Source organism: Patiria miniata, unplaced genomic scaffold, assembly GCF_015706575.1.
Source record: "Patiria miniata isolate m_02_andy unplaced genomic scaffold, ASM1570657v1 HiC_scaffold_6, whole genome shotgun sequence".
NCBI classification, from domain to species: domain Eukaryota; kingdom Metazoa; phylum Echinodermata; class Asteroidea; order Valvatida; family Asterinidae; genus Patiria; species Patiria miniata.
This window is the reverse complement of record NW_024037073.1, coordinates 19,211,942-19,356,120: the sequence shown is the minus strand read 5'-3', so window position 1 is coordinate 19,356,120 and position 144,179 is coordinate 19,211,942. Positions and strand designations below refer to the sequence as shown.

The following is a 144,179-nucleotide window of genomic DNA, read 5'->3' as shown; positions in this document are numbered from 1 at the left end:
AATGTCATCAAAGATCCAGCGATTACCACCTTACTGCCCCCCCCCCTTCCTTTCTGGTCACACTTTAAACACGTAAAGACTGTTATATACATTGCTTCAAGAAGCACTTAGCAGTTTGCCCCCCATGCTGTGATTGAGGTCGAGGCCTTTCCCATAATTCCACTCACCAGATGACTTTCCCAAGTGCTGGATAGGGAGGACATACTCTTTTTCATTTTATAAATTACTGGTTGTTGCTTCCAGCAAATGCAACTCCAAATTACCATGACTGGTTAAAGTAGACCTACAAATCTTTGGCAGACCTTCACCTTTTGTGCGGGACCATCCAGGCCTTTTTTTTGCCTACCCTGAAATATTTACCCTGTTCATATGTGCCTGAAATGATCAGATTCATGTGATGTACCCTTATGTGGTACAGGCCCCTAACACAGTGCACTTTGATTTTTCTTCTCTAGTGCCTTATCGGTATACCAGAGCAAAACATTTAATCTCATAAATTTCAAGATTGGTGACGAGTTTCCCCGCTGAGTGAAACTCCACACCAGCATTTTTCCACTATGCAAAATTAAAGGTAATGTATGTCATTTGCAAACATCAAAATACAAAACTACCAAAATATGATGAAATACCTTCCTTGACTGTAAGTGAATAATGGTTTCAAGCATTCTGTAAAATAATGACACCTGTCGTGCTTTCTTTTTAAAGAGCAGTAGAATATTGGTATCAATTTCCAACGATGGTCAGCCGGCCATCGTTGGGAGAAAAACAGATTTTTTCCAAATTCTGCCCCCTGTTTACAAAATTTACTTAGTCTACATTTTGTTTGCCATCGGTTACACATCCTTGAATGGGTGCAAGCCAACCAGTCTGGTTCTCTGACCTGACAATTCCCTGATGTCTATAAATTGCTCTGTTTCATCAGTAGTAGGGACAGGGAACCAGACTACGAGAACAGCAATTTTTTTTCTTGGTTTATTCAGCATCTGTGAACCAAGGGCAAATTCAGAACACATTTTTTTTGGGGGGGGGCCAACAAAATTGCTGGTCCCCCAAAAGTGGGTGCGTGTCCAACAAAATATGGTGTGGGGTTTGGGGCTTGCTTAAGGGCCCTAAAAAAATGTTTGAATTCTAGATATTCTGTGGTGCGATCTGAGGCAATTTCTGACCACTTTAACCACATTTTTTGTGTACGCAGTGCCTGCCTTTATTGCAACGTCACTAAAAAAAAAAAGTTGTCATATTTTTTTAGACCCAGTTATAAAGAAGTTAATGGATGATTTAATCACAGATTTGACGTCTAAATTTTAGTATTAGTATTAGTACAAAGAATGTACATGTACTGTCAAACTTTGAAAGATTTAAGTTTCACAAGGATTCAGGGTGTTAGGTTCAAGGTAAGTGTGTATTGTTAGCAGTCAAGGGAGCTGCTTTCTTGTTTACCCGCAGGGCCTAAGCAAGAAGTAAACTAGGTTTTATCATCACTTTCATCTCGTTAGTTGTGACCACCCTGATATGACTAACAAGCTGATTTACCCGATCATAGATCGGGTAGGGCGTAGTGTTGGGGATGAAAATTTGGGGAGTTAAATGTAAATGGGGATATAGTTAAGGAGACATGCAGTTATAGGAAAGCAATTTCTGTGGTGTGATCTGAGGCAATTTCTGACCACTAAAACCAATTTCAGCAAAAGATCATCTTTTAAAGTTATGACTTTGGATTAATTGAATCAGCTACATGTATTTTGAGCAATAGAATCATTGTTGTAGGCTACAATTTTTATTCGGGGAAGAAAAAGTGGGGGGGGGGAACCAAACAATGTCCCCCGCTTTAAAATGGGGGGGGGGGGTTCCCCCTATCCCCGTCGATTTACGCACATGATAATTATGTACCATGGCAACTTGTCTGTAAATGTTCCCGTTGGTCTGTTAAATTGGCATTTTGTGAGGCAGTCGCAGTTGGAAAATGCAGTGAAAAGGTTACCGTAGTACACAGGCGAAGGCTGATTGTACAGTTTTGACAATAAATCATAATGCAATAAAACGTAAAGGTGTCATATGAAATGAAAATGTTGAGTGTTACCATAAAATTTCAAACGGTCTGAATCATGGAGGAAGGTCATAATTAAGTTTCAGTATTGGACTCTTCAACAAACGTAAACTTGAACTTCTTACAATTTGCGAGACCGTCAGCAAGGAAAAAGTCGATGTAACTTTTATTGAAGTTGGTTCAACCATCTATATAAGAGCAAGTTTTACTCGGCCTCCGAGGAATGTTTGCTCCTGAAAGGATCCGAGACCGCGGTCTCCCGCGACACCAAAATGGCTCCACGTCCGTGGAAAAATGTGGGTGTCTTCCGCCGGGTCGGACACTTTTTCGTCGATTTTTGTGTAAATGCATCGATCCTTCGTTGACCCCAAACAGGCCCCCGAAATTATAACACGACACTGAATTATACGTGGCGGGCAGCGAACTCACAACGCTCAGCCTTGGTGGAAGCATAGTGGAAGCATGGAGCTGTAAACACATTATGGAAGCAACAGCACTCTATCACGCGACGTCACATGCTTGTGCTTCAAATAGCGAGCACCGTAGACTCAACCTCGTTTCCAGGGTGTGGAGCAGGCTGCAGTACGCGTTGCCAGTGACGGTTTTACGCATAGCCGGGAAGTACCACGCAGTGTAGACTTTCGATTGGTTCAGACCGCGCTAGGCATACTAATGTGTAGTCCTTCTGAGTATTCGTTGCACTCGGCACAGGGGCGGCAAGCGAAGCATATGAAAGAATAGGGACACTTGGTGGCCACGCACCATGGACAAAAAATATTTTGCCAAGGTCACCCCATACTAACGTTTGGTGAACACTTTTGCTAAACAGCCAAGTAGAACACGTAAACGCAATCCCTACGTTGACCTCGCTGACCTCGCACAGTCTTAGACACGCAGAAAAAGCCAGCACAGGGGGCGGACAGGCAGTCAACGTGAAAGCGCACACGACGGCAAATTCCTGCGCAAAAAGCAGTCACGAAAAATCGACGAAACGGATCGCCGGTCCGTACGGGAAAATGAGGACGACCCGAAGCGTCCGACCCGGCGGAAGACCCCCTCCGCATTTTTCCACGGACGTGGAGCGATTTTGGCGCCGCGTGAGCCCGCGGTCTCGGATCCTTTTATGAGCAAACATCGTCTCGGGGGCGAGTAAACTTCTCTCTTATATATATAGATGTAAGTGCCCATCACTCATCATGTGTACTGGCTCTTTGTCTGGCCTTTAAGAGGTCGCGACCTTTTATCATCTCTGCTTCACAGTTGCCAAGGTTACGGGGCTGAGTAGTTGTTAATCATCCCACACAGTCTAATCATGGAGGAAGGAATGGTGGAGAGATAAACTGTCATAAATTTGGTCACATTATGGTTCACCTTCAAATGTTTATTCGTCAATGAAAGCCTTTTTAGAACATATTTAAGACTTTATAAGGCCAAAAACAAAGTCTTCGGTTTCTGGTATGGAGCGTGCCCCAAAAGTGGTGCGGGGACGCGTTTTTTTGTTTGTTTTTGTTTTCCTTCAAATGTCGGCTGATGACTGCAAATGGTGCCCGACTAAATTTAGTGCAAATATATGGCAGTCCAGAGAGGCCACATGAAGCTTATTCTCGATCGTAACCCCATCTAAAACACGTTAAAATTTTGCAGCAGCAGGATTCCAGTCAAACCAGTGAGTTTGGAGGTTTGTAGACATCATCTTTACATTGGAAAAAAAATTAAAAATTTGCCGACATGCATGGTTACGGCGACGCACACGCAGACCAGAAACCAGAGACTTTTTTGTTTTGCCTAATGGATAAAACGATGCGATGGCACAATTAAAAAGTTTTCCAGAAAATGGATCCATGTTTAACTCTTAATACTTCATTTAAAGTAAGTATTCCTGTGATTTTTCTATTTTTAAACCTCCCCCCAAATTATCAAAGAATATGATGTCCTTGAATGAATAAACAGTTTTTAGCATTTAGGCAATTATTCCTTTAAGTAGTATGGTGTAATTCAGGGCTAGGTTGCGATGGCAGTGAGTATTGAGGATATTGACTTCAGTCTGACTTGAGTCGAGTCTAAGCTGAATGAGGAGCTCCTGCTCCTAATTCAAAAGCTAAATTGAAAAATGGGTAACTTAGTGTGGATCGATTTCTTTTTTCATTCAATGTCTCATTGGAAATTCATAACTTTTCTAATTCCAGTAAACAATCGATTCCAATTTAAAATTTATTTTACAAGTAATTTATACACAGGACCCTCCCTGTAAGGTATTTTTTTTATAACACGTACAATCAAAAGATAACGGTTAAACAAAATTTCTTTTCCTGTTTTCTTTTGACAGGGCTTTCACAACGGGCACCCCTCCTGCGCCACGATACCACCACTCTGCCGTTGTCTACAATGGAAGCATGTTTATCTTCGGTAATATCATGTTTTTTTCCCTTCAGTTTTTCTGTTTCTGTTTCAGAAATTCATCATTTCCTCTTCCCTGTTTATTTTATTCGTCATTTGTCTGCTGAACATTTGTCATCTTGGAAGTTCCAAGGTATTTTTTTCTTGAAAGCCGTTTTGACAATTTTGCAGTTTCACTATCATTTCATCAGTTCTCAGAATTAGATAGCCAGAAAGTGTGACGAAAGTAAGAATTTCTATGAAAAGAAAGCATTTCCTGCATAAATTAACATGTAACAATATACAATGTAGTGCATTAATAAAGTGTCTTGAATCATGTTCAAAGATTAAGAACAATTTTCCTTTAAACCTTGGACTATTTAACCTCAACTTCTGAGGTAATTTTGCAAGAAACTTTCCTAATTTGCTGAATAGACCTTATGCGTAGCCGCCATCTTAAAGGGCAATGCCTTTTGTTGTGATGCATGAGTGAACCTTTTGTGCTTCCATTGTTACTGAATAAAAATAACAAAAGACGCCCTCTAAGATAGCAGTAACTCTGTATCACAACAACAAAAATATCACAAACAACAAAAACAGGACATAAAACCAGTTGGGATGGATGCGAGGAATATTGGATTTAAGGAAATTTTGAAAACGTGGTTTAATTTTTAAAACGTGCTAGTACATATGGCTGTCCGCCTTCCAACCCTTTGTTTTTGTCCTTTGGTGCGAAGTTTGCCCAAGTGCGCATGACGGTTTACCCTCCCCTCATGATACATCTTCTGATAAGAGTAGGGTCCAAATTTGTAAAGGAGCATTTTGGAAAATATTGCTCAGAAAGGTTTTGTGTTGAGCAAAAGCCAGCTAAAACAACAGCCACAAGAACTATAATTTACACAACAATTTTCCTTGGTTGCCTGTTTCCTGAGCACCGCTCCTTCTTAACATTGGCCCAAGACCTCAAGGGATGTGTTTCTAATACCCAGCCAGAGTATAAAAAAAAACTTCCTTGAAAGACCTGCAGCCAGACTGAAAGACAAGGTACTGTCTATCCCCTCGAGACAAACTCCATGGATGGAGGAATGCGACGAAGGAAGGATGACTCTCGCAAGTCATCACCTCTGTCCCTAATAAACGGAAGACAGGGACTCGTATCATCTTCCCATTCGTATTCCTGTCCTCCAAGGAGTCTCATCACCACCCCCCCCCCCTCCTTCCCAACTGGCTAATTATAGACAGCAAGGTTTAAATATATATGAACGAGACAATTTATTGGTGGGTGTCTGGCTTTTGGGGGTGTCTGGCTGCGGCCTCAACTTCCGACTAGGCAAGGTCTTCCCAAGGATGTACATTTTTAGACGGGCATGCACATGAGATGATTTGTGCTTTTCTGTTCTGTGTCCTATAATGTCCTATCATCTCTGAGCAATCCCCGGTTGACATTTTTCCCGGTTTGCAGGATTGCTAATATCGCTAGCATTGTGTCTTTTATAAATCTTGCAAAACAGAACAGTCACACATTTTCACACACACACATGCAAATATTAAATTTAAGTGCCGAGTATTCTACTTGTACTTCATGTGAAAATCTAATAAGCAGGAAAATGTCTTCAGTTGGTCACATTTAGAATCAACATATCAAGAGAAGCCTAAGGCTAGCCTCAGGTCGACCTGTGATTTGCTTGCGCCGCGAAAGGAACTTGCCTTTGTGAAGGAGTTCGTCGATAGTCTCCATGATGGTATTTGCCCGCTAAAAAAAAAAAAAATTCTAGCTGCACACTAAGCACTGTGTGAACAGGGCCTCACATGGTTAAAATAAGCAAATCAGTTGGTGAAGAATGAACGTTCGTTCTTGCACCCAGCAAAACACGCAGCTAATATTTATAGCGGCCAGTTACCGTCACGGACACTATCGACGAGCGCCTTGACTAATGCTAGTTCGTCGCGGTGCAACCAAAATTGCAGGATGATGTGAGGCCAGCCTGATACCTTTAACTCTCAATCTCAACATAAAAAATATGACTGAAATGTTTGACCGAGAAATCTGGTGTCATAAGCAGGATGATCCAGGCGTTGAATCTTGCTGATAAAAAAGGCAATTTTCAGTTGAGATTTGAGGCATAATTTTTTTTTCAAATAATACCAACTCAAAAATTAAATTTTATGCTATAAAACAAATGAAATTTTAAACGGAAACCAGTTATTTTTAAGCAAACTTTCCATCTACCGATTTCCCAACCCTATCCACAAGAAACCCAACGTTGGCCTCCCAAACCGCAATCAGAAGATTGCTCGCTAGGTTTTGGATTTCAAGAAGCCCACGTGCAATCACTTGTCTCTCTGCAGAGATAGAGAGAGAGGGGGAGAGAGGGAGGGTGAACAGAAATGATAAATCCTTGTGGCAGGTTGCGAGATGGAAAAACGTCTGCGAGTGCTGACCTTTAAGAAAAAGTGAGACAGGGAGATATTTGCCAAGCCGCGCTGACAGCTCTGATTTTACCTAATGGGGTCTTACCTCAGCTTGCTTTAGCCTGTTCTCTGATTAAAAAAAATCCATGTTCTGGGCAGGGTTTCCTTATGATGATGAAGTTCCGGGGGTGTTCCCTTGTTTCCATTTCTGTATTTTGTTGATGAAGCTGTTGTTTAAAGGAATGCTGCCTGTCTAACTGTCAACATTTTCAGTCGCTGTTTCACCGTTTAGGGGTGTTTCAGTCAGGCATACAAATTTTCCTCGGATCCACTGATTTCCTTGTTTTTTTACGTCTCATGAATGCCATTACAAATTGAAAAAAGACTGTACAAAGTCTTGTGTGGTTTGGATTTTCCTCGTTTTTTCTAAATTCCCAGTTGCATACCTGTTCAGTGCCTTTTCAAAGTAAATTCAAATTTGCATATTTATAGCCAAAACAGAGATGTCATCTTTGGCAGAAGGTTGAGTTTATTTGGAAAAAAACTTTCCTTAACCCTCTGAGTCTGAAGTCGGTATTCAGAGCAATATGGTAAAACCTTTTACACCTCTTCAGATCAAGGACTATGAAGTGTTAAGAAGGGTTAAAGTAAGTGTGTCACAGAAAGTCACAGCACAAAAAATAACAGCCTTGTGGAGAGCAGAAGCTGTGTCAGACCGAATCCATCTGCTTGCCCTGACCTTAACCACACAAATTGTGCAGGGATTTGAAGTGTTATCCATACTCCACAGAAGATTACCTCAGAGGAATTTGAAGTGTAGGTGCTAACTCTATGGGCATATGTGTTTAGGCATAACAGAAGGGTTTGAATTGCAAGGGACTGGGAGGGTAAATCTACTAATTCACCACATTGTAGTAAACCAATGGCAGATTTTTTGCACTTCAACTGTCAGGGGGCATTCAAGCCCCAAAGTAAAAGTGGCTGAGCTCTACCTTTCAATAACACCCTGAAATCCTCATCCTACATGTAGTTAAGGGTCTTGGTAGAGTAAGGGTCAATTTATCAAAATTACAGCAAAAATTCATAATAAATTTCCCAACATCGTGGTTGAATTTCTAGCGTGACTCTGCACATCTGTATTTTCACTTGTCCAGGGTTGTTGCTTGTCCATTGGTCCAAAAGGTCAAAAGGTCGCTGTTGGGTACAGCGGAGCAAACGTGGTATAAGCATTAAGGAACTTGACCTACTACATCATCTAATGATTGCTCAATATTCACTGAGCAATTGGACTTGAGCTGCCGACAGATTACCATCCATTTCTATCATGGCAGTCGTCGTTGAAATCCATCTGGCGGAATTCCAAGGAGTTTTTTTTTTCAATTGGAAACGAATGCAACAACATTTCTGCTTGTAATGGAAGAATTGTTGCACTTGGTTTCTAAACCCACTTTTATATGGGGAAGGGGGCTGGTCCATAATTGACCTATCGCCGTTTGCGAGTTAGCCACGCCCCTTAGACAACCCTATGGAATTTGTTCGTCTCAGATTGTGTGCGTTCCGCGTCCATTTGTATATCATGTACAGTCGACTCTCGTTAATACAAACTCGTTAGGACCTAGCCAAATTGTTTGTTATATCAGAATTGTGTATTAAGAGGATCATCAGAAATGCAGAGTCAGGACCAAGGCTTTGTGTTTGCTATAACCAGAATTTTTATTAATTGTGTTTGTACTAACGAGAGTTGACTGTAATTGGACAATATTTCACAAGCTGCGTTGACGCGATTCTAACGCGATTCTAACGCGATTCTACCGCGATAGGTCAATTGTCTTCAACAATTCTTTAGCTTAATACTGGTAAGCATCGTATTACATAGTACTCCATGATGAATCCATTAAACCATGAAGTGCTGGGATGGTTCGTGGTGTATGCCTACATGTATCATAATGAAAAGTAGCCCGCATCTGCTCAACCGGAAATTTCCACACAAACTTTAACGTGGGAAACAGCCCAGAGGAGAGACAATTTTTTCACTATAAAAACCCCTGTATTTTCAGAACGGACCTTTGCACGAATCTGGGGGTAGCAGATTATTAAAGTTCGTTCTTCTGGCTTTTAGTTTGTTTTATGTTTTGCTTGGAAAAGCAAAAAAACCTTTGATCATTTTTTTTTCTTCTTAAAAATGGTCGGGTCTATGACAATTGTGTATGGAGAGAAAATGACAATTTTTGAGAGACCTCTGGTTCTTTATCTCAACATATCTCGACAACCCAAGGTGGAAGCATAGTTTGGGAAGCGGTTTTGTAAAGAGGATCAAATTCTCTTTCGATTCATGTAAAGCTCATTTTGATTGGTTACAAACCCAGTGATAATTTTTTGGTCAAAGTTTTCCTCCAATAACTGAATTTCTTGCAGAGGTCACTCAGTAGCACGTGAAGTAAGCCCGCAAAGTACGCACTATTATTTTTGTTCCCAATGTGCACAAAACGGGGACCTGTTTCAGTACATGACAAAATATGTTCCCAAGTGAAATTCATGTTGCGGTCCCTTTAAGTTAACCTGCACTCGAGTTCATAGGGACAACCAGGGGACAACGACACCCCGGCCACTCTCTGACCCCATATAATTGCAAAATTGACACTGTTTTCGGACCAGTGCCCCCATCATATTCATTTTCTCAGTAAATTATCTAAATATCAACCATGCAAGAACTTAACTCCATGCGTGACCATCAACAGTCGCACAGGCGGAATACAATCCGCTCTACACACATCCAAAGGGGTATCCATAATTTTACTGTGATACAATCTTGTGTCACATCAAAATTTCATGAAACACATGCTTTGTATTAAAGTAATTTAGGACTATTTGCATTTCTCCTAAAAGAAACCTACCAAATTACTATCAACAAGCTTACTTGGATTAAAGTTTTGGTTAAAATAAAAAAAGCATTCTGCGCTCTATATTAAAGAAATGAATATGTGCTTGGCCAGTTTTAAACAAGAACATTTAAAACGGGCCAGGGGCCTGGGTGCGGAAAATAGCCCAAGCCGAAGGCGATGGTCATTTCCAATGTTCGGTGATTTCCGGCAATCAGTCAATTGACAGATTTTTGGAATAAAAAAACTTTGAACGAACGTGTTTTGTGATCAAAAGGTTGTGCAATGTGCATATTTTTTTTTACTATTTTCTCGAAAAGTGTAATATTCGACGAGCTGAAACTCAAAAGGTCAGGTTTTGAACATTCCTTTTTATATTTTGAGAGGTGTTATCATTATACAAACAAAATGCATGAAAAGCAAATGATCCTATATGTCTTTAATGCTGATGTAAATATGAGCATGACAGATTGCAGGTTTTAAAAGTTGGTTTCCTTAATTAAAGAAGAATACTAAACACCCCTATCCTGGGGTTTCTGTGTTTTTTTCGTTTTTTAATTTTCATCAATTGGCAAAAAAATATACCAGCTACAACCATAAAACACATACCCGGAACTGTTGCTGAAATGGGATGTACATTTTTTTTTTTAACTGTGATTCCTTTTCTGTTTACATCTTTGTGTGGATAGGTGGCTATACTGGCGACATCTATTCAAACTCCAACCTGCAGAACAAGAATGACTTGTTTGAGTACAAACTCTCTAACGGACAGTGGGTGGAGTGGAAGTTTGAAGGAAGGTAAACACAGGAATGTTCGCCAAAAATTGTCTGGAATGCATGTACATTTCGGGTAATTCCGTGGTAACTTGCGTTACGTGTAACGGGACATCTTCTGTCAACTCTGCTGTTATTCTATAAAGTCATAGCATTGAGGGTGTTTTTGTTTTTCTCACAGAAGTTAAGGGACCAAACTACAAAAAATAAGCCAACAAAATAAATTTCTGTTGGTTTGGCAATAAGATTTGTATCGGTCTGCAGTGAAAGTATTTGCACTGTGAATCCGTAAAAGTTACATGTTTTAACTCTGGCGAATTTCTCAGTGAATGTTTCATGGCGTCAAATTTGATTCACACGCGCATTCGCAGGAAGTATGAACTGGATTTTAGGCTTATTTCAAATCTTTTAGAAAATCCAGAAACACTGTTGCATTTAACATGTATGTACGGCTTAATTAAAAACTCAAAAGCTAGACTTAAACACCAGAGTGAATGTAAATGATTTTTTTTATGCGATGCGATGCGAGACAATGCGAGGGCGTAGCACCTATGCTACACCATTTTGGGACTTGGTCGCTGCCCTCAGTTTACACAGAACTATAACTTTTCAAGTGAAAAAAGTTTTGTAGCAAAATGAGCTGAAGTGAAAAGTCAAAACTTAAAAGGAATGTACATGTACATCATTGGCTTTTGCTGTAATTTTCAGAAAAGAATTATTTGGGGGGTTATAATAGATCAAATATTGTTACACTGACATGTTTGAAGTTTTGCGTTCGAAAATGCTGGAAAAACCAAGAAAAACACAAATGTTCAGGTAGTCTGGTTCCTGACTGCACTAAAGATGAAATGGATCAAAAATGCCAAAAAATTGTTAGGTAAGGGAACCAGTCTAGCTGGCCTGCACCCGTTCATGAACATGGAACCAATAGCAAACAAAATTTGGACTGGAAAAAAAATGGTAAATTTGGAGCAGTGGTTGAAAAATAGTTAGCTTTTTCCAACAGTGGTCGGCCGACCACTGTTGGAAATGTATACAAAACTACAATTTTTCTTGAAAATGATTTCACACCAGGTTCCATAATTTTACAGGATGCTTCAGACTGTCATTTACCAACATCCTAGTAAGGTATTTCGTAACAACTTGGTAGTTATTTTTCGATGTTTGCAAATGTTGTATTTTCCCTTTAACTTCCAATTTTGGGATGCTGACCCATTTTGTTCAAAGCCAGTTACTTCAACAAAAAATTGAAACATTATATCAACCAGTTCCACAGAGTTCCGTGAAAGCAGCAGTGCCCGACTGGGCACTTCCCACCCTGGAAGTGGCATTATTCAAAGCATCCGTCATGCCCATGTAAGACCAAGGGCCCGTTTGAAACCCGTATGCACAGTCCGTCTGTATACGGTCAGCAGTACATGTACCTGGTTCTAACGAAGTACGTCCTTCTAATTTGGATTTATTGCCGGCAGGCCTTCTGGCTATCGGTTTGCACAAATTGGATCAAGACGGAGCCCAGATTTAACGACCGTGTTACTACAAATAAGCTTGGAACCTTTTTTTGGGGGGGGGAGGGACGTACCTATAACAGAATATTGTTTTCGAAGTTGAAAAAAGGAATTGACTGGAGAGGGGTTTGAACCTGTTACCTCCGGATTGCCGTTCCGGTGCTCTACCAACTGAGCTATCCAGCCCTATGTTGGTGGTCCCCCATTTTGTCAATGTCTTTGATCAAGGTGCGCTAGTCAGTATACTGCATTTTATTACTCAATTAGGATTCTGCTTGACTCAATAAATCAATTTTACAACCTGCGTATTTTAATTCACTCAATGTGGTAAGCAAATTTTTTACGGTTTTGATTTCTTATAAGAGACAAATTTGATGTGGCAAGTCAAAAATAGGCAGAATTGGGCAGAGCCATGAATGAAGAAACAGCTGCAGAATGACATGGGGGGCGATTTTCAGTGATTTTGAGGATTTTTTTTTATTTTGTGATGCTACTTATGTTTGAAATGTTCTGTAAAAGTTTCAAACTGAAATTTCACTGACAAAGTATTTTTTTTAACACTTTTAGAGAGGCATGTCATTTCACAGAATGACACTTTGTTCAAGTTTTTGTTCTAAAATTATGCAAAATTTGTATGATATTTTGGACAATCCGATTTCAAATTTAATAAATTTGCTTTGGAATATCCAATTTAAAAAAACAAAGTGGCGTTTGAAAGAGCAAGGTCTATATTTTACTGATATTGCAATAACTCAAAATTGACTTCTTGCTTAAAAGTGCCTGATTTTGACATACATTTGTATCATGTCACAAATGAGGGAAAAAACACTCTTTTTGATACAATTTTTCCTTCTTATTTGTTGAGACCTTTACATTAATCATGTCTTGCTACCAGTGGTGGTTGTTAGTTAAAAAAAAAAAAATAGAAATAAGTGTTATTATTATAACATTCAATTTAGTTTATTTATAAAACTGCCTTTTTTTTTTACCTAAATATATTTAATAAAATGGAAATTTTAAATGTCTGAATATTGAATTATTCAAATTGGTTCAGATCTAACATGCAAGGCCTTTTATTGTTTTAGTTTAACCCTAACCCATTGAGCGCTTTTACTAGAAAGTATCCTGAATCTGCCTATCCACCTATTTTGTCATGCAAAAAATGCTGGTGTCCTCCAGAATGCACCAGTGAGCACAACAGAATCCACCAGTGTAGTAAATTTACCTCGTACACACCAAACATAGCCACAGAGTTGAACTGTTGAGATCCTGAATCCATCAAAGTCCCCCACCTGCTCAATATGGAGGTATCCTGAATCCATTAAAATCCTGCAGTACCACTAGGCTTACTGTCCTGAATCCATCGAAATCCCCCAACTTTTTCAATATGGAGGTATTCTGAATCTGCCGAAATCCTTCAAAACAGGTGTGGATTTTGATGGATTCAGGTATGTTAGGGTTAAAAAAACTTATAGCTACAGTTTTTAGAGGGGGTAGCGTAATTTTTCACGTACTTTGTATATCTTTCAACCATTTCTGTGTTGTGCCTAATCACCGGCCTAATTGATTCTTCTAACTGTTTCCTGTGAGGTTGCATTATTTTCAGCAAGTGCCTGTAAAACTGATTTGAAAGATTAATTTCCTTTCCTTCCTGTAGGTTGTAACCCATATTCAAGCATAATGAGGCATGGACAATGTACAGTGCTTTTTTTTTATGCAAGCCAGTCAGGTGATTGTAAATTAAATTTCCAGCTTCACTGATATTCTATCCTCAAGTTGAACTTTTACTGACCATTAAGCAAACCATTCTTGAAATGGTTTCTCAATCTCTGAGTACACGTATGTCTTTTCTATAGAATAGTTCAGCAATAGCCATTTTCTGAGGTGGCACCAGGCTCGCGAGAGTTATGCTCAGGTAGTACGCACGCATGCGCAAACTCTTGGTGGCCCACTGCATTGTGAATCGCCGAATTGCCAGCTGCAACTGCTCGGGTAAAAAGTTGCAGGAAGAGCACGCCAGTTAAAATGTGCGTGAGCGATTGATACCGGAGCCTGGAGTGTTTTGCAGTATTTTATAACTGTAAAAGGCTGTAACCTGCTGAAAGGATGTGAACAATGAACCGCCGTCGACAAAAAAGTTACCGTCGACAAAAAGTGGCACCTGACAATAAAGCGCCACATTTTACTATAACATAATATCACGGTCGTGTGTGTGCTAATTTTGTGTTTTCAAGTATGAAATATTCAGACCGGCAAAAAGCTATTTGAATATTCGGTTGTTGATCAAATATTTGGGTGTTTGGTATAAGCGTCCAAGTAATGGCTTCCAGAACCTCAAAGCAATTTCAAAATCAGATTGGTGTATACAGGTATCACTCGCCACAAAATTGGCCGCTACTTTTCCTCTAGCTCATCTGTGGGCCAAGATCAAGGTACTGCTTTCCATATCAAGTCTGACATGTTTGTCAGAGGGGGTCGTGGTAAACAGGAGGCGATGGAGGGGCAGATATTAGCACCGGCAGGTGTACATGTGGCACAGGTGAACCGAGAGGAAAACTAGTGGCCAATTATGTGGCGATGTATACACCAATCTGATTTTGTAAGCTTACTACGAGTCCCTCTGACAAACATGTCAGACTTGATACAGATAGCGGTTCCTTCATCTTGGCTCACCGTGCCACGAGGCTGGGTGGCCAGTAGTGTGGATTGTCCCATGCCTGCAGATTTGGTGCTATTTTGAAACCTTTGAGAGCATCTTCATCAACGGACCTTTTTGGCATTGGGAAATTGTTTCTGAACGATTTTGAGAAAAATAGGCGGACTTTATACAGAAATATTTGCAAAGCTAGATTTGATGTTAAAATTACTCCAGTAACATCACTTATCTTCAAGCAAACTTGAATCCTCGATCCTGATTGGTCAATGAATGGCAACAGTCTGTTGTATATTTTCCCATATACCACGGTCTATATATTATGCACTCGCTATTCCTTCTGCAGGCACGTGTTATAAGATGAAGGTTGAAAAGCGCTTGTCTGGATAGCTCAGTTGATAGAGCACCGGAACGGCAATCTGAAGTGGCAGGTTCAAATACCGCTCCAGTCAATTGACCTATCACCGTTTGCCAGTTAGCCACGCCCCTCAGACAACCATATGGAATTTTGTTCGTTAAGTTTTGTTTGTCTCACATTTTGCGCGTTAAGCGTCCATTTGTATATCATGTAATTGGACAATTTTTCATAAGCTGCGTTGACGCAATTGACCTATCGCTGTTAGCGAGTTAGCCACACCCCTTAGACAACCCTATGGGATTTTTGTACGCTAAGTTTCATTTGTCTCAGATGTTGCTCGTTCCGCGTCCATTTGCATATCATGTAATTGGACAATATTTCACAAGCTGCGTTGACGCGATTCCAATGCGATTCTACCGCGATACGTCAATTCTACCGCAATAAGTTAATTTCTTTGTTCAACTTAAAAACAAAATAATAATAGTAATTGTGTGTACTAAATGCAGTTCAGACGCGTAAATACTTATTTTCACAGTGTGTATTTCATGAAAATGAGGAAAAGTGATGCAAACTGCTTTCTGACTGGATTGACCCGAAATATACAAATCAAAAAAATTAAGACGGCCCGACGTTGCAAACTTAACATGATCTTCTTCAGAGGCAAAATGACAGAGGTTCAAGAAACAAACAGTGGGTGCCTTGTGCGTATAGTGCTCACCTCTCACCACTGTGGCCCTGGTTCGAATCCCAGCCGCGGACCATACAAGCCATACATGAGTAGAGGTGTGCCTTGGTTCTCTCCTGTGCCACAAAGTTTTTTTTCCGTGCCAACGGTTTTCCTCCCTCTGCAAAAATCAAACACTTTTGATCTCAGGCCGTGCTCCGTGGTCATATATGGGTCGATGGGGCCGGCAGCCATAGGCGCCTTTACGTGCCAGCGGCCCGACCACATTGTAGCCGCGTCGACCCTTTGCAATTCAGCTTCTCAGCTGCCAGTAAGGGCGATTAGCCTCCCAAATTATTATTAAGTATGATTATTTCAGTGTAAAAATCTTCTCTGGGCCCCCTTAAAACTGTCTCATTTTTCCCTCCTGCTTTAATTTTCTTTTTTTCTTTTTACTTTGATTTCGCAGACTCCCTCCAGCCAGATCTGCTCACGGTGCGGCCGTTTACGATGGAAAACTGTGGATCTTTGCTGGTTACGATGGAAACGCCAGGTAGAAATTCAGGATTCTATTTTTGTAGTATTTTTTTAAAAATCCATTTCGTACCTCATTGGACGCAGTGTATTTTTCATTCTTTTTCCCTTGTATGGATCTAGAGAAGATTGAGTCATATCAAAGTTGTCACAAGCATCAGAAGTAGATCGTTAGTCATCCCGTTTTAGGTCAAGTGCTTGAAAACGTTGTGACCGATCATCAATTTCACATCACAAATATTTTTTGGTTATGGTCGTGAAAGCGTGCCCCTGTCATGATTTGAGTGCAGAGAACTACATCACTGCCTTCTGTCACTTGTATTATTCATGTCCGCCATCCAGAAACATCCCGCGAAAATATTTTGGCTGATATGACACATGATAATTAATAGATCTATCGTCTGGCCAAAGGAAAAGGCAAATCAGTGTTTGACTTCACATAATTAGGAACAGTGATCGATCCCCAGCACAAAATATTACTCAGTAAGTTTTCTCAATCGGCTGAAATCAGCATTGGGGCACCCAACTGGGTAGTCTATGTAATCAGGCCTGCAACTTTTCCTCAGATCCGCTGATTTCTTCATTTTTTACTTCTCATGAATGCCATTACAAATTTAAAAAATACGGTACAAAGTCTTGTGTGGTTTGGAGTTTCCTCATTTTTTTCTAAGTTCCAAGCCTGTGTAATAGACCCCAACCCTGGCCAAGCCGGCCATGATATGCAGGCAGATTTGGCGATTAATTATGCAACTAGACTACGTATGACCTTGAAAAACTGACCAATCAGCGGGCGCCTTCTATACACGTCTAATGCGAGCTCACCGTGTGCGTAAATATCAGCCCCGCAATGAGTAGCATTTTTGTACAAGCTGTTACATTACAAAAACGTGGCATCGAAATTGACCAATCAAACTCTTTCCGGATTTTGGAATGAAATGACGTCATGCATGCTATACCAGATGTTCTACCGGAGATGGGCTCTGTTGAGAACAGATGATACTCAGACTACCAACGGGGCCTGGAAGGGGGCTTGACATTTTGCCCTTTATTATATAGGAAATGAACTTTTAATAAACATTTTTAAAAACAATCAAAAACTTTGGGCGACTTTCTCAGAACATTAAAAAAAAAAAAAACCAGCCCCCTAGTCTATGAAATAGCCGCTTGCACCTAAAAGCGTCTATGATATTTGCACATATATGGCGATTAATTATGCAAAAGAAGACGGTGTCTTGATCTCCAGATTCTGACCATTCAGCTGGCACCTTCTAAAGGGTCTTCCCTAACCCCTCCTTGTATTACAAAAACATGACAGCCAATTGACCAATCGACAGCTTGGTCCACATTTCTGATCAAAACCACGTCACAATTTCTAAAGGTTGGGCCAAGTTCGGGCAAGGACCATTGGTCGACTAATGGGTGATTTGTGACGTACCTTACGCCTGCGCACTGATAGCAACGTGCGAACGTCTCTGGTCAAACTCTGGTCAAAATGTCAACGCAAAACTTCTGGATCCTGGCTCTCTGCTAGCGTTATGAATGCGCGCGGCTATTGGTTCCCAGCAATGCAACCAGCCCCAGTAGGTTGGTTCCAAATAGTCGACTAGCGTAGTCAACCACCGTCGACTAGACAGAGTTCAGGCAAGTGTTAGTCGAACTATGATTAACCATTGGTCAACTATAGTCCTTGCGCGAACTTGGCCTTGGCTGGCGCGCAGGATTGCATTCAAATTTGCATTGCTCACACATATCAGACGTTGGTCACAGTACAGAGAGGGCGCTGTTGCACAACAGGTAATAACTCAAACTACTGAATACTGCCCTCAGTAGCTAAATGTCCTTTATCATGGAAACATGGTTAGTCACTTTAAGCTTCCGTAATTTATCAAGGTAAAGAATTGTTTTTCTTTTTTTCCATTGGTATTTTTTTTAGGTTGAATGACATGTGGTGTGTTTCTCTGAATGGAGACTCCAGAAGTTGGGAAGAGGTTTGTCGATTTCATTTTTTGAATTGTTGCCAAAATATTTGTTTGGAAACCTCAATAATTCCCCCCCAAAATTCTCCAGTTTCTGGTATGGAGCTCGCCCCAAAAGTGGTGCGGTGATGCGGCTTTTTTTTTCTTTTTTTTTCAAATGTCGGCTGATGACTGCAAATGGTGCCAGACTAAATCTAGTGCAAAATGTATGGGAGCCCAGAGAGGCCGCATAAAGCTTATACTCGATCGTAACCCCATCTAAAAACATGTTAAAATTGTGGAGCAGCAGGATTCCAGTCAAACCAGTGAGTTTGGCGGTTTTGAGACATCATCTTACATTGAAAAAAAAAAACCTTTTAATTTTGCCAACGCGCATGGCTACATCGACATGCGCGCAGACCAGAAACCGGAACCTTTTTTTTTTTGGCTTAAAGGATAACCAGATTTCTCCCACATGCGCACAAGTCGCAACTTCTAGCTAACCTGTCAAATGTGCTTAACGGTAAGCATAGACTTTTTTGCTACAGTAACCTGGATTTTTTTTCAATTAAATGCGGAGCCATGGAAGTGGGCCCTGGTCTCAACTTAAAGTGACTGATGGTTGTTCCCAAAGCCCCATTGGCTAATTGATGTCGCGTCGTATCACCAAAGTGGACATCTAGTGGTCGACGCTACTTAAGCAAAGGAAATCAAACACATTTTTGTCAGCATGTTGACACTGTGGCTTTTCAGACACCGGGACCGGCCATTTGGTATATCCTCTACAGACTTTACGGAAAAAGATGTTTCTGTTCGAAGAGGGAAGTGCACATTTAAGGTTTTGAACCGAACAAAGGTAATCAAATGTGGCATATTTGGGTCCAGCGTCGGTGAGTCAGGTCCCATACCTGAATGCGCAAGAAAGGATACAATTTCAATGAGGCTTGAGCAGTGACCACGAAATTGACACCAACTAGGAATCAGTGGCCCACCCAGGATTTGTTTTTTTGAGGGGGGGGGAGGCTCACAATTGTTTTATATTTTATGTTTTATAGTTTTTTATTTTTTTTAATTTGTTTTGGGGGGGTGGTGGACTATTTTGAAGTTGGTGGCACCACTTACCCCCCTATGATACTACTCGAAAATAGGCCACATACATATCACCAAGGTTACAATTCACTTAAGAAACATGTGTAGAAACAATACTATCAAAAATGGCTACACTGTGGAACAAAACTTTTTATCGTTGACTATTTCCCTTTATTCTTGAATTGAATCCATTGGTACTTGTATCTTGAATACTGCTTTTGCTGTAGCATGTAGCAGTTCTAAGTGGCGTTGGCGGTTGCCTGTACACCAATGAGTTAGATACGTGCTCTGATGATCCCACAATTTAGTTACAGATATCTTTTGATTTCACTTGCTTTAGTTACTTTTTCACATCAGGTTGTTGCTTTGCTCCTTTCCGCTATTTGCGCATTAACGAACCAGCTTTGAATCGCACCCATGCCAACCTGTGCTTTAGGTTTTTTAGTGCCTGCCTGTTGTGGGTTTCCGGAAAATAGAACAAATATAAAAAAAAAATTAAAATGGGGGGGGGGGGCCTTGGCCCCTATTGGCAGACAAACTGATGAACTGTACTTTTCAAATATGTATAAATATTTCTGATGTATATTGGCAAAGCTGTGATAAAGGGGGTGCTTTGAGGGTTCGTTTTTTGGGGGGGAAACGTGACAAATGTATGTACATGTGTGTTCAGAGCAATTCTTGGGGACTAAAAACCACCTACTCACAGCAAGAAGTTACAAAAATGTCTTATGTGAAGACTCAATCATTAATTCCCAGTCCAATCCCAAGAGTTGCGTTCGGAGGAATTGTAAAGTGCAAGAAATAAAAACCGCATGTGGTCTGTAGGAAAAAAAGGCGTTGTTCTCCTCCCACAGGAAACACTTCATGCTTAATAGAGTTTTTACTTCTACTGATTTTCCATTGGGAGTTTCCTGAGCAACTTTTGCAGGATAATGCAACCAAGCATAAAGGTACACAAGCAAAGTTTTTGATGAGCTTCAGTGAACCTCAAAAGTTTTGTAACCACCCACCCACCCCCCCCCCCCCACCATCTCTTCCCCTTACAGTCTGTAATACAGGTTTGGTGCATTAAAGCTATAGTCCATCATTTGTAGCCATCCGAAAAGTAACTGGCGTAATTATTGTTGAAAAACAGACTTGGTTGAAAGATAGTAAGGGGACTAAACTCCCTGTGAAATTATTCTTTCTGGCAAGATGTCATTTTGAAGTAATCAACGAAAGAAGGCCTTTCCAACGGTGCGTCTTAAGACGCACCGTAGGAAAATTTAAATTAGTAGTTCGTTTTGTTATTCGGCGGCGCGCACAAGCATTGGCACGACCCACACGCGCGCGCGGTTGCTATAATTCGTCGGATCAGTGCGCGATGACGCATATAGCTGCAATTCAAAACAATTCAGAACAGGATTCAGTAACTTTTGATTTGAAATTGAGATCCTAGAATGCTGGTTTTTTCGGAATATACAGCTGAAGCTTAGCTGAAACTTCATCATGTTAGTTGTTCAGTATCCTTCATTAGATTTTGAACACTTTTGTTGCTTCAAACGAACAAAATGCACAAATTACAAATAATGGACTATGTCTTTAAATATTTTTCCCTTCAATGTCGGGAGCCAGCTTGTTTGGCCCAATTCTGTATAACTATGCCTCATACATATTCATGAGCGAGAGACGAATTCTTACCGATCCATTCACCATCACATGTCGGCCAGTCGCTTTGCTACTTTTACCAAGCGTGCATGCGAAGATTCACGCACACGGTAGATGCGCATGCGCAATTGACTATCACATGAGTTACTCTTTGGATAGTCCACTACGTATAGACTTTACTAAGCAGTCATGGAAGGGTCGCACAGGGCCAGGGTAGTGCATACATGTGAACATCATCCTTTTGACTTTTTATTCTTTTCTTACATCACCAGTTCACAATGCAGAGCGCAAGAAGGCCCTAGACCTGCTTGTAATCAGCCCAATTATGCAGCCAGATCTCCAAATTAATTGGGGCTTAGGCCATTTCCATTGATAAGCATGTAGGTAGGGGTGAAGGGGGGTTCAGAAATCTTGATGAGTGATACTTCTAAAAAGACCCGATCAAAAATTGTTTTTGCTGAGGTCGTTTCCGAGGTCATTGAGACAACCTGAAATATACAATTCAAGAAAAGGCGGCGTGATGTCACAGGAATAGATGTAATTTATCAGTTGAAATCCATCAGGCTGCTGCACGTACAGGCCTTCAGGGTCGTCCGGTAACATTCCCTCGTCGACTCCATCGCACCGAGGCCTCGGGAAATCAAAGTAGACATTGGTGGTTCCTCTCCTTGGGGACTGCCTTAACCCCTGTGACCTGGGAACTACGTCGTAGACAGCCTTGCTGCCAGCAAAGGAAGAAAAGGAAATAGGACAATACAGACTTTAATATGAAGGAGTTGCTACAGAGTGGGGGGATACAGGATCAGGAAGCACATTCAACGTCTCTGGATTTCGTCTGACAGCACATTATTGGAACCGGACACAACTTCCACATTCGGGGGTTCATGACAGTGCCAACTTCAAAAGTCGTAGAACTGGAGCTCTATCCCTGGAACTGAAAATGTGTTGAGTCTTTAGCAGGAAAACAAATTAAATGTGAGTGGGGACTTGACATGATCATTCCAGTTAATCTGTAAGGACGGAAGTAGGTCCCATCCTGTGGAGTTGTCAGAATTGATTCAGTTGCTGTTGGTTGGCGAAAGATCAGTGGCGCACCCAGGATTTGGCTGATGGGGGGGGGGGGGGGCTCACAATGTTTTTTCTTTTCAAATTTTTTTAGAATCTGGCATTGGTGGTGCCACTTGAACCCCTATTATACTACTCAAAAATAGGCACAAACATATCACCAAGGTCAAATCGTGGGACTAAAAAAGAAATTACCAAAAAAAAAAAATTACAACCTCTTGGGGTGGGCAGCTCAAGCCCCCCGAGGCCTCCCCCCCCCCCCCCCCTCAGGTGCGCCACTGGGAGAGATGGGAAAATAATGAATGAAGGGCAGCCAGAAGTAACGTCTTTGTAGAACAGTGGGATGCAAAAAGTTATTTTCTTTTTGGTTTGCATGATGCCATTTCTCTTTTTCTGCAAACCTTTAATGTAGCCGAGGATGAACTTTCCTTTTGTGATTTCACTTGGATGAGGTGAATGCACAGCATTTGTTCCCCTCTTTCAACACCCTCCGGGCCGCTTCCTTCCCCGTTTATCACATTCTGATGAGTCTTGGATTAGTCACAGTAGTGATTTCCTCACCTGTGCCCCTGGTGCACCTCCTGCGCACCCCTGGCGCTCCTCTGGCACATTTCTGTTACCCCCATGGCACATCCCTGGGGAACCCCTGGTACACCCCCAGCGTACCCCCATTGCCCTGCATTGAACCCTCACTTAAAGTTAGCATTGGTTGGAGTTGCTACCCTTTTTCACATGTTACCCTCCATGGTTTGAATCAAGGGGTGCAATGTGAATTTGATTTGCACCCCTGTCAAGCCCCCGGGGTGTGAATGTCTCTTGTACCTCCTCCTGCTCCCCCTCCAAAGTAAAAAATGTAATAATCAAAATCTTCATTGTTCTACCAAGTACCATACTGTCATTTCCCCATGCCGGCTGCGACTGTTTGATTTCAATTATTTTCCTTCACGCTAATATTTATAAAGGGGAAATAAAGGGTTGTGGTGGTTTGGCTGCCAATTCTGTGGGAGACTTATGAGATGTTTGGTGGCAGCAAATACACTGGCACTTTTGTAATGTTTGTGTCATTTTGAACATGAGCACATTAGGGCAAGTTCCAGCAAGGACCAGTGGTTATTAGTGGTTGGTTCATGACGTACCTAGTGCAAGCGCACTGAAGTTGAAGTGCGAACGACTCTAGTCGAACTATAAAAAAATGGCGGTCGCACAATTATTCACTACTTGCTGTTTCTCTTTATACACAAATGGTACTTATAGTGATTGTGTATAGTCTAGGATATCTTACATAATCACCAATAATATTATACATTGGTGACAAAAGTGACATCGTAAACTAACATGGAAAAGCTGTGAAATGAAATTTAGCACTCACAGTTTCATTTGCCGCCATTTTTGTTGATAGTTGGTCCCCTCTGCACTATGCTATGGAAATTGCTTTTGATAACCAGCTATAAATCGTTGCGCGACCACTCGCGGTAGGCTGGTTCCAAATAGTCGACTAGCGTAGTCAACCATCGTCGACTAGACAAGAGTTCGGGCTAACTTTAGTCAAACTATGGTTAACCATTGGTAAACAGTAGTTCTTGCGCGAACTTGCCCTTTGCTTAACTATGACGTCAACAATTGAAACTGACCGGTATGTTTGCTGCCACCAACGTCTCAAAAGTCTCCCATGGAATTGCCAGCCAATCCACTACACCCCTTTATTTCCCCTTCCCTAACCCCCCTTCCTACCCCTTACTGAACTTTTTTTTTCATTTCTGAACCATTGTATACACTTCGAAACTCATAATGAGCACGTACATTTCAGCACCTTCAAGCTATATACTGTCCTATACTGCCCTCTCCCGATGCCACTTAACACAAACAATTGCTAAACACTTTAAAAAGTTTGTCTCCACTTCAAAGTAAGGTCTCCACTTAAAATGTGATGTAATGGTTTTTGCTTGTGACTGATAAAATGTCTGCTTACTACATAATAAGTGTGCTAATCAGTAGTTTGCTAAGGAGATCCAAAAATTTGCCCTTGTGCCCAATTGCATGTTACTGCTGATCAGAAAATAATTGGTAAGCATGTTATCCTTAAATGCTCTGGCCTCGTGGTCTGGGGAAGGGGGGGGGTGGCATTAAACTCACGGTCTGCAGTAGAAGGTTTTTGTGCTCTATCTGGTTCGTAAGTGTGACGTCAGTTCAATTTAAACCATGTCCACTACACACAGAGTAGCATTGGAGCCATTAGAACCGGAAGTAGTACAAAATGGCGCATCGAGCCAATGGGCAGCAGTAATCCGTGCGGCGCGCGCTTGTATGATGCAGTCACTTACGAACCATCGGATAACTCCCGACTGTGTAATGGAATTTCCCTAAGGTCAACTCTGTCTGGTTTTTAATCAGTTCAAAATCAGCCTTGGGCCCGCACCCATCAGATAACACCATGTAATAACTGACCCGTCTGCTAAAAAACAATCTCAGAACACCCAGAATGAAACAAATATTTTGTGAATCATCTCACTGACTGATACCCCCTCCCCTTACAACCCCTCCCACCAGTAAGGGGGTAAGTCTTAATAGGTTTGGAGCTTTTCTATTCCTTTATCCAAGGCTCCTGGCTAGCGTACCCCTTGAGAGGGCCGTTTCCCATTTCCCATCCCTGGTCCCCCCCCCCTCCTCCCGTGAAGGCCAGAGGCACCCCTCACAGTTCCCTTGTCCGAATCCATTATCTGAGACAACTCCAAGTTCAGCTCGTGACCTAGTGATCTGGATTTACGAATCCTGCACAATGGGGTTGATGTTGCGGAAGTGCCAAATTTGGGGATCACGTGGTGCAGTGTAAATTGCATGCGAGATGATGGCCTTTTGGGCTGATTTGAACAGCGCCCTCTGTTGTCTTGTGCTTGTTGTACATGTATCTCAGTGGATGATTTTAATATGAGCAAACCTTTAAAGTTGCATTGATGATAAATGGAATTTAACTGATTCAATGTATTTGAACAATAATTTATCCACATACTTTCTGGGTCCCCCCCCCCCAACTTTGCATAAACCTCCACAACCTTAACCAACCCCAACCCCATCAAAATCCATCCCCCATCAAAATCCATCCCTTCATTTAGGTGGATTTTGGGGGACTTGGTCCTGCAGGCCTGGTGTGACTAAATATTGATGGAGTATGATGGACTTGGGCCTGGAGGGAAGCAGTGTGATTAATGGATTTTGGCAGACTTTGTCCAGTACTAAGCAAAAGACAGGAGAAAGTTAAGGTTTTTAATGATGGTTATGGAGTTGAAATGAATAAAAAAAAATATTAAAACATTTTAGGAATTATTTTCTTCAACTTTTGATTGCTGTGACATTACTCGAGTTTGGTAGTCTTATCCTATTGTTGTTATAATTCGTAAAACTTTTAATAATTTTTTGTTATGGACTGTGCCAAATGTGCACACATAGAATATTTGTGGTGAATTTTTTTTTGTTCTTTAGGTTTTCAATGCTAAAAGTACAATATCATTACGTTATTTTTAAAATTCTAACATTAAGGCTGTACTTTATAAATTACCAAGGACTAACAGAAGATCAAAACATTGTCGACAAAAATTATCAGTTGATTGGCCAACTGACAGCTCTGTTTCGAAAGATGTATCACTCCTTCTTAAAATACTCGCTTCCAAAAGTACAATCCCGCACTTAATTAATGTACTTTTTAAGGTTTGATATCTGGCAACATCATTCGCACACATTCTACCCCAATGGCTTAACATGTCTCAAAGATGGACTATATCTTTGATTGTTTGTGACATGTCGAAGGAGGTGTTGAAACAGTGGGTTTTTATTCTGACCTTGAGCGCTGTTTTGGGGAATTGGTCATATTGACTTCATTGCCAACACCCTCCCCGTCCTTATGTGCCAGAAGTTGATGTGATGAATTTGTATCTCTCAACAGGAGCTTTATATATTGTTAGTGTCACGACATTTCCCCACATACCATGGCAGTATTACCACTATACAAAACAACTGCTCTCAGAAACAACGGATAAAAACAAGGAACTCTACTTTCTGTTTTAACAATCTTTACATGTAGTTACATTTATTTACGGGTATACAAAGGTATCAATAGTCGACCCAGGCCTGTCTACCGCAAATCACAATTTACAACAAAATATCTTTGATTTTAACCGGGGTTCGCTCATAAGTCGGACGCCACATAGGTCTGACGCCTCATAAGTCCAACAAAATCCTATCCCCTAACCAAATAAAGGCCCATAAGTCCAACGCCTTATAGGTCGGACGCTTCATAAGTCCGAAGCCTCATAGGTCCGGCGCCTCATAGCTCCGACGCCTCGCAAGTCCGACAAATTAAACGCCTCGTTTTTCCGACGTCGGACTTATGAGGCGTCTGACTTATGAGACGTCGGACCTATGAGGCGGAATAAATAAATTGTATGCCTCGGAGGCGGAATAAATAAACTTCAGACTTATGAGGCGTCGGACCTTTGAGGCGTCTGACTTATGATACGGCCCCATTTTAACATTGCATCCCCTTAATAGCAGACCTACCAAGTGTCACGCCTCCGGCATATGTCACATGCGTCCGAGTCAATTCACGCGATCTTGTTCCGTCAATTCACACGATCTTGTTCCTCAACACCTGTTGAGCGATAGTCATTATGGGGATTGAAGACACTATGGGGACAGCAGAAAGTCCCCATAACTCGGTCATAATTTCCCTTATGATAGAAAACTGTCCCATAACGCGGTGTTGGCTTACCCACGCGCCGGACAATCATAGTCACACGCCCCTAAATTGTTCCAAAAATAAATTGTTGGGGTTGGGTTGAGTGTTGTGGAGACTTTGGTTCTGCGCAAAGATCGTATAGTGCCGCAATGTGTGGTTCCAATGCCCTCGACCAAAAGAGACAGCCTCGTCCAAGGCCGGATCCAGAAAACAATGTTCTGCCCCAGGGGGAGGGACTATGTATTAATGCTTTTGTTAAGTTTTGTGTGTGGTGTACGTAGCGGCTGGCTTTTTTGCAATGTCACATAAAAAAAACGTTGGGGGGGGGCATGGCCCCCGTTGGTGTAATAGTTGTGTTAGGTTTTTTTTTCTTCATATTTTATGGTTGAACAAGGTAAATTGACTGGAGCGGGGTTTGAACCTGCAACATCCAAATTACCATTCTGGAGCGCACGGTGCTCTACCAACTGAACTTTCCAGCCCTATCTTGGTGGTTCCTCATTTTGTCAATGTCTTTTTGAAGGAGTGCTAATTTTTCTTTAATAAGAGTAGTCATGCTATTCCACATCACTGCAGAATCATACAAAAAGAAATGGTATTTGTGGTATTTAAATATAGCTTTTTTGTGGCGAAACCATTAGGCCAACCCCTATTAAATGTTTTGGTAACTTTGGACAACTAAGCATCCCCAGTGGGATAGCGGTCTATATTTATCTGCATGAATGACGTGATATTAGTCATCATCCCCCAAAGCAGACAGAGGGCTCTAAGGATACCTCTGTCTGCCACTACAATTTGTCCAAGCCAGTCAGTTTTTGGAGACATTGGGTATTTTCCAAACCTCGGTTTGATCAAAAGATTCAGCCTCAGGCTTCACCCATCTTATCCCTGGGGCAAAATTATCCAGCTCATTGCACTTTCCTGCTGCAGAAACATCTAATCAGTTAATTTGGGAGCAAAGTTTGGAGTGTTTTCCCATTGGTTCCAACAGTAACATTTCAAAGTGTTTCCAGAGTCGAAGATGAAGTCGAAGCCCAGTTTTTGGAAAATGGCCCAGTCCCCCAGTTGAATGTGCCAGTGCCCTGACCTTGTTCCCGGACTTCAGACAATACAAGTCCCTGGTCATATCCTTAGGGAACCAGTCTGTATGTGTTACTGTGCTTTTCATTAAGAATGAGGTACTGGGTTTCCAAGGGAGCAAAACATTCACGTAGGCACGATGGAATGACCTTAAATGACCTTTGTATAACGGAAAAGGTGCCCATCTCTGGACTGATGAACCGAGATGGACGTGCTTGGCGCACTCTAAAAAAAAATAGTTCAGACAGAATTGGGGCCTGCCTTTGCATTTGCAATCGTGTGCATTCCAGCGGCAGAGCCGAGTTTTGAAAGGTTAAAGTTGCGGTTGACTGGAAAGACTCTGAAACCTGACATTTCTCAAGATTGTATTTTCGTCTTCCTCAAGATTGATCATCAAAAAAAGGTAAATGACGTCACCCTTTTCCGTCTAATAAAAGTTCCAGCTGGTTTTCTCCAGATGGCTGTATTTATGTTTGTTTTCATCAGCTTTCCTCTCCAGGCTGTAGATCCTTTCATCCCTGTGTGTCTCCGAGTCGTCAGAAGTATACTGCAGGCATGCAAGTTTTCCTCGGATCCGCTGATTTCCTCGTTTTTTGCTTTTCATAGATGCCATTACAAATTAAAAAACACTGTACAAAGTCTTGTGTGGTTTGGAATTTTCTCGTTTTTCCCCAAAATTCCCAGTTGCATGCCTGATACTGGTAGTGATGCAACTGGTTTCCAGCAGCTTCCATCTGAATAGTTTCCAGCAGATGTACACAAGACGTTATTGATACTCGGCACCTGTCTGTCCTGAATAATATTTGTCAGCTGTTGACAAAGAGGCGAGATACCGCAATTTTTTTTGGTCAACTTCCTAGATTTAATAGGAGGTAGTTTTCTAGAGTATCTCTCAACGAGCTTACGTTTCTTACACGTTTCAAGTATTGTAGCACCTGCCAAGATGTCATAAAGATGCTGAGTTAGCACTTAATCTACATCCTGACAAATGAGTGTACCAGCTATTCCAGAAGTCTCTTTCTACATTTGCTTCGTTGTTGGCCCATCTCCATCATGAGCAATTACAGCAGTAGCAGTCCAGACGATTTTGGCTAACATTCACTAGCTGTTGCCTCCATGGTCTACTCTTTGTCACTCTGCCTTCATTTGCATCCTATATGATGCATAAGATGTTACTTAAAGGTATATAGTCTAGACCGCACCTTTGTCTCCAACATTGGCAATATCTTTTGTTTCTGCTTTCCTGCACTGTTTTTCCTCATCTTCCTCTATACCTAGATGATGTAACAAACATGTACTTCTCAAGTTTACCCTGGACTACTTATGTAGCACCTATGTAATGGTTTACAAGATGCTGATTGCATCCACTGCCAGAAACACCGGGGCAAACCCCTTCTCTTAGCGATAAGTGTTACTGGGTTCTTAAACGTGTTTTACACAACACACGGGACCTACGGCTTTTTGTCCCATCCAAAGGACGAAGCAATAATGGTAAAGTGCCTTGCTCAAGAGCACAAGCCCCATGTTCCCACGGTCAGGATTCGAACCCATGTACCACGGCACACGAGTCGAACACCGTAACCACTGGACCACAGCACCCCACGATTATCCGCACCATGGCAGCAGTTCCACTGTTTCTGTCCATTTCCCTAAAGATAATGCGAGGTGAAGGTGAAGTCTGTAAAATCTTCAAAGTTTCAATTGTAGAAACAATGAAAGTTTGGACAGTCGTTTTTTTGCAACTGTTACTTGGATCTACCCCGAGCCTGCATTCTAGGCACCAGGCAACTTCTTCCGGCTTCCAGCTTCTTACTCTATATTCTTTTATAGTGCCTCAGAATTGCTCTGGACGTTCTGTGACAGCTTTGTGAGCCATTTCCTTGTTTCCTCCAGGGAAGGTGAAACAAGAAGAGGAAGCATCAGGAGATGCCTAGATTGCATCTTTTTAGGCTTTAACGCCTGCATGCATGCCTGCAACCTCTCCGACACTGCGGCATGCGACTGCGAAGCACCTCAATACGGCAGGCCATGTCATCGACCAGTTTCCAATTCACCGACTTACTGGCGAAGTTAGGCAACTATGGTAAACTATAGTTCTGCCCGAGCTTAAGCCGCCCCAAATGGACCACACAAAAGAACAAAATAAAAGGCTTCAGGAGATACCTAAAAAAGATGCCTTCTCCAAGCCTTTAGCTCATACCATCTTCACTTTAAAGTCATCCCCAGTGGGTATCTCAGTCTAAGCTTACAAGGCACACCTTTTCCCCCTGGTTAACCATTTCCCCCCTGGTGAACCGTTTCCTGCCCCTGCCCCCTGGCACCCCCAGCCAACCTCCCAGACATCACGAATCCACCGCTATCAGGTAATTGGTTTAGAGTCGGTAACCAACTCCAGCAGTCCTGGTGTTGCACTTGCCAGTTTTATGCCATCTCATCTCGGCCTGCCATCTACCTGAACTTCCTTTACGTATCCAGCACAGTTTTTGTTCGTTTGATTCTCCCTGCATGGATGCAAAAAAAATGGTACAAGTACCTCGTGTGATTAAGCAGGGAACAATTTTGTTGAGTTGCCAAGTGAGGAAAATTGTTAAATACGGTGAAGTTGTGTTCATCAACTACGTGTTACCAGCCATGGTATCAAATGATATTTAGTACACATGACTGGTACCCTACTAACTTTAACGTTTTGTTTGTTAACCCTCTTATGCAAACATACATTCTGTGCCAAGTAGTCCTTTCAGTCAAAATCAATCAAGTGACTGTTTTCAACAGTTAAGAACTCCTAGCCTACATAAAGCAAAATTGACTGGCTGTGACTGTTTAATGTTACTCGATACAGCTTTGCTTTGGCTGTGGGTAATGGATAAGCCAGCTGTGCCCACAACTTTCTTGCTTTGTCTGTTCATGGTCTGTTGACCCAGTTTGACTAGTCACAGTGCTTGCTTGACATATGATCTGACTGCTGGCGACTAGCCTGTGTTAAAAGTTTAGAAGGGAAGTGGATGGAAATTTTGACTGTCTGTGACTGTTTAAGTAGCAGGAGGATTAAGCGATCCAGTGAACTTGGCCAAGAGGCCGAGCTTCACTAAGCTACTAATAAGTCTCAGCAGATTTCCGACTTTAGCAAGAACCTGTTGGGAACCAGTCACTAGCAGTGTGAATTTCACTGCAATATTGGCTGGTAACCTTGATTTGCTTAACTTGTTCTACTATGCTTAGCGATTCTTGTGCTTAGTAGCCCCGTGAATTTGTTCCCAGCTGTCTAAATTCCCTTCGAGGGATACCAGAAGACTTGGGTTGCGCCAGACACCACGCCCAACACAATCTGGGCCCAATTTCTTTTCCGGACGAGCTTCAAGCATGATCCTGCTTTCACAAGGCAGCTTCCGAATCCCAACCAAAGTCAATTTTATTTTTTTTTGGCGCAGAAGTTTGCAAAGAAAGCACAGAACAAATTTGCTGAGGAAAAAACATTAACCAGCCTCAGTGCCATTTACTATATACCTTTTGAAGGTGGTTTCCAGCGCATTTTTGCTTAACACCTTTCTGTTTTAGGAATTTTGGCCCAGAATTTTCTTAAAAAAATGTTTTTGTACCTTTTTTTTTGCTGTACAGATTCAACAAGAAGGTGACAATCCTCCGACCTGCTGCAATTTCCCAGTTGCCGTCGCTAGGGACAGCATGTTTGTCTTCTCAGGACAGAGCGGTGCCAAGATCACCAATGACCTGTACAGGTTTTGCTTCCAAGAGAAGAGGTGAGGTACCAGACTTGTAAAAAAAAATATTGTAAAGCTATTTGTCATAAAAAAAAAAAGCCACACACAAAAAGTGTTGTAAAGCTTATTTTATATACTCCATTTCTGTATTTCTTTAAAATTTCTTTTATTTATTTCTTCATTATCAGCCAACAGTGGAATACAGCCGGTGAAATTATTAGAAATTACAAACCTATTAAAGTTATAACCATATCATGAAGTAGTAATAAAGAGCAATAAACAACAAATGACGACAACAGAATTGAATTTTACATTCAAAACAAAAACAAATGAAATTTAAGGAAATGGAGCTTCGTGCGCTATGAACTCTTGATTGATCAACTCTTGATTTATCAACTCTTGAATGTTCAACTCTTGAACGATTAATTCGCGAACACACAGACACTCTTGTTTTACTATACTCTCGAGGACAATGCTTTGTGTTTCCCTTTGTCCCTAAAATATAACACTCTCCCATAGACTCACCACACAAACTTACTACAGAGGACCGTTTCCAACAAAAGACCAAACTCCTGAGGACTGAAAGGATCTGTTGTTCTCCCTTTGTGTCGGTCCTCGGGGGTCATGTAGAACACATATGCCTTTTGTGTTTTATAGTATAGTGGTGCTGATCAAAAGGATGAACATATTTCCTTGCATTTCAACAATTCCTCATCCTGAATTAAGTACTGTGTTCAATATGTTCTGTTGTTAGATGGAGGAAGATCCAGTCAGACCACATCTTGAAAGGCACGCCTCCCCCTCCCCAGCGACGCTACGGGCACACTATGGTGGCCCACGACAGACATCTCTATGTCTTCGGTGGAGCAGCTGATAACACGTTGCCCAGTGAGCAATATTGGTAAGTATTGGAGAGGCGGGGCTAGTCTGATGCAGGGAAGGGGGGGGGGGCATAATCAGGGGAAATATCAGTGTTGTAGTACTCGTATTCGGTATTCAAACTCGAATGTCAAAGTACTCAAAATGAGACTATTCGTACTTGGGTAGCAAAGTACTCGTACTCGACATGTCAAAATTATACTCGATCATCAAAGTACTCGTACTCGAATAGCAGTACTCAAAAGAAAATAGTATAGCTTGACTTACCATGGCCTTATTTTATGGATACTTTTAGTTTGAAATGGTTGATTGTTTGCAGAGAAATCAACGTTTCCTGATTTTCTTCTGTGCATGGCCAGACAAACGCATTTAACAGCTAGCCGTGAGTTGGTCTGTGTATCGGTCTGACTGGGCCTGGGCCAATAATGCACAATGAACCATTTGCCGTATGGCTGTATTCAAAAATAGAAGTACTCGTACTCGTATTCAGAAGTACAAGTACTCGGAGACCTGTCTTTGTACTTGGAAGTACAAGCACTCGTACTCATACTCGGTAACCTAAGTACTCAGCGGTACTCGGTATTTGAAAAAAAATTACTCTACTACAACACTGGGAAACATGTATTTTATTCCTGTTGGTAATCTGTACCCCCCCCCCTTTTATTCCATCATGAACAACATCAACTAGAAAACAACAAAACAACAGTACATTTTAGCTCAGAGTACATGTTTGTCAAGTTTTAAAGATGGGACAAAGTACTACATAGTTTCAATTTTCATTTGTGTCTGTAGGACTTACACATTTGCTGATGGAAACACAAAGACTGGAAACTTTTTAATAAAAGTAATATTCTGAGGGGCAAAGTTACATGCTTTATTTTCTTAAAAATTGAACTATTTTTTTGGCTTTATGTTAGTGATCATGGATGTTCCATGTGCAATTTCATTTACATGTTGACATTTCCAAGTGGTATTCCAAAATGTCAACATGTTTGTTTGATTGGGTAAAATACAATATTTTCCCCACCCAAAAAGGGGATGAATTCCCCCCCCCCCCTACATTACTTTGCCCCTGCCCCACACCCATTTTGTGCCCAACTGGGTACCAGTCGGGGGTTCAAGGGGGGTTGGAATCTGCCTTGATGAGCAGCAGGGGGTGACCAATTTCCTTGATATTGTCCAGGAGTTGTTAAATGTGTCCCCTCAAAGGGGAAATGGGGCTAATTTGGGATTTTTATCGTGGGAGGGGGTGTTTTTTTGTTCCACCCGCAACTGCTGAAAAATGCTTCAAGATGGGTACTGCTTCAGCATTCGGGATTTGACCTCATGGCCCACAGTTCAATGGGTGTGTTTGCGAAACACGTGTTGGCACTGCCCATGATAACATTAGTTTTTAGCGACAGCAAGACTCGACGATTATGCCAAGCTACTCAGTTAGTCCTTTGTAGACAGATGATGGTTTGCTGGATATATTTTGCATGCCGTTGTCTAACGCTGTCACTTATATGTTGAAGAAAACACATGCATGTGAAGCTGGTTCATGTACTGGAGCTTTGATGTACGTAGAGTAATTGTCTGCATGTTGGTGAGTATTTGGAAGGTTAAGGAGAACAGATTGGATAAAATTGGAGTTTGGTAAACCAGACCTTGTTCATGTTCATGTCAAGATCGACGATTTTTACATTTGGATGAACATAGCATATGGGCTCCGTGCACAAGTACATGTACCCCCTCAACGGTAAGGAAGGGAGAGTTGGGGGAGACCACTTGGATTGACATTCGAACGCGTTGCTGATGACGCCTGATGCTCACTCGAAAATGCTATGGCTTTGTCCACATTCAGAATACAATTAGTCGTGCGTACTTTGTGCCATATGGGTTTGAACCAGTTTGTGCACGCAGTGTGTCCCATCCACGGAGCTCTGGAATGTGGTAAATAAGCGCCCTCTCCTTTTCGCGCACGGAGCCCATACAGGTACACAAGTTTGCGGACGCACAGGGTGATGATAACTAAAAGTGCTAACTTCAATTTATCGTCAAACTAGGAGTTTGAAATTGACCTTTATCATGCTGCCACCATTTCAGTCATGTTCCCTCTATCCACTAACAGTACTGAATGATAATGTTTTTGTGCAAAAAAGGAACCAGACTATTTCTCCTTCCAGCTTCGCTTTGGGACCGTTGATTTGAATGGGAAAAAAATCACGATGGCCGCAACATGATAATGGTCTATAGCGTTCGCACATTCAGGCGGAGGATAAAAAGACTGTATAACATCATGCAGTCATTAGGTTTTAGAAATTTTGAACAAGAACTTTTCTCAATTTGTTTTGTTGGTACCCTCTGTGAGTTCGCATACATATGTAGGCATGCAACTTCTGGATCAGAAGTTTTCCTCATTCGTCAATTTTCTGACGCCATCACAATTGAAAAAAAAATTTAAAGTCTTGAAAAGCTTGGAATTTTCTCTTGTTGTTGTAATTTCCCAGTTGCATGCCTGCATATGGCAGATTGTTTATCCCAAATTGAAAATGGTCAAATCTTGATGTGTGTACGCATACTTGGAATACTGAACTGGCCTGCCATTTTGGAAACAATTTTTATTGAGCTGCTGGATTGTAAATATGGCTTAGCAGAGCCCAATTTCATTGCACTGCTTAACAGTAAGCAGAAAAGTTGTGCTTACTACAGCAGAAAATCATGCTGCTGCAGCAGAAAATCATGCTGCTGCTTAAGCACTATTTCATGCTAACGGTTGTGCACACATGGAGATTTCTATTGTTACGTCACTGATTTAAGCAAAGTTTTCGTCTGGGGTTAAGCGTTCTTTTGCTGTGCTTACTGCTTAACGGTCCCTATGAAATAGATGGAGGCTCGGTAAGCACAAAGTAGGCTGTTAAGCAGCGCTATGAAATTGGGCCCAGATTGTTAGTGCTCAACAGAAATCTGCTGGGAACCAATCAAACATGATACACTTCTTATTCAGCCAATTCAGCTGGTAACCTGTTTTGCTCAGCAGAGATTAAGGGTGCTTAGCTGGTTCCTGCAACACGCTTTGCAGGTCTGGGAAATTTTGCCCCCACATTGATATGGTACATAGCTGGGCTCTATTACTGGTAATACTCTTTTTTTTTCTCTGTCGTTCTAGCTACGATCTAGACGCGGAAGAGTGGCAAGTGATCAAGGTCTCGCCAGACAGTCAGGTACACAGTTCATTTCCTGAGTGATTGGAATAAAGAGACAGAATTTGGAGGTCAAGTTGGGGAGGGGGCGCACTCATTAACCCTAGTGGGAACACAGGCTTAACTACGATTTGTCTCACTAGGATATGACGTCTGAAAGCCTAGTTATACATACACGACTTTGTCGCGCGGCATTGTGGTATGTTTTCATAAATACGCACACACAAAAATCAACGAACGTGTTTAATTTACGCAACAAATTTGAAGTGATTTTATCGTGAACCACAAATGTCGCATGAGTGTATCCCCTGGAACCCATGCTTGAACTGACTGTTTGTCATTAAAGATAGATAAAAAAAATCTGTCGCATATTTGTGGACAAGCGCATATTTGCGACATTGCCGCTCAACAAAGTTCAATTATCTTCTTTTTTTTTCTCTAGAGTCCATCAGGCAGACTGTTCCATGCTGCTGCAGTGATAGGGGACGCCATGTTCATCTTTGGAGGGACCGTGGACAATAACGTTAGAAGCTCGGAGATGTACAGATTTCAGGTATTATTAAAACAGAGTGTTATTTACAAGCTTTGTTAACAAAATTCACAAAATGTTTTTATATATTTTTGCTGTCCATATTCAAAAACAATTGTTCAAAAATAATGGAATGTTCCGTGTTAATTAGTTAAAGTTTGGTGGGTACGTACCCAACCATTACAGCAACTTGTTCCTGGTTGCAAAATTACCCATGAGAGTACGCTCCTATTTGAAGAGGAACCAAAGCTCAGTGTAAAGAAATAGTGGCTTGTGGAATAAAAGTGGCTCTACCTTCCTAAATCCTTGGAAAGTTACGATAAAGTTAAAGGGAATGTACAACATTTGCTTGTGCTGCAATTTTCAGAAATAAATGGATTTGGAGGATTAGTATGTTATAGCAAATATTGTTAAAATGACTTGTTTCACGTTTTGGGCTTGTAGATGCTGGAAAAACCAAGAAAACCATTCATGTTCTTGTAGTCTGGTTCCCTGACCCCACTTAAGATGAAACGGAGAATTTATAGACTTTGGGGAATTGTAAGGTCAGAGAATCAGTCTAGCAGGTTTGTCCCCCTTCACAGTTGTGTAATCAATTGCAAAGAAAACGCTGAATAACTGATTATGAAAAATTAGGAGCAATTTTTTTAAAAAAGCCAGATTTCTCCAACGCTGGTGGAAAATACCATTTTTCTTCAAAATGTCAGCACACCAGGAGCCAGGATTTTACAGGATGCTTTAGACTGTCATTCCCTAACAATCCAGTAAGGTATTTTGTGATAATTTGATCATTTCGTTTTGTGATGTTTGCAAATGTTGTATCTTCCCTTTAAGGCTGAATTTTCGTCACATGATTTTTATTCCCTTGCCTGTGTTTAAATCCCGAGTCAGTTTTGTGGCAAGAAACAGCGGATCGAGAAGCAAATATTTTTAGGGGAACAAAGTCACAACACGGCTTGCTAGCTATTGCAAGTTTAAAATGGCGAGAGGAGTGTTTGACCTCGTTAAACATTAGGGAACCCTCTTCCCTTTCGTTTTTATTTTCTTTCAAGAACCCATGGAGAGAAATGGGATGACTACAGCATTGATATAAAAAGCCATCTTCAACTATAGAGTTATATTAAATTACTAGAGCGCTAACTCCTCTTCCCCTGTGGAGATACCGGTACGTTGAAGCCATCCTGGGCGCAGACATTTTGATTTCATGTGCATGTTTGTAGAACATAATGAAATCAGATGGAATGAATTTCGAATAATGCACTCTAAATGCAACGCGCAAGTTACAACATACGTGAACAAGTTAAGCCCGTTTTCTTCAAGTATGATGGCGGAATTCATCTGGCGTTTGCGTTATTTTCACAGAACAAAATGAAACACTAATTTTACTGGTTGTGCGTTTCGGTTTTGGGCTTATCAGCTTCGATAACACACCTGTATAGCAGGGGACAATTCTGGTATAGAATACAAATGCAGATATGCAAAAAGCCTTACTAAAGCCATACTAAATTAAGAGTTTTCCATAGGTTTGTGCACAAACATGGATGCGCCCAGCAGGCTACACTTTGTACAGCAAGTTAGCACTCTAGTCATTTAATGTAGCTGTATGTCTTCAACCCTTCTCTTGCTAAATAATTATTAAAATAATTGCATAGTAAGTTTTTGATCATAGACTCCCACCACACTACACTTGAAGAGGGCATGACCCCCTACTTTCCCCTCTACTTTCCCCTCTTCTTTCCTCTCTCCCCGCCCCTCCCCTTCCCCAAGAACCAAGAACTATCCTCGTCCTACTATCTCAAGTTGGTTTAATCAGTTCCTCCATACAAAAAAAACATTCAGGAAATAGGTGTATTTTAAGTGATGCCAAAAATACAGACAGAAAACAACCGCCCCTTCAAAACTGTCGCTGTGGAGGAAGCAGCACATTTCCTTCCTCTAACCGCCAAATCTTCTTTCCTGTTGTTGGCCCCCCGGCGCTAGCTCCCTCGCGGTGTCATCTGTCTTACTGGCTGATGATGTCACTGCACGGGGTACCGGCTATTTTTGAGCGGTGTCCCCACTGAATACGCCGCTGTCTTTTAGATTGTGGTCTTCATTTGGTGCAAGAAACTGATGCTGAATTTAGCCAGTGAAACAAAATAAATCAAGGTTCCGAGGCCAATTTCGAGGAGCTGTTCAGCTCACATGTTTGCTGAGCACAGAAGTTCTTTGCTTAACCCTCCTGCTATTTAAGCAGTCACGAATAGTCAAAATTCACTTCTACTTCCCCTGCTTATACTTTTAACAAAGGCTAGTCACCAGCAGTCAGATCATATGTCAAGCAAGCACTGTGATTAGTCAAACTGGGTCAACAGACAAAGCATGCAAGTTGTGGTCACAGCTGTTTTATCACTCCCCCGGAGTCAAAGCATAGCTGTACCAAGTAAAGCGGTCCAAGGCAGTCAATCCTGCTTTATGTGGGCTGGGAACTCTTAGGGGTTGTGAACAGTCACTTGACAGATTTGGACTTTGAGGACAACTTGGCACAGAGTGTATGTTTGCATAGGAGCGTTAAAGGGCACATGCAATGTCATTTTTTTAATGCAATCCTTGATAAAGCACCTTTGTGTCCCATTTAACCTCATTTTCAGTTTTCGTCAAGGGTATTTTGGTGACTTTTTGGTTTTTATGCTAATGCAAATTTCCATATTCATGAGCAAAAGTGTGATGTCGTTTCAGGAAAAAACCCTCAACATTACACCTATTTCGGCACGAGAAGTTGCCGGAGTTTTGGATATTTTGCTGTCTTGAATGTTCTTTTCTGAGGTGATTTGTTTTAATGTGCACCTTTAAATCTCTTTCGTTAATCGTTCCGACTTGAAGAGAACCACCTGTTCGGACAGCCAATGTTTCCTGTTCCTGCCCCCTGATGCCACCTGTGCTCAGTCAAGCCAGTCGTATCGGCTGGCGCTTTGCCTGCCGGGCACCATCTTGTTTTAATTTCGTCCAATCAACTTTGCGCACTCATGGCCGGCGAAACGTGACTCAACACTTCCAACCACGCATCTACCGCAATGATCTTGCAACACTGAGATCGGAGAAGGAAAAAAAAAAAAAAAAAGAACACGCCTACTTTTAACAGCTTGATTTAACAGCCTACTTTTATAGCTTAATTTGCCTCACTGACGTTCTCTCTAAATCTGGAACAGATTTATGATAACGGTTTCAGATCATCGGACGGCCAAGATGACTTGTCTATGAGCAGCCGCAGTCACCATACAAGTTTGGGGCTAATTTTCATGGCTCGGTTGAAAATAAGCACATATTCTTTGCTAAGAACAGCAGTAAACTCTGCAGTAACAGTTCACATATTTAAGTTGTTACCAAGGCTATTTCTCAAACTTCGGCGTTCACTCCAGCTCCGGCTGCAGGAGATTCCAGCTCAACCTGGGTATTTTTTCAAATTGCCTATAAACGCACGTTCCAGTGCCAGCAACGAAGCCAGAGTTGAAAACAAAGTCGAGCTTTGGGAAATGGCCTTAGTAACATACCACATATGTGACTATGGGGATTCTGTGCTAACGCTTACTGGGTTAGCAGTAATTTTGCCTACGTCCTAAGCATAGAATGGCGATTGTGAGCACAGAATTCTGCATTTAGCAGATTCTCGAAATGTGGCCCCCAGCTTCCAGCAACTGCACAACTCATTGTTGTTGGTTTTTATCTCCTCAGTTTGCGTCTTACCCACGATGCACCTTGAAGGATGACTTCGGAAGACTTCTTCTCAGTCAGCAGTTTACTGATGTGGAGTTTCTTGTAGGCGAGGTGAGTTTTCTGTTCTTGCTTTGTATTTTACACAATATCCAAAAACAGGACCATTGTTCAAGATTTAATCAAAGTTGTGATTTAGGCAGCACTGAAGTTTTGTGCTTTCTAAAGATGAATACTTTGCGTAAATGACTTTTTTAACAATCAGAAAGTGTTCTGTGCAGAACTAATTGGCATTGAACAGCACAGCTCTATTCTGTTTCAAATGATGCACAAATTCTCTCAACTTTTTTTTGATAAAATGTGCAGTTGTACTGCTTTAAAATGTGGAAGTCCAATATGTAGTAAAAGGTTGCATTAAAGGTTTATTTTAAAAAAAATCTTGTTAAAAAAAACTTGTTACAAAAAAACCTCACTAAAATAGCGCAGCTGTGTTCTGTTTCAAATGATACCAAAATGTACTTGAACAGTTTTATTATAGCCACAAACAGAGGCTAGTGGTTTAAGATTTTGGGTTATTCAATTAAACAATTTCTGCCAAAAATGTTTTGATACATTGTGCAAAATGTGTCAGGCTATTTGTTTTGATTCAGTATTTAATAAGCCCAACCTGTTGTTAGCAGATTGCGCTTCATTAAGATTCATTTATACTTGCCCCATTTGCAGAAAGGCACCGTTGTTCCAGGTCATACAGCAATCATTATACCCCGATGCCGCTACCTCAGACACAAGATATCACAGGCTAAGGAGCGACATTTAGCAGAACAGGTGAGTGGGCCAGCAGCCAGTTCACGGAGCTGCTAAGCAGACCTTATTACTTAGCAAATTTCTGTTTTGAGAAAATAATGGCTGAGAATCTGTCAAAAGCAGCATACGTGACATAGCATTTTGGCTGGTAATTTTGAGACCGAGTAAACAATAGTTTCTCGACCGGGCATTTGTTTCCAAGTGAAGATAAGGATGGTACCGAATACCCTGGGAAATTATTTTACTGAAAATGGTTTCGTTTAGGAGAAAACAGCAATTGAAGGCAGTTAAAAATATGTATAATATATTTTTATGTGCTGTAGCAACAAAATCTTGTTCCAAGTGTGCAGTGTTTTCCCTTTTTTCTCATAGTATAGTTGCCACTGCTAAAGATTTTGACCAATTTTGTTGCTTTAACAGAAAAAGCACATAAAAACGAATGATCCTTCACCCCTTTAATTTCAAATTTTTTCGTAGGGTGACTCCCAACCTGAGCCAGAGAGTTCTTGTCCTGCCATGGACAGAGACGAGGCGATCCGAGAGGGCAAAAACCTCAAGAAGCCGTACCAGGTGACCATCAAGAACACTCGACCAGAAGCCTTCCAGCTCCTGCTGTGGTTTCTGTACACCGATAAGGCCGATCACAGGCCTCAGGATATACAGAGTGAGTGGGTTCACAGTCTCACTATTAAGCCATGTTTGTAGACCCTTGGTTCTTGGCTGGTTCTTCTCCTTAATACTCCGCGTAAGAGTTTAAAGGAGGCCAGAAACCCTGGGGCGAACCCCTTCTCTGGGCGATAAGTGTCACTGGGTTCTTTTACGTGCATTGCATTACACAACAAACGGGACCTACGGCTTTACGCCCCATCTGGAGGACAAAACAATAATGGTTAAGTGCCTTGCTAAAGGGCACAAGTATCCAGACCCGGGCTAGAGCCCACGCCACTGTTGCCTCTAAAACACCAGAGCATGAGTCCGGTGCTCTTAACGGCTAGGCCATGACACTCCATGACCAAACTCACAAGGGAAGTATCTTTACTGTTTCCTTTCCCCAAAATGATCGGCCGACCAGCGCTGGAAATTGGTACAAAAATACCACTTTTCTTGAAAATGACAGCACACCAGATGCCATGATTTTACAGGAAACCTCATTCACTAACAGTCCATTAAGGTATTTCATAGTAATTTGCTAGTTTTGTTGTTTTGATGTTTGCAAATGTTGTGTATTCCCTTTACAACAGATTCTACAGATAAAACCACAGAGTTTCTGCTTCTTCTCATGGATGTGTACAAACTAGCATTGGAGGTAATGTTGCTTCACCCAAGATTGATTCCTGCAATCTTTTAAGGGAAAAAAATCAGTTATATGATGGGAGGGTTCATCATGGTGATATCTGTCAGTTGAAGTTTTTGATGATTCCACGTGAATGCTGTCTCTGTTTATACTTTACACAAAAGCAAATGCTATGCCAACTTCAATTCACAAATTGTTTGGCTCCTGTGAAAGATTCTACAAGGTTTGGTAGGTCATGGCCTGAATCATTTCCAAAACATTTGTGGCAAAATTTGTCAGAATTGAAATGTGTTAAACTAGTGCAAATTTGCAGTATCGTCTCTGGCAATGCAAAGTGACTGGCCAGTGGTCTCTGAGTACAAGCAAGTAAAGTAACACATAGTTACGCATAATTTTGATTCTCACAAACTGACACTCAAGTCTAGAGTCGTAATTTTTGTTTTTACGAATCAAACCTCTTAATCATTGAATCTTAATAATCATGTCAAACCTCTCAGAGTATTTTTCATCGCCCACCACAGTGCTTGGGCTTCAGTTCATGAAAACAAAAATGATGATATGCGCTGCCTCACGAAGTGCACACTGCCTCACCGTGTGTGTGTTAGTTTTTGAAAACAATGACGGTATGAATATTGCTTTGACATGCAAAATTGCTATTTCTTTTTCACTTTCGTAGTGTATTTATCATAATTTTTTATGACTGTGACATTCTCAGTGAAGTGGTCACTAGGACGGTACCTTGCTGAGTTTGAATGTAGTAACTATCATCATCTGTTATTTTTCTTCGGTCTATATTTGCATAGTTTTCAATCAGCCGCTTGGAGCACATGTGTATTCACTATCTGTGGGTGTCCATAACCAACTCCAATGTTCTGCAAGTGCTGCAGGGGGCAAGCAAGCTCAAACTGGACTTGATCAAGGTAAGAAAAAAAAATATATTTTTTTGGTCCCATTATTATCCAGCATGTTTACAATGTCCATACTCATCAAACTGATCCGATACATTAAAAATGAATTAATGGAATTGGGTATGGAATAGAAATTTAGAATTTTTAGAAAAAAATCCTTTAGGGTGCGCACACCAAAAAAAAAAGTGGAAAAATGAGCTCAAACAATTTCTGTAAAGTTTTCAATTACAAGTATAATGTCCACTAGCTTGGGAAGTTTATTCAAATTGACTGAAAACTTTGTTCATCCGTTTTAGGACACACATAATGAAGTGGGAAACAGTTTAATGATTTATAAATTTATGGTTGAAATGGAAAATTCCACATTTGTGGAAAATTAGTGACCCCTAAAATCTTGAAATTGTGTGTGGGCTAACAAGCAGGGGCAATTGTGGGCTTTTTTTTGGTTGGGGGGTGCTTGTGGTTAGCCTATACATGTAATTGAAGAGTTTGTTTCCGGACAATTGTGGGAGGTTTTTTTTTGGGGGGGGGGGTAGCTTGTGGTTGGCCTATACATGTAATTGAAGAGTTTGTTTCCATTCGTTTTCGGACACACACGATGAAGCGGAAAACTGTTTGATGATATCTTAATCTATGGTTTCGTGAAATTGTTTTTCTTTCTCACTGACAGGAATTCTGCATGAACTTCGTAGTGAAGGAGAGCAACTACAGCGCCATTGTCATGAGCAAGGAGTTTGAAGGACTCAGCCAGCCCCTCATGGTAGAAGTAGTCAGGAGACGCCAGCTAGCATCAGGCAGACCCTACCAACATGAAAAGATGCCAGACTTCAACAAATCATGTGAGTCCTAGCCCCACGTCTGATTTACCTGGTTATGGCTTACAATTACACACGCTTCTATGGAAGCCGCTGCAGCCACGTCCCGTAGACCCGTGTGTGATATCCAGCCATGGCTAAGTAATTCAGACCTGGCCTTAGGGGAAATAGCTTGGGGCAAGTTCGCGCCAGAACTATTGTTGACCAATGGTTAACCGTACTTGGTACTTGGTTGGTTCTTCTCCTAAGGACTTCCACAGGGGAGTATAACGAGGAGGCCAGAAACACCGGGGCAAACCCCTTCTCTTAGCGATAAGTGTTACTGGGTTCTTTACGTGCGTTAGGCCTTATACAACACACGGGACCTCCGGCTTAACGTCCCATCCGAAGGACGAAGCAATAATGGTTAATTGCCTTGCTTAAGGGCACAAGTGTCGTGGCCCGGGCTTGAACCCATGCCACTGTTGCCTCTGAAACACCTGAGCATGAGTCCGGTGTTCTTAACTGCTAGGCCATGACACTCCACCGTAGTTCGACTAAAGTTACCCTGAACTCTGTCTAGTTGACGATGGTTGACTATGCTAGTCGACTATTTGGAACCAGCCTACCGCGGCTGGTCGTGCAATGATTTTAGCTGGTTATTAATAGCAATTTCCGTAGCATAGTGTAGAGGGGACCCACTATCAACAAAACATGCTGAAAACGAAACGGTGAGCGCTAAATTTCATTTTCATTGCACAGTTTTCCATGTTAGTTTACGGTTATGTCACTTTTGTCACCATTGTACAATAATATTGGCGATTATGTAAGATGTCCTAAACTATACACAATCACTATTATTTGTGTAAATAAAGAGAAACGTCCAGTGTTGAATAATTGTTTGACCGCCATTTTTTGACGGCCATTGACATGACAATAATCGACTAAAGTCGTTTGCACTTCAATTTCAGTGCGCATGCACTAGGCACGTCACGAACCAACCACCTGTTAATCACTGATACTTGCTCTTTGGACTTTGAGTTGTGTTATTATTGGAAACGAACAAAATGTATGAAAAGCCAATGAGCGTATGTGCCTTTATTCCATCACCAGATGAATGTCTAGAGCAGGACATGGAGGGTTTCCTGAAGAGCAAGCTGGGCCAGGAGTACGCTGACATCACGCTGATGCTGGACGGTACGGCCATCCCGGCCCATAAGGCAGTCCTGGCCGCAAGGAGCAGCTTCTTTGAGGCCATGTTCCGCTCCTTCATGCCAGAGGATGACTCTGTCAATGTGAGTTGATGCTGCTAAACTTCCCGGCTCTTTTAGGGGAGCGGAGCTTCCATATCAACTCATGAACTGTTTGTCATTTGGGGATAGGTTGTTTGTGAAGCGCATACACGTGAATCTACTTGATTCTAACACCCATTCATCATGAGACAAAATGAATGATTAACCCTAACTCCCCAGCCTAATTTACTAGGAACCATACCCATTCTGGCAAATTCCAACACCCACATGGGAAATTGTACACACACACTGTTGGACTAAGTTTCTGGAGGTATGCCAAACCCAATGTAAAAGACTGTCAGTTTTAGGGTACTGTACCTATCCCAACAGATTTCAACAAAACCTGTTGTTGGGCTTTGATCGGTTGAGTTCAGTTAGTATGAACATCACTTTCAAGTCAGTTCATTCAATTTGTTTCTGATTAAACACGCACATGTTCACACAGTCGTGTTTTACTATACTCTCGAGGACAATGCTTTGTCTTTTCCTTTGTCCCTGTAATATAACACTCTCCCATAGACTAAGCACACACACGCACGACCGAGGACCGATTTCAACAAAAGATGAACTCTCGAGGACAACAAAGAATCTGTTGTTCTCTCTTTGTCTGTCTGTCCTCGGGGGGTATATAGTTCACGTACATTACAACAAACTTAGGATGTGAATAAATAGAAGATGAAAAAGCATGATTAATGACTAGTGGTAATAATAAGCATGAATTCGCTATTAAATAGCCATAAAATTAATGAAGTTTTCCAAATTTGTCAAACGTGACATGAAAAAGAATTCTTCAGATAAACCTTTGCTTTTGGTCATATAACTCCACCGTCTGTTTATTTACTTTGAGATTCTTGTTGTGTACCCTGTAGAAAGGATTCCGTCCCAGTTGTAGGATGGAAACAAAAAAATTACCTTCTTCTGTCTACTTCTTTTTAAAATAAAGTTTAAATAAACATGTTTTTATTTCTATTTCTAGGTTAGCATTGGTGAAATGATCCCATCCAGACAAGCCTTTGAGTCTCTCCTTCAGTACATCTACTATGGAGCTGTCACAATGCCACCAGAAGATTCACTGTATCCTTAACATACCTGTCTTTAATCCACAATAAAACCCTTCCAAATTTGCCAACACTTTCAAGGACGTGCTATAGAAGAAAATACTCAATAGCAATCAAAACATGCTACATTATCACATATACCACTGTCCATACAGCACTCCGCGTATTGCGCTATTGCATGATGCGGGCGTCATTCCTATTGCACGCACGTGTAATACTACAGGATAACCACTGAAAAATTTGTGTGCAGCTTTTCTGCTCCAACTTAACTGTGCGTCAAGTTATTTGAAGAGAAATTTGTTAAACCACTCAGTCTTCGGCCTCCTGGCATGTGGGACACAGATGCACTACATTATTCCATGTTCCATAAATAAATGAGGGAAGTATATGAGAACAGGCAAGGCCCTCCCGGATTCTTAAATTTCATTAATTGATGTGTATTGTGACTATTCTTCCATTCCTGTAGCTTTTTGGCGAAGCTTTCAAAGCAAAATGCAGTACCTATGCGTCCACTTGCAAATATTTGAATTAAAGTTCACCCCACTTCAGACACCATGAGGACACACTGGTCATTCTCTGACCCTATATCTGAATGATTTAGGCAGTGTTGTTGTTCCTTAACATATGTCCCTCCAGGTACCTCTTCTCGGCACCAGACTACTACAGTTTCTACAACAACCGCCTGCAGGCGTTCTGCAAGGAGAACCTGGAGATCAACATCTCGGTCCAGAATGTAGTCCAGATACTAGACGCGGCCGACCGAGTCGGGGCCAAAGATATGAAGGATCATGCACTGAAGATTATCGTCAAAAACTTCACCAAGGTATGGAGGAAGTCAATCACATGTCAATCACAAGTCAATCATAATCTATCAAGTGCCAATCACATGTCAATCACATGTCAATCACAAGTCAATCACAAAAAACTTCACCAAGGTATAGAGAAAGTCAATCACATATCAATCACAAGTCAATCACAATCTATCAAGTGCCAATCACATGTCAATCACAAGTCAATCACATGTCAATCACATGTCAATCACAAAAAACTTTACCACGGTAAAGAGAAAGTCGATCAGGAGTCAATCACAAGTCAATCAGAAGTCAATCACATGTCAATCACAAGTCATTCACAAAAAACTTTACCAAGGTATAGAGACAGTCAATCACAAGTCAAACACAAGTCAATCGCAAGTCAATCATAAGTCAATCACAAGTCAAACACAAGTCAATCACAGTCCATCAGTTGTCGATCACTTGTCAATCACAAATTGATCATAAGTCAATCACAAGTTGATCACAAGGTGACCACAAGTCAAATGCATTCATTTGCATGTCAGTCACAAGACAAACCCATTTCAATCACTGGTCAATCACAACCCAGTCACAGATTAGTCACAAGACTTATGATTGACTCTGTTTCAATCACGCAAAAGGAATTAAAACATCTTAAATTCTCTTCATGGGAAAAACAAGACAAACATCTTCTTTTTTTTTGCGCGACTTGTAAAAACTATGGTCAAAAAATAATTGTGGAATTATGGCAGTAACTATGCAGTAATTTTTGTCTGAACACACTTTTCAGAAATAGTCATTTTTATCATAAATCTGGAGGTTTTTATACACTTTTATTACCGGAAATAGAATTTTTTTAGGTACAATATACAACCAAACCCAACAATGTTAGCTGGAAATTGCCAGAGCTTTTTTTTTTTCGTGAAAAATTACAAGCAACAAAACTCCATAAGTAATTCTACATCTTCTTGAACATTACCCTCACTGAAATTTCAAATGTTACCATTAATCCAGGTGGCAGAAAATCCCAAAATGAAGAGCCTAAGCCATGGTCTACTCTTGGAGATCATCATGGCTTTGGCAGCACGGCTACAGAAGGTCAACCTCAAGCAACAAGCGATAGAAGAACCCTCCCACGCAGCATGGGCATGCACTTCCGATAAGTACGGACCTGATAACTGGTAGACGGTAGACCGGGTACCAGTTAAGTTAACCTCCTGTATTTAGCAGTGTACGAGCCATTCCACGCAGCACAGGCATGCATGTTGGATGAATAACTGGTATACTGTAGACTTGGGTACCAGTGACGTCAGCTTCAAATGGAAAGGGTTTAAAGGACCATCCCACACAACATGGACTTCAGATACGTGGTCTTGATAGCTGGTAGACAGTAGACCAGGGCACCAGTTAAGTCTACTTTAATGGGCAACAAACAAAATGGGCATTTTAACGTCAGATAAATACAGACCTGATAACTGGTTAGTCTGAGTATCAGCCGTTGTCCAGCGGAACCCTCTCTCTGTATCCAACGTCTGATATATCTAAGCATGCACATTTATGCGATCCTGCCTGTCAGCCACTTGGACTTTTGAAGCTGTGACGTCATTTCAATCAGAAATGTGGACTAAGCTGTTGATTGGTCAATTTGGCTGCCAAGGTTTTGTAATCCAACGGATTACGGCAGACCCGATAGAAGGCGCCCGCTGAATGGTCAGAATCTGGAGGTCAAGACGCGGTGTTGTTTTGCATAATTAATCGCCGAATCTGCGCAAATGTCATAGATGCTTGTCTGCAAGTGGATATTCCATAGACTAATAACTGGTAGACTGTTCAAAAGTTTACCTGTGAAGTCAGCTTTGAATTGCAAGCAACTGAAGAACCTTGTCAGGCAACATGGGCTCGTACAGACATGCAATCAGACAACACAACTGAGGCCATTCAGCAGCAATTTGTACAAAATGTTTTTCTTAATAACATCAGGTTACCACTGAGAATGACGTGATGTGACATAACTTTGCCAATATATGTTTTCACATTCTGCTAGTTGGTCCTTGAAATTGACTTGTGCATGGTAGTCAGTACACCAGTGACTTCTGCAGTCATGCCATGAGCCAATTGTAACCGTATTTCTGTGATGGAGAATGGAGATCTGTAATCATAATTTGTAAAATTAATGTGTATATTAACAACATATGAATCTTGTATAAGACACTGATGTATGGCAAATATGAACGTAAGTCACACTAGTTTTGTGTTCACGTATATTTGGACATTTGCATGTACATGTGTAGTAATGTTAACGTTTCGGCCCTTCTCAAAAGAAACTTTACAATCTGCGTTGTCCTTTTCTTTTCCAAGTGCTCTTTTCAAAGTGATACAAGGTTGAACAGAGTTGGATTGGAACCTGCAATCTCCAGAATAATGTCCAGTGCTCTACCAAGGGACCTTACGACAAACCGCCAGATCAGTTGATAGCGTGGTCAAAGGTTCAAAATTTGGCTCAAGTTGGTTCATTTTGTCAATCTAATATTGTGAAGTTAGTTCATTTTGTTATTCTAATATTGTGGAGTGCCCTGGCCTAGTGGTCTGGAGCATTGAACTCATGCTCTGCGGGTAATTCTGCAGGTTGTGGGTTTGAGTCCAGCCTGGGGTTATGGTGCATGTGCCCTTGGGCAAGGCACTTTGTCACTCATTGCCTTTTGCGACCCAGGAGTAAATGGGTACCTGTGAGGGCAGAGATGGTTATTGTGATTGATTTTAGCTGCTTTGCGCTGAAATGGCACCATCAGGGTTGTATACTCCCCAGGGAGCTGAGATGGTATTTGGAATGTTTCATTGGCCCAATGATCAGGGGTAATAATAATTATTATTAATAATATTGACCAAAAAGTTAAACTATTTAGTTTGCCTTTGAACAAAGCATACTTTACTTAAACCGTTGTAAATGCGCAAAGTGTTTGCCTTTTATTTATCCTGAAATAATAAATGTGAAAATTCATGTCTTGCCAGTTATATAATTTTGTTTTTATTTACAATTCAATTTAACCACCCTGTATTATAACACCACTTATTTTCATAATGTATGAAGTACTCCACGAGCTTGTGGATTTGTCAAAATGTAAATGGTATTTTTATACTTAAAACTTATTCAACTTTAGGAATAGTGAAGTTTATAAACGCAGCTTTTAAAAACCCTAGGAAATTATGAAAAAGGCCAATTTTATGACAGAGGCCCTTGGAAAATTCCTGTGTCATGTGCTGATTATTCCAAAATTTAAGCATCATGTGAATAAAGCATTTGAAAAATCTAATTATGTGTGTTGGTTGATGTTGTTTAATTAGTCATTCATTGATTAATTGGTATTTTATTTGACTCATGTAATTGGTCAGCTTAGTAGGGAGACTGAAGTATTGCTTGTGGTGCCCTTGATGACATATTTGACATAATGTACGTCAATGATTGGACAATAAAAGTGAAGTTTGACAATCACAATAACAAGTGTCGATGACAAATGAAACTGACCATGATAGCTATTGTGAATTGTCACTTCTAAAAGGAACTTGCAATTCAAGGAAATGTCCGCTATTTGTACTGCTTTTTTTTTTTTATTAATCGGATCTTTTCAATTGATTTTGGAATTTGGAAGGGTTTTTATATTTTCGTTTCCTTTAGTATCAGTAGGCATGGTGGAAATATTTGGGGGAAAATAACCATGTGACATTAATTTAAACTCGGTAATTAGACCGCGCCCCTCAATCACCCGCGGGGATGGATAATTATCGACGTACCACTATTTATGAAGCGCGCCCTCCATTAAATAATATTGGTGCTGATGCTGCACTATTGAACAAAAATAACAACTCAGTTTCCGATCAATAACTCAAGAAATACAAGATGTATTAAACTGAAATTTCGTGCAATTAGTTGCCACGATGTGTAACAGAGGGGTATCGAATATCATGAGAAACAGTCCTATAATAGAAATATTATGATCGTTACAATGAAGTGTTTTACACGCGAAAAATACACATTGAGTAAACTGAGTTGTTATTTTTGTTCAATAGTGCAGCATCCGCGCCAATATTCTTTCAATAGAGGGCGCGCCACACAAATAGTGGTCTCGATAATTATCAACCACCAAACTCGTTTGGGAGGCAACAACTTCAGAAATACAAAATGTTTTGAATTGAATTTTCGTCTTGTGATTTGTCATTATGTTAAACATTACAAGATTTAATTTCAAAAGAAACCGTCAAACAATGAAGCAATATTGACCGTAACAATGGAGTGTTTTAAGTGCGACAAATGCAATTCGAATGAAAATCAATGTGTATTTTTCGCGTGTAAAGCTCTTCATTGTTACGATCATATTATTTTTATTATAAAACGGTTTCTCATGATATTCAATACCCCTCTGTTATACATCGTGGAAAATAATTGCACCAAATTTTAGCTTAATACATCTTGTATTTCTTGAGTTATTGATCGGAAACTGAGTTGTTATTTTTGTTCGATAGTGCAGCATCCGCGCCAATATTCTTTCAATAGAGGGCGCGCCACACAAATAGTGGTCTCGATAATTATCAACCACCAAACTCGTTTGGGAGGCAACAACTTCAGAAATACAAAATGTTTTGAATTGAATTTTCGTCTTATGATTTGTCATTATGTTAAACATTACAAGATTTAATTTCAAAAGAAACCGTCAAACATTGAAGCAATATTGACCGTAACAATGGAGTGTTTTAAGTGCGACAAATGCAATTCGAATGAAAATCAATGTGTATTTTTCGCGTGTAAAGCTCTTCATTGTTACGATCATATTATTTTTATTATAAAACGGTTTCTCATGATATTCAATACCCCTCTGTTATACATCGTGGAAAATAATTGCACCAAATTTTAGCTTAATACATCTTGTATTTCTTGAGTTATTGATCGGAAACTGAGTTGTTATTTTTGTTCAATAGTGCAGCATCCGCGCCAATATTCTTTCAATAGAGGGCGCGCCACATAAATAGTGGTCTCGATAATTATCAACCACCAACTCGTTTGGGGGGGCAACAACTTCAGAAATACAAAATGTTTTGAATTGAATTTTCGTCTAGTGTTTTAACATAATGACAAATTCTTCTGTTTTGTTTGTCTATTTATCATGATCAATCATCTGGCAAGAATTCAATTGAGTCCGTCACTAAATTGTTTAGATATTTTGTAGACCAGGGCTATCGTTTCTGTGCAAAAGTAAGGCAAATGGTCTGTTTGGACTGCAACTACAGCCTATCGCCAAGTGTTTCTCGGGTTTTGCACAAGACAGTAATGAGGGAGAGAAAAACAATATTTTGTCTAAAACTTCTGTCTTGTTTGTCTATTTATCATGATCAATCATCTGGCAAGAATTTAATTTAGTGCGTCACTTAATTGTTTAGATATTTTGTAGACCATGGCTATCGTTTCTGTGCAAAAGTGAGGCAAATGGTCTGTTTGGACGGCAACTGCAGCCTATCGCCAAATGTTTCTCCGGTTTTGCACAAGACACTGTCGAGGGCGAGAAAAACAATATTTTGTCAAAATCCTCTGTCTTGTTTGTCTATTCATCATGATCAATCATCTGGCAAGAATTCAATTCAGTGCGTCACTTAATTGTTTAGATATTTTGTCGTCCAGGGTTATCGTTTCTGTGCAAAAGTGAGGCAAAAGTTCTGTTTGGACTGCCACTGCAGCCTATCGCCAAGTGTTTCTCGGGTTTTGCACAAGACACTGTTGAGGGCGAGAAAAACAATATTTTGTCAAAATCCTCTGTCTTGTTTGTCTATTTGTCATGATCAATCATCTGGCAAGAATTCAATTCAGTGCGTCACTTAATTGTTTAGATATTTTGTCGTCCAGGGCTATCGTTTCTGTGCAAAAGTGAGGCAAATGGTCTGTTTTGACAGCAACTGCAGCCCATCGCCAAGTGTTTCTCGGGTTTTGCACAAGACACTGTTGAGGGCGAGAAAAACAATATTTTGTCAAAATCCTCTGTCTTGTTTGTCTATTTGTCATGATCAATCATCTGGCAAGAATTCAATTCCGTGCGTCACTTAATTGTTTAGATATTTTTTCGTCCAGGGCTATCGTTTCTGTGCAAAAGTGAGGCAAAAGTTCTGTTTGGACTGCCACTGCAGCCTATCGCCAAGTGTTTCTCCGGTTTTGCACAAGACACTGTTGAGGGAGAGAAAAACAATATTTTGTCTAAATCTTCTGTCTTCTTTGTCTATTTATCATGAATAATCATCTGGCAAGAATTCAATTCAGTGCGTCACTTTAATTGTGTAGATATTTTGTCGTTCAGGGCTATCGTTTCTGTGCAAAAGTGAGGCAAATGGTCTGTTTGGACTGCCACTGCAGCCTATCGCCAAGTGTTTCTCCGGTTTTGCACAAGACAGTGCTGAGGGAGAGAAAAACAATATTTTGTCTAAATCTTCTGTCTTCTTTGTCTATTTATCATGATCAATCATCTGGCAAGAATTCAATTCCGTGCGGCACTTAATTGTTTAGATATTTTGTCGACCAGGGCTATCGTTTCTGTGCAAAAGTGAGGCAAAAGTTCTGTTTGGACTGCCACTGCAGCCTATCGCCAAGTGTTTCTCCGGTTTTGCACAAGACAGTGTTGAGGGAGAGAAAAACAATATTTTGTCTAAAACTTCTGTCTTGTTTGTCTAGTTATCATGATCAATCATCTGGCAAGAATTCAATTCAGTGCGTCACTTAATTGTTTAGATATTTTGTCATCCATAGTTATCGTTTCTGTGCAAAAGTGAGGCAAAAGTTCTGTTTGGACTGCCACTGCAGCCTATCGCCAAGTGTTTCTCCGGTTTTGTACAAGACACTGTTGAGGGAGAGAAAAACAATATTTTGTCTAATTTTTCTGTCTTCTTTATCTATTTTTCATTACTAATGCTCCCGCCAGAATTCAATTCAATGCGTTACTTTATTTTGGAGATATTTTATCGACCAGGACCATCGTTTCTGTGCAAAAGTGAGGCAAATGGTCTGTTTGGACGGCAACTGCAGCCTATCGCCAAATGTTTCTCCTGTTTTGCACAAGACACTGTCGAGGGCGAGAAAAACAATATTTTGTCAAAATCCTCTGTCTTGTTTGTCTATTGATCATGACTAATCATCTGGCAAGAATTCAATTGAGTGCGTCACTTAATTGTTTAGATATTTTGTAGACCATGGCTATCGTTTCTGTGCAAAAGTGAGGCAAATGGTCTGTTTGAACTGCAACTAGAACTACAGCCTATCGCCAAGTGTTTCTCCGGTTTTGCACAAGACAGTGTTGAGGGAGAGAAAAACAATATTTTGTCTAAATCTTCTGTCTTGTTTGTCTATTCATCATGATCAATCATCTGGCAAGAATTCAATTCAGTGCGTCACTTAATTGTTTAGATATTTTGTCGACCAGGGCTATCGTTTCTGTGCAAAAGTGAGGCACATGTTCTGTTTGGACTGCCTCTGCAGCCTATCGCAAAAATCTCGTAATGTTAAATATAATGATAAATCACTAGACGAAAATTCAATTTAAAACATCTTGATTTCTGGAGTTGTTGCTCCCAAAACGAGTTTGGCGGTGGATATATTATGGAGACCACTATTTATGTGGCGCGCCCTCTATTAAATTAAAGAATATTGGTGCGGATGCTGCATGCACTATTGAACAAAAATTAACAACTCAGTTTCCGATCAATAACTCAAGAAATACAAGATGTATTAAACTGAAATTTCGTGCAATTATTTTCCACGATGTGTAACAGAGGGGTATTGAATATCATGAGAAACATTCCAACGATAAAAATAATATGATCGTAATAATGCAGTGTTTTACACGCGAAAAATACACATTGATTTTCATTCGGATTGCATTTGTCGCGCTCAAAACACTGTATTGTTATGGTCAATATTGCTTTATTGTTTGACGGTTTCTTATGAAACTAAATCTCACAATGTTTTTAACATAATCACAAAATCACTACAAAAATATTCAATTTAAAACATTTTGTATTTCTGAAGATGTTGCCCCCCCCCCCCCCCCCCCCCCAACGAGTTTGGTGGTAGATAATCATTATCGAGACCACTATTTATGTGGCGCGCCCTCTATTAAATTAAAGAGTATTGGTGCGGATGCTGCATGCACTATTGAACGAAAATCAACAACTCGGTTTCCGATCAATAACTCAAGAAATACAAGATGTATTAAACTGAAATTTCGTGCAATTATTTTCCACGATATGTAACAGAGGGGTATTGAATATCATGAGAAACAGTCCAAAGATAAAAATAATATGATCGTAATAATGTAGTGTTTTACACGCGAAAAATACACATTGATTTTCATTCGGATTGCATTTGTCGCGCTCAAAACACTGTATTGTTACGGTCAATATTGCTTTATTGTTTGACGGTTTCTTATGAAACTAAATCTCCCAATGTTTTAACATAATCACAAAATCACTACAAAAAAATTCAATTTAAAACATTTTGTATTTCTGAAGATGTTGCCCTCCCCCCCCCCCCCCAAACGAGTTTGGTGGTAGATAATCATTACCGAGACCACTATTTATGTGGCGCGCCCTCTATTGAAAGAATATTGGTGCGGATGCTGCACTATTGAACAAAAATAACAACTCAGTTTCCGATCAATAATTCAAGAAATACAAGATGTATTAAACTGATATTTCGTGCAATTATTTTCCACGATGTGTAACAGAGGGGTATGGAATATCATGAAAAACAGTTCCACGATTAAAATAATATGATCGTAACAATGTAGTGTTTACACGCGAAAAATACAGTGATTTTCATTCGGATTGCATTTGTCGCGCTAAATGTATTAAACTGAAATTTTGTGCAATTACTTTCCACGATGTGTAACAGAGGGGTATTGAATATCATGAGAAACAGACTAGTCCTATAATAAAAAAAAAATAATATGATCGTAACAATGTAGTGTTTTAAACGCGAAAAATACACATTGATTTTCATTCGGATTGCATTTGTCGCGCTTAAAACACTGTATTGTTACGGTCAACATTGCTTCATTGTTTGATGGTTTCTTATGAAATTAAATCTCGTAATGTTAAACATGATGACAAATCACTAGACGATAATACAACTTAAAACATCTTGTATTTCTGGAGTTGTTGCTCCCAAACGTGTTTGGTGGTGGATAATTATCGGTCGCCTTCAATTTGCGCGCCAGAAATGTCTCACAATGTTTTGAAATAGCGCCACCATTCTTCAACCACAAAATTAAATCCCTAAAAAAAATGGCGGCCTCCAGTGATGATCGGGGTTCGCGTAGAACTCCGCCTTCTTTGAAGGAAATTGTGAACAAACTTTGCACTAAATCCCCTAATAATCTGGAGAATGGACTGCAGGAGATTCAGGGCCTGGTTCGTAAAAGCAGGGGACTTGAAGTCGTGAGTGAGTTTCGGGAATTAGGAGGTTTAAATGAAGTTGTGCAGGTGGTTAAAAATGACGTGAATGAGAAATTGACAGATATGGCATTGAGTGTATTGGCAACGTGTTGCAGAGAACAGGAGTCGAAGAGTAGGGTAAGGTCACAGTTAATACATCAGGAAGTCTTTGTTCTTATGCGCAGAACAGTTCATTGTGTTATGATATATGCCACAAAAATGGGCGATCATGTAGTGAAGGGCCCCTGTTTTGTTTTGATCAAATTTAGAGTAAAAATGTTTTTATTCAATTATTGCTCCAAAATCACCTTTACAATCAAAAACGGACTTTTCTCAATTCTAGTGGAGTAGTGCCACCCCTTTTGCAATTTTGAACAGTTTCTTGGGGTAGAAATCTCGATTTTCCTGCGCGGTTTGTGTCTTGCGATTTAGCGCGCCGTGCATGCTCATGGTACATCGCATGGTGATCGCCATCTTTATTTTTTGGGTTGCGTGTTGTCGCCGCGCTGTCATCGTCATTTTCCCCCAAAATTTCCCTCAAAAAATCAAAACCCTGCCCTTTATCATATCTATGACATACAGTGTTATTAAATTGAGAATGTCGCCAACTAGTTTGGTAGGTCCATGGAGCTATTTTGGTAGGTTTGATCATTTTAAAGTGGATTTTGTTCCCTTTTATAATAGAACCGGGCCCTACACTACACGGTCGCCTAAAAATGTGCTATTGCATGATATTGTGAATGATAATTATCTCATTGAAGGTCGGTCATTGTAAAAATAATTTTAAAATGTTGAAAAGACTTGAATCTGGGATTGAGAAACATTTCCAATTTTGTTAAAAATTACTTGGAAATTCTACTTGGCTCTCCATAAGACCATAGACTTTGTACACAACCAAAAAAATGGCAACTGGGGAAAGAGTCCCATACTGAGCCACCAATCATATTCCCTAATATGGCCTGAAAAGTACTGAAAGTTGTAAAGGAGTGCAAATATTTTTAAAATATTTGTTTCTGTCATGGCCCATAGACTTACTGCAGGAGGTCTGAGTGGTGGCCCAGTATGGAATTCTTTCCGCAACGGGATACTACATTCTTTCCAAAATGGGAAGGAAGAAATTCATTGGATAAGCATGGAACGACCGTAATCTTTTAACAATATCAGAAATACCACAGTGAGTCAGAAGGCTTATTTTCAATCATCATTGATCATGCAAAATCACCCATGTGATGTATATAGCATGATGGCACATGCCATTTGTGTAGGGATGGGGGGAGGGGATAAAGGCCCCCCTTGATCAAACATTTTTTAAGTGAAAAAGAGGCATTTACATTGTAAGCCAGTATTATGATGTGAATTTAACTGAATGTGAATACATGTTGTACAATCCGCTGGAAAGAATGTTATATCATGAACAACACCACTAGTGTTAATGATGGCCAGTTGCTTTGTTATTGATGTGACTTGTTCTTGTTCTGTCAATTAACCTCATAAAAACACTCATTTAACTGATTTTCTCTTTAATTTTAGCCCTTCAAGTACAGCCATACAAGATTTGTGTGATTTTTGGGGGACTTCTTCAAAGAAATAATGGAGACAGTTATCTTCATTCTGAAAATTCTCAAAAATGGGAAAAACCTGTGAAAAGCCTAATTCACATTGAATTTTTAAGTTTGTTTAATTCTACCTCGACCCAATGTTTATTTTGGAGAGTATTGTATTTTAAAAAAAATGCAATTTTACAAATTCTTTCCTTCATTTTCCAAAGGTCCATGCACTAAAGGGGATTCCAGCAATAGGTAGGAAAAATCTCATCAAAACTGTTAGGCCAATTAAAAAAAAAACATGTTTAGCGTCCTGCCTTTTTGGAAAAAAAAGGAAGGAGGCCCTTTTCCCCTCCCCTTTTTTTCCAAAATGGTCCCCGACACATTTTCCAAACGACCGGCCGGGCTATTTTTCAAGATGGCCACCAGCTTTTTTTTAAATGGCCACCAGCTTTTCTTTTTGAATGGCCACCACTTGGACTCAGGAAATGACATACCAGCTTTATATGGGTAAGATGCAACAGACAAAGAGGCCAAAATGATGTCACTTTTGAAAATTTATCATTTTTTCTGGTGTTTTTTTTTTTCAATTAAAAAGAAAAAGAAAAAGGGAAGCGGGCAGGGATGCTGAACATGTTTGTTTTATATTTGGCCTTATTCTAGTTGTTTTTCTAGCACAAGTTTAGCACATAGAAATGAACGAACAATACAAGGACTATATACTGTAAAAAAAAAACACCCAATATTCTATTTCATGATCAAGGTGGCAAAAAGGGATGAATAATTTATTCAATCCAAAAAGAAGAAACACTATTTCATGTTTTGTACAGTTTTCATTAATGTCAAACTCAAAGGCACTCTTTTACCAGCTTTGTCTTCTTGTTGTGATCATGGCCCCCTGTATATATATCCCCTCAACCCTCGGTCCTCAATTGAAATGGAAATTAGATTTTAGAAGTGGTCGATTTCAGTTATTTAGCACAAATTAGTGATAACTGGTACTAAGAAAATGATTTTTGTTTTACCTTTCTCTCCCACAGTTGAGGTGCTTAGAGCACACAGTTCAGTCAGTGTCATCAACAGAGCATCCAGGGCTCTGGCCAACCTTGCAGAAGCCCCCAAGCTCTCTGCTGTCATTCACCAAGAAAAAGTCATTCCCCTCCTCATCAGATTGTTGAAGGAGACACCAGACTCTAACTGTCGACAGAGCATCCTACGCACGGTACGGATACTCGCGGACACCAGTCAACACACTTGGCAGATCCTACAGTCTGAGGGACTGTTGGCGGTTCTCAGTTGCTTGGATTCAGATGACGTCAAGCTCGTTAGCTGTGCTGTTCAAACGGCAGCCGAGTTAACCAACCATCTTGGATCAGAACATAGCACAGAAGCCCTCAGGTCTTATCTGGAGGCAGGAAGGCAAGCTGTTGAAGATAACAGAGTAGAGCTCTTAGTGGGGCTCCTGTCTCACTCCAAGCCTTCCATCCAGGAGCATTCCCTGATGGCATTACTGAATTTGATGGTATCGGAGGGGGTCAGGGTTGCTGCAGGTAAAGCGGGTGGGGTGGAAGTCTTCATAGAGCGTGGCAAGGCTACCACGTTCCCAGGGTGGGCCACATACATCCACTGCCTGTGCTTCTGCTGTCGGGAGGCAGTCAACAGAGTCAGGGTTAGGAATCTGGAGGGTCTGCAGGTGCTCCTCAACATCCTGAAGAGCTCTGATGAAGATTGTGTGAAGCTCCATGAGACAGTTCTGGTTGCCCTAATGGATTTCTACTATGATGAGCAAAGTCTCAACTACCTAGCTGCCTGTGGGTTTATCCAGATCCTGGTATCTCAACTGAGACTAGAAGAAAAGGCATCAGTCAGTACCTCTTCTGGCTGCTCTGAATCTAGTAAGTGACATGACATTATAAAACCTCCTTCCTTCTATGTTGTTTATCACCAGGTAAGCCATAAGCTATTACGATTTTCACTTCAACACTGAGTTAATCTCCTAATACTTACCGGAAGTTTCCCGTGGGTTTTTACTTTTTAACAGGGAGTGGTACAGATGAACTAAAGGAACCAGAGTTTGATTCATCACCTTCATCCAGCAAGTGTTCAGGCATGACGCAGGGATCCTTCAGTGCCCCCCAAAAAAGGGCAAGATCTTTGAGTGAGGGTCCTGACAAGAAACACCTCAGTGAGACTGAACCTGCAGTTGGTATTAAGCAGACTTTTGCCCACGACAGTCCACTTCTGGGACGAAAAGCGAAAAGGACCAGGGTGTCAGCTGCTACAGAGCCACAAAATGATCCCCAACCCAAGACCGCTGCCTCTTCTACACTTCCTTCCGCAATGGTGCAAACCGCTGCAGTTCAAGAGAGTATCTCCTCATCTCAGCCTTCTTCAGTTGCCTCAGGGATGTCACCTGGATCTTCCACCACCGACTATCACGCTTATCTCAATCTAGAAGCTACTCCATATTCACCTCCAAGCATTGACTGGGAGTGGTTTTTGCAGCACCGCGAGCAGACGGGCCAGGGGCTATCACCTCGGAGCTTCTCCAGTTTTTCTTCTCCACTTTCCCTCAGTCCATCGAGGTACCAGTAGTTTGTTATTCACTTCTTTTCACAGCATTTTCATTATATTCCCATTTTGCATGTTGTCACAACCGTATAATGTCAACTGAATCACAATCAAGCTCACACACAACTTTTTATAGTTTACTACACAAGGAACCATCAATTAAATAAAACATAAAAAATTTAAAATATACCGCTAAAACATATTGTGTTGGTTGACTAAATCACTATTGACTTTTGGAACTTGGTACAAAGAATACATACTGTACATAATTTTTTGGTAGTTAACCCTTTAAAGTACGGGCTTGGTGCTGACCCATGTGCAGGATGCTTCATTTAATGCAACATATTTTCAAAAACTGAATGCACACTCTGCATACGTGGTATCCAAGCTTGTTCAGATGTGTACACCATTTTAATGGAAGGATGTTTGTATTTCCAAACACATCAGATGTGATTTCTCACCAATGTCATCGCCTCTGTGGTCACCTCAGAACTCGCCCGATCACGCGCCCTCGTGGTCCTCACCTCATCACATTTCTGATGGCTCACCCCAACTAGCACCTGAGTGGTCACCTCAGCATTCTCCACAGTGGGAGAGTCAGCCCTCACCAGATCCAACTGAACGCACCCCTGTTGGTGATGTTTTGGCAGTTCCTGACAGCCCTACACAGCCCAGAGTAACAGTTTGTTACCTTAATTTGGAAGATAATATTGAAGTTTCTCAAGATGGAGGTTCTGCTCAAAGCAACCAGTCAGATGAGGCAGACAATCTAATAACAGGGCCAGCTAAGGGGCTTGTAACTTCAAAACCATCTGCAGAGGAGCAGTCTGGGAGCAGTAAGGGAAGTCAGGGAGGTGGCACTTTCAGAGAACCTCGTTCTAAGAGCTTAAAAATGAGGACTGGGAAAAGTAATACCACATCAGTTTGCCGTCTTACCCCAGATGTTCCCAGCCAAAAGGATCTGGAGTCAGACACAGACCTTCTTTCCTTCATGGGGTCCAAGGAACCAACAGAAAAAGCGGTTGCATCCAAATTTGAAAGGTACATGGAGATACGCCGAGCAAAACAGGAAGGGAAGCTGAGAAGGAGAGAGTATGCTGCAGTGACGCTACTCTCACGTTATTCCCACATGGACGACCCAAGCATCCACATGGCAAGGGAGTCTGTGGTGTCTGTGTTGCTTGACTACCAACCAAGCTCAGCTTACCTGCAACCTAAATGCCAGCGGACTCTGCACAGGATCTTGAGAAATAGACTCTGCTTTGAGCAACTCATCACCGAGCATGTACCCATGCTGATTGCTAGGAAGATGATCGACAGAGAGAACAAGGCAGAGCTTGATCGTTCTATTGATACCAGTAAAGGAAAGCCCAGAAGCAAGAGAAGTCAAAGTGCAGATGATCTGAGGTGCTTACCAAGCAGAACAGTGCCAAGCTACTCTGACAATCCTCAACCAGGGAGAGTTAACAAGAGGATCCTAACAGAAAGAAGTCACTCTTCAACGTCCGAGCCTGCTACCATATCCACAGAAGCAGCATGTTCAAGGACAAACCCTCCAAACAGAACACATAGCTGTGAAGCCGACACTCTCTCAGCCCTCATTGATGACTCGGCATCTGACACAACCTCAGTCTGCAGTATGGATACTCTGGAATCAGAGCAGTTCCAGCTCTGGGGGGACACGGCTTCACCCCTTTATCCACTGATGGTCTCAACCTGCCAGTTTAGGCAAGGAATCATGCTAAGACTTCTGTCTGGGTCTTTCAAAGAAAAGATGGCATGCATCCTTGCTGTACCCTACATCTGTCAGTAAGTTCACGTATAACAATAACCAGATAGTCCAGAAGATAGTAACCAGAAGTAAAAAAAGCTCAGCAGTAGAACGTTGCCATACAGTACACAATGGGCTCCACAATGGGGTCCTTTTTTACAGTGTCCCATGGCCTCAAGTATCAGTGTAAAATATTGGGAGCCAAAGGGGGTGTTCATCAAAGCAAATTCCTGTTTTCCTGTATTGTTATTGAAAAATTCATCGGTACTATTTGTTTTCATGTCTTTAGGAATAATAGCCTCAAGAGAAGACTTCTCATCAAGTATAGGGGGCTTCAAATCCTGCTGGAGTGTCTCTGCAAAGGTAAGAGCGTACCGGATTTGTTCAACAAAGCGGTGCAATGTCTACGTGACCTCTCAGCTGCAGTATTCCTAAATTCAAACCAGGAAGAATGTATTCAGTGGAGACGCCCAGGAGACCCTGCTAAGAAGGTAACTTTAGAGGGTTCTAAAAAGGAGGAAAGGTATTCATCATTGAGCATGGTCAGAGATGGTAGCTCCTCCTTGCACAATGATGCAGGGACGAGATGTACAAGTAAGGTTGATCATCTATTTCACACTTCAAAGGCAGAAAGTAGAAACATTCAGAAAACCGCTGAGGAAGCCATGGATACTTGCTCTTCAGAAGTCCAGGATTCAAAGGACAAAGATTCTCTCCCTGAAGGTCAAGAGTATATTAGAGTACCTTCTACAGCAACCACGGGTGTCCTATCAAAACCAGATGCCTGCCTCCTTGATGCTGCAGACAAGGAGTTTGATGTAAATTTTGTCTTGGACCAGGAAGTAGTGATCCAGGCCCACAGGGACATCCTCACCAAGAGCTCAGAATACTTCAGCTGCCTCCTGGAGGGTCCCTACTTGGAATCAGGACAGAGCAAGGTACCTCTCAAAGAGATTTCCAAGGAAGCTCTGGCGTTAATTCTTCATTCCTTATACGGATGCCATCAAGCAGAGTGCTGCCACATGAAAAGCACAGTGGCCGGCGGCTGCAAGGTGATCTTGGAGTCAGTAGCATGCTCCGGTCGATTTCTTCTCTGGTCTGTCCAAAATCAGATCTGCGACATAATTGTAGACACTTACATGAATGCTGCTACTGTAGTGAATCACTTCCAGTTTGGCTTGAAGCACAACTGCTCCAAGCTAACCGGCGCCTGTTTGATGTTCATGCTGACAAGTGGTCAGGTGATGCCTGGGCACTTTCAGGAACTGGTTGAGAGAGGATGTGCCGATGAAGCCTTCAAGACTATTGAGAGAATGATTACTGATGCACTTTTTTCCATTGCTTGAGACATTAACGCATTTACGTGTATATCAAGCATGACCAAAGCATGCATCACCAAAGTCTGTAGGCCTGAAATTTGTTGCCAATGGGAGACTATTGAGACATTGGTGGCAGCAAACACACTGGTCCTTTTCCTATTGTTTTCGTCATATTGAGCATGCGCGCTTGAGCTTCAACATGATGTAAACAGTTGAAAGGATTGGTATGTTTGCTGCCACCAACGTCTCAAAAGTCTCCCATTATCTATGTAACCTTGACAAGATTTCATTTAAACTTATTTATTTTTGTAATTCATGAAATAAATGAATAATCAGCAGAGATTTTCAATTTAAAGTTTAGGACAAATATTTATTGCATCATTAACCCTTGCTGTCTAACACGCCATTGACTTTACAAGCAAAATGTGCAAATATTGAAGTGTTTTGGAGAGTGGAGGAAAGCAAGGGTTAAGAAGTAATTATCAGAAGAGCAATTTGCGTTTCTGTTCTGCTCACGTGGCAGGGCACGGACTTATTGTGTTAATTCATTATATGTACACTTTTGTCTCTGCTTATTCTGTGTGGATGTGGGTTTCATTTTTTTTATGAAGATTTTTTTTTCGTCCACTGCCTGATCTGAGCCATTTACGAGAGGCTGCACTTTGCCAAATTATGGCGAAAATGATCTTTGGTGGTGTCTGACTGCACAAGTTTCTCAAAGTCAGACCCAGAAACTGAAGACACTGTACCTTGACGCCTTCAAAAACATAGTTAACCCATTGATGTTTACGTGTATAAGAGTAGTCTTTGCCCAATACGTGAGCGATCAATGAGATGGTTGCATTATTGTAAAGCACACTTGCACAATTGTTATTTTACTTTCTCGCACTAACGTCTTAGGACTTTTGCAGTAATGGGAGCGTGGCCCGTAGTCACTCGCGCAGGGGTATCACTGTGTTGCATACATTTGTGTATGTAATCATAGAGGTAGAAAACACTAGCAATGCTTGATCATCACACGTAGCGCGTATGTTTACAACCGTCGCGCGAGTACGTGACTAGACTGACTATAAACCATTTCGCAATCGCCGACTGGTTCCCTAGGAAAGCCTAGGGAGAAAATAAAGAAACAGTTAAACGGCTACTACATAATTCCCAAGAAGTTAGTGCGAGCAGGCGCGCTGGTCTAATCACGCCGTTAGATATGCAGGATCCAAGACTTGGGCCAAGACTAGTATGAGAGTGGCTTTTACTCTAAATCGTTTGGTCCCTGGTTTCATTTTGTGGAAATAAGAGATCTATGCCACTTGTTGACTTAAAGAACTGCGAAGCTTCTTGCTTTATTGAGAGACAATTACTTATTACATTGTATTTTCATAATGTGCTTGCAGCCATGATCCTTGTAGCATCAGCAAAACCTCATCATGTACGTGTAATTGCTAAAACATACTTCGGTTTTTGAAAAGTAACGATAAGAACAGTAACATGACATCTTAACATAATTGACGAACTCATTGTTTCTACCAAGGTAGTAGACTGCCCCTTGATTTATTGGGTTAAGACATCTTACACTCTTCTCGGACAACCAGGGTTTTTTTTTCTCTTTGAGGAGAAACAGCCAGCCATCCACAGGTTTGAATCTCGATTAAGAATATTCAGTAACTAAAACAAAAGTTTGAATGAATAAAATTAAGGGCAAGCAAAGTCTTGTAAAAGTGTTCTGTGTTATTATTTCATTGTTGGGTTAACACAATTTACCCGTATTTTGACCCTTTTTCCTGATTATTAAAATAATTAAACGGCAACTTAAAACAAGAAAACCCTCTTGTTTTTTTCTATTTTTCCACTGATTCTGAATTGAAGACAAAACAGACAGCTTGTGTTTCACATGTTCACATGTAGCTTGACTAGACCTATCAGAATTTGCTTAAGCTGTCGCGTGACCCACCCTCATGACTGAGATACCCCAAGGTCGATCCTTCTCATGTCCGTCGCAGTTGTATTGGACTTCATCGCTCTCTGCTTTCCAGGGGTAACCACCAGGTCACTTCTTTTCCCCCGCCGGCTCACCAACCGTCCCTTGTCTATCGCCTCCTTCCTAATCCGCTGCTCTCGCACTCTTTCCAAGTTCTGCTTGGCTTTCTGCAGAAACTGAATCATGGCACTGTCGAACTCGGCACTCATGATGTTCGGTTTGGAGTCCACACGGTTTGTTTTGGTCCGGTTCCCATTGGCAGATTTGGGTTCCAGGAGACGGAGGTCCATCTGGGATGCCAGGCCCGGTTTGGGCGGGGTACCAAGCCTGTTGTCCTGGTAGACGTTCCCGGAGTCTGTGACCACGTAGGCGGGCATAGGGAACCGCACCACGTCTGGCTCTCGGGCGATGTTTGGGAGTGACCCTCCCGTGCGCTTCGCGCTGTGAGAGTACCGTAGCTTGGCCGGGCCTTGCACGTTCCTGGCCCCGCTCCCGCTTCCGCAGATGAAGGGCCGGAAGACCATGTCCTTCGGTCTTTGAAACGCCGGGCTGAAGACGTCGGAGAAGTTCGTCTGGACCTCATCAGAAAATGAAAAATCAGGTCTCTTTTTCTCATTTGCGGGATCAATTTCACTCGGTGGAGTAGGCAACCTGTTTGACACGAATGTGAAAAAAAATGTAATTATAAGGACCTAAATAACTATTAGAAACAGAAAAAGGCTTCTTATAATATTTATTGAACTTGTATAAGAGTGATTTGAGCATTTGTATGTTGGAGAGTCAGACTTGAAAGAAAGCGTGCGGATGCACCACATGAAGTGACACATTCAAAAGAGAAGTTCAGAAAAGAATAATTGTCGGCTCGATGGTAAGTAGCGTGTTGGTAAGTAAAGTATACTCCAATACCGTCATAGGTGAAGCTTATAGTCAACTTCATTGTGTTGTATCCGCAAGCTTCTCATGCCGAACTTCAAGATAAAGCCACTAACGATATCTTAACAGCTGTGAAATGAACAGTGGAATTACTTTCAGATAATTTTCCGTCAAGCTGGTAAGTCCATGATTGAACCATGTGCCGATCGTGCTAGCTTAGCCTATAATAAGATAGAATTTTTGCGCCGGGGTGATATAAATCAAATTTTGCCCTTCACCGACGTTTAAACACTGTATACTCAGTGTGTTACCTCCCGAGTGAAAGTTGGAAAAAATCACTCGGGTGGGACTCGAACCCACGACCTGCTTTCTAGTGCAGATGTCTTACCACTCGACCACCGAGCTAACGGGATAGGTTGGCCGGTTCGAATCTGATGTACATAGCAGCGGGTACCGCATAAACTATTATAAGATGGATTTTTTTGTTTTGTTTAGCTTAGCCTATAGATAAATTCTTTTTCAGCAGCCATCTTTGAGGTGTGTTTTGTTCAATCCATGAATACACGAGAGGTATAATCATGTGTATCCCTGTAAGACAAAAGCTAGCACACACCTCATTTGGGAATGGCTCAGCAGTACAAATGGTCTACTGTGGTCGTTGCAATTTTGCAGAATTTTACTCCGGGAATAATCGTAGCCCTGAAAGAAAATTCCACTCAGTTGCGTCATACATAGGGCATGTGACGTCCTGTAACTATCGCCTTTGTGCCTCACGCCAGTTGTGCACTTAAATGGCTTTCAAAAAGCAGTGATGACGCAAATGGTATTGAAATGGTGGTGATATATAGACCGTGTTTTGAAGAGAACAGAATCGTGGCCGTGGGTGAATTTACTGCCCAACTCATCAATAGTGCTGATGTGAACGTGACGTGGAAATAAGATAGGAGATCGGACGGGTAAAACAAAGTAGGCCCTGCCGTGTGGATGAGTTGGGTGGCCTACCTGTGTTCTTGTAGGGCGAAAGGGGCGCCTGTGGCAAGTGTGCGTTTTGGTCGTCTTTTCATGAAGTCCTGTAACCGGCTGTACATCTTCCTGCAAGGGAATTGATCAAATAATATTTTTTTAATAACCAATTTTAAGACACTCACCCATGTTCAGTTTTGCCAACGAAAAGGATTAATGGTCTATAAGGGTCATTTTGGGCCTAAGTTGTGAGGAGTTGACAAAACCTGTTGTTTTAGGTTAATGTTTATTATGTCGGACCCATATATGTAAATGTATAATGTTATTAATATTTGCCAGTTTTTACAATTGTTCCTTTGTATTACCCCCAGTTGACAGTGTTTAAAAGAGCCTTGAATTTTGGTGGCATTTCAAATTTGCGCCGTGGCAAAGCGGCTGTAACTGTACGTAGGGTGGATTTTGCGAAATTTCGCGAGACAGTAGGCCTATCTCAACTTTTTTTTATCTTAGAAAACAACCTCGGTTTGAATGTGGGCTTAATTATGTATAACAGGTGTACGCGCCTATGGTATTCGTAATACATGTGTAGTGGTATTTCTGTGCTGAAGTTGTTGTTTGTTCACAACCAACAGTTGGAATGAACATTTTCTCCATGTGAAGGACACTTAACAGCTACAAGCTGCCCTGGTGCAGCAAACAGAACGTTGGAGGCATTTCTTAAGTACCTCTCTATTGGCAGCGATCCGACAAATATATCACATTGTCAAGCTGTGTTTGCCGTTCAAATTTGAGCACCCGTTTGTCAATATGTTCTGGACTCAAAACCCAGGCACGAGGCATTTTTAGACCCTTGGAAACAGAATGCCGTCGGCTCCATTGATTTCTTTTCGGTGTTTGGGTTGCAATAGGCCAAGGGTTGATGAATTGGTGCTAAAATTGATGGTGGAGTTTGTAGCACTAGTAATCTGAAGATGATGGAATTCAAGCTTTCAACATTCACAACGTATGTGAAAACAAAATTCAAGTGTCGTTTTCTGATATGTAATATAATATTGTTCTAGGCCTGTAAGAAAGAATTTGCATGATGCTGGAGATAACACTAGTGCAGTGAAGGCCCGTGATAGACTTTCCAGATTTTTGACCGAAGAAAATGATTTGTTACAAAATGCCACGTTAATGAAAACTTGAAGATCTAGCATTTTGTATCAAATTGATCATGAAGACTATAAAGAAAGCCGTGCGGTTGTGTGTCGATCGTATGCTACATGCACTTTTCTTATCAAATTTCACTTGTCTTGATTGTTGGACAATAAGAAGAAAGGATAAATCACTATACGAATAAGAAAGGTAATAGAGATGGACAGAGTAAGCAATTATATGGGTATTTAGCCTTTTTTTTCTTTCAGAGAAAGGCGTGATTTTCATCATTTATTGGTGAACAAGAAAAGCATATAACTGAAGCAAATATCTGAACCAGCTTCATGTTTGCGGTTTCTCAAGGAAAAAAAACCTTTACGCAGAGACTATGGTCTTGGATATAGGCTGTATAGCTTCGCAGGTAGCAGGTTCAAATCCCGTTCTAGTCGATTTCTTTGCTTAACCTGTTAGTATATAAGCAAGTAGTAAGCCTAGGCCTATATATAGTCGGCATCCCTTGGTGGTTTTTCAATTATTGACAACCGAGACCCGTGATATAGAAAAAAAACCGATTCTTGAAGATTCTTAAGGTTCACCTGAAATTCTAAGACTCACCTGAAATTATCGGACTTGAAGGCGTATGGGTCGGGGAGGTTTTTCCCGAACGCCGAGTTACCATCCTTGACGGGGCATCCGTCAGATCCGACCAGACGCAGGACGTGTCTCTCCCGGTACTCCTTGATGTACTCGCTCGCTTCGAGTCGGTGCTCGAATCGCGTCTCGGCATGTCTCGCATCTCGAGGATTTCCAGCCGATTTGGTGGAGGGTTTTGAAGGAGTCCGTTGACTGGAACGCGCCGATTTGCCGTTGTGGTTGTTGGTCTGAGGTGCCGACTTCCGAGGGGTTGAGCTCTGGACTCCTCGGTCGGTGCTCACCAGCGGGGTTGGTCGAGTGGTGCCCGAGGGGAGAGCGTCAAACCAACCGGCCAGGGGTGTGCTCCATGACTGGTGGGCCGAGGAGCAAAACTCCGGCTTCGCGATCTCACCTGGCCGATGGACCAGGCCCTGACGCCAGTTGCACGAGCAGATCTCTTCAAAAGCTCCAAGATCATCAACGTCCTTATTCGAGTTGAACTTTGGACAAGATTGGGCCTTGGACCGTGACATGGCGGGGCAGCCGACGGATCAATATTCCATGGACTGAACTGAAGTGATTTTTTTTGTAGAGTCTGAACAAATTCATGACTTTCCTCCAAGGTTATCATCCATCCTGCTCACGAGACCGTGATCTTACAAACAGAACTTTCTCATTTTTCTAACTAAACATCACTCTGTTCAAGAATGTGTTGCCCATCCCAAAACGTTATGTGGATGTTCATTACAAGGCACCACACTGTAGCTTCCACACATGCATAATTATGAGCATCTTCCACTACAAATCGTGTGTCCTCTCAATCTTCTTGAATGTTTGTAGCATAAATCAAGTCTTCTCACACTGAAGAGGCAAAGGAATATTTCCATGACAAAGGGAAGAAGGCTCCATCTGACCGCAAGTGTTTACCCCGTAAGGATTATGAGCTGGTTGAAGAGTTGTAACCGCTTTGTTGTCGGACAGAGGTAGTTTGCCCAAGCACAGCTAATACCTTTGAATGCGCGGGGTTTCAAAGAAAGCCTCGAGCAAGCTTGCTTGGCTACGGATTGTTGTTGGGTCTATGCACAACGCGACGCTCCACCCTGGTGACATAGCGGGAGAACATTTTACCAAGATGCCCCAGGCCAACTGGCTTACCGACCAGCGACGGAAACTAGAATTTCCTGCGTCCTGACAAACGAGAAATGTGGGCAGCTGACGGTATTGGTGTTGGGCATCGATTTTTTTTGGACCCACGTTATTTTAAGTGGAGTGTGTGCAAACATGAGGAATTATTGACTCTGGGTAAATGCATGGTTAGCTCAAAACAAGCAACCACCGCTATGTTTTATTTAAAAGAGAAGGGCCGGCAATTAAAAGGTCGAGCCACATGATCAGATATCTAGGTTAAACAATATTAAATGCAGAATCGTTGAACATTCCTCACAACTCCCCCCCCCAAAAAAAAAGGGCCGGGGAGGGAGAAAAAAGACTGTTCACTGTTGTAAAAGGGACAAATTGAAACGAGAACACTGTCCTCCCAACAAAAATAATACCAGAGTCTATACAGCGCACGTATATACCAACAACTTGTACTCAAGGCGCTGGTAATTACGTCTATTTTTAAAGACGGTTAAAAAATTAATGATGTTCAGGAAATGTGAGACCCATTATTATGTAGCATCTTTATAAGGGTTTACAAGGTGCTGCGGCGCATATTGCAGCCACTGCCAGAAACACCAGGGGCTAACCCCTTCTCCGCTTAGAGATGTTACTGGGTTAATGTGCATTACACAACACACGGAACATACGGCCAATACGTCCTATCCAATGGACGAAGCAATAATGGTAAAGTGCCTTGCTCAAGCCCCATGTTCCCCGTCAGGATTCGTTCCCCGTCAGGATTCGAACCCATGACCACGGCACACGAGTCGAACACCGTAACCATTGGACCACAGCACCCCACATGCGGGTTCGATCACACTAATTTGCCTCATCATGATGCGGGCTCACAACAACTTTACACAAAATATCGGGGCCGATCCGTATCCGCCGAAAAGCAAGATCACGAAGGCAAATCACATACGAAACTCTATTAATTTGTAAACTAAGTGTTTTCCTTGCAAACTCCTGATTGCTCTCGTTACAAAAATCGGGACTGTCCCAGCTATAATTGTGGCCATTGCTTTAGTTGGCGGTTTCAACTTCACTTGTTTGATCCAAAATGAAGGGGCGGTATCGTGAGTGCTTCTTTTGAGGGAAAACTGGAAATAAACGAAAATTCAGTCTTGGCCATGGACCAAGCCTAATCTGAAGCCGAACGGAGCGAATATTTTATCGGAGCAAATTTTGAGAAAATTTTTCTCCGTTCGGCTTCAGATTAGTCTTGGTCCGAGACTGTATTTGATTTTTTGTTCCCCTATTTTGCAGCCAGTCCCGTGACAAACACTGTTCAGTTGCCGCGGCGATGGTCTCTGTCAACAAGATGAGTCAAATCCAGTCTTTGCAATATTGGCAGCGCTATCCAGAAAATTCCCAGCATACCTCACGCGCATGCATTAGTTTGAATAAAGAAAGCGTGAGTTACGCTCGGAATTTCTTGGGTAGTGCTGCCAATACTTCCAAGACTGTGTTTGATTCATCTTATTGATACACGGCGACCTCGCTTTAAGTTGTCACCGTGCACAGTGAGCAGTGCAAGACACGACGGTGTATGGGACTACCCCTACCTGCGAGTACCATGGCCCTCCTACTCAGAATTTGGAAAGGCGAAAATAGACGTTTAATTAATTTTTTTTTAAATCATTGCGCCTCCCTCAATGAGGCCCTGAAGTGTCCCTCTGCCGACCCTTTGATCTGCCCCCCCCCCCCCCATTGGATCCCGTCGGAAGTACTGCGCAAGGGCATGAGCTATGAACTATCGGGCCCACACAGCGGCGTAGCAAGGGTTAAACTTCTAGGGGCACCTGAGGGGTACCGATTTTCCAAGCGTAGCACGGAAGGCAAACGAATTACAAAGGTTATGTTTTTGTGCAATTCAAGATTTTAAATGGGGGTGGGGGGGGGGGCAATGACAAAGACCTCAGTTGTCCCCGTAGTTGCGCCACGGCGGGCCCTCATGATTAAAATCGTAGAGGAAAGACACGCCCCTTCACTGTACCTACAGTGCTTTGCAAATCCAAATGAGTGGTGGCGCTATACAGCCACACCGTTGTGATTATTTCAACATGGCGGCGCGCAGGGAACACGAGGACGACGACGGTCCAAGTAAAAAGAAACCGAAATATGTCAAGACGTTACACGACAAACACATCAAGAAAAGACTGATCGTTGTGCTGGAAAGGTCATCGCTGGAAGCTGTGAAGGTTATAATAATTTTCAGTGTCGTACAGTCCACTGAATTGCATGATGTCGCGCATGAATGGCATTCACCGTTTATTTTTTTTCACGTGGCCGTGGGTGCTAGTTTCACGTGTACCATGTACCACACACGTCATGCACGTGTACATGTGCTTATGTTGAAGTTTGGTGATTCTAATGACATGGAAAGACATCATGATATAGGCCTATCTTTTAGTTTAACTTTTAAACATTATTTTTTTTTACAGGGCCTTAACAATCCAAGGATATTTTTAGGGTAAATGTTGCTATAGCTAAAAGTAAAACATTACAGTTGTTATAAAAATGTTCTTTATTATATGTTTAGATTTCAGTTACAAAACAGAAAAGCCATCAAACTGCTTCAGTGGGACTTTTTTTGTTTCAATATTGTTTGTACCGAAAAAATGGTGCCAACTCCTTATACTTATAGCCCTGTCATTTGCTAAGAAATACGGCCTATGAATAGTACTTCTGAAAAATTAAATGTGGACTTTTTTTTTATTCCAGGCTGGTAAAAATTATGAATTGCTCAACTGCGATCGTCACAGACACCTGATGAAGAAATTCTACCGAGATCCCAAAGATTGTCGTCCAGATATCACCCATCAGGTAGTTAGACATTAAATATTGAACAATTTGCGTCACAAAACTGTTTTCTTTTTCTTTTTTTAACTCCCAAGCGGATTTTATTAAATGTCAAATGTTATTGAATTTGATTCCCTCGTGTATATTTCCTCAAAGCTTTGTGATTCCGTGCTACAAACAGTACTTGTTCACATAAATGTGAATCTGTTATATCCTCCAATGTTTACAAAGTTGTGCATGGTTATTTGTCTTTGCTTTATTAACCATAAATCCTACTCCCAATAAAAACAAATATTTACATATTTGATCAAATGGATATTCAAATACTTTAGTATTGGAAAACTAGAATTGACTCAGCCCTATTGGACTCTGTGGCAGTCAAGTCTGTCACAAGTCCCTGCAAGTCCTCACAAGTCCATCACAAGTCCTCCAGTCCCAATTCAACTCACAAGCTATTCACATGAGCTTTGACCACGGCATTCATTTGTTATTGTTCATCCACTGTTACTTGTGATTGGACTTGTGACTGGACTTGTGACTTGACTTGTGATGTTCTTGTGATGTGCTTGTGACTTGACTTGTGACTGGACTTGTAATGTACTTGTGACTGGACTTGTGAATGGACTTGTGACTGGACTTGTGACTGGACTTGTGACTGGACTTGTGACTGAACTTGTGATGGACTTGTGACTGGACTTGTGACTGGACTTGTGATGTACTTGTGACTGGACTTGTGACTGGACTTGTGATGCACTTGTGACTGGACTTGTGACTGGACTTGTGATGTTCTTGTGATGTACTTGTGACTGGACTTGCGACTTGACTTGTAACTGGACTTGTGACTGGACTTGTAACTGGACTTGTGACTGGACTTGTGATGGACTTGTGATGGACTCGACTACAACACTGCTATTTGATGATCATCTTTTTTCCCCTGTTATTTGTTCCTACTTGAAGTGTCTGCTGATGCTGTTCGATAGTCCTCTCAACCGGGCCGGCCTGCTTCAAGTCTTTGTCCACACAGACAAGAACGTCCTGATCCAGATCAATCCCCAGACAAGAATACCCAGGACGTTTGATCGGTTCTGTGGTCTTATGGGTAAGGATATACATACATTAAGGGTCCTCCAAAATCAACTACCACAAAAATTGCATACGGCCTCAATCCTCCTAAAATCCCGCAAAACTGCCCGATTGATTTTGGAGGATGGAGGTTAATTTGGAGGATCAAGGTTAAGGTTAACCCTAACTCCCTAGCAGTAGCCTGATTTACTAGGAACCATACCCATCCTGGCAAATCCAGCACCATACTGGAAACTGCACACACATATTTCTGACATGTTTCTAGAGGTGTGCCAACCCAATGTAAAAGACTGTCAGTTTAGGGGTACTGTACCCATCCTGACAGATTCCAACAAAAGATGCTGTTGGGGTTTGAATGGTTGAGTTCTGTTAGGGTTAAAATACATCCAAATCTCTTGTCTAGAGCTATATCTATGTCTTTGCCCATTATAAATTATGTAGAAACATTCTGACAATAGACGAAGCCATTGCTCTAGAAGCCCCTTCCGGACACGTCCTAGCACATAGTATTCGGGGAGTCAGTCAGTCGGGGAGTTAGTCGGTCAGTCAGTCGGAGAGTCAGTCGGTCGGTTGGTCGGTTGGTCTGTCAGTCAGTCAGTCATGCCATAATTCAGAGGACAGTGATCGCACCCTTCATGTCCAGCTACTACTCATATAATTTTACTTTTGCATTTGTACAAATAATTGAATAATTTGTTTCAGTTCAACTCCTCCACAAGATGAGCATCAGTGCGTCGGACGGGCCCCAGAAGCTCCTCAAAGTGGTCAAGAACCCCGTCTCCGATCACCTCCCAACAGGCTGCAAGAAGATCGGCACCAGCTTCAGTGCTACAAAGTGTGTCAACCCCAGGGAACTGGCATCTACTGAGGAACCGGTCGTCATAGTGATAGGAGCAATGGCTCATGGGAAGGTATTAAGATCTGAACTCGTATGAAGATGGGCAATCCTCCAATTTTCATACGATTTTGCACACCCCCTAGGGAGTTAGGGTTAAAGATAATATACAGCATTTGCAAACATCAAACAACAAAACTACCATATTATTATGAAATAACTTAATTGGCTGTAAGTGAATAATAGTTTCAAGCATCCTGTGAAATCATGGCACCTGGCGGGCTGTCATTACCAAGCAAAGCAGAATCTTTGTATCGGTTTCCAACGTTTGCCAACAATGGTTGGCTAACCATCGCTGGAAAAACTGACTTGACAAATACTGCCCCAAGTTCACATAATTTAGATAGTTCACATTTTGTTTGCAATCAAATACATATCCACAAAAGGGTGCAAGCCAGCTAGTCTGGTTCCTTGACCTGACAATTCCTAGATGTCTATAAAGTGCCCTATTTTGTCCGAAGTAGGGTCAGGGAACCAGACTACAAAGACAGCATTTTTTCCTTGTGTTTTTCCCCAGCGTCTATGAACACAATGCCTTTAACAGGTCAATGTATACAATATTTGCTACAAAATACTAACCCGCAAATCCATCCATTTCTTGAAAATTAGCAAAAGCAAACATTGTATATTACCTTTCAAACCTCTGTAATTGTAGTTACTGATTAGTTTTGTTCTCAAGTACCCACACAAACAATGCAGTACCTTTTTTGGTCGTATGCAAATATTTAAATTAAGTTGACCTCCAAAGCAGAGGTCAAAAGGACAGCACCACGGCAACCATTCTATGATGCTTTGAGTGGGATATTAAAGCAGTATTAGACAAGTCTCTTTTAAAAAAATGTGTTCAGCAGAGCACAGACGCACATTTTACTTTCCAAAATGTAGGGAATGGAATCACGTTGAAAATTGTGTCATCATTTGGGGATGTAAATCTATTCTGACTTGTGGAGGAGTTGACTTGGCATGAATATGTATCAAGTAAATTTTAATTTTTCTTTTTCATTTTCAATTATTTTTCATCATATGCATGTTTGTCCAGGTAGATGTTGATTATATTGAAGAGGAAGTCGCCGTCAGCCTGTACCCGCTGTCTGCTGCCCTCACGTGTGCAAAGATCTGCTCAGGATTCGAGGAAGCCTGGGGAGTGGTGTGAATGTGACCTCTGACCCCACATGAATATTCATGACCACTGGCCTCGAGCTCTGCAAGAACTGTCACTGAATTTAGCTATCCGGTTCGTTAGTAAATCAAACACTCGCACCACTGATAACTAGCGCCCATTGGATAAATGCTCGAGTTGCGATAACTTCCGGTTCCATTCGTGCTATGCTACACCCTGTGATGTATGCATTGTTAAGTTGAGATGACGTCATACTAACAAACCAGATAAACAAGTAGCTTTGAAATATTTGTTTATGACATTTCTCAAAAAAACGTTGGCATCCACAGAATGTTGATTCAAGGTTTTGGATCTGGGTCTATGGGGGAGGGGGGGGGGAAGAAACAAAATGGATATTTCTTTCTTTTTCAGAAAAAAGTTGAACAAAACATGTTTAAGAAAATGTGTTTCAAAAGTGAAAGTTTGAGTATTGTTTCCGTTGTGAAGTGTTTTCTGTTTCTATTTCTTTTTAAATTAACAAAGGGCAAAAAATGTTTCACTACTGAAACCAAATCTTTTGGGGGCTAGTTACATGTGGCCATGAAAAAATTTGTAAAAGTTTGGTGGGTTTTTTTTTGGGGGGGGGGGGGGGGAGCGTGGCCCCTGTTTTCAAAAACAAAAATTGTTGGGGTTTAGACTCCCAAATCCCCAGTCATACACAAACAGAGTTATAATAGTCACAATATTGTCAAGTGTTGTGTACTTTTTGTTTCAGGTTTCTCTGTTCGAGATTATCTTTTACATTGTTGTAAAAAGAGTGTAAATAAAGTGAGAAAACTACACAAAAAATTATGAAAACAAACATTGTCACATGTCAAACATTGTTTACTCAGACCATACTCCCATGTGTTCAAATATAACCCCACTGCAGTTGCTATAAACCAAATGCAAATAATGTGTACTTCGGAATTGCCAATAAGCCAAATGAGCACCAAGAAATAGCTTACATTTATCTTATATTTTACCCAGTAAAAGTCCTTTCGTGATTAAAAAAGCCCTCAAATGTCAGAGTGCATAAACTTCTATTCAATTCGTTCAAAAGGGCTATTCACTGGAAGTCTTTCCATGGATCCTGTTGACACAATTGGCCATATATAGCCCATTCATAGAGATAACTGGGTAATCATATACGATAGCACTGCCCGACTCTTTTCCTTTCTACGACCAGTGTTTATTCTGTGTGCTGGAAGACAGATTCTGTGCATGCTTTTTAAACGACGTATCCGGAAACAAAATAGAGATTCACCATTCATACACAAATTTTTAAAGAATAAAGCTGATTTTCACAAAAGGGTAACCAAAAAACCACACCTTTGCCTGCACCCCCTCCAGCGGCCCCGCCTCCGGACGTGCCCCCTAATTAATACCGTTATACAGCAGCCATGCCTGGGAAAGTGGGCCGGGGTGGCATGGGTAGACTTGTTATGTGGTCCGTCGGGCATTTTCTACGCAATTTTTGGCATGCGCAGTCATCCCATTATTTTAGTTCATGTTCATTTACTTCTTCTGAATTATTTATTCATTTATATTCAGTTTATCGTGTTTACATCTATTATATTTTCCTAAGAATTCATTTGAAAGAATGGGAATCAATAAATCAATCAAAATCAAATAAAAACTTCCCATGTCCCATACAACCTGCGAGTTGTTTTTTTTCCACGAAATACTAGTATCAGAAATCAGATTGTTCCATGGTGTTCAAGGTTTTTGAGTTCTTTTTATAGCTTGGACTTCGTTATGAATTTCTGTACGGCAAGACTGTGAATGGAAATTGATGATAAAAACCAAACAAACATGGAAATTAGTGAAGGTTCAGCAGACACATATTGTGAATTTCAAATCAGACTTCGGACTGGCCATCATAATGAATTGTTTTGTTTGTTCTATTCGATTACCCCTATGTGATGAATAGAGGTGTCTGATGTGACGTCATGCTGAATTTTGTCTTTCCCAATCTCCCGCGTGTACTGTGTGTACGACGTACATGTATGTGCACGTACTACTGTATGCACAACAATACAATGTGCACTAGTGTATGCGATATGCGTACATGCGTAGATTGACGATATGGAGAGTGAAAATGGCGGTTAAGGGTGCCCAATATCACAAAATTTGACCATTTTCTCCAAACCAAATTCGAACAAGATGGCGAGGGATGATTTCTTCCCATCCAAGGCACAGACTGGATTCGTCCAGTTCGACAGGGAAGGCTGGAGGAAGACCGAGGATGACTCGTTCGACAAGCAGCACAGCCCCACTGGCGGGAGCGACAGCAGCCTGCCCAGCGCCACGGAAAACGGCGACGATAAAGTGATTCACTCGGGACACTTTATGGTCAGCAACCCCCACAAAATCAAGCACAAGCACAACAGTGGTGGTGGCAGCAAAGTTGGCTACAATTTCGACAATGCGCCAACAGAGCCGAGCTCCAGCTACCAGTTTTTGGAGGTTGACGGGACGGGTCACTCCGAGATTGATGTCTCGTTTTCCAAGCTTTTTGAGTGCATGAGTTTGGCCTACACGGGGTGAGTTAAGTTGTCATGTTTGTTGCTCCATCGAGCGACCTTCAATTGCATCATCATCATCATTGGTTACATAATTACCCAATTCAACACGTGAAGGTCCACGCTATACTGCTTGAATTCAGAAGCCAGCAGAACATAATCATCATCTTCACCATGTTCACTTTTTTCTGTAAAAAAAATATGACTTAAAATTAAATGAAGTGAAGAATAAAAGTGTTTTTGATCCCACTTTAGTTTCACACGATTTACAATCATGCATGACAATGACAGACATCAGTATCAAGTATCAGTTAATGATTATGATATCAAACAATGTCCAATTTTATATTTTTATTTTTTTTGGGGGGGGGATAGTTTTGTCACATTTAGTGACCATAATGTGTATAAAATTGCAAGTTCGAGGTTGCATCCGTCAGAAGTTGAACCCGTAATATTATTAATAAAGTGCCTTTCTTTGGTCATATGCCAAAACATTGGGCATTGTTGTCACATTTCTGTGAAGAAATCGATTAAAAGATATTGATTAAAAGATGACAATCATCATTAAAAAAAAAAGGTGGTTACATTGAAATAATTAAATGTTCTCACTCCCAGTATTTCAGCCATTTTCATTACAGAAAAAACATGGTAAATATCATCCAGGACAGGAAGAAATTTAAACTCATACAGGTAAAACCTGTCGTGTTTGTACGAAAGTGAAAGAAAAATAATTTTGAGCCTGAGTTTTGAAAAAAGAAATTCATCTTCTGAATCTGAAACTATAAAACCACTAGTGTGTAAATACCTGTGTTAGTACACAGGCTAAGTGCTGGCAACTGGTTGATTATTTTTCTAACATTGACCCTGACGATTTGATCAGCAGTATTGACATACATAACATGTAGTCGTTGGCCAGGCTGGTTAAATAAAGTTTTTGGTAGTCTTGGCATTTTTCGTCTTCTGTAGGAAGAAGTACCAGAACCTCAGTGTATCATGATTGGTGCTTGTTCAGTGCAAAGAAAAGAAACAATCTGCACAGCAGATTGTATTTTTAAAAAATGTGAAATAAGGTTTTCAATGCGAGTCAAACGTGCCTCCATTGTATTTTAAAAAAAATGTAAAATAAGGTTTTCAAAGTGGGTCAAACGTGCCTCCATTGTATTTAAAAAAAATGTGAAATAAGGTTTTCAAAGTGAGTCAAACGTGCCTCCAAAATTAATGGGAATAACGTAGGGTTTGTCATAAATGTGGCTTAGTTAGGGTTTTGACTAAGTCTACTGCATGTACTCTAAAAAAAACTTGCTGCTTTATTTCCCCAACAGGGCAAAGCTTGTTTCCCCCAAATGGAAAACCTTCAAAGGAATGCGGCTGAGCTGGAAGGACAAGATCAGATTGAACAATGCCATCTGGAGAGAGTGGCACCAACAGTGTAAGTTCAAAACACCATGTACTGATATGTAGGATTACACAGACTCAGAGATGGGAACTAGTCTAGTTCATTGAATTTTTTTTATGGATTTAATATTTGCTAGGCTATTGAGTTGGTGACTATTGAGTTGGCTATTCATTCGTGGGTTTGGCCTACATGTACATGTAATGTAACAATAATGCTGCCTTAATGCTAACCTTCCTCAATCCTCCAAAATCCTCCAGGCGGTTTTGGAGGATTTTGGAGGATTGAGGCGAATGGCAAAAAAAGTGTTGGTTTATTGTTGGGGATGTGTTGCGTCTAGTTCATAGGCTTCAATCTGCATTATTTACATGTATGTTTAGCCATGCATAATTGAGCCCTGGATCATGCCTTATCATCCGCACTGCTTCTGAATGTCATCGGTACCGCCTCAACCCATTAACAGTGATGATAGTTGGAGGATTTTTAAGGATTGAGACAATGGTCGGCCTTCTACTGAACGAATTCAAGCAATAGCTATGATATTTGGAGGATTGAGGCTGAATCCATTTTGTTTTACAAAATTTTAATTTATTTAACATGTTTAATTACTGGCCATGTGCTTTTATTGTCTCCAAATGATTAAATTTCTGTCTCAAAAATATATTTGTTTCAATTTTATAATTATTTCCCATTTGTCACTGACATGAAATATCTTTGAAAATTATAATTGAATAATAAAAGGCTTGTGTGGTATCAACAGATTTATTCAAAGATAAGGCAAAAACCAGGGAGTTTGAAGTAGTAAATTTTAAGTGAGAAATACATTTGGATAAATATTACAGATGTCCATTAGAATTCAAGCATCAATTTTGTTTTCAGTGGCCTTGTCCCGCTAAGCACTCTCTGTAATATGAATTATTTAGTATTTGACAAGGAATTATAACGCACTTCCCAGGCTAGATAGAATTACTCTGCAAAAGACATTGACTTTGGTTTGCTGAGACAATGAATCTTCTATGAGTAGCTTGCAGTAGCCTAAGCTAATATCACTTGTGTATTTGTAAAGGAACGCAATGGAAAGATTTGGCATTGGACTACATACACTGTATATGTATACACATGCAAGTATGCACACATCAATGCTCAGCTAGCTAGCCTAGGCTGCACAGAGAAATGACATTAACCGTAACCGCCCTGAATCCTTCAAAATCCTCTTTGCCGAAGTGGAGGAATTTGAAGGATTGATGTTACACGGCAAAAGTGCGTTACTGATTGCGTAGGATGCACTTTGTTAAGGTCTTTGGCCAGACCTTGTGTTAATTTTGCTCAGCCATGCTCCGTACTGCTCCAGATTGTCACTAAACAAGCCTCAACATTATTGACACTCACTGCCACACGATTTTGCAGGATTTAGGCAGTGGTCACCCCTCCATGGACCATATTCAAGAAATAATGGAGGAATTTTGCAGGATTGAGGTATATGCTGTTTTTCCATGAGGCCAAGTGGAGGATTTTGCAGGATTGAGGCTACATCCTTGCAAAAAGGCCTAGGAAGTTAGGGTTAACAAGTACAGCCATATTAATTTAAAAATCATCTGTTTTTCACCACTTTTACCACGTTACTACCGGTACATGAACAAGAAAAAATGACATTTTCAGATGTTCAGCTCAATCAGCTGATTTCGATCCGGTCATGCCTGCTTACATGTAAGCATCCTGTGAAATTATGGCACCTGGTACATGTACATCGTTGAAAAAAAAACTGAGTTCAAAAATTCAGCAAATTTAGTAAGTCCACATTATTATTTGCAGTTGGTTTCCTGACCCGACAATTCCCTGACATCCATAAATTGCTGTGTTTCGTCTGAAGTACATGTTAAGATAAGGGGACCAGAATACAAGAAGAACATTTTTTCTTGTTTTTTTTTTCATGGACATGAACCCAAATCATTCATGAACACCATACATGAACACAAAACTTCAAACAGGTCAGTGTAACAATATTTCCATCCATTCCTGAAAATCACAGCAAAAGCAAATGTTGTAAATTACCTTTAACATTGAAAGCCTTATAGTTGTATCCATTTGCATGCAACTCTCTGTTATTGTCTATACACTTATTTGCTTGAGAACCATCCAGCACAAGTGTTTCATCAAACAATGCAACCACTGATTTTATCACAGTCCACAGAAATGAACCAGAAACTCTTACTGCTAGAGTAAACAATCAATTTTCTATCATTCGTATAATTAGACCCTGTATAATTAGATCCATTTGCAGTAGCAAATACAGCTCTCCAATTACTCCCTGCCAGTCCGGAAACTGAGAATGATCCAGTGACAGTCAGGTTTCACTGTCCATCTTTTGTGACTTATGGAGTGCACAGATTGAAATGTCAGTGCTGGTTATTGGTGAACCATCTAGGTTGCCATTCTTAATGTTGACAACCCTATTTCAAATTAATATCTTTCTTGCAGAATTGCACAAAATACCAACGTTAACCATAAACACCTTGAGTAATTTTACTAGAAACCCTCCTCACTCTTGCAAAATCCAACACCATAATGGTCAATTCTACACCCAAACTGTTAGACTCTGATTATGGTGGTATGCCTAACCCCATGTAAAGCACTTTACTAGTGCAGTACTCACTCCAACAGATTCCAACAAAACATTGGATTTTGAAGGGTTAGGGTGGGTAGGGTGAATACGAATCTTTAAGGGATTTCTAAGGTCAAAACTAGTGTCCAAGTTCTTATAAAAAAAGCTCAAGAACTTTTACTGCAAATAACACACCTGGCATCATCGTACATGTACATATGTAGCTCTTCTTGTATACGGACTACAGTACCAAGTTGTAGCAAAAAGTAGCAATAGATGTGCATTTGTTTTTGTTTTTGTTTTTAAAACGTTACTTTGTTGTATTCAGCGGAATCGAAACAAACAAGTCAACATTGCCCAGATGTTCACTAAAAAGGACTTTACATACACAAGTGGTATAATTTTATATTCTGAATTGTATTCAGACCACCATACTGAACACTTCTTGTCCCGAGGGAACAGACAAATTAACACTGTGTCAAATCCTGCAATTTTCTGTAACAGCGTACAATGCCTGACTGTGACGCAGGCCAGGATTCCTGTGACATACATGTACATGTAAATAAATTCTTTGGACAGATCTAGCCCCAGGTACCTGCATTTGTATGTAAACAACCGGATCTACCGTACATTAAATCATTGTGATGCAGTGTTCAGCACAATGTAGGCCTTGTATTCAGTACAGTGTGGACGCCAAGAATTCAGGGCAGGGAAAATGAATTTTGTCCTTCTAGGACAGTTTATTGCTGCGCAACTCCATTTTTGCTGTGCACTCAAAGTCTGCGTTCTCTATGATTTCTCAGACATGATCAGGCTTCAGAGTTTGTGCACTCTATGTGATAATACATGAATCAGTACACATCTCCATCATGTCCGTTTGGCTAGGCATCTCATGGATTCTGCATTAACCCTTTTGCTGTCTGAACAGTCACACACAGTCAAAAATAAATATCGCGTTTTGGAAATAAAGTCTTCATTTTTTTCCCAGCAACGTTCCTGAATTCTCCGGAATCGGTTATTGGAACATGTCCAATTGGAATTTCACCCTCCAGCACAGTGCAATATTGTACATGTGTACATTGAACCATACATTGGAGACCTATAGGGACATGTACCGGTAAATAAAGGGAATGTACATGTACATTGTACATGTACATCATTGCCTTTTGCTGTAATTTTCAGAAATGAACTGTTGGGGGGGGGGGGTGTGTTAGTATAATAGATCAAATATTGTTACACTGACATGTTTGAAGTTTTGTGTTCGAAAATGCTGGAAGAACCAAGGAAAACAAAAATGTTCAAGTAGTCTGGTTCCCTGACTCCACTTAAGATGAAATGGATCAAAAATGCCGGAAAATTGTTATAAGGTAAGGGAACCAGTCTAGCTGATCTGATACACCGTGTCCTCTGGAGACATGAACACAATAGGGAACAAAAGATTATATACGTCTCCACAGGGCAATTTCTATATAGATGAATACGTCTCCACAAGGTTTTCACGAAATAGATATGGATTTTACTCAAAAACTAGGAATTTCCAGGGTAGTAGATCTGTCGCAAATGGAAGAGTTTTAGAAAAGGGATATATTAAGTCCGAATTTCAGCCAAGGAAATTGATTCTGATAAAATAGAGCATTTTGAAACAACACTTTCAAACTGGAAAACTTTACTACACGAGAACACAGAAATGTCTCTACAGGGATACAAATTTCAGTATGCGTGGCCTGCATTCGTTCATGAACATGGAACCAATAGCAAACAAAATTTGGACTGAAAAAAATGGTAAATTTGGAGCAGTAGTTGAAAAATAGTTAGGTTTTCCAACAGTGGTCGGCCGACTACCGTTGGAAATGTACATGTATACAAAATTTTACATGTTTTTCTTGAAAATGACTTCACACCAGGTGCCATAATTTTACAGGATGTTTTAGACTGTCATTTACCAACATCCTACAAATGTAGTAAGGTATTTTGTAACAACTTGGTAGTTTTATTTTTCGATGTTTGCAAATGTTGTATTTTCCCTTTAAGACTGCAGTGCGAGTAGCTGGACAACTAATTAAAGCTTATCATCAGTGACTCATTCGGGCTTGTTAAAGCAGGCAGGAGTCGCTAGGAACACACACAAATCAGAGATAGATTGTCTACATGTATTGCTGTATCATAAATCATTTTTCTGTTGTTGTCCACGCTTGACGTGTATTCATGGATATTTGATTGGTGCTTCCATGCACGTACACACCACATGTCGTGACCTTTCCTAGGTCAGCACATTGGTAGTAACTAAGCACTGCTTAAGTCCACTATTGTGAAGAGCAGCGAGTCAACCACAGTGTCCGTTGTACACATTGATTTCTATAAAACGGTGTATTTAAGTGGTGTTGATTAAATTAAGGTCAAGGTACTAGTCCTCTAGCTTGAATGGTGCTGGACTCTGTAAACATTGCAAATGGTTCTTGACTGTTTGCACATGAGCGAATAGATAATTTGTCAAGTCTATGTTCACATTGGTGTACTTATGCTCAATTGCTCGTTCATCTTAAACTTATGAAAATGTTGTTTGGTTATATGGTATCGCATACCAGTACTTCACAGAATGCAGACAATTTTAATTATTTTTTTTTTATTCAAGTGTGTGTTGGTTTTATTGGTTGCACTCCTCAGCTGTGGGTTGTACATAAGTCAACCAAGTTCAGAATGGGGTGTTGCCCTAATTCACTGACGCATTTTTATCGGTGATTGGCAAAACCCAATGTTGAATTTACATTATCCGAAGCAAATATTCCATCTCACAAAGAAGTCAACCAGGCGGCAGATATCTTGCATTGTGACTTTCATATGAGCTATCGGGTACCTCGCCAAGCAGTACCGGTACCTTTTGTATTTATTTTCTTATTTTACTTTAGCTGTTTCTTGACACCGTTAGGCGATCTTGCCATTTTTTCAGTTCAAGTCTTCATTTTATAACAGTAGCTAAGATATTTTCTTTGTACGTGTAAATTGAGAGTACCTTGACAGTACAAAAAAAACACAAAGCCAGAAAAAAACTCAAATTAGATTTTGTCCTTTTTTCCAGAAATTAGGTTTTGCCTTTTTTTCCAGAAAAACCTGGAAAAAATATGGCAATTTTACTCCATTTAAACAAATAAAATTAATTTGCCCTTGTAATTTTCCCCAGTAGTAGGTTGTTTTCGACTCCTGATCTCTTCTGGCCAACCAACCAGTTATTAAATTGTGAGCTGCATTTTGCATTGGACTTTCTGTCATAATTTATAACAAAGAATGTCTTCTGTTGTATATTTAGCTACATGTAGGTCAAGCCTACAGGGTCTGTGTCTGATTCCACCTAGAAATCTTCATGTTTCACCAATTGCTGTATGCACTTATGACATCCCCCCCCCCCCAAGCCCAATGCCAACACTCACTGGATATGGTTTCCAGCATTCGTGGAATGCAGCATTCATGATTTCTGTCCCCTCGTTATAACTGAATGATATGCACGCTGCACATGTGTATATACCGGTAATGCATGTACTATACTACTTATAAGTAGTATAGTACATAAAAAAAAATGTTTGGAGCACAGTGCTTGCACTGTGCAAATGGTCATTGTACAAAATGTACATGTGTTTATTATGTTCATACAAATACATGTAAATTAAGAAAGTTGGACATACAACATCATGGTGTGACCTTCAGAATTATTGTGAAATGTGCATACCGTACAAGTACGTACAGTGTGCAATTAATGGATATTTTGCAGCTTACATGAAGTTATTACACGATATGTACGCTGTTGAGAAGTTGTTATTAACCAGCACCATGAGACTAATGTCACTGTACGTGTGTACATAAATTATACCCATAAAAGGAACAACATGCACATGTATGCATAGTGTACCCGGTACTACCAATTTACACAACAATAATGCACTGTACATACATGTACATGTAGATGTACATGTTTTGCATGTTGGACAGAACAGATAGGGCCAGAAGTGTGTGTATTTCGTATACACATGGTACATGCATGGTACAATTTACAATGTACACCATATAGTGTGTGTGTACAATACTCAATTATGTACAAATGTATGGCGCACATTTGTGCCCTTGACCTCAGTGTCTCAGGGGGGTGCTAGTTCAGAAAAGGTCTAGACCAGACTAGACTGGCAGCCGTTGTCTTGTGATTAACTTTGTTCTTCCAGAAACCTTGTTAACTTTTGCCAGTTGAAAATGAGCTGCCTTCAGGCCACCCTACTAAGAACACATGATGTTCTGGAATATCTACATAATAATCTCAGAGAAACAAGAACCATTGAAGTTGTTTTAACTCCATGACGGAGAACACTGAATTTCATGGGCCGGGGTATATAAAGTGTTTGTAGAACTTTACACAAGTGCAAACACACATACTGTGCCAAGTTGTCCTTTCGGTCAAACTGTTAGGAACTACCAGCCTACAATGTACATAAAGGATTGACTGGCTGTGACTACCGGTATTTATGTAAGGCCAAAAAAAAAATAGTCGGTCTCTGGTCAGCGCGCACGTCGATTTTAATCTTGCACGTCAATCTTTTTTTTCCCAAAATGTTCTGCGGTAGCTCCAACAGCGCCCTCTATTGCCGCACCTCATTTTTTTTTTACCAAAGAGCACCAAGGATTGGGAAATTGCACCAAGGCAAATGATCGAGGGCACCAAGGAAGGAAAAATAGCCTGGTTCCTTTTTGCACAAAACATGTTATCCTATTGTTATTGGATACAGGGAACATGACTGACTTGTTGGCAGCATTATAAAGGTCTATAACCTTGTCTACCTTGAACCCTGATTCCCTTTTGTCAGTTGACTTGCTAAAGAGCGTGGGCTGTTGTGGACTGGAATTTTTCTGCCAAAAAAAATGTGTTTGCTTTGAAGGTCTAGTGTGGATGAATACCCACAAACATGTAGGCACATGTAGTACCCACAAACATGTACCTATTGCATTCACCCATAACCAAGATCTGAGGTTTGCAATAGATGCATGTATTGTGGGGAGACTGGAAGCATGCAACCGTCAGCATTTTTGCAACAATCCATCATGGATATTTTCAACTCTGTCTGAGTGTACACCATGCAATACTCATTCTATAGTTCATGGTTTAGGGCCTATGTAAATAATTTTAAGCAGATATCCACACTAGACATTATGTGTTTGTTTGTTTGTTTTTCTTTTCTTTTACACTTTAGCATTAGGATATAAACGATGTCCATTGTATTGCTTGACACAAGAGGGTGCTGTTCACTGGACTCATTCATGTTTCCAATTTATGAATTTTATTACAAACTACATGAATCTTATGTACATGTTTACTCAATGAAGCTTAGGCCAAGAATTTGAAGAAAATAGTTCTGCTTCCGGTTTCCCTACCTACCGCCCTATTCTGACAGCCCCTACCCAAATTTTTTTATGGGAAAAATGAAGGAAAAAAACACCCAAAACCATCAATTTCTACCTTTTACCCTTGACTACAAGCAGAAGCCTCTTTATGATCATACAAAAAAAAAATGGCACAAATTTAAAAAAATCCCTTCCTACCTATGTGTACCTACCCTATTTTTGAATGCCATGTAATCGCAATCCGAACGATTTTTTTCTTTGGCCTTACTATAAGCTCGTTAATGACAGCAATGTAAATTGGCAAATAAAAAGGCATCTACCATAGAGCTCAAATACCGTAGCTTTGAGAAATAAATAGCTCCTGCAAATGTGAAAACATATCACCGTGCTGCTCATGAATATGGAAATTGGCAAAAATAAGCCTTATGTTGAAAGTCATGGGCTCCTTGCGCCAACAAAAGAGGGCGCTTTTTTACCTCTTTTGAAAGCTCTGTGGATGGGACACACAGCGTGCGCGTACTGTACTGTACTGGTTTGCGCGCGAAGTACGCACGACTTCCTGAATGTGCAAAAGCTATAGCCACTGCATCTTCGCGTAGGCGTCATCGGCGCGCGAATACGTTCTTATTCAACTTGCGATGGTCTCCGAGACTAATCCCCGCCTCCAATAACTTTGGATACATTTGAAATATATGCAGTGGATGGATCGGGAACCAGTCTAGGTCACCCCCAACTCTCCTTTTCTGGCCGTTGATGGGGTACTTGTGCACAGAGCCCATACTGATGGTAGCAAATGACAGTGGACACAAATTAAAGGATTCAGGGATTCCCCCCCCCCCCCCCAAAAAAATATATATATCCAAGGCATGGTTAACGTTGTGACTGTGTATCAGGCACAATGGTGTACTACAGCTGTATAACAAATTCCCAAGCTTTTACAGTGGATTTAGCAATGGATCAATGGCCTATACAGCGATCATCATGCATGACTGCTAACCCCAAAGCACATGTCCACACAGCCACAGGCTGAAGCACTTCATCATCAGAAATTCTCAAAAGGCTTCCTGTTTGGTTTTCGAAAATACTACAATTGAAAAATAAAAATAGGTTTCAGTTTAGAGGAATTCGATGCTTTGTTGCATTGGTGGCCATATATAGAAGGAGAAATCACATGTACATAACGTGTACATACATGTACATTGATGTAAATCGTTCTGACAATAATTTCTGCACTGCATTGCAATAATTTTTTTTTTTTTGGATAGAATAGTTTGGTATTGGCATCAGCTTGTTTTCCGCAAGTGAAGCTTTTTGAAGGCCCAAAGTGTGAATAAAAATTGCCTTTCAAATTGCACATGGGGCTGTCCATTTCGAATAATTTAGTATTCATTTATTCGAAACTGCATTAAATGACCGAATAATCCAATATTCAAAAGTCGTCGATCAAGTTTACAAAAAAAAACATGTACATGCGCCAGCTGCAACAGTGGGCCACACCTGTTAAAACTTGCACGCAAAGCGCACTAGTTAAAATTTGCGTGCAGCGATCGATGTTATGGGCCACTGGAGACTGGAATGTTTTGCAGTAAGTACATGTACTTTACAACTAAGGGCTTCCACCTGCTAAAAGGATGAGAACAATGAACCTCTGTTGAAAAAAGTTACTGCCCACATCTCGACACAAAGTGGCATCTGACAAAAAGCGCAGCAACATTACGATAAAAATAACATAACAGGCGTGTTCATGTGTACATGTACTTTATTTCTTTTGAATATTCAAACAGCTAAGATTATTGGAATATCCAGTCGATGATCGAATAAATTCCAATTGGACATAAACATTTATGCATATGATGTAATTAGCCAAAAGTTTCCTGAGTAACTGTAGAGCAAACAAGATTTTTTTTCTCCAAATCATGCACATTTGTATGCATTATCCCTAACCCTCCTCAATCCTCCAAAATCCTCCTTGTGGTTTTGAAGGATTTTGGAGGATTGAGGCTGAATGGTATTTTTTTAGATATTTTGGAGGATTGAGGCTGAATGGTATTTTTCAGAAAAGGATTTTGGAATATTGAGGATGAATGGTATTTTTTCAGAAAAGGATTTTGGAGGATTGAGGCTGAATGGTATTTTGAGGCAGGACTGTCTGACGATTTTGAAGGGTTGAGGGGCTGGGTACCCTTCATTTGAACATTTTTAGATGAGGAGGATTTTGGAGGATTGAGGATGAATGCATTTTGAGGCAGGACTGTCTGAAAATTTTGAAGAATTTAGGCGCTGTTGTGTAAAATTTTTGAGGATTTTGGAGGATTGCATGGGGATGGTTCATAGCAAAAAGGCCTAGGGGGTTAGGGTTATTACACATGTACCGGTATGTCAAAGTGAGTTACATATGTGTACATGTACATTCTTTTTACTGTGTTAAAAACTTGAGTTAAAATTCCCTTGGAATTGGGATTGGCTCACACAGTCTGCAAAAATTGATGTTGTTACCGGTATGTTTATAATACGTACATATGCTCTTTTCACATGCACAGTAAATATTATCTTCATCTGTAAACATGTGTACATCTAAATATGCCATCATTGATGTGGTCCAATTGTAAATATTGACTGCTTTGAGCGAAAGATTGAAGTTAGACTTTCAAGGTGATCCGTGGAGCATGCTATTTTCCTGTGTTTTCGTGAATAGCTGAGAGGTAATTTATAAGCGGTTTCAAGCATTATTACGGTGTAGTTAACCCTAACCACCCTGAATCCTTCAAATTCCTCTTTGCCAAAGTGGAGGAATTTGGAGGATTGAGGTTACATGGCAGATGTGCGTTACTGATTTCGTAGGATCATGGTAGGATGCACTTTGTCATGGTCTTGGGCCGGACCTTGTCTTGTTTTTGATGCATGCCTAAATGCATAAATAAAATCCATGCATAAATAAATCCATGCATAAATAGGCCAATAGGTCTGGAATGATATGCTTGAAATCCTCCGTACTGCTTCAGGATGTCACTGGCCAAGCCTCAATATATTGACAGTCACTGCCACAGGATTTTGCAGGATTGAGGCAGTGGTCACCCCTCCACGGACCATATTCAAGCAAAAACTCTTAGCAAAAAATCCTAGGGAGTTCGAGTTAAAGGGAAAATACAACATTTGCAAACATCAAAAAATAAAACTACCAAATCATTTTGAAATACCTTGCTGGACTGTTAGTGAATGACAGTGTAAAGCATCCTGTAAAATCATGGCACCTGGTATACTGTCATTTTCAAGAAAAGTGGTATTTTTGTATCAATTTCCAACGCTGGTCGGCCGACCAGCGTTGGAAAAAACTGGCTTTTTTTCAAATACTGGCCCCAATTGACCATCGCACTTGTTTGCAATCGATTACACACCTATGAATGGGTACAAGCCAGCAACCAGTAGACTGGTTCCCTGACCTTACAATTTCCCAATGTATGTAAACTGCTCTGTTTCTTCTTATATGGAGTCAGGGAACCAGACTACAGGAAAATGATTGTTTTTCTTGTTTTTTATAGCATTTTCGAACCCAAAACCTCAAAAAAGTTGGTGTAACTATATTTGCTATATGTCCAACCCCCCAATTCCATCCATTTCTGAAAATTACAGCAAAAGCAAATGATGTATATTCCCTTTAATGTGCTTGGCCGGTTTTATACAAGTTTGTTTAAAACCAGCTAAGGGCCTAGATGTGGATAATGGGCTGAGCCAAAGGCAAGGGTCATTATCCGTGGTCAGTCCTCTTGCCGATTTTAAATGTACCGGCGAAGCACATATTTATTCCCATTCATAAATACCTTTTGTCCAAAAGTCAAAACAAGTCAAAAATTCACTAATTTCCAATTATTTTGTTCGACAGTTTTACTTCATGTTTTGTGAAACACCCCTCTGGCCATGACTATGGTATGTGCTTTGCGTGCATAGTGCCAAAAATCTCCTTAAATTGAAATTGGCGCGATGTTGCGCAGAATGCAGCTGTGTTAAACTGACAGTATAAAACCTCCAACATGAGGGGCTCTCGATTCCCATTCATAAATACCTTTTGTCCAAAAGTCAAAACAAGTCAAAAATTCACTAATTTCCAATTATTTTGTTCGACAGTTTTACTTCATGTTTTGTGAAACACCCCTCTGGCCATGACTATGGTATGTGCTTTGCGTGCATAGTGCCAAAAATCTCCTTAAATTGAAATTGGCGCGATGTTGCGCAGAATGCAGCTGTGTTAAACTGACAGTATAAAACCTCCAACATGAGGGGCTCTCGACCAATAAAAATGGGTAAACTGTCTCGTGTATATTTATGGATATCTAAAATATAACCCAGTTTTACAGTTTTTTATGAAACTAGCATTTGCAATTTCCATGAATGCAACTATCAGATCATTGAATTACGAAATATAAAAACTAAGAACACTGCAGAGGTCTTGTGCAGCTTAGACACGCCCTCCTTTCAAGGGCTGTTTCAGTTGCATGAATACAGCTCTGACCGCCCCCCCGCCCCCTCCAGCACCAATTCAAGTCACGCACTGTAAAACTCGGACTTCCTGAGTTTTTATTTTCTCTAAGGAAATCATAATAAAATAAATTGGCCCAAGTTGAATTGGCAAATGGCCTTGTGGTTCTAGACATAATTTATGCTAATAAATCTCCATCTACACTGTAAATGACTTGAAGTTGGCCATGGCCAGCAGTAAACACATAAGCATATGAGAAATGGATTCAGCTGTTCCATATCCGCATTGCGTACGTGTACATTTATGGCAAATTCTGACAGGTCAAAGCCTTCATAATGTGGTTATGGCTATTCCCTGATTACTTTTAACCTTTATAATTTCCATACCGTATCTTTTCCAAAATGCTTAATCCTGCCGGAGCCTTCATATCCAACATTCATTTTTCTTTGTTAATTTGTGACCATAACCCTCCTCAAACCTCCAAAATCCTCCGGGCAGTTTTGGAGGATTTTGAATGATTGAGGCTAAATGGCAAAACAGCATCAGTTGAGTTTGGAGGATGCACTGTGTCGACTTTGTAGGCTGTACCAGTGTACCCAGCATTGTTTGTATAAGTTCAGCTGCATGTGCATAATTGAGCCCCGTGTTACGCTTGATTTGCACTGCTTCTCAACCTATTAACAGCGTTTTGTTGGAGGATTTTGAAGGATTGAGGCAGTGGTTACCCCTCCACTACAATAATGGATGATTTTGGAGGATTGAGGCTGGATCCAAATTTGTATGGTGGCAGAAATCCAACACCTTATGGTAAACTCAACTGTTAATTGGACTCTGTTTATGGTGGTTTGCCAGCAAGACCCCATGTAAAGCATACTACTGCAGTACTCACTCCAACAGATTCCAACAAAACATGCAGTTGGACTTTGAAGGGTTAGGGTGGTTAGGGTTAAACTATGTCAGATTTCGTTGAATTATTTGCATATTTTTTGTTTCCTTTCTCTCCTTTTCTGTCTGCAGTTTGTATGAAGAGGAAGCCGGTGGTCTGCCAGTTTGCCTTCCCTTTGGCGGACAACACACACAGTGCCCCTCGGGTTAGTGACAAAAAATCCGAACATAAATTTATGCAACAGGGATCAAAAAGGAAGAATGACCTCCTGGCACAAAACAAAACCATGCCAGGGCCCAATTTCACGGCGCTACTTAACAGTTAGCAGAAAAGGTGTGTTTAGCATAGCAGACAAATTTGCTAACCCTTAGCACTATTTCACGGCGTGGACGTGCTAACGGTCGCGCGTGCATGGAGATTTCTATTGTTACGTCACTAAGTTAAGCAAATTTTTCCTCTGAAGTAAGCGTGCCTTTTGCTGTGCTCATGCTTACGGTCTCCATGGGATAGACGGAGGTTCTGTTAGCATAAAATCGTGTGCTTAACAGCGCCATGAAATTGGGCCCGGGTGGTTTCCTTTTTTTTTAATTACAACTCTTGCATGATGATTTATAGCAGGCAAGATTTTGTTTCTCTCCATTTTTCTTTCCTCATCAGCTTTAAGGGTAGAGTAGACCATTTGCAGCTATCCAAAAAGTAACCAACTAAATTATTATGACACTAAAACTCCCGGTGAAATTATTCTTTCATTTTCAAGAAAACAATAGAAGAAGGTCATTTCCAAAGATGTGTCAAGTGACACAGTTTTGGAAATTTCCGTTTGTAGCTGGTGTGTAATTGGGCGAATCCTTGAATGGGTGCAAGCGTTCATACGATGCACACACGTCACACGTGCGCAGCTGCTATTATTCGTCGGTTCAGTGTGTGACATCACGTAGCTACATGTCCAATTGGCTAAACGAAAATATCCAGTATTGACAGGGCTTAAATTTCATCAGGGTATCTGTTAAAGAGGTTGTGGAATGCTGAAAGTCGTTTTGTTTTTTATATTTTTTTATTGTAGAGTAGAGCCATATACATGTATATCATAATGACAAAGTCCCCTTCTTTTGTAATGTGCGTTTATATGTTTATAAAACTGAAATTCAGCGTGTAATTTGTTGGTCGGTGAGCGCATAATTGAAATCAGCAGTTGTCGGGTTTTTCGTAAAATGAGAAAAATTGTGACGTAATAAACAGGACTCGTTTATACTACGCTGCATCGGGAGTCCTGTTTATTACGTCACGATTTACTAGGTTTTGTTTGCTGCCCCCAAAGACAACTTTTACACAAATTGCACGTTCGGGTCGAAACAGGACCTGAAAAACAGCTCTCAAAAGTACCTTTTGTACTCATTTCATGACAGACACAATAGTCGTTTTTATTTCATCACACCTTAGGCTACATATACCCGAAAAATGACGGAAATGTCTTCGAGCATTCCACAACCTCTTTAAGAACCTGTGTTTAGATTTTGAGTAATTTGGTTGCTTCAAACGAAAAAAAAAATATACACAAATGACAAATGGTCCATTCTACCTTTAAGTACTAAGATTTCATGAATACTCAGATAAAACGTGTAGTAATATAAAAAAAAGCTCTAGCATTTTAACTTTGAAACCACAGAATTTGCCTTCGGTATTAGACGATACCCAATTTAAAGGTTCATGGAAGCCAGAATAAAAATTACGCAGTAAATGACTTGCTACATGGATGAACCTGCAAGAAATGAAGGTGTCAAGGGAACTTTTGTGTTCTCTAAATGACTCATGACTTTGTTCAGAAAAAAAATGACTTAGTCATGTCCCCACCCATAATAAAAAAGCCATTTTTTAGCTGTGACATCATCGATAGAATAAAACATTGCTCACCTCCCCCGCAGAAGGGTTCTATACATTCAGGGTCCAAAGTATGACATTTTGCCAGTCCCTGTTGCCACTGAACTGTGTTATTTGCCATTCAATTATCGTTAAGAATGACTATTAAAGAATGTGTTTTTTAAAGCTACAGTCCATCATTTGTAATTTGTGCATTTTGTTCATTTGAAGCAACAAAAGAGTTCAAAATCTAATGAAGGATACTGAGCAACTAACCTGATGAAGTTTCAGCTAAGCTTCAGCTGTACATTCCGAGAAAAACAGCATTCTAAGATCTCAATTTCAAATCAAAAGTTACTGAATCATGTTTTGAATTTTTTTGAATTGCAGCTATACGCGACGTCGCGCACTGATCCGACGAATTACAACAACCGCGCGCGCGTGTGCGTCGTTCCAATACTTGTGCGCGCTGCACTGAATAACAAAACGAATTACTAATTTAAATTTTCCTACGGTGCTTCTTAAGAATCACCGTTGGAAATGCCTTCTTTCGTTGATTACTTCAAAATGACAGCTTCCCAGAAAGAATAATTTCACAGGGAGTTTAGTTCCCTTACTATCTTTCAACCAAGTTTGTTTTTCAACAATAATTACGCCAGTTACTTTTCAGATGGCTGCAAATGATGGACTATAGCTTTAATGAGTAGTAGTTCGCTTTTCATAATCACTAGTATGGGGCGACTGCATTAACCAGTTCGCGTCGGAGGATGTGATACACGCACTGGCTGTTTTTATACACGGGCACGGCTGACGGGTTAAAACGTCCAGATTGCCTCGACTCGCCTCCGGGTGACATCTAAACACGCTAATCCCTCATGTCTTTTGGACACGCACACAAAGTCTGTGGAGGCGGACCGTGTGTTGATCTTGAATTTGTCGGTGTGCATGGCCTATTGTTGCACAATTTACGCTCCAGTGCACAACCCGGAGATTTATTTATTTATTTATTTATTTCGTGTTATTTTACCAGGGTAGCCCCATCAGTTGTCAATGAACTGTTCTCCCTGGGGGCCCTGAGATTTGAAACGTATAAGGTTTCGGCAAGAAATATCGTACAAATACTGTTGAAATGACTCTTGCGAATCAGTATTTGTGGCGTTTGGCTGTATATCAGAAGTTGGCTGGAAAATTTTGCCGTTTCCGAAAATTGAAATTTACGGCAAATATAAACCCGGCGTGAAGTGGCTAAAGAGTGCATCTAGGATTATGCAATCATAAATGTCAGATGTAACAGGGACAGAGAAAAAAGTGGACCCCAAATTTATAGAATGACCTAGAAACAAATACTGTGAGTTGTGTCCAGTATTCTAGACCTCACAGATCCAATTTCATGCAGCCTGGAGGCAGAAGGCGTCTCTCAAAAAAGACGGCCATCTCTCTAGGAGAACTGCAACTGCGTATTTTACGCAATCAAGCACGCATTGCACACACGCGCGCTTGTTGTGTTCGAAATGTGTTCGAAATACGACGCAGCCGATGCGCGTTATGCAAGTTGACGCTCAAAATGCCGATGCACGTGGCTGGTCTGTAGGAAATGTTGTCATTTGAGAGAGACCTACCGGGTATTGTTCAGCAGATTTGTGTGACAATCAAAGAATTCTGCTCAGAACAATTTACACCCAGTATTTGTTCATGATATTTTAGCCAGTAAATTTATTTATTGGTATCCTACGCATTTTCCCCCCAGCTTTGCAACTCCATAAAACTTGCCCGTCTTATTTTTTTCTGTAAATCTTTCATAATACAACTCCACTCAAATATGGTACGTGTGTGTGTGAGGGCAGCCTCAGTTGTTTCGCTTGAATTATAGCCTTTTGCGTCAGTCTGGCGGAACGGAACTGTAGATTTCCTAAACATCTGAAATTACCGGAGGAGTGATATATTGGTCTGATGAGCAGAGCAATAAACATCAGCTTGCTGGAACGTCATAGCGATGTGCATTAGAGTAGAACTGTAAATAATCATCAAAACTATTGGCTTAACCTTCCTTTGTATTCCTTTGTATCCAATATTCCAAGATGCTTTCTCTTGAGGGTTGGTTATCTTAGTTGCAACACGGCACTTAACGGTGTAGAGCGCGCGATCCGTGTCGAAACTAACCCTGCTCTGGAAGTGGGTTGATGAGACGTGTTGAAAGCTGTAGTGTAAACACTTCTGGGTTAAGTTCCATCTGTGTAACCGTGGATTATGTGCTCAGCAGCATCACACACTGTAGTTGTTAAGCAACTAACAAATAAATAACCTTTGACCTGCTGCCTTTCCACCGACCACGCTTACTTTTTAGACGTGCATTCTTCTGGATTTCGATCGTGCTGCAACAGAATAGATTGTCCTCCGAGAAAATGGGCCCTAAATGGGACTAAAGACCAATATGGAGTGAGGATGCGGTGAAGGCTACTGGTTAGGTATTTTGGCCGACAGCTCCGTCCAACCGTAACGACTAAAATCAGCAGAGTTTTCGCAAAAATGAGCGAAGCGTTGATGGCTGCCAGCTTTCAGAAGTTCGGCTGTGCAGTGCCGTGTGCCCATGTAAGTTGGCCGGACGTGTGTAGCATCATGATCATGGAGCTCCATGGTATTATGAAACAATTGCACAATACACGGATCAAAACATATTACATGTGCAGCACAAATGCTGGAGTTGTGTTGAGTTGTTTGAAAATACAGTGGAATTGAACCGTGGTGAAATCTTAAGATCAGAACCGTGTAGATTTCAACACGGATGGGACGTACAATCTACATAGTGTGAAAAGGCCTAAATTGAACCAAAGTCACCAGACTTACTTTTTTTTTGTAACCAGTCCTCACACAATTCCTGCGTGATGGAAAACAATAGGAACTGTCGGCATTTTTACCTGCATAATGCCCACATTCATTCAAATTTCAAACTGAGTGAACCAACAAAAATCAGGGGACCAGCGTGATAAAAATATTAACTAAATATTAGCTAATAAAAAATTATTGACTAAATCATCCTTTTCGATTTACCGTAATACTAAGATACATGTACATGAAACCAATGTGAGTAACAGAGTCGCAGTAGCATCGTCAATAAAGAACGATGATCTTCCTGCACTGATTCACGCGCGAAAATGGCCACCTTCTGCGAACACTCAATGACCTTCCTTCCATTGTAAATGTGGGATCGTAGCAGGATCGGGATCGAATGTTAACCCGGCACAGTTTATTTGCGGTTAGCTTCCCTGTGGTTTTATTGCGATCGCAGGATCCGAGATCCCTTTGCGGGATCAAGTGTAAACGCAGTGTCAGTCCTGCTTTGTGTAGTCAGGGTGCACTCAACTGTCAAAAGCAGTCACCTGATTGATTTGTCTGCTCAGGTGGCTTTGTTGAATTTGCCAGCCAGAGATTGTTAATATGAACGAAATGCCAGTAACCCATAGGTCGTTACATGGCATCTGCTCACAATTGTCCCTGTTCGGTAATACATTGTGTACAGCCAAAACTGTGTGCATAATACGTCATTCAAGAAATGCATCTGTGTGGGACACTAGTACAAATCCCACCATGTGGCCATCCTGCCCATACAACGTGTACAATAAGCATCGTGTCTGGTTGTATTGTCAGACCGTGGATGAATAAATAAATCAGACTGTGGATGAATAAATAAATCAGACTCAGTGCAGTGATAGTAGTTTTACACAGAGTTGACTACCAATATAAATCATGCACACTGCATTGAGAATCCTGATTAGCATGGTTTAAATCCAATTAACCACTTGCCGCTGGGAATATTTTTGGCTAAAAAAAGAATTGTCAGGGTTTCTCCTGATTTTATGTTTTTTGGGGGACCTAATTTGTGGGTTTTTAAATAATCCCTTTTGAAATCTGGAATTTCGGAGTTTTACCGTAACGGTGTTTTTTACCTATTATTTAGTATATATAAGGCCGAGTAAAAAAGATAAGTAGATTCTAGTCAAGCCATTTTGAATAGGTAAAGGAGGCACATGCTTTTTTTTTTTGCTTTTTGCCCCCAAGATGGCAGATGGGACTTGATATCCCTTGTCTGTGAAAAATACAAAAAATTGCAGAGAACGCGCCAGGATTCTTGTACAGTACACGTAGCATATTGGAGTAAAATTGCTTAGGGCGTTAGGCTGAAAGAGATGCAAAGCATGATGAATTAATAAACGGAAACAAAGAGTTCCTGTTTCATCATTTCATGCTTAGTGCTTTTCCAAGACAGTGTATGAATAGTTAACAATCTTTGTCACTTATGACTCAAGCTCACAACCAAAAATGCAGCTGTCGTGCAACGGAGCTGTCCAGGGGGAACTAGCCAGTTTGAATCCAATTAACCACTTGCCGCTGGGAATATTTTTGGCTAAAAAGCATCTTTTTGAAAAAGACAAGAATTATATAATCAGCCAAATTGTACAATTATCCGTCAAACGCTACAAATAGTGACTCTGAAGAGTCATTTGTACAACATTTGAACGATACTTCTCAACGAAACTTCATTTTTTGCAATACTCCGAGGCCTGCCACAGAGCAATATTGGCTACGACGACAGGCCTGTTAACAGCCAAGTTCAAGTTCAAAACACAGTGTGTACAAAACCAGTGGGAACCAGGGACGTACCGGAGACTCGGATGAAAGCTTGACGATTTAATCCGTCACCCGCCTCTGCAAATATACAATGTCAGATCTTGTTTACTAGTTCTCTGGTATTAACTGGTTGAGCAGCGGCAACCACAATCATAAACCTTGGAAGTAGATTTTGAAGTAGACTTTTGTTGTTAATCTTGGTGGTTTTTTGGTTGGTCTCTCCTATTAATTAGGCTGTGGTGCTTGAAGGCAAGTATTGGAAGCGAACTCTCAGCACAGTGATCCGGGAATACCAGAAGTGGAGGATCTTCTATCGCAAGTTGCATTCTGCTTCACACGATGGCAGATCGGAGGTAATCCAGTTCTCTAGATAGTTTACGAAATGGGCTTCCCTTGCAAATTGAGGTTTTTTAAACAAATTATCCACCGGCACTTAGTTTGTCTACCTAATTTTAGAGAAGGGAAAGACCAAACTTTGATTGAGATTGATTACAAAGGGAGCCAAGATTTCTTTGTTGTTTGGAACCCATTCAGCAAAATAGAATTGATCTGTCTCAAAACTTTAAGACTCTAAACAGGCATGACTCTCAAGAAAACCCAAGAAAGTGCAGGAAACATCTTAATTTTGGTATGTCTTGGATTTTAATAATGGGACTTCATAATTCTTTAGATATCCTTAGATTTGTAAAAAATAATACAATTGTGAACTTTTTAAATTGTTCACAAGGTTTGGCAAGCCTTATGGTAGAAATCATAATGCAAACAAAATGAAGTACACTTTGCAAGGTGCCAGCCATCGTTCTTTGACACTTGACTCATGACAGTTGTAGATAAATGAAAGCAGAGTGTCCAAGACCACAATATATAGCAGACTGTCACTACAATGAACACCATTATACTGAACATTCAATTTTAACCCTAACCGAACTCAACCCATCAAAGCCCAACAGAAGGTTTTGTTGAAATCTGTTGGGATAGGTAAGGAACCCCTTAACTGATGGTCTTTTACACTGGGTTTGGCATACATGTACCTCCAGAAACTAAGTCCAACTGTGTGTGTGTGTGTGTACGATTTCCCATGTGGGTGTTGGAATTTGCTAGAATGGGTATGGTTCCTAGTAAATTATGATAGGGAGTTAGGGTTAATGAAAACACTCATAGACCCACTGAAGGGGACCCAAAAGCCACAGTGATGTCAGTTGAGGACATTAGTTCAACTCAGTCAGTCAGTCAGGCTGGCCCTTCGTGTCCAGCAAAAGCCACACAGTGGTGGCCGAAAACCACTCTTACAACTGACCCCTATAGGAAACAATCATCTTTCTTTGACCCCGTTTGTATTCACACAATGGTGACCAGTACCAAAAATTGTTTCCCTCTTACAGTATCACGACGAGACAGGGTCAGTCTTGGACAGAGTAGTACAGGACTTTGGCCTGAGCCAGTCCCCGTCTCCCCAGCCCATGATCCTGGACGAGGAGGCCTTACTCTCCGAGTTCAACGACACTCTCTTCTCCAGTCTCAGCCAGAACCCGTTCCCTTTCCCCTTACCCCGGGAACTCTGTAAGTATCTGAGCCACAACTTCATAGAACTGCTTATTAACACTGTCGATATGACTTGATTACTCGATATTATTTTGATATCGATATCGCTGATAGCAATTTTTTAATCATATCGAAATATCAAAATTTTCGATATTCAGGAATCATATCAAAAATGCATCTGATTATCGTCAAAATAAATTTTCTGTTTGTGCTTTATACTCTGTGTTTATCATTTCCTGTATAATGAAATAAAACTCAGCGGCAACTTGTGCTTGTGACTCAAAATAAAAATATCGCCAAATGCAAAGCCGCTTCGCTTTGTGCTCTGCATTCGCTGGAATTTGTGGTTTTCCCCAATGTAAAACTACAGAAAAAGAAAAAGAAACGCCCGTTCCGAGCAAACTTTCATTGCTGAGATTCGTTTAAAAAGTTTGAGCAATTTGCTCCAGAGAAAGCTGTGGAAAATTGGGATTGAACATTTTTTTTCATTGTTTTTTATTTAATCAAAGTGTCATCTTTACGGCCTTTAAGTTTTAACATGGGATTATCGATATATCGAATATCTGAACTCTTTATCAAACTGGAGAAAAAATCATAACTGCGAATTTTGTATTTTCTTTTGGTTACAAGTTCACGTCGGCGTCAATCCAGACATTATCCAGCCAGGCTTGATCCAGCTGCAGCCCAACTTCTCAGAAACATTGGACACTTTGCCAGGTAAGAAAACTCTGTAAATATTCAGATTGTTATATCTCATACATATTTATGAGCCCAATGTGCTTCTTTAATTGGTCCCTGTTCCAGTGCGTCATTGAAGCAGAAGTAGCTGCCAGGGCCCAATTTGATGGAGCTGCTGAGCACAAAAATTTGCTTAGCACCAAAAAAGTCTGCCTTATAAAAGCAGGTTACCAGGCAAAACCCCATGTGATTTTCATGCTAAGCAAACAACAGCTGAATACTAATCACGAGCAATATACGTCACGTGGAGTTTTGGCTGGTAACCTGCTTTTATAAACCAGACTATTTTTGTGCCAAGCAAGTTTGTGGGCCCTGATGTGCAACATGTAGTACACACATACTTGTTACATAGTTGTGGGGACTAATATCCATCTTTCCCTTTGTTTTCTGCAAACAGATGCTAACATCAGGCCAGCCAATACCAATAATGGCTCCCTACCCCAAGGAACGTTTGTCTTCTCCGGCAATCGACTGCAACAACAGGCACAGGTAATGTCGCACAGCAAGGCATAAAAAAGTGTTTTGAAACAGGTAATAGAGCTAGGGTTAAAAAGGCCATTGTGAATTGAATTAAGAAGCACTCGTTTAGTGTCTGCTGCATCTGGTACATAACTTTGATTAAAACTTACCGTGCCAAAGTTTGCTTCAGGGATTGGTTATGTTAGGAAGGGTTTTAAGTGGTGGATATTCCATTGTTGTTGTTTTGTTGTTTAGGCATTGTTGGTACAAGAAGTTGAAGCTTCAGAGATTACAGATGCATCTGCCTTGTTGCAGCAGCAACAACAGCAGCAACAACAACAGCAACAACAGCAGCAACAGGAGCAGCAGCTCCTACCTGTCGCCGACACATATGAGGACACTATCAACCAACTTGGTCATGCATCGGTCAACGTACAGGCCAACCAGCAACAGGAAGTTTTGTCGGTGCAATTGCACCGGCAAAACAGCCTGCCGCAGTCACTGCTGTCGCAGCCCGAGACGATACAGCAGCAGATGCAGCAACAGTCACTGCAACAACAGCAGGAGTCCTTACAGCTGCAAATTCAACAGCAGCAGCAACAGCAGCAACAAGAGTCCTTGCAGCTGCAAATACAGCAGCAGCAGCAGGAGTCACTGCAGCAGCAAATGCAGCAGCAGCAAATGCAGCAGCAACTGCAACAGCAGGAGACCATACAGCAGCAGATTCAGAGCGGGAGTGCCATCAGCTTTCCGCTGCTGCAACAGGCTGATAACAACACTGTGACACTAAACAATATCATTGCCGCTGCCTCTTCGTTACAACGTCAACAGCTTCAACAGCAGCAACAGCAGCAGCAGGTGCCAGTGAACACAGACTTGCAGCAGGTGGTTACATTGCAGGTTGGCGTGCAGCCAGCTGACCAACTCCAAGCATCGGTGGCTGGAGTGGGACAAACAACCACCGTTCAGGAGCAATCAAACAGTAGTAACATAACTATCAACCAGTTGACACAGCAACAACAGCTTTTGTCAGGGATGAACTTCATCTCAGTGGATCAGCTTGCTCAGCAGCAGCAACAGCAGCAGCAGCAGCAGCAACAACAGCAGCAACAGCAGCAGCAGAACCTAACAACTATTCAGAACCTGTTGGCTAATGCCCAGAGCCAGCAGCAGTTGCAGCTGGGGTCCAACCCTCTATCTGTGGAAGACACTCAGGCTGCCTTCAAGCTGCTGCAGGCCGTTGCTACGCAGGTGCCCAACCAGACCCAGTCGCTGCTGCAGCAGCAACAGCAGCAACAGCAGCAGCAGAGCATCAGCCAGATCACGGCCATCTCTAACAGCAAACCCGTAGCCACGCAGGTGTTTAGACAAAACGTACTCACCTCCAACACCATCATACAGCAGCCAGTGCAGCCGCAGCCGATCAAGCTACAGCCTGCGATATCTCAGCAGCCGGTACCCATCAGCCTGTCCAGGGCCAGTGATCACCAGGACTCGGCCCCTGCAACCAAGAAGGCAGGTGCATCCAGGACAAGCCCCAGCTCTTCGATGAAGATCTCCCAGATGGGAGCCAAGCCTAAGACTCAAGTGATACGGCCCAAGCAGCCGGCGAAGATAGCGCCTGCTCCTCCTGCTCCCTCCAGCTCCAGCATCACTGGCGGGCTCACCGGTAATGCTGCACTACTTACCCAGCTGCTGACACAAGGTACTTATTCCCTCAACACACAATATTCTTGGAGTAAAAAAGATAGAACCACGCTCACCTTACTCAATTCAACAAAGTGCAACGAGTGACCGTTCCGGTACTCTACCAACTGAGTTATCCAGCAATATGTGGGAGAACCGCCAACATTGGGCTGGATAGCTCAGTTGGTAGAGCACTGGAACAGTAATCCGGAGGTCCCAGGTTCAATCCTTCCTCCAATCAATTTCTTTGTTCAAAAAACTTTGACTTGGTCAAATGGTACTTCAAACTGCCGGCTGCGCCATGAAGTGACCAATACAACGAGACTGCAGCACCATCCAGTGATGGATCATGTGTGGATTTTGTGCACACAGTATGTTGTGGTGTGTAAATCATCCACGATGTGTCATTTCACGGTGCTACCAATAATGATCACAAGTAAAGCACCATCAATTTCTCAATCCTTGCTCCAATCAATTTCTCAAAGCTTGTCCTTTATTATTGGATGTTATAGACAGCATTGCTGTTGTTTATGTCAGTGTCTTCCAATACAGGTAGCATCCGGCCCCAGACTACCACTGATATACTGTCTGCAGCGTCGACCAGTAGCGCAGTCATGTTCCACCCAGTGAAAACCGAGTTTCCCGACAACACATCACAACAGTGCACGGTAAGAACGGAGAGCCAATAGATATTTAACCCTTACCCCTTGGGCTCTTTTATTAGAAAGTATCCTGAATCCGCCAAAATCCATCAATTTTGCCATGCAAAAAAATGTTGGTTGCCAGTGAGTCCATCAGAATCCACCAGTTAGCGGAGAGTAAATCTGTTGATATCCTGAATCCGCCAAAGTCCCCCAACTGTCCAATATAGAGGTATCCTGAATCCATCAAAATCCTGCAATTCCGCTAAGCTTACAATCCTGAATCCATCAAAATCCCCCAGTTTGTGCAATATGGGCTCCGTGCGCTAACAAAGAGGGCGCCCTTTTACCAAGCAACGACGTTCCTTGTGTGACGCACTTACACCAGGGGATTTGTACTATGTACACACAGTGGTACATGGTACGGCCGCCGTGCGCGTCGCAACAAAATTGCAGTCAGGCAAGATGGCGTCGGTCGGTCACCCCCAACTGTGCTTTCTTTAGTAAGCATAACTTTTCTGCCAACTGTTAAGTAACGCCATGAAATTGAGCCCGGGAAATGACCTTTGTGTCCGGATGTTGGCATGAGAGAGTTTACAGTCTGATTGTACATAAAGCTGCCTTCGTCCGTACAAGAGTGCCCGGTGTACAGCAATAATGTGACTGAGTCTTCCCAACTCACTCTTGTCACTGATTGAGGAGGTACATATCAGGACGAGACATTTCATTAATTTCATTTTCTGATCAATTTGCAGATGTCCGACATCACGGCTAGCATATTTGCCCCCCAGTCTACGTCACTTCCCACCGCCACCACGTCAACGACGCCATCATTCAGTGCCATCTTCTCCAACAGGGAGACGTCGGACGGTGCTGGCCCAAGTGAGTTTAAAGCATTTCAAATTCTTCCTTCCTCCCCCCCCCCCTCCAAATTCAAGTCCATCCCAGCCCAACCCTCAACCAATCTCTTTCCCTCACTTTTGATAGGCTTGTACGGTTTTGGATTTTGAGAGTCCATGGTATACCGCAACGAAAATATGGCAGTATTCGGTATTATAGGGTACTTTTCTGGGGTGACCATTATGTTTAACAAAATACAATGTATTGTTAGGATACCGCAAACAGGCATGGGCAGTACTATAAATGCCTGGCTTGTTGAGTAGTAAGCACAGTTTTCACCTTATATAGATACCCTGACCACAAGAAAATTAATTAATTATCCATGTACATGTACATTGTAGTGCAGATCTTGCCAAGTTGTTTCTGTCACCTTCTATTAACCCTCACTCCCTACTGTCTTTTACTAAGTACTGGACCAAGTCTGCCAAAATCCATCAATCAGACTGCTTCCAATGCATGCTTTGCTTTAGGCCTCCAGGCCCAAGTCCATCATACTCTGTCAATATGTAGTCAAACCAGGCCTGCAGTACCAAGTCCCCCAAAACCCACCAAAATGGAGGGATGGATTTTGATGGAGTTGGGGAGGTTAGGGTTAAAGGGCTTTTGCACACATCCGGCCACATTTAAGACAAAATTATGGCAATGAAATTCCATACCTAGGTCTGCAATATTTTGTCAACACCACTCAGTATTGTTCAGTATCAAAACAAATATTGTCACTATACGGTATTTTTGAAATCTAGTCCAAACCTACCAGGCGAGTTTACTGCACATCGCACTCGCTTGGCTCTTTGCCAAATTCAAAAGCAAAACAGACTCTTTCACAGTACAGACTCTCAACCAATGTGTGCCAATAGTTCGTGCTGTTTTGCATGGAACTCACTGTTCCAATATAAAATATTTGAAACAACTGATTTAAATTGTTCTTTTTTAGGTTCCTTTGTTTCGGCGCCTGATTCCCCAGTTTTCTCCCTTGGATCCTCAGCATCTTGTTCTGATGTAAGTTGTTATGTTTGTTTTCTCTATTTGATTATTATTTTTTCAGTACTTTATATTGAACTGAACTTCTCCACTGTTACTCTCTAAAGGTTATTTACCATACACTCATGACACCAAAAACAAACTTTAAAAAATCACAGCTGTGTATATCGTGTAATTGTAGTAGAGTGTTACATATTCAGGCTGTTTGGCAACGTTATTGGCCAAGATATACAGAGCAACATTGCTATAGACTCCGTGCACGTGTACCTCTCAACGGTTATGGAGTGCCGAAGTGAATACGTCATGCGCACAAAATGTGTGTAAAAGACATAAGCGCTTGATTCAGCTAATGAACCAACACGCGCGTACTCCATTCATTTGTACTACATGTTCTGGTTCTAAATGACGTCACACTTCGGTATTCCATAAAGGGAGAGTTGGGGGGGGGGGGACATTTGAAATCATTGCCGATGCACTGCAAATGTTCTGTTCTGCATCTTTCCTTTTTTTCTAAATTATTGTTTTTTCCCTTGTGTATGTTCACAGCCTATGAAGAAAGACACCCACATTTCTGCTGAACAGAAAAGAAGAGTCAACATCAAGGTATGTCAAATTGTCAACCAAAAAAAACTGCAAGGCACACTGACTGCGTCACTCTAAATCTGTGTTTTATTTGAGAAAAGAAAATTTTACCAAAGCCGGAGTTGAACCTTTGACCACTTTAATACTGTTCCGGTGCACAACCAACAAAGCTATCTTGTCCTACATTGGCAGTCTCCCAATTGGTCATTGACTAAAGTCAGACAACAGACTTTCCCCTCAGTTGGTAAAGTTCCACTTTATTAAACAGAAAGTTGTATGTGGCTTCAATCTGGCTTCACTTGTATCTGGTTATATCCGGTTGTATCCGGTTGTATCTGGTTGTATCTGGTTGTATCTGGCTTTTTCTCTAGCCAAAATCTTGTCCAAAAATAAAATTGATGGTCTTGGTTGACAATTTCTAAGAAAACCAACACAGCATTTCCCATGTATTTTTTTGGCATCATAAGTTCCACAGGAGGCACATTCCAATATTAATAACGATGCTTTTCACCGTTTCAGTCTGGTTTTGACACGTTACACAAGCTCGTACCGTCGCTGAGCCAAAACCCCAACGCTAAAATCAGCAAGGCAGCCATGCTACAGAAAGGTACGTTGGAATGGATTGTAGGATCTCTATTCATAACGTGAACAATCTTTTCTTCCTTGCATGAACTACATGTACATGTATGATTTATTATCCTGCACGATGTAATTGGATCATTTTCCCGAAGAGGTAACAATAGTCACACTGTGTGTGATTATGGCCCAAGTGCCTAGAATGCATACACTTTTAGTGCCTACATACTCTTCAGTATCATTGCTGTTGTGAACCCCCCCCCCCTTCCTCTGAGATACACACCCGTCCTGCAGTGAAACTATCAGGTTATACATATTCTGTTTAACACTAACTCCCTAGGCATTTTGGCTGGGATGCGACCTCAATCCTGCAAAATCCTCCAACTGCCTCCATGTAAAAATTAAACACAACCTCAAATCCTCCAAAATCGTTTTTTGAATGTGGTCCTCGGAGGGTTGATCACTGCCTCAACCCTGCAAAATCCTCCAGCAATCACTGTCAATTTGTTGAGGCAGAGCCAGTGACATCCTGGAGCAGTGCTGAGGTGCTACCACTTCCATCACAAAGACCCCCCCCCCCTTCAGTGGCGATAGCATTGTGCTAGTTTTTCAGAAATCAGTCACGGGGCAGTTGCGTTGTACAATAGCATGCGCATTGGTTTCTTCGTTGAAGGAGGCCTTACGAGTGTAACAGTGATCAGGATTTGTCTGCACACTATTCCCAGAAGTGTGCAGTTTGAAGTTGAGCTTGAGTAGCGTATTTGTATTCAATTTGTCATGACTCTTGGAATATTTGGTCATCTTGCAGCTGTCGAGTACACCAAGAAGGTTCAGGCCGAGCGAGCCAAAGTCAAGGGTGAGATGGATTTACTGCAGCAGGAAGTCAACGGTCTGAAGGCATCAATCAAGTAAGCTAAATAATACGTCACTGACACTACGAACTGACACTCGGTGGTGCGTGGGTGCCCAGCACGCACGGCACAGACGCGTCCATTACAGAACTGCGTAATTTTGGTTTTCATGAATTGACACCCAAGTACTAATAACATAAGGCCATGTAAAAAAAGTTGTCCCCGCCCACTTCCTGTTTTCCTGGCCACCTCCTTTTTTTTTATACTTTTTTTTTCATACATATGCAATATATTATCTAAATAATACGTCACTGACACTACGAACTGACACTCGGTGGTTTTCATGAATTGACACCCAAGTACTAATAACATAAGGCCATGTAAAAAAAAGTTGTCCCTGCCCACTTCCTGTTTTCCTGGCCACCTCCTTTTTTTTTATACTTTTTTTTTCATACATATGCAATATATTATCTTTATATTTGTTTCCTACAAATTATAGCTATGTAAGTAAGATTTGAGGCTTTGCATGGTGGAGATACTAAATAATGGAAGGTTTGTGGAAACACCATGTGCAAATAATTTCTCAACTAAGAGAATGTTTCTGGAAAGTACCAGAATGCGAAACAACTTAGGTTTTTTTTTATTACTCTGCCTAACAATGTAAATGCAAAACAGTGCAGAGGCTGTTAGTTCCTACTGCTAATGAGAAATTGTGTAAAAAAAAAAGAAGTGAATTTGAAGATTTCTCAACCTTGTTTTTTTTTCAACATTTTCATTTCAGCGAAAGCCAAAACCAACTTCCAGCCAGCGGTGTTCCGTTGTCAAGACAACGATTTGATCACATGAGGGACATATTTGACGACTACGTCAGAGAACGGACGGGGCACAATTGGAAGTTTTGGATTGTATCCTTTGAAAACACCTTATTTGTTATATTTTGCATAAAATGTTTCCATTTTTGTTGGACATAATACAAATGTCACAACATCCTGTTCAGTTTGCACGGTTCAATGTACATTCCCCCTGCTATTTTCTAGTTTCATCCGAAAAGTAGATTCTTTTTCTTATTTTTGAAGCAATACCAAAGTTATTTACTTTTAAATGAGACATTGACCCATAAAATCAGCCCATGTTTAGTTAGGCCAAAAAAAAAAGTCTCCGGTTTCTGGTATGCGCGCTTCGCCGTAGCCATGTGCGTCGGCAAAATGAAAAAGTTTTTTTTCAATGAAAGATGATGTCTCAAAACCACCAAACTCACTGGTTTGACTGGAATCCTGCTGCTGCACAATTTTAACGTGTTTTTAGATGGGGTTATGATCGAGAATAAGCTTTATGTGGCCTCTCTGGTCTCCCATAATATTTGTACTAAGTTTAGTCGGGCACCATTTGCAGTCATTAGCCGACATTTGAAGCAAAAAACAATCAGGTAAAAAAAAAAACAATGCCGCGTCGCCGCACCACTTTTTGGGCAAGCTCCATACCAGAAACCGGAGACTTTTTTTTTTTTTTGGCCTTATGTACTTATTATTTACAATTTTAGATTTTTGGCTGCCAGACAATAATTCTGTTCTCGTGGGGTGGGCTGGTTCCCGCCCCACAATCAATGTCTGTAATGTACGCCTCGGGAGCCAGTCTGCTCACGCAAAGCAAATCTGTTTGTACCCAAAACAAAATACTTCTTTTTCAGAGGGTTGAAGACGTCCAAAAAAATGGAGATTTATTGGTTTGAAAATGTATTAACTGCAAAACCAAAACCAAATTTCTGATTTAAAAAGACCAAACCAGAACAAATATACTTCTTTCTATTTAAGCATTAAAGCTACTTGCACTATCGCAAACCTATTCTGACAAAAATAAAATGTGCACTATTGAACTCTTTCGCATGATTCATGAATCCAAAAAATGCACGAGCCACTGAAAAACATGTAAACTAGCCTTCGCTTGCTATGGGTAATACTGCGGTTGGTGACGGTTTTGTTTTTAGGGAGTGGAAGATATACAGGTTGGATAACAAAAAACGAAACTGAGATATTATTGCTAATTGGAACAGAAGTAGGCCACATATGAATCAAAGCGAAATATCCTCTGTTAGGCTTGAATCTATTTAAAATTACACCCTGGTCATATCATTACATCCACGGTTGACTGAGCAGTGAACAATTTTATGGAAGGGTCTATTCAGAGAATTGCGCCACTTTTCAGTTGTGGTTTTTGTGGTGTCATTTATCACAGAGTGAAAGGCTATGGTTGCCAATCAAGGCAGGTGGGGGGAAAGAGATTTCACCATGAATAGTGGCGCAAGTCTCTACATAGACCATTTCATAAAATTGGTCACTGCTCAGTCAACCGTGAATGTAACAACATGATCAGGGTGTCATTTTAAAGAGGCGATTCAACCCTAAAGAGGATATCTCTCTTTGATTCACATGTGCCCTACTTCTGTAATAATATCTCGGTTTCGTTTTTTTGTTGATCCACCCTGTATAGTTTTAAAACAAAGTGAATACTATGTGATACACTCTTTACCAATAAAGGGACAAAATCTGTGGATGAATTGTTTCAAAGAATATATCTATATATCTTTTAATATATATCTCTTATAATAATATATCTTTTGCCATGCAGATTAATTATTTCTAGTGTATTTGTCCTTGACTCATTGCCAACAACAGTTCAGCATGATAATCCGGCCCCTGTTTGAGTCCTACAACACGTCGGTGTCGACCACCAACAGCGAGGAGCTGTGCAGAACGGTCCTCACCTGGCTGGAACAACACTGCTCCCTGCTTGCCCTCAGACCCAGTAAGTACCCCGTCAATCCATCGACTCTAGAGGGCGCCCTGTGGCCAATCATCAAAAGCTCTTGGGAATTTTTTACCGTGATATTAGACTCAGCTGTGGGGGTATTTTCAGTGAATGAGGGCCACTGACCGCCATATAAAGACTGGATAGCGGATGCCCATACACCAGTCTCATAGTTGAATTTACATCTTGACCTGGGCCCAATTTCATAGCACTGCTTAACAGTAAGCAGAAAAAGTTGTGCTTACTATAGCAGAAAATCATGCTGCTGCTTAAGCACTATTTCATGCTAATGGTTGCGCGCGCATGGAGATTTATATTGTTACAAAGGTTTCTTCTGGGGTTAAGCGTGCTTTTGCTGTGCTTACTGCTTAACGGTCGCTATGAAATAGATGGAGGATCGGTAAGCACACAGTCATCTGTTAAGCAGCGCTATGAAATTGGGCCCTGTTCGCCCCCAGTCTTACATGGACGTTCTACGCTGCTCTTCCTTCAACTTGAAGGCCATTGAGGTGATATGAGCCAACGGGCCGAATTGTGTATTCACCTCAATTGCCTTCAAGTTGAAGCAAGAGCAGCCAGGCAATGATTTCAGGCAACCAGGATGCAAGGAGATAGGTAGCTGTGCTGTTATTGTCGATTCCAAGAGCTTGGAACGGTATTAAATGAACAATTAGATTTGGGGGATTTCCACAAAATTTCCTAAGAAATTCTTTTGAAAGTAAACAATAAAATGCAAGAATTTCCGTGAAAGTGGAAGCACTGTGGGAACAGCAAAAAATACCTATTCAGGCCAGAGAGAGGCAATGTTTTGTGGTATTGGATTTTCCAAACTATGGAATTTTTTTGTTTGTTCTTGTAGCTGTCTTGTCTTCCCTGACGTTACTTGGTCGCACCACGTCCATCCTGACCAACCCAACAGAGGTACCCCAACAAGCTGCGGAAGCCGTCAGCAAGAAAACCGACGCTAGCGGTGGGGACAAGTAAGAAATGGCAACTCTCTCGTCAAACAAAAATGCTCCCTTAACCCTAACCCTCCAGGGTATGTTTGCTAGAACGTAACACCATGCAAGACTTGACTAAGTGACAAGCCTGCCAAATGTAGCAAGATCCACCAGGGGAAAAATCTCAAGGCCACACTGCCTCGTCCGTGGTCACTGCAAGCAGCAGGATACAACTGCGGCATTGTTCAATGGGACTTAGCTCTCATTGTTTCAGAGCTGGCCATTCATGCACTGGTGTTGGCAGCTGAATGCATCAAAGTGCACCGGTTCTTTTCCACCTGATGCACTGTGTTGCGTCTGGCAGGGTTAGGGTTAGCGTGTTCTCTAACAGTGTATGTTGAGTCTCAAGTCTAAAACGGCTGTATCTAATGCAAGTTTAATTCAATGTACATTGCTTCTGATTGGGTTCTCAGCTCATCTTTCCATAGCACATAAATTTGCCAGGAGATATTGTTTTTCGGTGACAATATCTGACTCTCCATATTAAGGGAGAAAAAGTTAAACTTTCAGATGCAGACTTTTTGGGTACGAAATATCTTGCTGTTTAAACAGAGCACACTTGCCGCACATTTACAGACATTGATCAAGTTAGACAGAGAATGTAAAAAGGATCTTTAAAAAAAAAGATGTAAATACATGTATATTGACCAAGACCTTTTTTTCTAGGTCTCCTTTTTTGCTCGATCTGTGACATGTTAATTGGTAAAATGGTAGATTTTGAATGTACGAGAGTGATAATGCTGTAAACCAATGAGTTTTTGCAATTTTTTTTGCCTGTCTCTTGTAACAGAGGCTTTAGAGGAAAAATGTGTAATGTGAGACGTTCTGAGAAAATGAGACTGAACTGGGCAGAGGTTGAAATGAGGGTTTGCGGGTATTAGAAAAGAGAATAAAATTCTCCTTGCAATACTTTTTGTTGCACTTCAATCGGACATTCTGTTGACAAGTAATGGCTGTTAAAAGTTCGTTTTGATCGACATATCAAAAAAGGAAAATACTGAGAAAAAGGCCATTAAAGTTTCAAGTTTTGTATTCTTGAAAATTAAAGATGTCTTTTTTCTCTTAAAAAACCTTTAATTTCACATATTTTTAATATACTACAACTTTAACAAATGTGTAATAGACATATCAAAGATTACAAATGTGAGTAAATCTGAAAAACAAATAAAAAAAATAAAAAATTGTTCTGCACTATGGCCTGAACCACTACACCAACCTGACAGTAGACTGTCAGTGTTAAAAACTGAAGCCATGTTTGCATTCAGACATAGCCAAGCTTTCTTTCACCTTTTTGCCTTTCTCCCCAAGTTTTTGCCCCATGCCCAAAATTTCACTTTTTTTGTGTCATATACCTACGTAGATGTAAAAAAATTTTAAAAAGAGGTCACACATGTTTAATTAACTTGTTTGTTCTTATAAACAAAATAGGGCAAAACCTAATTTGATTGTTTGTTCTTTGTGCACATTGGCGTCGCCAGGATTTTTCGGGGGGGGGGGCAGCAGGCACATTTTCCCCCAAAATTCTTGTGCTTTCTCCAGCATATTCTCACTTTATCATCTTTTTGAGGGTGGGCGGGGGACATTTACCTCCCCCACCCCCATTGACACCCCTGCAGACGCCAATTTTGTTAAATGTGTATTAAATAAATAACAAATATGACTTCACACCTCTTGTTTTATTATTATGGTGCCCCCCCCCCCCTTGCCCAATCCTGGCGACGCCCATGTTTGTGCAGGTGTTGCACAGTCTGTATTTATTCTAACTTTTGATTCTGATTTTTTTTTTTTTTTTTGGTGCCAAAGGGCGATACAGCCAGATTGGAAAGATTTAACATGTAATATATTTATACCGGGATTCAATGTGATGATGATGATAACAGTAACAGCATTACCCGAATGGACACAAATTATAAGAAAGCTATGTCTGTATTTTGTATATTAAATGTACATAATTTTTTCTTGCTCTGTAAGACTGACAGTGTTTTTTTTTTTGGTTTTTTTTTTTAATGAATAGTGAGTATTCAGTCAGGTAAGGTAGAATTTAGTAAATGATAGATTTTGGGAAAAGTATTTCCTTATTAATGGATACAGTTATCATTTTGATTAAAACAGGAATTAAAACATTAACAAATATTTACCATTGAAGGCCTTTTGCTACCCAGAATTTCCTGTCAAGTATCTGAAATACTTCGATGTTTTCTAAAGAAAAGAAAAAAAAATTGAAAATGAGAGCTTTTCTCCGCTTGCGCATCACTCAGGATAAACGTTCGGAAGTTGTTAAAGAAGGTGTTACGTGGCTGACAAATTAAAGAAAGAAACAAATTGATATTGACATATATATATATATTTGTCTTCCATTCTGTCTGCTTTCTGTATTGTCGTAAATTGATCCGCTTTTGTAGTGCAGCTAAGTGTCGGATCCCTTTTACCCAAAGTCCAACAACTTAAAGTAAAAATCAACCTGAAGATAGCGTTGTTTATTAAGCAAGTCGATCACAACTCCCTTCCAAGTCATCTCAAGTCCATCGCAAGTCCTCCAGTCCCAATTCATGTCACAAGCTATACAAATGAACTTTGACAGAGGCATTCGTTTGTTATTGTTCATCCCGGGTTGCTTGAGACTGAACTTGTGACTGGACTTGTGACTGGACTCGTGACTGGACTTGTGACTGGACTTGTGACTGGACTTGTGACTGGACTTGTGACTGGACTTGACTAAATCACTGGGCAAAGAACCAGACTGAGCAGTCAGTTCTTTGACTTTTGATTCATGGGTCACAGGGTACAAACCTGAGTAATTGGACAAAAAGTTACGCTGAAAATCTGTCCTAATTATAGTTTGGACTGGCCCAACTATAGTTGGGGCCGTTGCTGTAGTTGGGGCGTAACATTTGCAAAGGGATTCAGGCTTAAGTCGGAGTCGTTTACAAATAACTTGTTCATTTCTTGCATAGCTGTGTCAGGGTGTGTTTTCAAGCCAGTCACATAACCACTCATTCTGAATATTCGGGAAAGAAAATGAAAATTTATGTTGAAGCAATCGTGCACATAGGACTTGTCTTGTGTGCGTGGAAGCTAGATTCATGCATTTTGTGAACTGGATGCCACAGGAACGGTTTCAGCACAGTGAAGTACAGAATTTACTCCGTTCGCTATAAATTTCCAAAAAGCATGAAACGAAAACAGAGAGTATAACATGAAATCAGGTTCCTCGACCAAGGTACGCTTCAAATCAATTGTCAGTTGATCAAGGAATATAGAGGCATGGGGATTCGAACCTGCAAGCTCTCAGATGCAGTACCAGTGCTCCACCAACACATGCTGACTGACTCCCCGTTCTGTCACTGACCATTCCTGCAGTACTTGGCTAGCGATTGCCTGCGGCCATAGGCAAGTTACTCAGATGCAGTGATTGTCCTTGTCATAGGGGCACTTAAACCCATACCCAAAGTCACGATGATTGGTTACGAGTGCAAAGAATAGGGTTTTTGTCTACTCTCTATGTTAACTGTTTCTGGCAGTAGCCTTATGAAAAGAAAACTAAAAGAGAAAACGTAATTGTAAATATTTTTTTTAAATTTTGTGACACTAATATATGTTAACAAAAACAGAAATGAAATTTACCTGTTAAGTAAACAATTTGTAAGTATTAAGTTGGTTTTGAACCATATTTTCATGATAACTGTCATGATAACTGTTTCTTTGAGTTTGTGGACACTGAACCTTTTATAGACCTTCACATTCAGTGAGAAATCAAGGGCGTTGCACCCGCATGAACATTGTGAGTGTTGCACAGGGTTGCACTGTGTTGCACAGCGTTGCACAACGTTGCACTGTGTTGCACATCGTTGCACAGTGTATAATTCACAGTGTTGCACAATTTACTTTTCACAATGTTGCGCAACCGTTGCAAAAAGTTCATTTCTCAATACAGCAAAAATATTTTGGAACTAATTTTCCTTTGCATGTTTGCAATGAAGATTGTGGACTTTTTCTGCAATGTTTGTTTTCCTTTACATGTGGGTGTCTTATTACAGATTGTTAATTTTGAGAAAAAAATACCACCAGCAGCTCGAATTGTTTTGAATCTATTTGTGATCATTCTGGAAAGAATCTAATTTTTCTGTTTTTTAATGTCTTTTTTGTTGTTGTAAATTTCACAAAAACCTTCTGTAAAATGTCACGTCTCTCTACAAATGGCTCCCCAAAACAGTAAAGCTTGTAAAAATACTTTAAAATTTGTTGTAAAATGACAAATTTTTGTTAGAAATCGGGGTACAATTATTTCACAAAATAAGATAGCAGAATTAAGAAAAATGAGTTTTACCCTAATAAAGTTGTTCCTATCTGGGTGTATCAAGTAAAACAGACATCTGCTTTTGATCTGTTTTTGTCAAGAGACATTTTATGTTGTCGCCTCAAATCATTCTGTTGTTTTCTATTAGACAAATTCTGCTTGTAAAAATTTGTCTCCCAAAAATTGCAATATTTATGATAATTTGAATGCTGGCTAACTTTCATCTGTAAAAATTGAATCTTAGCCCCTTATATGAGTCAAGTAACAATTAATTTGATAGCCAAAATTGTCGTCGCCAATTTCTTGCATGGAAAAATCTTGATTGATTTAATCTGTTTTAGACAAGTTCTGTAGCGTTGCCTTTTACTTTCATTGAAATTGCATTTCGGGTTCTGAACATACAGCTTTACATGCATATAATTTCCAAGTTTATTTTTAATAAGCAAATTTTGCTCTTTTTTTCCAGAAACTGGGAAGTTTTCTGGTTGAACCGTGAACACCTATTTGACCTTTAATTCCATACTGTGCAAACTGTGATTTCAGAATCAAATGTACATACGACACCTCTGACATCAAATGTAATAAGATGTTTGTCATGAATAACTGAAGATGCATGTGCATTGTAACGTGTAACTTTATGTGCTCTATAAACCCAGCTATATTGTTGTGTAGTTTTTTTGCCTGTTCTGATAGTTATGTTTAAAAGTGTATGTACATGTGCGTTCATTATTATGCGAATACAATTTAACACTGTACACTAGGGTATGTCATGTAGTTTCTTTTATTGAACAGAAGGAAGTGTGCTGTGTGTTATTTTTTTCAGTTATGGACTTTTTTTGCAATTCCAAAGATTACACCTGTATTTGAAGAATTTGTATACAACAAAAATTTGATGGGGTCATTAGAGATGCATGCCTCGTGCTCTTAAATTATTTTTTATCTTCTCCCTAACGAATTTTGGCACGCCTTCACTCAACCTCTCCCCCCCCCCCCCCCATTAGTCAGGCATACAACTTTTCCTCGGATCTCCCAATTTCATAATTTTTTACTTCTCATGTATGCCATAACAAATTGCAAATCACTGCCCAAAGTCTTGTGTGGTTGGAATTTCCTCGTTTTTTTTCCTTCTAAATTCCCAGTTGCATACCTGATAACCCCCCCCCCATTTCCTGAAAGCTAGATCCGCCCCTGTACTGGTATATAATACAATACAGAGTTGTGTTTAGCAACTCATTTTCAATGGTACCTGTTATATTTCAGTATCTCGCTGTATGCACCGTTTATTATTTCATTGTCTGTAAATTTGTTTCGACTTTTTAAGTCGATAAGTTGATTTCAAGTCACTGATGAAGAGGACTCAGTCTGCTGGGAATAAATGATGAAAAGCTTTCAAAAGAAATGTTCAAGGTGTATCAACTGTTTACTTTGGAAGATATTTTAACAACCATAGTAGGTCATATAGCCTTGTAAGTTATATCTATGGTTATATTCAACATTAAATTGAGGTGATTACCCCCAGTGGCGCACTCAGGATTTGGTGGGGGGTGGCCTCAATTTTTTTTTTTTTTTTTAGGGGGCGGACTATTATGATGTTGGCTGCGCCACTTACACCCCTATTGCACCACTTACTCCCCTGTTATACTACTCAAAAATAGGCCACATACATACATATCACCAAGGGCAAATCGTGGGACTAAAAACAATTACAAAAAAAAAAACACCCCAAAACGACAGCCTCTTGGGTGCCGGCGGCGGCCCCAGCCCCTCCCCTTTGGGTGCGCCACTGATTACCCATACATGTATAAATTATTTCTTAAAAAAAAACGGAAAACAAACCCCAAAATATGTATTTCATATTTAAAAAAATATGTAGCACCAAAAATAATGACTGGAAAGCCAATTTAATAAACTACTTTTAGATAAAAAAAAATACTGAAATTGCTCAATCCGTTCAAAGAACATCACCATTTAAACGCAATGAAAGGGTGCAGACTGGGAGCTTGCAGTTCTGTGTAATTTGGATGTAATTTGGACCCTGGAGCTTGCAGTTCTGTGTAATTTGGATGTAATTTGGACCCTAAAAGCGCTCTATTTTGCAACGGAGTGAAATAAGTTTTAATTTGAGGTGTGTCTCGAACACCTTGGAGAGTTGTGAGTATTTTTCCCGAATTTTTGAAGTGGGAGCATTTACCATTGGGATCTATGGAAGTTCTATTTACTGGTCTGCTACCATAATGTTTACGTACGTTGCACGTGCGCTGATCTTCGCGTGACCTCAGCAAGTCAACTCTTCATTCGGCTCGACCATTTGGGATGGAGGGGAGCGTTAGTGCGATACCAAATTATCTGCAGCATTTATCATATAATATGATGTACTGTTTCGCGATGCAAAGCATACAATCTCCCCTCCATTCCAAATGGTCGTGTCCCCATGCTTCATGCACGTGTTTGCATGTACAAAAATGTTCATGGTGTACGTCACTACGTGCATATAGAATTAGAAATGCGTTGGGTAGATGATCGCTGTACGATATCTGGTTGAATTTCACAGATTTGCAAGCCAAAGAATAATCGTGAGTATCATTGAAGCCCCATTACTTTGTCTTTGACATGTGGAGAAGCCAGTAGGTGCTTTCAAAGGTAGTTTTGTTAAGTATTTTGCGTGATTATTTAGAAATTGTTACATTGGTGTTGTGCATTCATCATGTTCATGCAGTGCAGACGTGCTCTCTGTTCACTCTGGTTTTTTCGTTCCTTTTTTACTGAAAAGTCATGCTTTCATGTTTCTTTGAGGAGCTTTTACCTTCACCAATACATTCTTTCATCACCTGGACTATTTCTGATGTTCTCTTGCTAAATTTTGGGACGTTTTGAGAGCCTTCACCTCAGGTTTCACCGTTCACCATACTGACTGACTGACACTAGTGTTGGGGCTAGTCGACCATTAGCCCCATAAATGTGGCCTATTTACTGGACTGCCTCCGTAAACATAGGCCACACATCCACATGTACAAAAACGTGTCGACTTTGCCAAATTTTGATTTTCATATTTAGGCTTAGTTTGTAGGATTTTTTTACTTTAGAAGCATACTCACCCTCTTTATAGGCTAGTCAGAAAGTGCTGCCTTTTTCAGATGTATATTTTTCGTGAAATTTCCAGATTCATTTTTACACGTTTGCGTATCAAAATTTCAACATGAAATTTCACAAAAATAAGACATCTGAAAAAGGCAGCACTTTCTGACTAGCCTATAAAGAGGGTGAGTATGCTTCTAAAGCAAAAAAATCCTACAAACTAAGCCTAAATGTGAAAATCAAAATTTGGCAAAGTCGACACGTTTTTGTACATGTGGATGTGTGGCCTATGTTTACGGAGGCAGTCCAGTAAATAGGACACATTTATGGGGCTAGTCGACCATGTGAACGGCACTCAGTCAGTCAGGAATACAGGTCAACTCGTACACGAACCAACTCGTACGCGACAAACTCGTACGCGAGACAATTCGTACGCGAACCGACTCGTACGCGGACCGACTCGTACGCGGACCGACTCGTACGCGGACCGACTCGTACGCGGACCAACTCGTACGCGTGAGTTTAGACTATTGGTTTGGCTCACATGGACAGACGAAATTAGGTTCGGTACGGTAGGTCAGCATAATTTTACCATTACTGAAAGGTTGAGATTTTCAAATTAAATGTAGTTGATTTTTGAATCCGCCAGTGCTACTTACATTCGCGCTTTTTTAGAAGAATTCTGCATTTTTTTTTTTTTTTACAAGTTCGCTTGATTGATTGGGAAGTTGTCTTCGCGATAACCAGTATGATTGGTTCCCGCCGCGCCGCACCGCGCACTGTATAAAGAATGCATGATTGAATCGCTGTAACCTGTGTATGCACGGGCATGGCCGCGGTACAGTTGCTGGTTGGTTAGACAAGTAAAATGACAAGAAAACACCGATATTTGCGAGGTCTATTGTATAAAAAGGAGCTACTATATAAAAAGGAATATGGCATCACGCATGCTTATACAGGTGTACGGACAGTGTCCGCCAGTTTCCCATCCTGATAGCGTTGTGCATCTGGTGTGCCCGGCCATATCTTTCCATTATTTTACGAATTTTCGACCGTAAATATTTTTACCGCTACTTTGCATTATATTCTTATTCGTGTTTAAAAGCGTTTTTAATGGTTAATTTTTTGCTTGGGTCAGATAGTTTTTAGTCCTAATTATTATATATCCAAATAATATTTTGTAAAAAAAAAACAATGGGGAGTTGATTTTTATTTATTTTTAAAATTTGAATTTTATTTAATTTCACCGGAAATGCGAGGTTGCCCTGAAAATAATTTTTTTCTTGGGTCAGAAAAGTTAATTTTTTGCTTGGGTCCGATAATTTTTAGTCCTAATTATTATGTATCCAAATTATATTTCATAAAATAAAACAATGTGGAGGTGAATTTTATTTATTTTTTAAAATTTGAATTTTATTTAATGTCACTGCAAATGCATGGTGGCCCTGAAAAGGACCGATTGGGTTTTCAGTTAGACAGTGCACACAGGCGGCTCACAGTCCAGACTCAAAGTCTGCGACAAACTGCTGGACGTTGCTGCCACGCGAAGGCCCTCCCGCTTGACCGCCCGAAGCACCTTCCGGTAGTCTTTCTTGGTACGGCGAGACATTAAGCAGAAGTCCAGTGGAATCTGCTTCTGCTCGCCGTGCTCGGACATTGATTAAAAAAAAAACGAAAAATGCAACTGGTACATCGTTGCATTAATTTATGGAATTTTATTTGACTTGACAAGGCTACAGGTATGCACAAAACGAGCGAGGGCGCGAGTTGCAAATGCGACGGCTGTTTCCTGTGCCGTGGATCCTGAATAGAGATCAGTGCACGTGGCCCCCATACAATAAATGCATGGTACAGGAAACAGCTGTCGCATTTGCAACTCGCGCCCTCGCTCGACAAGCAATTTGCATAAACACGACGTCACAGCTTGGGGTCATCTCTTGTCACATTCAAAATGGCTGCCATCACCAGACGTATCACGAGTGCATATGGGCTCCAGAAAGATTGAAGAATATCTCGGAAAATTGAACATCATTACACCTAAGCATCCCAGAAGTGATAGATGGGACCTCATAGAATACAACCATATGTAAGAAACGGACCGCAGATTTTATGAAAACGTCCTCAGTAAAGCGCGGACCACAGTGTGTGGCCTTTGGTTCAGCGCGTCATACCGATAGCCACACTAGTTGGGCTAATGGTCGACAATCATGCAATTTCGCAAGTAGAACTGAAAACAAATTTTTCTCAGCCATCCACCCCCAATCCCTTGTCAATCGGGTTACTTGCATCCTATTGTACACATGGTCACTCTCTATATCATCATATTTGTATTTTGGTGCCAATTATCCACATTTATTGCAAGCCATATTGAACTCCCACACATGGCGGCCATCTTGAACATTATGTTGAAGCCTGCCATTATGCCATGATTACATGCATACACGTAGACCTACGGGTGAACTCTGAACTTTGATATGAACTGCGATGCCTTACCGTAATTTCCTGCGGATAAGACGTGTCTTATCTGACTTTCTAGACCACAAAAACATCGCTGCGCCTTATCTACAGGTGCGCCTTATCTGGTGTCGCTTGAGTTCAAAGTGACGGTCTTTGTGTGAAGAATTCTTTCAATGCCGCAATCCATAATGCGGTCAACCAAGGCTCAACTCTCCAGACATTGTGACCGTATTTTCATTCCAACAATGCTGCGATGTGTTGATCCCCCATGATCGTGCTTTCATTCCAACAATGCCGCAATGCGTTGATCCCCCTTAGTGATCGTGCTTTCGTTCCAACAATGCCGTCATACAAACGTTTTTCTTTGTGGCCGTTTTTTCATTCCGAAAATGCTGTAATCAGAATTACTTAAACGTTTGGAAATCGCATTCACTCAAGTTCTATTGTGTAAACGTTGAGGGTGTTTATTGTACAGGATATCTTCGAAGTCTGCTTTAGACTTAGGATAATATGAAGTACTAATGTTTATTTGTTGCACTTTCGTTTGTTTCATTAAACGTTCAAATCGTTCATTTATTAATTGCCTCTTTTTAGACGTTTGTTTTAAAAAGTATTATGGGAATTTGTATTATCTTATTATAATAGTAGGTCAAACAAACTCCACCAAACCCACCAAACAAATTATAGGTTTGAAATAAAGGAAAAGAACTTTAAATACAAAAAAACATTACAACAATTTTTAAAAAATATAATAAAACATTTTTGTTACGTCTCCCCCGGTGTGACGGGATTATTTTCGTATGGTATATACATATAGGCGACGCTAGTTTTTGTATTAGTCACCGGTAGAGGGCACAACATCTGGCTCGGAGGGACTGGGCAAGTCTACGAATCTGATCCAGCGTGCGTGTTGCAATATCTTCAGACAGCGCGTGGACCATCGTTTCTGGCCGCTGATTGGGCCGCACTGCATTAACAAAAGGCCAAGGAAGGCCAGGATCGGAAACCGCAAGCAAGCATGCACAGCGCGCGTTGGCTGAATGGATGAAGGTCGGTATCAATTTACATTGGTCTTTTCTTCATGGCTCTACATGTGACCAGCCAATGTGGTTACGGTTTAATTCATCCTCCGAATAGTGTGATCGTTCTAAGGCAACACAATGGCCCCTTTGTGGCGATGTACCGACACCGGGTGACGCCTGGTGTTCTTCTGTGTGCGGTCAAACATGCGTCTTATGCGGCGGTGCGCCTTATCTGTTGGCATTTGAATTTTTTTGGGGTGATTTTAGGGACCTGCGCCTTATCCGCCGCGCGCCTTATCCGCAGGAAATTACGGTACAAGCCTAAGTACCCCTGTGGTATTTGCAGTCGTGCTGTTCGTTGGAAAACCCCTGCAGTAGCCTGTGATGATTGCGAAGTCTGGTTTCATAAGAACTCTGTACACATAAGCACTCAAACATTTAATTACCTATGCGACCCTGATGTAAGTTGGCATTGCCCTACCTGTGGCGTCTTACACTTCACTTCAAGTTTCTTTGAATCATCCATCGTTGTCTCTGATCCAGCATCACATGCATCTTCATCCTGTACATGCAGCAACATATCTCAAGAAAATAATTTAGACAGCGCATGTACTAGCTCTCATAGCCCAATTGGTCTGCCATCAGCCATCTTGTCTCCAAATAAATCCAACGCGCCTGTCAATATTGCCGGCACCCCCCTTCCTTCAAACCTGGGCGTTCTGGTCATTAACTGTCGTAGCATCAGAAACAAACTGGTGGAATTCTGGAACATCCTGCACACCGCTAAACCTGGCATCGTCATCCTTACAGAAACCTGGTTAAATCCCAACATTTCTAACCATGAAGTCTTTCCCCCCGAACTAGACTATGAGCTGTATAGGAGGGACAGATCAGACAGTTGTGGTGGAGTCGCCATTGGCGTGGGTCCTGGTCTGGATGGAAAAATCATCCAGACAGCCGACGATTGTGAGGCTCTCTTTGTCGAGATCGATCTCAAACACAGAAACGCCAAATCACAAACATGCGAATCTCTCTTGTTGGCGCTGTATACCGCCCCCCACGCTCAAATGAAAACTACTTAGAGTGCCTGTGTAGTTCCATACGTAACATTTCCAGCAACAACAGGAAATCCATTGTGTGGATAGGTGGTGACCTTAACAGTTCATCTGTCATTGGTCATCGGTATCCACAAAGCCTTAGTAATAATTTCATCACCACACTGGCCGAATCTGGACTTGATCAGATTGTTTCGTTTCCCACCAGACTAGACAATACCCTAGATCTGTTCCTCACCAACAGACCATCATGTATTAACAAGTGCCTCCCAATCCCAGGCATTAGTGATCATGAGATCGTCTTCGTTGACACAGACATCAAGCCTAAACCCCAAAGACCTGTGAGAAGGAAAATATACCTTTGGAATAAGGCCGACATGCAACAGATCCGCTGTGAAGGAAATAAGATGAAAGATGAATTTGTAACCAAATTTGACGCTTCATCCCCTGTCAGCGAGATGTGGGACACCATAGAGTTAAAACTCTCCCAAATCTTGGACCTTGTTCCATCCAAATTCACATCTAGTCGTTTCAACCAGCCATGGATAACCCGCAAAATCAAGCAGCTCAGTAGGCAGAAACAACGTGCTTACAACAAGGCTTTCTCCCATCGCCGTCATCGCAATCACCGTCACTGGGCCAGGTACAACGTCCTGGAGAAACGTATGCAGAACACATGCAGAGAAGCATACAACAACTACATGTACATCAACAACATTGTGTGCCCAGATCTCAAGTCAAATCCCAAGCGTTTCTGGAACCATATCTCAAGCAAGCGCTGTGACAACAATGGTGTTGCCCCTCTTCGTGGCACCAAAGGAGCTACGTACACTGGAAGTAAGGATAAGGCAAATATTCTCAATGACCAGTTTTGTTCTGTCTTCAACAAAGATGAGGATCCATCCACCATGCCAGTCCTTGGCCCTAGTCCATTTCCTACTATGGATCACATACAGATAAATGTCAACAGCGTAATCAAATTGCTGAAGAAAATAAATCCTCATAAAGCCACTGGCCCAGATAATATTCCAGCTCGTCTACTGAAAGAACTTGCTAACAGCCTTGGACCTGTACTCTCCATCTTGTATCAAGCCTCGTTGGACAGTGGGGATCTCCCTGAAATATGGAAATCAGCCACCGTTGCACCTGTGTTCAAGAAAGGAGATAGGAATAAACCAGCCAACTACAGGCCCATCTCACTCACAGCCATCTGCTGCAAACTTCTAGAGCATATCATACACAGCTCCATCATGCAGCACTTCCAGGATTACAACATCCTGTCTGACAATCAACACGGTTTCCCTAAGGCCCGCTCATGTGAATCCCAGCTCATCATCACCATGGATGACATTGCCCACAACCTGGATGAAGGTCTTCAAACTGACCTCATACTATTGGACTTTTCGAAGGCATTTGATAAAGTTCCCCATCTTCGTCTCCTCCATAAGCTGAAGTACTACGGCATCGATGGCAGTGCACTTACCTGGATCAGCAACTTCCTTCAGGGTAAAGTCCAGAAAGTTGTCCTGGAGGGGGAGTCGTCAGCTCAATCCCCTGTGTCATCCGGCGTACCCCAGGGTACTGTCCTTGGCCCCCTTCTATTCTTGGCCTATATCAATGACCTCCCAGGCTGTATTTCTGAAGACTCCAGTGTTAGACTGTTTGCTGACGACAGTGCTATCTACCGTGTCATAAACAACATTGACGATGCCGACCAGCTCCAGCAGGACCTCTACACCATGCAGGAGTGGGAGAGGAAATGGCTCATGGAGTTCCATCCAGAGAAATGTCAAGTACTTCACATCACCAAACGTCGCAAACCGGTAAAGTTCACTTATTCCATCCACAACCACCCTCTGCAGGCAGTACCATCAGCTAAATACCAGTGGGTAGAACTCACTGACAACTTATCCTGGAACAGACATGTAGACACCACCTCCAAGAAGTGCTTGAGATCCCTTGGCTTCCTACGACGCAACTTGAGCAACTGCCCTCGTGAAGTAAAGACCCGCTGCTATACCACCCTTGTGCGGCCTATTGCTGAGTATGCCAGTTGCGTATTGGACCCTTCCACAAAAAGGAACATCACCAAAATTGAATCTGTCCAGCGTAGTGCTGCCCGGTACATCATGAATAACTACTCCAGAGACAGCAGTGTCAACACCATGCTGAGTAAACTGGGTTGGGATCGAGTCTCTACAACACCGAAGAGCCATCTCCAAAGTTACAATGATGTACCGGATCACCAACAAACTCATCGACATCCCAGACAACCACCTTATCCCGGTCAACTCATCTACCAGAGGCAACAGCCAGAAATTCCTCATCCCACCCACCCGTACAACCTTACTGAAGGGCTCCTTCTTCCCAGACACCATCCGCCTGTGGAACTCACTGCCCCAACAAGTTGTTGAGTCACCAACCCTGGATGTCTTCAAGACCAGAGTGAACGGTGTCACCTTCAGATAACTAACCTGTCCCAAAATAGCTGTTTTTTTACTGGCACATATTTGTCTTTTTATGCCTCGAGTTATGTCTGCACCTGCTTGTTTGCACTTCAACCAATGTGCGAGTATACTCCAGCGGAGGTTTCTGCACAGTATAGGAAGATGATGATGATGATTGGCAATAGTTCCTTAGTCATGTTGTTAGTGTGATTGCAGGTCAACTCGCCCCCTGGCCGACTCGCCTCTTACCGACTCGCCCCCTGACCGACTCGACCCCTGACCGACTTGACCCTTACAAGCTCGCCCCCTGGCTGACTCGCCTCCTAGCTGACTCGCCCCCTCGCCAACTCGCCTCCTAGCCGACTCGCCCCCTGACCGACTCGCCCCCTGACCGACTCGCCCCCTTAAAAATTATGCACCGTACGGGGACATCGTGAAATAAAAATAAAGACAGTGGAGCACATTGCCCGGTCGCAACGTGAAACTTAATGGAGCCAAATTACTCAAACGCAAGTTTTAAGGATTTCCGATACCAATGCAAAAAACTATTGATCCTTGTATTAAGAATTTGGGTTGGAAACACCTTAGCACAACCTTACCGATGTAGCGCAGCGTGATTTTTCGCGGAGTGCCCGTGGCATAGGGCCCGTTGGCCATGTGCGCGTAGTAGCGTTCACAGTGACTGCCGGCGGGCACGGCAGGTACCGGTGGGTGCCGGCGCGCGACAGCTACAGGTACCCGGTACGGTGGGTGCCGGCGCGCGGCAGGTATACCCCCGTTCACCGTTTGTCAATGACATAACGTTATAATTGTAAATCTCGACTCTGGGTCCTCAGTTTCATTAACAAATATTTTTCAGAATAAATGATGTATATTTGCAAATCAAAAAAATGTTTTTCATATTTTTGGTTTAATGGTGTTCTTATCAAACATACCGAACGGTTTTGAAAAAGTTATAAAAGAGGCTCAGAAATGGAACTTTCAGAACCAAATTTTGAATTGGGCAATAAAAGAGGCTAAGAAATGGAACTTTCAGAACCAAATTTTGATTTGGGCAATAAACTCAGATAACGAAGCTGATTTGCTGGACCATCTGTCTTTCCCTCCACTGTCTTTATTTTTTTTTTTACGATGTCCCTGTACGGTGCATCATTTTCCAGGGGGCGAGTCGGTCAGGGGGCGAGTCGGTCAGGGGGCGAGTCGGTCAGGGGGCGAGTCAGCTAGGAGGCGAGTTGGCAAGGGGGCGAGTCAGCTAGGGGGCGAGTCGGCCAGGGGGCGAGCTTGTAAGGGGCGACTCGGTCAAGGGGCGAGTCGGTCAGGGGACGAGTCGGTAAGGGGCGAGTCGGGCAGGGGGCAAGTTGACCTGACACCGTTAGTGTTACTGTTACTTGTGTTAGCCCTAGCCCAGGTTGGACGAAGTCTTCATTGCATTACGACTAACGTCCAGGATGAGAATTCTCTACATAAGACCACTCACAATTTGGACCAGATTTTGTTACGTTTTTCCTCGTTACAGAAGCTTATTTCACGCCTACATTCTCTGTGTGTCCTTAGTCCGAGTAACTTGGACCCAACTTATCGCCTTTTTTAACATTTGGACATGGTCTGGCGATAGTAGGGTCCAAGCTAATACCGCGAGCTGGACAACACCGTCCCATTTTCCAACAAAAAACATCAGATTTCACCTTCAAAACGACCTCCAAATTACTAGATATGCCACCTGAGATACAAGTAGACATCGATAATTAAGAAGGTTGTACTAAAGTTTACTTACGATCCGGAAAAAAAGTGAAATTTTCCGTTCATTTCGGAGAGCTCCCCTCGGGATCTTGAACACGTTAAATTTTCGATCGTGTTTAATGTTTGAACGACGCGATTTCTTCTACATGCCCAGCGTACTTTCGATGGTCCCTGTATCCCGAGTGCGATTCCGTTACCGAGCACGCGCGATGCATCGATTATAATAATGAGTCACGTTTGTAAACACATACATGTGCATTTCGAACTGTAAAAGGGAATCGGGAACCAGCTTGAACTGGTATCCGCCATAAAAGCTGCGCTAGTTCCCGACTCCTTATTATCGTTTGAAATGCACATGTGTTTACAAACGTGATCCATTCTACTCATTGTCATAATCGATGCATCGCGCGCGCTCAGTAACGGAATCGCACTTTTTTAACATTCGGACATGGTCTGGCGATAGTAAGGTCCAAGCTAATACCGCGAGCTGGACAACACCGTCCCAAAAACCAACATTTTCCAACAAAAATCATCAGATTTCACCCTCAAAACGGCCTCCAAATTACTAGATATGCTAGATATGATTATGAAAAAAAATGGGGTCAGGTTGCAACATTTTTTCAGCTATTATCACCATGCATGTCACTTCAACCTAGAGTGACGTAGGCCCATCCGGTCTTTCAGCATTACTTTTGCTATTTATTTTATACGTCTTCTTTTTTCTCTCAGCTGGCGGCTAGCTTCACTATTGCTGTGCTGTACGTTCAGCGCAGCATTACAATACCGAGGCCACACTAGTGGGGCTAGCTGGCGGCCAATCACCATCACTTAGCTTGAGTAACTCCAGCTCCAATGCTCTAATGCAACAGGCTAAAGTTATGAATATTTTTGTAAGTACAGTGGCGATAAATTACGTAATGTTATTGTTATGATGTCATGAATATTTGAATTTCTTTTTTTTTTGGTCACTCTATAGTATTAGGCTGTGGTGCTTGAAGGCAAGTATTGGAAGCGAACTCTCAGCACAGTCATCTGAGAATACCAGAAGAGGAGGATCTTCTGTCAAAAAAAATTGCAGATGATGGAACCCTCTACTTCACTCAATGGCCTACCAGAGGTAATCCAGTTCTCTAGATCAGTGGTGGGAGAAATCAAAGATTTCAAAATCTGGTATCCTAATTTTCTTCAAACTGAATAATGGTTTTTCGATTTCACCGGATGTTAATTCCAATTCAGCTCACAGTCATGCACAACAAAAAGTGATGAGTGAGATGCCGCATGTGAAATAACCTCCCAATGATTGGGAATAGTTGCAGGATTCAATGACCACTGGACCTTTCTTTACAAAAACCCCACATCTGTAATGGTGAAAAAATGGGTAGGAACTCTCAGATAATCAAATAGACAGCTTATTCATATACCAAGAGGACTGTTAGAGAGTGAATGCAGTTACAATCAGAGACCATGGAGCAAATTGGGGGATGTTCCAGTTGTATTCTTTAGCGTGTCTCATAATAAGTGGAAGGCTTAATTTTATTTAGGATTCATTTCAGATATCCGGTTTCTAAAATCAAACTGAATAGTGGAATTCAAACCGAATGTAAAAAAATCCGGATTTAAATCCCACCACTGCTCTACATTGTTTACAAAATGTGCCCCCTTTATAGAATTTTAGGTTTCTGAAACGAAGTATCAATATAGTTTGGACAAAGTGAACCAAGATTTCTTTTTTGGAACCCATTAAGCCTGAGTCGCCACGGCATCAGCAGGAGTCCTTACAGCTGCAGCTTCAACAGCAGCAGCAGGATACATTGCCGTTTGGAGTGCAGCCAACTGACCAACTCCAAGCATCGGTGGCAGGAGTGGAACAATCAACTACCGCTCAGGAGGAATCGCAAAGTAACAATCGAACCACAAACCCGTTGACATGGAAACAACAGCAAGGGTGGCTGGATCAAAGTCAACCATCAGATGTCCCCTTAAAACCCTTAACATCTATGTCTGATGTAAGTCTTTATCTTTGTGGCAATGGGGATGTGTTTTGAAAGGGGAAGTAGAGCAAGGGTTGAAAAGGTCATTGTGAATTGAAACAAGTACCAAGTGGTATAACACACTGTCAACAGCCAATGTGGCCCATCTATGCCGGAATTTATCTCTAGTTTCAGTAGCATGAAATGACTGAGAATATTTCTACTCACCCTGGATGGGATGCCAGTCCATCGCAGGTCACTCTATCCCAAGCTAATGCTGGTACCCATTTGTACTTTTGGGTGGAGAGAGGCAAGTGGGGGTGAAGTGGCTTGCCCAAGGACAACATATGACCAGCAGCTGGATTTGTATCCCTGACCCTTTGATCATGAGTCATGAACCTTTAACCACTAGGCCACCCTCCCAAAAATTGGGGAAAAAAAACATTGTTAAATGTCTACTACGTCTGGTTCAAAGTTTGTTCGGGAATGTGGTTATGTTGGGAAGGGTTTCAGGTGACGGTTATTTCATTTTGCAACTCTGTTATATTTGCTTTGTTTTTTAGGCCCAGCCGGCGGAGATAGCGCCTGCTCCTCTGGCTCCGTCCAGCTCCAGCAACACTGGCGGGCTCCCTGGTAATGCTGCGCTGCAGACACAAGGTAGTTATTCCCTAAACCGACACTATTCTTGGAGTAGAAAGGCAGAATCATGCTCACCCAACTCAATTCAACGAGGTGCAACACAGGTGCACAAATCTGTGGTACTTGTTGCATTGAGCATTCAACAGTTGTGCGATTGCCAGTTATGCTGATCCCATTGAAAAATGTCAAAGTTGGATTCTGTATGTTGCTGACAGCCGAAGACTCTTCATCAGACTCTGAAAGTGTTTGGTCTGGGGTAGTTGACCAAAGAGATTATGTTTATACACCCAGCAGGCATGACACTCTCACAACTGTTGAGGTGTCTAGCCATATTTAACATTATTTACAATAGAACAATTTACATTACAAAAGAAAGTCTTGTCAGCAAACATCCTGTGTTATATGCACTACGCAGTACATCATGCGAAAAAGTTCATGTCGCCAAACTGCTCTCTTTTTGCTCTAGTCTAAAACAAGATTGAACTTGACATTTGAAAAACTTTTGACTCGGTCAAGTGGTACTTTGAATTACCAGGGTGTCCCAAAAAACAACCAGTCAAAGCCCCCTCTTTGTCACAGCTTAAAAAAAAAATACATCACAAATATAGATACATATTAAGAGAGTATACTTCATTACCTTTTCAACAATGAAGAAATATTTTCATTTAGGTAAATATATGTTGAGTTATGGCCAATTCAAAACTGCTTTTTCCATGGCGACTGACATTTTATTGCTGCAATAAGAACATGGGCCGAAGCTTGCATTCGTGAAAGAGTGTACCAAGTAGAGGCAGAGCAGCACAGTAAGAAGTTAACCAAACAGTCCTATTCAGGACTACCATGTCTTCCAAAAAGAGATATTAGGCCAAACAAAAAATAGTCGGTCTCTGGTCAGACCGAAGTTCTGGAATTGATGCTGCGACGCGGCTTTTTTTTTTTTTTTTTTTTTTTGTGGCTTTTTTTTTTTCAAGCTTGAACAAGTAGGGTACTATTTTGCTTTTTTGTGTCCTCATTATACATTGGTGTCCTCCATAATTTGTCTTGGTGCCCTTTATCATTTGTCTTGGTGCATTTTTTTTCCCCATTCCTTGGTGCTCCTTGGTACAGAAATTTGAGAAGGTGCGGCAATAGAGGGCGATGTTGTACCGCTGTCGATTTACGCACATGATAATTATGTACCATGGCAACTGTCTGTTTATGTTCCCATTGGTCTGTTAAATTGGCATTTTGTGAGGCAGTCGCATTTGGAAAACGTAGTGAAAAGGTTACTGTAGTACACAGGCGAAGGCTGATTGTACAGTTTTGACAATAAATCATAATGCAATAAAACGTGAAGGTGTCATTTGCAATGAAAATGTTGAGTGTCACCATAAAATTACAAACGGTCTGAATCATGGAGGAAGGTCATAATTAAGTTTCAGTGTTGGACTCTTCAACAAACGTAAACTTGAACTTCTTACAATTTGCGAGACCGTCTGCAAGGAAAAAGTCGATTCAACTTTTATTCAAGTTGGTTCAACCATCTAGTATATATAAGAGCAAGTTTTACTCGGCCTCCGAGAAATGTTTGCTCCTGAAAGGATCCGAGGCCGTGGCTTCACGTCCGTGGAAAAATGTGGAGGGTGTCTTCCGCCGGGTCGGACACTTTTTCGTCTATTTTTTTTGTGACTGCGTTTAAGATCGCGATATTTGAAGCAATGCATCGATCCTTCGTTGATCCCAAACAGGCCCCCAAATTATAACGCGACACTGAATTATACGTGGCGGGCAGCGAACTCACAACGATCAGCCTTGGTGGATGCATGTAGCTATAAACACATGATGGAAGCAACAGAGCGCAGGGGCGGCAAGCGAAGCATATGAAAGAATAGGGACACTTGGTGGCCACGCACCATGGACAAAAAATATTTTGCCAAGGTCACCCCATGCTACTGTTTGGTGAACACTTTTGCAGAACAGCCGAGTAGAACACGTAAACGCAACCCCTACGTCGAAGCCGCTGACCTCGCACAGTCTAGACACGCAGAAAAAGCCATCACAGGGGACGGCCAGGCAGTCAAAGTTAAAGATTAATAGATCTTTGAAAATTAATATAAAATCAACCGTGAGAGACCTGAACTTGACGTTTGCAGGGATCAATAGAATAATCCAGGGTCTTAATTTTTATATATTATGTGCAAAATCATGTGACCCTTCCTTCTGGTTGAAACCGGAATTGCCTTGTAATTTAAAATTGGTGAAAGATGTGCTATGGCTAAGTTGTATAGTTATAGATGGAAATTGATGTGACGTCATCATGCCGTCATTACGTCACATGTGACGTCATAATTCAAAGCCCTATGGGAATGTAATCACATATTATATGCCACCAGTTATTATCAACAGAACTACACATTCTTCGTGGATGGAACTTGTACTTCAAACTTTACATGTCACATGTCACAAAAAATACCGAAACAGCCCTGTGTTTGTCCACAAACATAAGTCTAGTTCAATTTGCCCTTTGCCTAGACTTGGCGCAAGTCTGGGTTTTGATTGGTCTGTTCCTGTACCGGTACTATGCAGTCCTTGTAGCACATACACGTCAAATACTCATTAAAAAAATTGTGCACATTGTTTGTGTTTTTTTTTCATGGAACTTACTGTTCCCAAAATATAATAATAGAAACTGCATCGATTATTTTTTTTTTGAACTTTTATTTTTGTTATTGTTTTTGTACAGATTCCTCTGTCCTGGCGCCTGAATCCTCAACTGGAGCCTTGGCATCTTTGCCTGGAGTAAGTATTTTTTTTTCTTTTTTTCTTTTTATGTTTCCAGTACTTTAATTTGGGCTGATTTTTGTGTCGCCCTAACAAAGTTTCGGGAGACACTTATCAATAATGACCGTTCGCTGACTCAGCGGAGCTCGCGAACTAAATTTAGTCCTTAGTTACTGGCCAGCTGTGAGCCCTCCAGTCTCATTTGCATGGTATAACAATGGCCATTGTTATTCTAATTTGATATGACGGCTGAGTCAGCAGAGTTTGGTTCGCTGAGTAAGCGTACCTGCCGTTGCTCTGGTATCTCCATGCTTCATTGGTCACGGTATATAATTATAGCCTACAACATTTTAAGTTACGGTGGTTGAAGAGCAAGGCGTAACGTTCCCCACGGCCTTCTCGAACGTATTTCGTTCATTTGATTCCATTTTGATCTTATTCAAAATGTCATCAGCTTTTTTTTTTTTTTTTTTTTTGACCCTATTTTCTTTCGGCATTAGAATTTACATTGCCGAAAGTTAGTTTCTACATTGAATTGTCTCGACTTTGCAACATTTCGATTTGATCACCAAATTTCGTTGAGCGGTATTGGTCACTTTTTCATCATGTAATTATTATTTAGATATAATTCCATGCACGTAGAAAGTAAAACACTTGATGCTACGAAAGAAAAATTACCAGATGTCTAGAAAACGTGGAACTGCGGAATATATTCTAATGGTCATAAAAATATTTAGCTTTCCGTGGAATGCCAAGTTAACTTCCAAAATCACGTCTCGTGATTGTGTGAAACAAGAAGGTGTGTTAAGGATCGCGCTAGTATATATAGAGTGGACAGTTATTGCCCAGCGAATTCACTTTTCAACACCATTAGGACGACATAAAGACATTCTGTAGGAAATCAAATAAATGTCTGACCCATTTGACTGAGTGGTTTATTATACATGTGCATTATGTAGGCTAAAACAAATATTCCTTCATTTTAGGGGCCTTTTTGTTTTGTTTGTAGACGATTTTCTGTGAAGTGAAATCGTATAGTATTTTTTCTGTAAAAAAAAATCAATCTGAAATTGTTGTGAATCATTATTCCTTCCAATTAAATTGTAGAATGTTGCATATTGTTGTATTACGATCGTAGTAATATTGGAAATATCGATAGACCATACGGTGTTTTTACTATCTATGAGCCTAGCAGATATGCACATATATATTGTTCAGAAATAATGAATATGTACGACAGCCAACACATGCGTCACGATTGTCTTGGTGATACTGTTACTGTGGAAATGCCTTGCCCAATCCACGCGAACTAATTCAACCCACATGATATTTTGGGCGGTCTTCCAGACTGTTATCATTAGCTTCATTGGTGGATGAATCTCGCCGTCAAATTGACCTACCTGTCTGTTTTGCGACAGGAACGAGTTCCCACGCTCATTTCTGGCGATGAGCCAAACCGGCTATAGAATTGGCGCACCCGGCTGAAGGCTCGTTGATAGAGTTGCAAGCGGTTGTTTGCTGTACACAACTTTGGTTGTCTGCGCTTCAGATGGTTGACCATAATGGTGCATTTTGACACTGCATGCTAGCAATGACTTCAACGTAACGTTGTTGTTGTCGGCGGTGTCCATAGTTGTGTGCATTCTGTTTAAAATATTTCTTCTTTTTTTTCGCAAGGAGCACTGACTTTTATTCTGCTAAATTCCGTTGGATTGTTTCATTGTTCCGGGTAATTTTGCAATGGGAGGGGGGTTGGCATTTTTCTCATGTTTTGTTTAATTTGCTTAATAATTTTTTTTGCTAATTCTTATCTGGTTTTTATTTTATTAAGGTGATTTGATGTCTTCTTACTTTCAAAGAAACTTCTTAATTTTTAATCTGGATATCCACAATAATTGAGTATTTGGATTGTTTCTTTTTTATTTTGGTGGGGGGATCTTTTACCTTCTTTTCAGCTGACCATTTTTTTGGTTTATTTTCATCTTGGTTTATCTCATCCTGGTAGTTTTATGTTAATTGTGGGGATAATCCTAACCTTCTGTTATGTTTAACAGGGACATTTATAACTTTTTATCGTTTATACCTCTGACAGTTTAAATATATTTTTTTTGTGGAATTGGAAAGGGGACCGAGAGTAAGACGCAGACTTGAGCGAAATGGTGACTTATACACGCCGACTAATACAGAATACAATTTTCAAAATGAAAATGCACTGCGATTTGGATTGGGACGAGTACTTCCGTCAGATGGTCGACTTGAGCGATTTGGGATGTTGACTTACCCGGAGTTTACTATACAGTAATGAGCAGGGCCTAACAAAAGAAGTAACAAATGAATGTTCTTCATTGCACTTTCTGTATAGGTGTTGAGGTTGAAAATGCTGCTTTCCGAGGCATTATTTATGCTAGGTTGAGCTTTGTCAAGCCATGGAGGAAGAAACACACACGCCTTTGACCATGGACCGGACCGAGTTCATTGAACTCAGCGTCCTTGCATGTTCGTTCTTGCATACATGACCGGTTCCACTGAAGTGGCATGTAGATTTATACAAGGCCGGCAAATCCATTCATCCTATAGCGTACACATGACTAGGCTTGGCCAAGTCTGGGTTGCGCTCGGTCTGTATTTAAATGTGCGCATAGCGCACATGTACTGTACACGCCGTACCATAACGTGCCCTCATGCATCAAATCCAGACCAACATGTTAAAAACGTACATGTACATGTTATTTTCAAGTGATGCAGCAACCCAGACTTGGTCAATCTGCCAAGCGTACGCGCTGGTTTGTTCCACGTTTGTACACAGTCTATGGAAATTAATTTTAGCTGTGGTTGGCTTCTACCGATTTGGGTAGAAGCCAATCAGAGCACAGTATTTCAGGTAATTGGCGTTTTATTCTTAAAAACGCCCACAGGTTGTTTTGCTATTATTCCTAACACGCAATCAGCGTTGTCTGCGTATTCGCGCAGCCAAAGTTTCGCAGCGAACGCACATGCATCCAATGGTGAGAAGTAGAAAAAGATATATGCAAAGGTATGTTCGAATGCTTTGAAACGGCTCTGGGTACGCACAACACGTAGCGCTATCAATGGATCTCAACATCTTTTACAGGTTAACCATAATAAAAATTCCCTTTTGTTTTGAATAACATTTGAATATCTTGTTCTTTATATAAATTCCATCCAAGAGCAGATGATCGTAGTACATGTATAATCATCCAAATATCATGTGTTTGAAATCTACAAATTAAGAGTATGTTTTTAAAATTTTGCAGATTGTTATCCAGCCTTCCATTACCTACTGAAAATAATAAACGAGTCTTCAAAAACTGGTTACATTGATTGGTCAAGCGACATTGCTACATATGCATAGGGATGGGTTGCATATATGCATTGATGAATACGTGCGCGTACACGCGAAGGGGGTGCTGATGGCAGATTGATCAAGCATGTATGCGCATACTTTGCAATACATGCACACACATGTACATATAATCGTGTGTTGTACAATGTACATACAGTGTGTGCGCATTGTTATATGGCACTGAAGTGGAACGCGTGCTGAAGTGTACCTTGTCGTGTAAACTAAGTGACTTTCGCGATTAATTTTTTTTAAGATACCGACTTAAAGCAATCTGACTTGAGTCAAGTCTAACACACGACCGGTTCCACTGAAGCCGATCAGCTGGGCCAGCGGCAACTCCATTATGATCCTCCTGTTGCATCGTTAAGGGGTGGATGTGGGGGGGGATCTCAACTTAATGTGGGGGAGCACAAGGGGGCGGGGGGGGGGGGGGGGGTTGGCAAGTGGTCGTCCACATAATAGAAACAAAAGCGGAGCGGGGGGGGGGGGGGGGGAGGCGAGCACGTGTCCAAACTGTGTGGGTTCGGATGGGACCATTTTGATTATTTTATTTACATTGATTATTTTCGAAGTCTTTTTTACTGGAAACCTTTTAAGAAAACAATTTACCCGCAAGATTTTACTCAAATCTCAAGAGGGAAAGTTTTGTTGTTGCATTGGACCCCCTCCCCTAAATCTGCCTACACAAAATTGCATGCTGCCAATTGCATAGTTTGTTTGATTACTTTGTTATGATAACGGAGATCATGATTTATTTATTATTTTTAAATGGTTTATTTTACTCTCCCGTCGCAGCCCGAAGGCTGATTGTGGTCAGGTTTACATTGAAAACATTTTTAAAAATAGACATGTAAAAACTGTATGCATTACAATAAAAATAATTACAAGACCAGTAAAACATCGTAATGAGAGTTAAAAACAATGCATGTAACAACAAGAATGGAGGTACACAATGAAAGAATTTTAAAAAAAGTTGACTACAAACAGTTGAGAAAAAACAGTTGAGAAAAAACAGTGAAAAAATGGATTGCTCAGATTACAAGAAAAACAATGAGGATGAAAATCACACCAGGATATGAAGCGTAAAGCTTAGTTGTTATTAAGAAGGTTGGTTAAGAATGGGATTGCATTATTTTTGTATCAGTTGGTTCGACATCGAGGGGTTGACAGGGTGTTGGTATTGCGGAGATTGTTTGACCTTTTGGGTGGAAGCCAGTCATGAGTCGATAATGACTGAAAATATTACAACCATTTTCAAGAAGCATCGGTCGCTCTTGAACATGTTGAAATGGAAATCAAATGATCCAGATTGCGTATTTTATCATGTTTTTTGTTTATTAAAATGATATCATGAGTCGATATGACGGTTTGGTTTTAATCCAACTTCATAACAAATCTCTGTTTTGAGTTTGTGGGGTTTTGAAAAGGACTGAGGGAACTCAACATTTTGGACAGTAATATTCCCTCCATCTTTCAAAAATCACATGTTGTCGAACTCGTTCCATAATATAGAGGTGAGCTTCGTACTCAGCTTTCTAATGATTTAATGCTGTGTTTCGGTATCTTCGTTTTTGACTGTATTCTTTGATTGACAGCTGAACTAATTACGTCAGCTTTATCATGCTGACATCATTCGGCATCGCACACATTGGCTTGCGGTCACTGATTAAAAACAATTTTTGATCATGCTGCCTATGAATATGATCCAGTGAGCGTCTGCTGTCAATCATGCTTGGCAACGCTCTATTGACCTGGGTAATATAAAAACCTAAATGCCAAGTGTAAGTCTTATCTATTCACTTCTTCAACGAACGAGACACAACACCAGACAAAACAATTCACGCACATCCCTATGTGATTTGTTTTTGTTTTGCTGAAAGAACACTGAACTTTTTTGTGATCCGTGGACAGAACCTTAAAACGGTGGTTGTGTTTAAAATTCCATAACTTGAAAAGTACACGAGTGATTTAAATTATTCTTGTACTAAAAGAAAGCTTTTGAATTGGGCTTTCCTGTCCTAGATTTTGAAAGTGCTACTTGCTGAACTTTACTAAAACAATAGTCCAGACATTTGGGTTTCGTTGGTTTTTTACTCGCCCTGTACATCTGCAAGAATTAATTTTATTTAATGATTATTGGACAAAACTTTGGTCATATCATAAGTCCGACGCCTCATAGGTCCGACGCCTCATAAGTCCAAAATTTCGGACTTATGTGCGGGACCCCCTCAGAATTTCAGAAAGTTGACTGAACATCGCTGCTATATAGGCGTCACACTTGTGCCGTGCAAGTGTGAAGAACCACTAAAAATAGTCATGACATTTTACATAGTACATGTACATACTCATTTGCCGGGTGTAATGCATGGGTATAATAAATATCTGGCTATACTTTTTTGTAAAAGGCTACAATTTGGGTCATAATCCGTCAATTTGTGATAAAGAGGAAACAATTTGGTTGAATTTCCCTTGATTGATTTTCATAATCTCGGTGATTGTAAACGATTTTGACTCCCGATATAACTTAAAGTACATTTGCATGGGTTGTGTTTGTTCGGTCAAATATGTTCAGGAACTTTTTTGTAAAAAATTGCAATGTTTTTTTTCCCCCAGCACAAACGTAAACGAGGAGATGATGACCTCCCTCTGATGTCGTTGATCAAGCGGCCAGCCGGGGGCCCAACCTCACCAGCCAAGTACCCGCCGACACCACCGCCGGCCATGGACTCACCATCCCCTGCCAAGCCGGACTCTGTTGACAAATCACAGCTGATGAGCACGATGCTTTTCCCGTCGCCCGAGTATAGGCTACTACAGGGACAGGATTTGTTGTCGAGGATGACGTCAGTAGAGCTGCAGCTGGCCTCTCTGCAGAGGTCGTTCGAGGCCAACATGTCTGACGTTGTTGCTGCAATTAAGGCATCGACTGCCAACCAGCCTCATCAAGGATCAGTAGAGCTGCAGCTGGCCTCTCTGCAGAGGTCGTTCGAGGCCAACATGTCTGACGTTGTTGCTGCAATTAAGGCATCGACTGCCCACCAGCCTCATCAAGGATCAGGTCATCAGACATCAAGACGCGAACCACACTTCAAGGATGTGGACCCGCACAAAGTGCAGATCGGCAACGGGGAAATGACTCTGACTTTATTAAAATCCCAATACTTGGACGCGTTCAACAAATCAGCCAGCGGGCAAACGCTTGCCCTGAAACTTTTGGGTATTTTTTATAGTCGGGAGGAGCTTGCCCAACGTTCGTACAATGGAGGAATCGTGATGGCAAAAGAGGGCATTGGGCACGCTGAGAAGGTAGCTTTGGCGAGTGAGATGCGTTTTCAGGTTATACTTGCACAGGTCGAATTAGAGTTTGCCGGTTCCACTTCTGGCGCACAACTGCGCAATCTGAGAGAGAGTGTTAACGCCAAGTGTAGAAGAGTAAGGTAAATCACTAGAAGTAATTTTGCTAAAACTAAGGATCTGAAGTAACAATGAATGTTAACTGACACCAATGTAAACATCTAACTATATTTTTATGGAATACTTCAAATTCACTTAGCCAATTATATGCAGACGAAATTAATGACCTTAAACTTGTAAATATTTTTCTAACAGAATAGGCGAACTTTAAATTACATGTACATGTATACTGGGCATTCAAATGAAGATATCTTCCCCAAGCCTACTTCCCAACTTGGCAATCCACTTTGCCATCAGTCAACACATGAACCACACCATCTACACGCAGCTACCCGCCCAAAGCAACATCCTTCTGTAAGAGAAAGAACACTACCACACACCCCATCGCATCGGGACGAGCCAAAACATCAACTACCACTTGCAGAGCATATGATGACAGAATTAAAGAAGTTGGAGACACTCATTTCCAAGACCACATCTTGTGCTGAGCTGCCGAAACGCCAATCAACAGCCTCTCCACACAACCTCTACAATCTACCAGGAGTCTCGAGAGCCAATCCACCCGTCTACCATACACTACTAGATCTCCATACTTCAGCCAGTCACCTCGGTTCTCCTTCATCCCACGTTCGACTAATGCCGTCCCATCAAATCAAAAGTGTTCCCTTTTTCTCCGGTCGAGAAGGTTCCAACATCTGTATAGACGATTGGATAAGGGACACCAAGTACCTCCTAGACAGCACGGCCATTCCAGCTTCGATGCAATTCTTAACCATTGTCCACTACCTTGGAGGAACTGCACGCGAATTGGTACTAAGTCTCCCTCTCGAGCAACAGACAGCAAATCACGCTTTTGCCGAGTTAAGATCCCAGTTTGGTGAACTGTCAATTACAGGTGATCCTCTCGCTGACTTCTACCAACAAATTCGTCTTCCAAACGAATCCCCGAGCATCTATGCTGATGAGTTGGAGGCAACCCTTAGATTCATAGAAGAAAGAATGGGACAACGCCAATTCCATCAGAGAAATAGTATGCTAACCCAGCAATTCATGCGAGGTGTGCGAGATGAGCGAGTTACACAACGATTAGCTCCGATGAAGCCAAGAGATATGGAGTTCCATGAATTGCAGGTTGAATTGCGGCAACTAGAAAGGGAGGCTTGACTGACATCAACTCAGAAGGAAGACACCAAGCCACAACCTATTCAATCCCAACAAGTCTGATCCAACAAACAGCAACCAGCAAAACAAGCTCCCCAACCCGTCAACAAACAACAGGAACAGAATCCCAATAATAAAGTACTACACAATCTCATCATCATCAACAGAAAAGGTAGAACAACTCACTGCATGGCATACAAGACCTCGTCAGCACAGATACGTTCGATCTGATGGAAGCCAAAGGGTGTTCGTCTGTCATAGATGTGGACAAGAGGGATATCGCCAGAGCTTGTAGGAGCCAAACTCCTTTAAACTACCAGGGCCCGCGGACGAAGGGCAAGCTGCGGAGGCCAAAGACAATCAAGCCCAATAACTTCTACTATTCTACATCACTTCTCCTCTAACTACGACTGCACGAAACCAGATCATCAAGAGCTCATCGGACCAAATAACTAGGACATCATAGACATTAATGGTGAGAGTTACCTAGCATTGATTGACTCATTGATTGACTCAGGGTCGCAGGTGACTCGGCGAAACCTGTCACCATCGAGAGCTTTTGAAAGAGCCCCCCAAGTTACAGGACAATCAACTAGTTTCAGTAGATGTCTCCATCGAAGGCGCGAGCGGTCAGAGAGTACCTTGCCTTGGTGTAGTTCTAATCAGTCTGACGGTAATGGGTATCACTTACGACGATGTCCCAGCATTCGTAGTACCAATGCACAATTACCGTAGACGAGTTCCTGTTCTCATTGGCATGAATGTCATACGAGCATCCAAGAATGACCAGCGATCTGTCTGCAGCCACCTCTACATGGACATAGCCAGAGCAACGAGCCAAGCGTGGTACAGTGCGTTTGTCAACACAGCTACGATTGAACCTGGAGACGGGAAAGGAACGATTGGGTATGCCAAATATATTGGTAGGTTACCCCGCATCATACCCTCAGGTGAAGAGGTAGACATATCTGTCGGGCACCATGTGGCCAAGAAGGTCTGCCCTACACCACAATTGTTGAGAATTTTCATCACGGCTCATCGTGTCTAAGAGTTGCTGGTCTTGTTGCTGATGTTGGCACCAATTGCAGAGTACCAGTCCGACTCTGCAACATCTGGGCGAAACCTGTCACCGTCAATCGGAACTGCAAGTTAGCTAAGTTATCTTCAGTCTTGCAGATAGATGACCTGCCCCTCTCTCCTTCCGACACGTTAGAAAGGAACGACCTAAGTCCAATAATCGTCAAACCTCTCCATCAAACCGATTTCAACTCACCAGCAGCACATGTCAGCAGCATGACAGTAACAGAAGAATTGACTAACATCATTCCCTCCCTAGACCTGTCCAAAGCAATACTGGATAGCGACACACAAAAGGCGCAACTAGGCAATCTTCTTCGAGAGTACTCCAACGTATTTTCGTCCAACTCGCTCTATTTTGGACGTACTACTACCATCAAACATAGGAACCCCTTGATTGATGAGCAGCCGTTCCGCTTACCTCACCGTAAAATTCCTCCATCACAGTACAAGGCTGTTAAACATCACCTGAAAGGCATTGAAGAAGCTGGAGCCATTCTCAAAAGTAGCAGTCCTTATGCTTCCCTGATTGTTATCGCACACAAGAAGGACGGATCCATGAGAATCTGCATCGACTATCGACAGCTTAACAGTAAAACAGTCCGAGATGCCTATCCTTTCCTCGAATAGAAGATGCCCTGGATGCCCTCAGTAATGCCTCTCTCTTCACTACCGTTGATCTCACGTCAGGATACTGGCAGGTAGAAATGGAAGGAGAGGACAAACCAAAGACTGCTTTTACACCACCCATGGGACTATTCGAATGCAACAGAATGCCATTTGGCCTACAAAATGCTCCCGCCACCTTCCAACGTCTGATGATGATGTGTCTAAGTGAACAGAACTAGGTCACCTGCCTTTTGTACTTGGACGACATCATAGTCTTTTCTGCCAACTTTGACGAACACATTGAATGACTTGGTAAAGTCTTGTCTTGCCTCAGAAGGCATGGTCTTAAACTTAAGCAATCTAAATGCAATCTTCTTCAAAATGAGTTTAAGTACCTTGGCCACGTAGTGTCTGGTGAAGGCATTGCTACGGATCCTGAGAAAACCGCACAAGTCAAAGATTGGCCAACTCCGACGAATCGGAAAGAGCTTCAACGGTTCCTTGGGTTTACTGGTTATTACCGGCACTTTGTAGGATACTCACACATCGTA

At 41.2% G+C, this 144,179-nt stretch overlaps 7 protein-coding genes across 8 annotated transcripts in view; 6 read left to right on the top strand and 1 right to left on the bottom strand.

Moving 5' to 3' along the window:
• LOC119743307 (leucine-zipper-like transcriptional regulator 1) overlaps positions 1 to 16,228 on the top strand; it is a 22,842-nt gene extending 6,614 nt beyond the window's left edge. Inside the window, exons 4-6 of the mRNA XM_038219711.1 lie at positions 4,374 to 4,453; positions 10,404 to 10,512; positions 16,141 to 16,228. Coding sequence (XP_038075639.1) covers positions 4,374 to 4,453; positions 10,404 to 10,512; positions 16,141 to 16,228 — 277 coding nt within the window. The remainder of the gene's footprint in view (positions 1 to 4,373; positions 4,454 to 10,403; positions 10,513 to 16,140) is intronic.
• LOC119743456 (leucine-zipper-like transcriptional regulator 1) lies at positions 10,409 to 48,982 on the top strand. The gene is made up of 17 exons (XM_038219862.1): positions 10,409 to 10,512; positions 16,141 to 16,224; positions 18,139 to 18,193; positions 31,386 to 31,525; positions 32,241 to 32,387; positions 35,514 to 35,568; positions 35,990 to 36,100; positions 39,788 to 39,880; positions 40,490 to 40,591; positions 41,048 to 41,234; positions 41,812 to 41,876; positions 42,668 to 42,784; positions 43,443 to 43,611; positions 44,680 to 44,861; positions 45,835 to 45,932; positions 46,553 to 46,739; positions 47,725 to 48,982. Exons 3-17 carry the CDS (start codon positions 18,149 to 18,151, stop codon positions 47,893 to 47,895), a joined length of 1,869 nt encoding a protein of 622 aa, XP_038075790.1. The 5' UTR covers positions 10,409 to 10,512; positions 16,141 to 16,224; positions 18,139 to 18,148; the 3' UTR covers positions 47,896 to 48,982.
• A 7,021-nt stretch (positions 48,983 to 56,003) lies between these two features.
• On the top strand, positions 56,004 to 64,612 carry LOC119743454. The gene is made up of 6 exons (XM_038219860.1): positions 56,004 to 56,310; positions 57,941 to 57,971; positions 58,757 to 59,611; positions 59,758 to 60,301; positions 60,735 to 62,096; positions 62,348 to 64,612. The coding sequence occupies exons 1-6, from the start codon at positions 56,023 to 56,025 to the stop codon at positions 63,402 to 63,404; spliced, it is 4,137 nt and encodes a 1,378-aa protein (XP_038075788.1). The 5' UTR covers positions 56,004 to 56,022; the 3' UTR covers positions 63,405 to 64,612.
• A 228-nt stretch (positions 64,613 to 64,840) lies between these two features.
• LOC119743455 lies at positions 64,841 to 70,043 on the bottom strand. Its single transcript, XM_038219861.1, has 3 exons — positions 68,941 to 70,043; positions 67,228 to 67,317; positions 64,841 to 66,003 (listed from the first exon to the last, which is right to left on the bottom strand). Exons 1-3 carry the CDS (start codon positions 69,489 to 69,491, stop codon positions 65,328 to 65,330), a joined length of 1,317 nt encoding a protein of 438 aa, XP_038075789.1. The 5' UTR covers positions 69,492 to 70,043; the 3' UTR covers positions 64,841 to 65,327.
• A 2,113-nt stretch (positions 70,044 to 72,156) lies between these two features.
• Positions 72,157 to 76,514, top strand: LOC119743453 (ribosomal RNA small subunit methyltransferase NEP1-like). The gene is made up of 5 exons (XM_038219859.1): positions 72,157 to 72,320; positions 72,844 to 72,945; positions 73,879 to 74,020; positions 74,707 to 74,915; positions 75,939 to 76,514. Exons 1-5 carry the CDS (start codon positions 72,183 to 72,185, stop codon positions 76,050 to 76,052), a joined length of 705 nt encoding a protein of 234 aa, XP_038075787.1. The 5' UTR covers positions 72,157 to 72,182; the 3' UTR covers positions 76,053 to 76,514.
• A 1,505-nt stretch (positions 76,515 to 78,019) lies between these two features.
• On the top strand, positions 78,020 to 112,674 carry LOC119742510 (daxx-like protein). 2 transcript variants are annotated; one of them, XM_038218458.1, is made up of 17 exons: positions 78,020 to 78,583; positions 79,885 to 79,991; positions 93,428 to 93,501; positions 100,013 to 100,132; positions 101,162 to 101,339; positions 101,952 to 102,038; positions 102,457 to 102,548; positions 102,774 to 104,223; positions 104,757 to 104,872; positions 105,601 to 105,727; positions 106,680 to 106,744; positions 107,273 to 107,329; positions 107,828 to 107,915; positions 108,693 to 108,792; positions 109,517 to 109,640; positions 111,408 to 111,537; positions 112,400 to 112,674. In XM_038218458.1, exons 1-17 carry the CDS (start codon positions 78,204 to 78,206, stop codon positions 112,522 to 112,524), a joined length of 3,420 nt encoding a protein of 1,139 aa, XP_038074386.1. In that variant the 5' UTR covers positions 78,020 to 78,203; the 3' UTR covers positions 112,525 to 112,674. The 2 variants fall into 2 exon arrangements, with proteins under 2 accessions (XP_038074386.1, XP_038074385.1); XM_038218457.1 differs by having other exon boundaries at positions 104,742 to 104,872.
• Positions 112,675 to 119,338: 6,664 nt separating this feature from the next.
• LOC119743306 lies at positions 119,339 to 132,358 on the top strand. Its single transcript, XM_038219710.1, has 5 exons — positions 119,339 to 119,411; positions 129,611 to 129,751; positions 130,380 to 130,640; positions 131,168 to 131,261; positions 132,351 to 132,358. The coding sequence occupies exons 2-5, from the start codon at positions 129,713 to 129,715 to the stop codon at positions 132,356 to 132,358; spliced, it is 402 nt and encodes a 133-aa protein (XP_038075638.1). The 5' UTR covers positions 119,339 to 119,411; positions 129,611 to 129,712.
• Positions 132,359 to 144,179: the final 11,821 nt, after the last annotated feature.

What these genes read in the sequence shown, in the direction of transcription:
- LOC119743456 (XM_038219862.1), top strand. Translation starts at nt 18,149, where the DNA reads ATGTGGTGTGTTTCTCTGAATGGAGACTCCAGAAGTTGGGAAGAG. An exon ending in TTTTGCTTCCAAGAGAAGAG is followed by an intron (nt 31,526 to 32,240) that starts GTGAGGTACCAG and finishes TTCTGTTGTTAG; the next exon opens with ATGGAGGAAGATCCAGTCAG. An exon ending in TCAAACTGGACTTGATCAAG is followed by an intron (nt 42,785 to 43,442) that starts GTAAGAAAAAAA and finishes TCTCACTGACAG; the next exon opens with GAATTCTGCATGAACTTCGT.
- LOC119743454 (XM_038219860.1), top strand. Translation starts at nt 56,023, where the DNA reads ATGGCGGCCTCCAGTGATGATCGGGGTTCGCGTAGAACTCCGCCTTCT. An exon ending in CTTTCCCTCAGTCCATCGAG is followed by an intron (nt 60,302 to 60,734) that starts GTACCAGTAGTT and finishes CAAACACATCAG; the next exon opens with ATGTGATTTCTCACCAATGT. An exon ending in GCTGTACCCTACATCTGTCA is followed by an intron (nt 62,097 to 62,347) that starts GTAAGTTCACGT and finishes TCATGTCTTTAG; the next exon opens with GAATAATAGCCTCAAGAGAA.
- LOC119743455 (XM_038219861.1), bottom strand. Translation starts at nt 69,491, where the DNA reads ATGTCACGGTCCAAGGCCCAATCTTGTCCAAAGTTCAACTCGAATAAG. An exon ending in TTCAAGTCCGATAATTTCAG is followed by an intron (nt 67,318 to 68,940) that starts GTGAGTCTTAGA and finishes ATTCCCTTGCAG; the next exon opens with GAAGATGTACAGCCGGTTAC. An exon ending in TTCGCCCTACAAGAACACAG is followed by an intron (nt 66,004 to 67,227) that starts GTAGGCCACCCA and finishes CGTGTCAAACAG; the next exon opens with GTTGCCTACTCCACCGAGTG.
- LOC119743453 (XM_038219859.1), top strand. Translation starts at nt 72,183, where the DNA reads ATGGCGGCGCGCAGGGAACACGAGGACGACGACGGTCCAAGTAAAAAG. An exon ending in TCGGTTCTGTGGTCTTATGG is followed by an intron (nt 74,021 to 74,706) that starts GTAAGGATATAC and finishes AATTTGTTTCAG; the next exon opens with TTCAACTCCTCCACAAGATG. An exon ending in GAGCAATGGCTCATGGGAAG is followed by an intron (nt 74,916 to 75,938) that starts GTATTAAGATCT and finishes ATGTTTGTCCAG; the next exon opens with GTAGATGTTGATTATATTGA.
- LOC119742510 (XM_038218457.1), top strand. Translation starts at nt 78,204, where the DNA reads ATGGCGAGGGATGATTTCTTCCCATCCAAGGCACAGACTGGATTCGTC. An exon ending in CCCCTTACCCCGGGAACTCT is followed by an intron (nt 101,340 to 101,951) that starts GTAAGTATCTGA and finishes TTTGGTTACAAG; the next exon opens with TTCACGTCGGCGTCAATCCA. An exon ending in ACAATTGGAAGTTTTGGATT is followed by an intron (nt 109,641 to 111,407) that starts GTATCCTTTGAA and finishes TGCCAACAACAG; the next exon opens with TTCAGCATGATAATCCGGCC.
- LOC119743306 (XM_038219710.1), top strand. Translation starts at nt 129,713, where the DNA reads ATGATGGAACCCTCTACTTCACTCAATGGCCTACCAGAG. An exon ending in CACTCAATGGCCTACCAGAG is followed by an intron (nt 129,752 to 130,379) that starts GTAATCCAGTTC and finishes GAACCCATTAAG; the next exon opens with CCTGAGTCGCCACGGCATCA. An exon ending in CCTTAACATCTATGTCTGAT is followed by an intron (nt 130,641 to 131,167) that starts GTAAGTCTTTAT and finishes TTTGTTTTTTAG; the next exon opens with GCCCAGCCGGCGGAGATAGC.